Raw genomic sequence first — 144,179 nt, 5'->3', positions numbered from 1 at the left:
CTCTTTTTGATACCACAATCACTCTTGTGAAGACAAGTCTCTTTTCTGGGACCAGGATTGAAGGGAATGGTGTCCAACATGGAGGTGTAAAAGACAACCCATTTGGGGCACAGAAAATAAATATTTTGATGTATACTTATAACATTTCTTTTACTGGAAATATGTTTTATATGATCTGAAATGTGTTAGTATTATACACAGCTCACACACATACTTCGTGAATCAATAAATACACGTATGCGCTCTGTAGTATTTTATTGATGGGGCGGGCAATCAAGAATATGGGGTTCAGTGCTCTAAAGCCACAGCTACACTGCTTCTCCTTCCTGCTGAAAGGCTCCTTTGGGAAGCTTTCCCAAGTCACTGGGTTGGGATTTGGCCTGATGGCTAAGAAGAGAATTATACAAGGTTTCTAAAGTTCAAGTAAGTTCCTACAGACTGTGCCAGACTATGTCTCTAACACAAACAGATGGGGGGAGAGATTTCTTCTTCCCTCAATAAGCCCTTCCTTCCTGTCAGGATTCTGAGCTTTAAGAGCATGCTTTTTCCCCCTCACACTTGGAGTAGCCACTTTGTTTGCTGTTGGGGCTCTTCTGTAGTTGCTTTTCACCTCTTTTCGCAAAGAAGTGCCCTTCACTCCTTGTTCGTCACCTCACTGGAGTTGGAAGAAAATCAGCTGGAGTCCTGAGTTCCCATCTATTCTATTGCCAGGCACTTCCATTTGGTAACAGATGTCCAGCGGGACCCCCACGTGTCAGTTCCAGAGCATTCTACCAGTTTCACTGACAAATGTAAATTCTCGTTAACCCAGTGTCTGCACACGGAACCCTCTGCCCGCTTTCTGGCCTAGGAATCCTTTCTGCTGTACCACGGGGCATTTCTGGACTGCAGATTATTTTTCGCTTTTATCTAAGGGTTCTGTTTTCTTCTTTCTCCATCCCACCTCTGCTTGCATCTTGTTTATCATTGAGATCATTGATAGCTTATGCAGAATATAGGTTGTGTTTCACTAAAAAGATTACCAGTCTGTGATAATTCAAAAAGTACTTAGGGAGTGTGGGTTGTGATTGTTTGAATTGCAGAAAGGTCTTTAAAGACAGATTCTTTTTTATCTTCTTGACATATGATCAGTTTGATAAAAATTTCAGTTTTGTGTTTTCCAGAAACCCATCTGTAGCATAATATGAATTTTACTCTGGGGCATCCTTTTCCTCTGGTTCTGGTGTTTACTAAAGTCCTTGCATAGAATGTCTATATTTTGAGATGGAATTTGGAAGAATTGCTCATCTACATCAGAGGTAAACCAGATGATCCTTGCAAACATCCACACCTGGCTTCAGATAAGAATTCTGAGCTTGTCAATTACTAGGGCCTCCTGAGGGCAAAGACAGGGTGGCAAAATAGTTTTTGGGTAGGTAGGCCATTCTGGGGGATCTTTTCTTCCAAAGCAAATGAGGGATTCCTGTCCTTGATGCTAGTGTCATGACATGTGGATGACGTCAATGATGAGGTAGGGAAGGCTAGCTGCTCTAAGAGACAGACCTTTTAGTGTATGATGGCTTAAACACAGTAGTTTATTTCTTGTTCTGATGGCAGCACTGGGTAATGAGAAGTTATGACAGAACAGCTTTCCTGAAGGTCATCATCCAGGGATCCATGCTCACGATGCTCTTGTATCTTCAGCTCATGGTTTCCAGAATTGCCCTAGGAGGTGTCTTCATTCCGGCCACTCGGAAGACAGACACAAACACGGAGAAATGGGCATGGCCAGGTCTGGATGTGGCACACCTCACTTCTCGTGTCCTGTTGGCTAGAATGTAGTCACATGGCCATGCCTAACTGCAAGAACAACAGGGAAGTGAGGGCTGGTTGTGCATCAGAGAAGAAAAGGAGAATATGGGATCAGTCTCTGCCACCACATACTTACCCTTTGTTTCATGGAAAAGTTTATTTCAAAGGCCCCCTTTACCAAGCAGTGAGAATCAATTGTGTATTCAGAGGTAGCTCTGGGATCCCTTTCCCAGGCAAGGAGGGTGCGCTATCATTTTATAGAAGATGACAAATCCCTTCTGATAGAGTTAAATGACACAGAGTGGATGTGGGTGTTCTGCAAAGGTTTTCGGATGATCAGCAAATCTCATCTGGAGGAACAAGCAGGGGTGACCTCTCTGGAACCATACACACAAGTCTGCATATCTACCTCCTCTCTGGAGCTCGTGACCCAGTGTTTCCAAGTGTCCGAAAAGCTGATACGCACGGCCTTTTCACTTGATCAGGGGAAGTTCGGGTCATATCTTTGCAAATAAAAATTTCTTCCCCTGAAATTGCCTACTTGTTATCTGCAAAGACAGCAGGGGTTCTTTAGCAAGGAAGGCCCCAACCTGCCTTGAACATGGGCCAATCAATGGTCTGGGCAAAGGCTGGGAGGCTTTCATCTTTTGGAGAAATTAATACATAGGGCATCAGCTGAGTTTCCATTTCAGTGCAACTTAAGCCTGAGTGATAAAGGCAGCCGTGGTCTGTGAACCTTGTATTACATAACCCTCATGTGATCAAGGGCTGCTATTTATAGTTTTCCATTGTGTGGGGCTCTGCACTGGGTTACAGGATGCAGCTTCCTTCTTCTTCAGCCTCCCAGAGGAGATCAAAATGACTCTGCATTTATCTTGAACTTCCACCTAGCCCGGGTCTTTCAAAACTGTTCTTGTCTTATTGTTAAAAATAATTTTGGCTGCTACCTTCCCCTAAAGTTCGCTCATTTGTTAATCTTTGATCCATCTATTCATTCATTCATTCATTTAACGTTTAGGGAATGCCTTCTAGGCACCAGGGGTACAACATTGAGTGAAACACATCTGGAGTGGAGGTAAGGGGTTGAAAATTCTGATTCCTAGACTCCATCCTAGACCAGTTAAAACACAGCATCTGGGGGGTGAATTCTGGTCATGGGTGTGTTTTAAAAATCTTCCCAAGAGTCCAATGTGCAGCTAGGCTTGATAACAACTAGAATTTGTAGACATTGCAGCCAAAGGAATGTATAAGGTTTAATGTGCCAAGGAAAAGGACCAGAAAGAGAACCGAATAAAGACAGGGTTCTAAGTGGTTATTGACAACAGTGTAGAGACAATTGGCAGTTGTTAGATACAGAGAAAGAAATAATGATCAATCTGTGGTAGAATTTCAGCCTTTCTACTTTTTAACTTGTGTAATGCCGGACAACATTTAACCACTCTGAGCCTCTTCTTCCTCATTTTAAAAATGAGGATAGTAATAATCTTTACATCCTAGGGTTGGTGTTACATTTAATCAAAGTACCTGCTGTGCAACAATCTGTGGTAGAATTTCAGCCTTTCTACTTTTTAGCTTATGTAATGCTGGACAACATTTAATCACTCTGAGCCTCTTCTTCCTCATTTTAAAAATGAGGATAGTAATAATCTTTACATCCTAGGATTGCTGTGAGCATTTAATCAAAGTACCTGCTGTGCAACAAATCTGTTATTTTTGTTATTATTTGGAATTCAAGAGAAAATATCAAGCATAAAAAGGTGGGTAGTTAGAGATGTGCCTATATGGGGTTCCTGGGTGGCTCATTCGTTGGGCATCTGCCTTCGGCTCAGGTCATCAGAGTCCTGGGATCGAGCCCCGCATCAGGCTCCCTGCTCAGTGGGAAGCCTACTTCTACTTCTCCCTCTCCCACTCCCCCTGCTTGTGTTCCCTCTCTTGCTGTGTCTCTCTCTGTCAAATGAATAAATAAAATCTTAAAAAAAAGAGAGATGTGCCTATGTTGGTGAATTCTACCAAATAGTCAAAGAAAATTTAATACGTCCTTCTCAAACTCTTCCAGAAAATTGAAGAGGAGGGAACAATTCCAATCTCGTTTTATGAGACCAGCATTACCTTGACACCAAAACCCTACAAGGATACCACCAAAAAAAAAAAAAAAAAAAAAAAAAGAGGAAGAAGAGGAAAGATAAAAAGGAAAATAGAAAATTATAGGTCAATATCCTTGATGAATATAGATACAAAAATCCTTAACAAAAAATTGGCAAACCAAAGTCAACAATACATTAAAAGGATCATCCACCATGATCAAGTGGGATTTATTTCAGGGATGCAAGGATGATTCAACATTTGCAAATCAATCATTGAGATACACTGTATTAACAGAATGAAAGATAAACACCATATGATCACCTCATCGATGCAGAAAAAAATCATTTGACAAAATTCGACAGTCATTTATGATAAAAACTCTCAACAAAGTGGCTATAGAGGAAATGTACCTAAATATAATAAAGGCCATATATGACAAACCCCACAGCTATTATCATTCTCAGTGGTAAAAAGCTGAAATCTTTTCTTCTAAGAGCAGGAACAAGACAAAGATGTCCACTCTTGCTACTTTTATTCAAAATAGCATTAGAAGTCCTAGCCACAACAATTAGGCAAGTTAAAGAAATAAAAAGCATCCAAATTGGAAAGGAAGAAGTAAAACTGTCACTATTTGCAGATGACATGATACTAAAACCTTAAAGACTTTACCAAAAAACTGTTAGAGCTAATAAATGAATTCAGTCAAGTTTTGGGATACAAAGTTAATATACAAAAATCTGTTCTGTTTCTAACACAAACTATCAGAAAGAGAAATTTTAAAAAATCCCATTTACAGTTGCATCAAAAAGAATAAAATACTTAGGAATAAATTTAACCAAGGGGTGAAAGACCCATACACTGAAAACTATAAGACATTGGGCGCCTGGGTGGCTCAGATGGTTAAGCGTCTGCCTTTGGCTCAGGTCATGATCCCAGGGTCCTGGGATCGAGTCCCGCATTGGGCTCCTTGCTCCGCAGGGAGTCTGCCTCTCCCTCTCCCTCTGCCTCTCCCCCTGCTTGTTCTCTCTCTGTCTCTCTCGCAAATGAATAAATAAAATCTTAAAAAAAAAGAAAACTATAAGACATTTATGAAAGAAATTGAAGGAGATACAAATAAATGGAAAGATATTCTGTGCTTATGGAACAATTTTTTTTATTTTTAATTTTTTTCAAAGATTTATTTATTTGCCAGAGAGAGAGCAAGCATGGGAGCACAAGCAGGGGGAGTGGGAGAGGGAGAAGCAGGCTCCCCGCTGAGCAAGGAGCCTGATGTGGGGCTCGATCCCAGGACCCTGGGATCATGACCTGAGCCAAAGGCAGACGCTTAACCGACTGAGCCACCCAGGCATCCCAACAATTTACTTTTTAAATGTTTGTAGTACCCAGAGCAATATGCAGATTCAATGCAATTCCTATCAAAATTCCAATGGCATTTTTCACAGAGCTAGAACAAGTCTAAAATTTGTATAGAATCTCAAGAGACCCTAAATAGCCAAACCAATACTAAAAAAGAAGAACAAAGCCAGAGGATTCACATTCCCTGATTTTAAACTATACTACAAGCTCTAATAATCAAAACAGTATGGAATTGGCATAAAAACAGACACATAGACCAATGGAACAGAATAGAAAGACCAGAAATAAACCCATGCATATATTGTTAGTTTAAAACAAAGGGAGCAAGAATATACAATGAAGAAACAACAATCTCTTCAATAAATGGTGATAGGAAAACTGGACAGATACATGCAAAAGAATGAAAATGACCACTATCTCAGATCATACACAAAAACTTACTCAAAATATATTAAAGACCTGAACCTAAGACCTGAAACCATAAAACACCTAGAAGAAAATATAGACTGTAAGCTCTTTGGCATTGGTCTTAGTGATGTTTTTTTGGATATCACTCCAAAGGCAAGAGCAACAAAAGCAAAAATAAACAAATGGGACTACATCAGACTAAAAAGCTTCTGTCCAGTGAAGGAAACCATCAACAAAACAAAAGGCAACATAATGAGTGGGAGACGATATTTGCAAAGCATATATCCAATAAGGCGCTAATGTCCAAAATACATAAAAAGCTCATCGACTCAACAACAAAAAACCTGCCTGATTAAAAAATGGTCAGAGAAACTATATAGATATTTTTCCAAGGAAAACATACAGATGGACAAGGTACATGAAAAGATGCTCAACATCTTTAATCCATAGGGAAATATAAATCAAAACCACGGTGAGATATCAGTTCACACCTGTTAGAATGACTAGCATCAAAAAGACAAGAAGTAACAAGTGTTGGCTAGGATGTGGCAGAAAGGGAACGCTCGTACGTTGTCTGCAGAAATGTAAATTAGTGCAGCAACTGTGGAAAACAGTATGGCCATTCTTCAAAAAATTAAAAATAGAATTATCATATGATCTAGCAAATTTACTTCTGGATTTCTATCTGAAGTGATATCTGGGTATCTGGTATTAGGAGAAAATGAAAACACTAATTTGAAAAGATATAGGGAAACGAACACTCCTATGTTTGTTACAGCATTATATACAATAGCCAAGATATGAAAACCACCTAATTGTCTATTGATAGATGAATGGATAAAGAAGATTTTATATATATATATATATATATATATATATATATATGAATGATAGGATATTACTCAGCATAAGAAATAATGAAATATTGTCATTTGCCACAACATGGATGGAACTTGAGGTTATCGTACTAAGTGAAATAAGTCAGATGGAGAAAGAAATACCACAGGATTTCACTTATAAGTGGGATCTAAAAACCAGAACAAACAGAAAAAACTCAGACTCATACATACAGAGAACAGATTGGTACTTTCCAGAGGGGAGGAGAGTTGGGAGGGAGGGCAAAAGGGGTGAAGGAGATCAAGAGGTACAGGCTTCCTGTTATGAAATAAATAAGTCATGGGGAAGTAAGGTACAGCATTGGGAATACAATGAGCAACAGTGTATCCACTTTGTGTGACGACGTATCGTAACTGGCGGTGACCTTTTCACAATGCATACAAGAGTCAAATCACTATATTTTACACGTGAAACTAATATAATATTGTGTGTCAATTATACTTCAATAAAAAATTCAGTATCGAAAAATAAATGAAAGAACAATTAGATACTGAAAAAGATAAAATAAAGATCTGAGGATGGTCTTAAGTGATTGTCTGATGCTACCAAAACTGGGCAAAGGCTCGGATATCTGTGAGTATCTGGGACCTCAGCTCCATAGGGTGCATCTTCCTTGAGGAAAAAGAAATAATTATTTTCACCTTAAAACTAATGTAAATAGGAGCACCTGGGTGGCTCAGTCAGTTAACTGTCTGCCTTGGGCTCGGGTCATGATCCCAGAGTCTTAGGATCAAGCCCCACATTGGGCTCCCTGCTCAGCGGGCAGTCAGCTTCTCCCTCTGCCCCCTCTGCCCCCTCACCCTGCTCGTGCTGTCTCTCGCTCTCTCTCAAATAAATAAATAAAATCTTAAAAAAAAAACTAACGTAAATATGTTGTTGACTAGAATGACAAATTTGTGTCAATTAATTAAGATAAAAATAAAATTTCATATGTTTTGAAAAGCACCCCCTTTTGGAGGACACGTCAGGGAGTGCTCAGGCCTCCCGGAGGGTACCATTCACACATCTCTGCTATCACTGACCCCAGGTCTTTGGGTGGAGAGCACAGCTTTGAGCATCATGAAAGTCTCGCCATTCTGAGTGAGATGGGACACTCAGGTCATTCTTTCTATTGAACTAAGCACCGTCAGCACTTTTTCCAGTGATAGACTATATACACATAAGTAGATATATATATTCAGTATATTCCTTTTTTGATTTGTAACAAAGATGATAGGACATTCCACACGCTATTTTAAGCCCTGAATTTTACCTTAACAATATATCTTGGAGATTATCTATATCAACCTATAAAGAGTTTCATCTTTTTTTAATTTTAATTTTAATTTTTTTTTAAGATTTTATATATTTGAGAGAGAGAGAGAGAGTGCACAAGCCCCGGAAGGGACAGAGAGAGAGGGAAAGGGAGGAGCAGGCTCCCTGCTGAGCAAGGAGTGGGACTCGGGGCTCCATCCCAGGACCCCGAGATCAAGACCTGAGCTGAAGTCAGATGCTTACCCGACTGAGCCACCCAGGGACCCCCATCTTTTTTTTTTTAAATGGCTGTGCAAGTGTTCTGATGTAGTATAATTTGTTTAACCAATATTCTGTTGAGGTTGTCAGCCTTTTGCTATTTAAACATCGCTGCAATGAATGATGTGTACATAAGTTATTTTGCATGTGAGAGCATCTATTGTTCTAGAAATTCTTGAAGTGGAGTACTGGGTTAAAGGATATGGGCATTTGCGGATTGCCCTTTACAGAGGTTGTACTAATTCCCACTTCCATCAGCAGTATAGACGAAGGCCTGCTTCCCCATACCTTCACCAACTGGAGTTTGATTTCCAATTGACTAGGTGCAAAATGATTTTTCCCAGTACTTGTAAAGTGTCTCTCTCCGACTGTGAGTGATGTTGAGCCCATTTTCATATGCTTTAAGACTCATTTGGCTTTTCTTTGCTGGGGATAGTTGGTTCATATCATTTGCCTATTTTTCAATTGGGTCATTGGTTTTTTTGTTGTTGGTTTCTAGGAATTCTTTATTTATTTAGGTAAACCAGCATGGAGTCTATTGCAAATAGTTTTTCCTTCCAATTTTGTCATTTGTCTGTTTTTTTTCCTGCAGAACATTGTGACTTCTGTGTTTTATGTATGTTATAAATACAAAGGTGTTCTACACTCTGAGATTATTAAATAAGTCTTCCATGATTTCTTACATCAATTGTAATATGCTATTTTTTAAAACTTTTACATTTTTATACCACTTGGAATTTTTCCTGGTGTACGGTGTGAGGTATGGGATCCAACTTTATTTTTAGATGGTCATCTAAAGCCTAAAGTTGAATAATCTATCAATTGACCTAAAGCCTTTAATTGAATAACCTATCTTTTCTCCATGGATTTGAGATATTATTCTTTAAAATATATTAAACTTATCACATACTAAATTTCCAGATTTTTTAGGTCTATTTCTGGACTTTCTATTTTCTTTCATTGATCTCTCTATTCATGTATCAACACTATACATTTTTTAATCACTATAGCTTTATAATAAGCTTTCATTTTTGATTTGGAAAAAAATCTGGTATTCTTTTTCAGAATGTTCCTGAACACTTTTGTTTGCTTACTTTTCCATCTAAACTTCAGAATCAGCTTATTTAGTTTAAAAAGATAATATATTATTGGCTTTGTATAACACACTGATTAACATAGAGGGGACTGATGGCTTTATGTGTGTTACCTTTATAGGTCAGTGGTCCTGCCCCTTGGTTAGCATGATCCAGTGGATGTCAGACTCTCACAAATATCACCAATCAGACATAACACTACTCTTCCTATGGGGTTGACTGAGTGACAGGGAAGAGAGGCAACCAAAAGCATTTACCACTCTTTCCTGGGGAGTAGAGCAGAAAACCTCTCCTTCCATAGAGAAACTAGAAGCAGGTGGATAAAGGTGTTCACTATTAACAGTGGGATTTGAGGGGCACCTACTAGGGATTCCTCTTGGGATATTTCAGTGGCTCTTAAAGGAATTTGGTCTTGTGATTCTGGAGATCTGAGACACTAAAGGTATATGTGGAGTTATTTCATCTGCTGAAAAGGATGGTGAGAGACAGGTGTAGGATAAAGAACATGGGCTGTAGAGCCCAAAGAGACTGAGTTTAAACCCCATCCTGGCTGCCAGTTGTATGATTTGGGGCACTTAATTTCTCCAGCTCTCGGTTTTCTCACCTTTATAAATAGCTGGCAGAATTGTCAGTATTAGAATAATATATGTCAGGATTCTAGCACAGCACCTGGCATACAGTATGTAGTGAATAAATAGTCTGATGCACAATTTGACCCAAAGGCAAACTTCACAGTTTCTCTGGAGGTCTTGGCAAACTTCTCCTGCAGTGAGTGGCCTTATACACCAGAGAGAGACCCTGTTCCCCCAGCTCCACAGAGAAGGCACCTAAAAGACAGGAGAAGACCTTATGTTTCTGGAATTCTAAGCATTTCAACTCTTGCTCTTGGTCTGTGACCTACTCACTCTGGCTCTCTTGTCTCAGTGCATTGCTGTGCCTCTCACTTCACAGGAATTTTTTTTCATGCGTACGGGTCATCCTCAAATGGAGATATTCTACATATAAACAAATAGAAACCTGATCCTTATGAAAAAGTGCTGAATATTTTTCCTGGTTATGATTTTAAGATATGCTCATTTAATACAAAATAGAAAATGGAGAAAAACATAAGAAAACAAATATTGGTTATAAGGTCATGAAACAGAAAATGTTTATTAGTATATATATTTCCTTCTGGGCTTATTTCTGTGTCTATACCCTCCTCCATGGACCTTGATATTGATATTTACATCCACACTTGTGTAGACACATACACTCATATTCACACTAATATGTAATTGGATCATACTTTACACATAATTTGGTGTCTTTTTTAACATTACATCACATCTTCTGTGTTTTACGAAGTTTCTGGTAAGAATAATTTTTTTTACTGTTGCATAATGTTTGGTACATTTTTCTTAAGTCAAGAATTAGGCAAGCAGATTTTATCTCCATTGACACTAGTTAGGCAGAGGACATAAGATTGGAGAGTTATTGTTTATACATTTTCATTTAAATACTAAACAAGTGAAGTGAGCAAACCATCAGCTAGTTTCTGAAAGCTGAGAATAATAAACAAAAGCCCATTTAAAATCATTGTTTCTACATTGTTTTTTGTCCCTTTTTGAGGAAAAAGTTTTGAATATTTTTCAGACTCATTACTGAGTAGCTTGCGCAACACTATTTTTACTAGGGGCCTGACAAAAAGCCAGGGTTATGGCCTGCCTTTCCTTTCCAGAACACAGAGTGTTTATCCTTTCTATGGGGGCAAAGTTGATATTTTCCATAAAGCAAAACAACCTGGAAATCTTGGGTGATTTACTTGAGCCAAATGGTAAATAAAAAGCAAATAAAGTAAATTAAGAAATACTTGTGGGAGAATGAACTAGATCACATCTGTCATCCTAACATGACCCCTTTTTGCTGTGTCTCTGGTGGTTGACCACAAGATGTCACTATGGCTTTTTTAATCCTAGGAATCCCGTAGCTGGCTGGGGGTGGGGAAAGAGAAAAATCTTACAGTTCTATGCAAAATGGATTAGTATTTTTTTTTTCCTGGCAGGCAGCCAGGCTAATAAAAAAATGTTTTTAAAACCAACACTATGAATTCAAAAGGCTTTCAAGAAACATCTGCACAGTGAAACTGTTAACTCCAAAGAAGTCCAACATTATATTTATACTGTATAAATTAAAATGGAAAATAAAAACCCATTTGGGCCAGTGTGCAAAATCTCCAAAGCAAGAGAAAAATACTTCTGAAGTCAATCCATTTTCAGAATGATGGCATTAAATACGGAGGATGTAATAGCTGAAAACAACTGAAATCCTGCCCAGTGAAGCTTCAAATAACCAGTTTCCAAAAACAAATATTGTTAATTAACCAAATTTCCCTTCACGGACTCAAATTTTAGGGGAAAGAAACAAATCATTTTTTTTTACTGCAAGCTGCTCTCATGTTACTTGGGTAAAATGGTTTTCACATCTAGCAAGCACAGTCTGCGGTGTCCCCTCCATATGGCACATCTACAGGTAGGCAGAGGAGACCTGGTATTCCAGATCGTGCTTCTGAGGGACTGAGTTCTCGAGTCACCACAAAAATTACAGTTCTTTATTTGCATAGAAGGCAAGAAAGTGCTTTAGGAAAGCAACTGTGCACATCCTTGGATGTGAATAGCCATCTAGTGGATGGTCTGCTGGGCTCCCCTCTTGTATGCAGGTGTCCCCGTGCATCCCTCCAGTCACATGGTCCTAGTGTGACTGGCATGCGATGTGACCCCCCCAGTGTTCTCAACAGTGGCTAGCAGCCTGACCCAGATCCCTCATCAGGAATCTGGGATTGAGTCAGTTGAGTCTCTCTTCAGATGACCAGATAGTGGCATGCAGAGTCTGGAACTGTTGGTCACCATATTTTCCATCTTGTCAACCAAGAAGCAAACATAGGTGTCCCGAGAGAGGTAAGAGTGAAGGGGGCACTGAGGAGCCCTGACAGAGAGGGAGCTTTGATGGTATCCAGTTTCAACATGTCCTTGAGGTCCAGAGCCATCCACTCTCTGGTTTCCAGAGAAAGCCTTGTGTCCTCAAAAAATGATCATTTTGTTTCGCCAAACCGCTCTACTCTGGCGGTTGCAATTCATTGCAATTAAAAGTGTCTTAATGTACAACTTTTCAGGATGATTTGGAGCTCAAGTCGTCATAATATTTTCTCTTTGCACTCCAAACCTCCTCTGCTCCTCAGCTGTCTTCTGTCCCCCATCATTTATCCAGACATTTAGGTTATGGGATATTTTATTTGCTCTTTTATACTAACTTTCCTGGCTTGAGGGAGATTGAGCATAACCTTGTAAGGCCTTAAGGAATGCTTTGAAAGATGACTTTCAGTCTCTGTGACCTTTGGGTGAAATGGGTCTGTACATTAGTATTCTACAATAGCACTTCCTCAGATTTGTTCTTTAGAACATTAACCCTGAAAATGTTAAAGAAAAAATGTATTCCAAAGTAAAATAAATTTGGGAAAAAATGCAAAAAGAAGTCTCTTGAAGGCTTATAGTTCACATTAATATATTAAAGGCTCTGACAAGTCTTACAATAGAAAAGGAATCGAAATCTGTTTAGCTCAAGATTTTCTAAATTTATGAGATAATAGATTTCTTTTTTTGTGTGTTGGGGGATGGTTAATCCTTACTGGCAATATTTTAGAATGTTACTTAAGATGCTTTATAGCCAAACTGAGTTTGAGATGGGCTTACCTTGGGAATTTTTATAGAAAAAGCCCTGGAAAAATCTCAGTCCCTCATTCCCTGACCTCATAGCCCTTAATTAATCAGGCAGTTAGTCTGAAGGCTAGGGAATGGTCCAGACGTCCTGTGCTGTAGGAGAGACTGCCGTATGGCCTCTCTTGCAGCCCCTACATTTCCCAGAGTCCTGATTTTATGCCTTCTTTTTATGCCTTTTCCAAAATAGAATATACACAAAGAAAAGTACATAAATTACAAGTGTATAATGATGAATTTTTGCAAACTGTTTCACACACTACTGCAACTAGCACTAGATTAAGAAATGACATCACAAGCTTCCAGAAGCCCCTTCATGCTTTCAGGCACTTCTCCACAAAAGAATAACCATGATCTGACTTTATGCCTTTTCTTCCCAAATAAATGTCTATTTTCTGGAGGACAGGGATCGATCCTCGATCTCCTTGTATCCGTGCAGTATCTAGCACAGGATTTAGTGAAGGCTGGTTCATTGGACTCACCGATAAGCATGAACCGTAAAAGCACAAGTGCTCACCAGACTCCTGTACGGTGTGGAAGGGCCTGCAGTCACACTGGCTGGGTTCAAACCCTGCATCCACAACCACTAGCTGTCTGACCATGGGTACTCACTTAATCTCTAAGGACTTCAGTTTCCTGATTTGCAAGGAGATACGGTTGGGTTATCTGGCTGGCCTTGAATGCCATCACAAGGATCCTTCTAAGAGAGAGACAGAGGGAGATTCCATGCCCACACACAGAGGCGAAGGTAATGTGAGAACTGACAGAGATCTCTGAAGATTGGGGTGAAAGAGCCTCAAGCCGCAGGAGGCTGGCAGCCACCAGAGTCTACAAGAGACACAGAGCGGATCCTCCTCTAGAGCCCCCGGAAGGAGTGTGGCTGAGTGAAACCGACTGCGGACTTCCGGCCTCCGGAAACGTAGCAGAGTAAGTTTCCGTCGTTTTAACCCATCAAGTTTGTGGCACTTTGTTACAGAGGCCACGGGGAGCTAAGACACGTACCATGTGCCAGGTGTCGGGCGATAGCAATGAAGAAATAACAGCCTCCGTGGAGCTTATATTCTAAGGGGAAGACAGACAACGAATGGATGCCTGGATGCGGAATCGGACGCCAGACGGTGATGCTTGCTGTATACTAACACCACAGCGGGGAGAGCCCGAGGAGCCTAGGAGAATGGCCGGAAAGGAGTTGGGTGCGGTGGGCAGGGCTCGGCAGCCGCGCACAGTAAGGGGAAGGGCTCTGTATTTTCCTCTGAGTATGGCCTTGGGATTTTTCACTATGTTTGGGAAGACAGTGAGCTCCTCTCAGGTTGTCCCAAGAGGGGCTCTGGACTGGGGTCAAGTTGACTGCTGTCCCCGTGCCCTCAAGACATTTCTTTAACCTCTCTAGATTTTAATGTCCTTAACCCGGGGCAGATTAGCTACTTTCTAAGACTCTTGCTCTTGAAACAAGAAAGCCCGGCGAACAGGAAAAGGCCGGTCGGAAACACAATGGTCGCCGCGGCCACGCTCCCCGGGACCACTAGAGGGAGGCGGCAGGCGCTACCTCCGCGCACGCCACACCGGAAGAAGCCTGAAGGCGTGTGGTTCCAAAAAAATAAAAAGCCCTCCGCTCCCTCTCAAGCTCTGCTTCTCATTATACCCACGGCTAGACTCTAAACCACACACGTTTCAGCCAACCGTAGATGGCCCGGGCTCCTCTTTCCCCCTCAAAGCAGGAACGCCGCAAGCGCAGCGCCCTCACACCCGAGCGGTGGAGCCGAGAGGCGCCGACGCAGGGCCCCGCCCCCTTCCCGGGCGTCGGGAGCCGCCCCAGTGGAGGAGCAGCTTCTGTTCACGCCCCCGCACCCCCAAACTGTCCGAACTCCCGAGGGCTCAAGCGAAGAGTGGACGCAAGTGTCTTTCGAATTGCTTCCCAGAGTGATTTTATAATGCCCCTTCTCCCTGCGGGTCCGACCTAGAGGCTGGCGCTCGAGCCTCACCCCACCGCATTACACTAGAAACCGAACACTGTGGATGGAGGTCGTGTCCTAAAAATGTCCATTTCAGGGTTCTCAAGACCCTTTCAAGAGACATTACAGAGGGAGGTAAATTTTGGAGACGCTCTGAACACATATTCTTCAAACAGTATAAAGATGTAATAATAACGATTAGGAGACTTTGCTTTCTCCTGTTTAATCCTTCTAGCCTCTGAAGCCGGAAGCTGAAGAAGGTGGAGTATTAGGAAAAGATTCATTTATGTATTCATTTGGTAAACTTTTTCCCTTTTAATTTCTTATTTTTAAAGATTTTCTTTCTCCTTTCTTTCTTTTTCTTCCTTCCTTCCTTCCTTCCCTCCCTCCCTCCCTCACTCCTTCCTTCCTTCCTTCCTTCCTTCCTTCCTAGCGCAAGTGGGGGGTAAGGGGCAGAAGGAGAGAGAGAGAGAGAATCCCAGTCCCACTCGGCGCAGAGTGCGGAGCCCCACACAGGGCTCAATCCCACCACAGTGACATCATGACAAGAGTGCAAAACAAGAGTCAGACACTCAACCACCTGAGCCACCCAGGTGCCCACCCCCCTTTTAACTACTTATTTTGACATAATTTCTAATTAACAGAAAAGTTGCACAAATAATGCAAAGAATATCCGAATTTCCTTTTCCCAGATTCCAAATATTAGCATTTCACCATGTTTGCTTTTTTTCTCTCTCTTTTCTGCTCTCTCATATTGTTTTCTGAACCATTTGAGGGTCAATAGCAGAAATGATACCTTTCCCCTCTTCACTATTTCTTTTTTAAGAGTTTTTTTTTTTTTTTTTTAATTTGACAGAGACACAGGGAGAGAGGGAACACAAGCAGGGGGAGGGGGAGAGGGAGAAGCAGGCTTCCCTCGGAGCAGGGAGCCTGATGCGGGGCTCGATCCCAGGACCCCGGGGACCTGACCTGAGCCTAAGGCAGCAGCTTAACGGCTCAGCCACCCAGGTGCCCCTTCACTGCCTATTTCCTTAAAACAAGAACAGTCTCTTACATAACTGCTGTACGATGATCAAAACAAATAAACTAACATTAAGACAATATTAGTTTTTAATTTACAGACATTCAGTTTTTTTCAACTGCCATTAGTATATATATATTTTTAAGATTTTCTTTCTTTCTTTTTTTTTTTTAAGATTTTATTTATTTATTCATGAGAGACGGAGAGAGAGAGGGAGAGAGAGACAGAGAAGCAGAGGGAGAAGCAGGCTCCCAAGGAGCAGGGAGCCTGATGCGGGACTCGATCCCAGGACCCTGGGACCACGACCCGAGCCGAAGGCAGACGCTTAACCATCTGAGCCACCCAGGCGCCCTCTTTCTTTTTTTTTTTTGACAGAGAGAGACACAGCGAGAGAGGGAACACAAGCAGGGGGAGTGGGAGAGGGAGAAGCAGACTCCCCGCGGAGCAGGGAGCCCGATGCGGGGCTCGATCCCAGCACCCTGGGACCCTGACGTGAGCCGAAGGCAGACGCTTAACAACTGAGCCACCCAGGCGCCCCAGTATATCTTTTTATAGGAAAAAAACTCCCGGATGATATGTGGCATTCACTTGTCATGTCCCTATAGTTTCCTTTAAACTGAAACCATTTCTTGGTTTTGCTTTGTCTGTCTTGATACTGACATTTTTGAAAAGTACAAACAAAATATTTGGGAGAGTGTCAATGTTTGGGTTTGTCTGATATTACTTCATGATTAGATTCAGGATGTGCGTCTTTGTTAGGAATACCATAGCAATGATGTTGTGTCTTTCTTGGTACATTACACGGGGAAGCACATGATGTTGATTTGTTGCATCACTGGTGTTATTAACTTTGATCGCCTGTTAGGGTGACAGACAGGATGTTATAAAAGCTATAATATATTAGATGTAATATATGAGCTAAATATAATATAACATAAAAATATGAAATATGCGGGTGCCTGGGTGGCTCAGATGGTTAAGCATCTGCCTTCGGCTCAGGTCATGATCCCAGGGTCCTGGAATCGAGTCCCGCATTGGGCTCCCTGCTCCTTGGGAACCTGCTTCTCCCTCTGCCTCTCTCTCTCTCTGTCTCTCATGAATAAATAAATAAAATCTTAAAGAAAAAAAAGAATATGAAATGTGCTACGCTACTTCTGGTCTCGGGAATACTCTTCACTCTTAAAAATTATTGAGGGCCTCAAAGAGCTTTTGTTTATTTTAGTTATAGCTATCAGTATTTACTGTATTAGAAACGAAAACTGAGGGGTGCCTGGGTGGCTCAATTGGTTAAGCGTCTGCCTTAGGCTCAGGTCATGATCCCAGAGTCCTGGGATGAGCCCCACATCGGGCTCCCTGCTCAGCGGGGTGTTTGCTTCTCCCTCTGCCTCTGCCCCTCCCCCTCGCTCATGCGCTTGCTCTCTCTCTCAAAATAAATAAAATCTTAAAAAAAAGAAATCAAAACTGAGAAATTTAAAAATATTGACTTATCAATGTATTTAAAAATGACAATAAATCTGTTACTTAGTAACATGAAATACATGTTTTATGAAAAATAACTGTATTTTCCCAAACAAAAAATTAGTGAATAGAATGTCATTGTTTTACATTTTTGCAAACTTCTTTAATGTCTGCCTTAATAGAGAGCGGCTAAATTCTCATACTTGCTTCTGGATTCAATCTGTGGCAATATGGTTTTGGTTGAAGTGTATGGAGAAAAGAAATGCATATGTAATTGGAAAAAGAAGGGGTATTTTAGTAGCCTTTTCACGTGATTGTGGATAATCTTTGATACTATACCAAAACTCAGTGATAGTTTCTTAAAGGTTAGCTGCAGTGTAAAATCTAAAACCATTATCAATAAACATTTTATTCTCCGTAATAGTAAAATCCACTGGTTCATCATGCACTCTGAATGGATCTTTTACCCATGCATGATTTTGTTAACATCATACACTAGTCACTTGAGAAGTATTGGCTCCCAGAGTTACACATGTCTTCTAAATGTTGCCACTTCTTGGGGTCACCTGGGTGGCTCAATTGGTTGAGCATCTGCCTTCGGCTCAGGACATGATCCCAGGGTCCTGGGATAGAGCCCGGAATCGGGGCTCCCTGCTCAGTGGAGAGCCTGCCTCTTCCCTCTCCATCTGCCTCTCCCCTAGCTCATGCTCTCTCTCGCTGTCTCGCATTCTCTCTCAAATAAATAAATAAAATCTTAAAAGAAATGTTGCCTCTTCTTTACAGAATAACAACAACAAAATCACATTTGTTAATACTGTCGCTGACCTCTTCAGAAAAGTGTATATTGAGAAGCTGTGAAATTCACAGTTGTGGATACAAATTTCCCAAAATTTGAGTTTTCACACGAATGCTCAAATTTTTATTATTGGCAACAAATATCATCATTTGTTTTCTTTGAAGTGACAGGTTTACTTCTTTTATTTTGAGAAAATGCCCACTAAATTCCCAATTCTGAGTAACCATTGTTTGTCTGTCAGCTGTTTCAAGTAAAAGTGGTGTTCCATGAAAAAAGCCACTAGTTCAGCTCCCAACACAGACACAGGTGCTTTTCTGGGACAACAAGCGTGCTTCCCTTTTGTCATGCAGCATGTTAAACAGGCAAGCATTCAAGGTTCAGGGTTTAATAAAATTAGTACATTTTGCTGCTTAATCAAGGACATTTTATTTTATTTTATTTTTTAAAAGATTTTATTTATTATTTATTTGAGAGAGAGAGAATGAGAGCACGAGAGGGAAGAGGGTCAGAGGGAGAAGCAGACTCCCTGCTGAGCAGGGAGCCTGATGTGGGTGGGACTCGATCCGGGGACTCCAGGATCATGACCTGAGCCGAAGGCAATCGCTTAACCAACCGAACCACCCAGGCGCCCATTCAAGGACATTTTAAAGTAAAACTTGCACTTCTGTTTTAATTTTTATTTATTTGTTAAAGATTTTATTTATTTGAGAGAGAGAAAGAACAAGCAGGGGCAAATGCAGAAACAGACTCCCCGCTGAATAAGGAAATCATGACCTGAGCCGAAGGCAGACGCTTAACCCACTGAGCTGCCCAGGCGCCCCTGCACTTCTTTTTTTTTTAAACCAAGAGTGCGTACCACTGAAGGTTGCGGTGACTGCAGTCCGATATGGGGCTCCTACCTTGATTTGTGCTAAGGTGCCAACAGCTTTACCCACCGTTGCTTTTATAATTTGTGCAAATGTCAACATAGTGAAAAAGGCAAATAATGTCTTCATATTATTATAAAAATAGTCTGAGCTGAAAGTGTCTCAGGGATTCCCAGGGTCTAGGGACCACACCTTGAGATGACAGTAAAACACAAGCATCTATGTAATGTACATGTTCTGTCCTCCATGAACTCAACATCTAATTGAACTCGCAGACCAGCTGACAAGAAGCAGGATGAGGGAAGAGTTTATAGGCATATATAAGTTATTGGTAATATTTTAGTTCTTGTTTTGCTCATGCGTGCGTGGAGGTTGGTTATATTATAAATCTGTGCTGTCTACTGGCCACATGTGACTACTGATCACTTGAAATGTAACTAGATCTAGTTACGATTTTCTGTAAATGTAAAATACATACCAGATCTTGCAGACTTCATATAGAAAAAATGAATGTAAATATCTGATTAATAATGTTTATATTTATTACATGTTGAAGTGATAATCTTTTGGATATATTAGGTTAAATAAAATACATTATTAAAATTAATTTCCTCTGTTATTTTATACTGTTTAAAATGGAGCTGCTAGAAAATTGAAAACTATATACGCAGTTTCCATTATACTTCTACTGGGCAATACTGTTATAGATAAATATATACACAGATTAAATTAAAAACTGATTATAAAACAGGGTCAAACATAGACCAGTGATGATAATGCATTACAAACCAAGGATTATTTTTCAACCGATTCTGTGCATATGAGGTCAAGGGCAAAAGAACTTTATTTAAACGGGGTAATGAAGGTTATCAAAATCGTTTGATAAAGATTCAGGTTGCTAAGGGAACACAGAGGAGGGGCAGCCAACCCAGTCTTGGGAAGATCACAGGAAGATCTCTTCCCAGAGAAAGAAATGTCTCAGCTGCAACTAAAGGAAAATTAGAAAATTTTCAGCCCACTTGGAAAACTCGAAAATTGATAGGGGCTATTGTAATACTGTTACATCACCACCTGCTGCTATTTATATAAAACCCTGTTTTCCCCAAGGCACTTCTATTTAAAGGGGAGGTTTATTTTACTTCCCTGCATTTCTCAAAAGAGTCATGAATTTAAAATTATATATTTTAAAATCTGGGAAACATCCCGGCTCATACTAAGAGATACTTTGGAATTACTATTTAGTTTTTATAGACACACGTGGGGTTTTGCTTATCCACGTCTTGCCAAAAATGTGACCTTTCGCATCCAAGATAGTAAAAACCTGAGTCCAGAATACATCAAGCTGCACATGGCTCTCAGCAAGAGGGAAAGTAAAAAAATAAAAGCCTGCCAAGACATAAAAATGATATTACGCTTCATTCTGCGATGACATTATATCGATATTTTGGTGAATGCCGGACTGAGCCGTGGGATCCCAGGGTGTCAGGATCTTGATCATTAGCGCTCTTCCAGCCTAATCACTATCATGCTGATTGAGAGAATGGGCCCTGGTGAATAGTGGAGACGGGATTTAGACTGGTGTTTGGATCTCTAACTTGACCTCTCCTCTCCTTCTCCTTAGATGAAAAACGTGTCTGAGGTCCTCCAGCTTTCAAAAACCTGGAGACTAGAACATCTTCAGTAAGAAGATAGTATCTTCAAACCCTAAACCAACTACCTGGGCTCCCCAAGTCTCCTTCATAACCCTCTCAGGCAGCTCCCCGCAAACATGGTCCTCATTCCCTGTGCTTCTTGATGGTCCACTGGAGTGTGGGCGCTTCGAAAACTGGGGCCTCATCTGCTCTGTTTGTGCCTGGAGCTTCCGTGCCAAGGAGAATGTCTGGCATACAGGAAGGGCTCCAAGAGTGGGGTCGCTGTTACACATGCTGTGTAGCTCACCCGCACGGTCCTTCTTGACGGGAAATCTACACGGAAATTGTCCCGTTGAGCGTCATTGAATGATGATGTGTCCACTTGCCGCAGATGCTCTTCGCCCAGGAGGCTAAGAGAGGACAAGACTGGGTAACAAGCCTTTAGGAGTTAAGCCGCCCACAACACGGGAAGTGCAGGAGCTCTCTCCCAGCCACTCCTGCCTTTTGCCTCGAGATAACTCCCATGGACTCAGTGCCTCCCCTGCTGCGCTGGGCACTTCACACACATCTTATCCAGTCCTTACAACAACCCTGCAAGATGGTGGTTATTAACATTATCATCATCTCCATCTTCTCCATCCTACAAATGAGAAAACTGAGGCTGCACGCACGAGTCCATGCTGTTAGGATTAATGGGCTTAGCTGGGACTTGAACCCTGTTCCGTTCATCCCGAAGTCTGGCTTTCCTCTTCCATCCACAGGGAGTCTGGTCTTAGGTTCTGGAATGCCAGCAGCTGGAGGAGGAGAATAAGTGTGTGTGTGGCACCTGGAAGAAAGTGAAAGTGAACAGCAGGTACTACCTGTGGCTTTTACTACTTCCTGAGCATTTGCCATGGCCGGCCCTACACCAAACATGTTCCTGGGGTATCTCAATTACCCGTGGATAAGAGATCTATGGAGAAAGGAATCTCAGGCTTGACGAAGTCACAGACTTCATAATTTTGTGCCAGGTCTTGATGCTAGCGAGTGACAGAACTAGAGTACAGACCCCCCCCTGAATCCTAGGTCCCTACTCCCTTTTTAAAAAAGTAACTTTTTGGAGCAGAAGGAACCCTCAAGCAGGGTTGGCAGGAATGCAAACTGGTACAGTCACTGGGGAAGACAGTATGGAGGTTCCTCAAAAAGTCAAAAATAGACTATCCTATTGTATTGGTGTTTACCCAAAGATACAAAAACACTAATTCAAAGAGATACATGCACCCCTACATTTATAGCTGCATTATCTACAATAGTCAAATTACAGAAGCAGTCCAGTGTGCACTGACTGATAAATGGATAAAGAAAATGTGGTATGTATATATATATATATATATATATATATATATATATATATATATATATAATGGAATATTACTAGGCCATAAAGAAGAATGAAATCCTGACCTTTGCAATGACATGGATGAAACTAGAGGGTATTATGTTTAACGAAATAAGTCAGTCACAGAAAGACAAATACCATGAAGTTTCACTCATACGTGGACTTTAAGAAACAAAACAAATGAGCATAGGGGGAGAAAAGAGAGAGAGGCAAACCAAGAAACAGACTCTGAACTATAGAGAACAAACTGATGGTTATCAGAAGGGAGGTGGGTGGGGAGAGAGGTGAAATAGGTGATGGGATTAAGGAGCTCACTTGTGATGAGCACCAGGTGGTGTATGGAAGTGCTGAATCCCTTTATTATACACCTGAAACTAGCATTACACTGTGCGTTCACTAACTGGAACTTAAAAACTTAAAAAAATAAAAAAGTAACTTTTATTTGAACAGGCACTAAATCCATGTGGTTCGAGAACATCAAAAGATATTCAAAGATATGCAATTAGAAAGTTTGCTCCTATCTGTGTCAGAACCACGCCCTCTCCTCCTGCAGTAACCACTCTCATTAGATTCTCATGTATTTTTCCAATGCTGCTTTCTTCTCTAATGAGAAGAAAGGCAAATACAAATACAAGTTCTTATTTCCTGCCATTTCATACATACACAGAAGGTAGCATATTATGCATCCCCAAATTTTGCTGTTTTTATTTAATGGAATATAAATGTAACTAACGGTTATATGGTACCTCTCTGCTGTGTGCCAGACCCAGTTTTGAGCATTTGGTGATTATTAACTTACTTAATGCTCTCATCAACCCTATGTGGTAAGAACTATAATTATCTCCATTTTATAGATTATATTGAGACACAGAGAAGTTAAGCGATTGGCCTAAGATCACACAGCTAGGAAGACGTGGAGACAGACTTCAGACCCGGGTAGTCTGGCTCCAGAGTCTGTGTTCTTAACCTCTACCAGAGCTGCCTTTCTCATATTACATATGAAGATACATCATGAGTATATAATATAGATCACATATTATAAAAAATCTATTCTCTTTCGTATAATATGAATTATATATCTCTGTATCTAGTGTTAAATGTCTACTATATCAGTAGAGGGTTCTCCCACTTTTTAAATATCTGCATAGTATTCCATTATGCCAACATACTGTAATTCATTTAACCAGTCTCCTACTGATGGATATTTTGGTTATTTCTAAATCTTTTGCTATAATATATAGTGTATATATATATATATATATATGAATATATGATATATACTTATATGTAACATACAATTATAATACATAATTCAAATACAAATTAATACAGAATTATAATGCTATAAATGTATAACAAATATCAAGCACATGTTCATTTCCTATGTGTGCAGTCTCTCTGCGGGAGAAATCCCAGAAGTGGGATTACTGAATGGAAGGCTATATGCATTTGTAATTTTGGTAGATAGCGCCAAATTGCCTTCCAAAGAATGTGTACCCTTTCCCATTGCCCCAGCCATGGACCAAGGCACCTGTTCGTCTATGGCTGCACTCAGGCAGCGCCCGGTCATGACGCTCGTACCCCACTGTCTCCGGAGAGCAAAGTAGTTTGATGGCCATGTGAATCCAAGGAAAGCTAAGTTGCATAAAAGGTCAAAACCTGACCTCAGTCAAAAGTCGGCCACATGTACTACAAACCAGAAGCAAAACACAAGGTGCTTGGTAAAGTTCCCCAAGGGAAACAGTATAGAGACCCGTATGCCCATGATGGAGTTCCCATTCTGAACAGCCTGGGTTTCTAAACTGTCCCTTCCTCTGCAGAGAGAGGAATTCCTGGAAATGTCACTGGATTCGGAACAGAGACAGGAAGTGTGCTATCTTTGACTTCTTTTTTTTTTTTTTTAAGATTTTACTTATTTATTTGACAGAGACATAGAGAGCACAGATAGACAGAGTGGCAGGCAGAGGGAGAGGGAGAAGCAGACTCCCCCGTTGAGCAGGGAGCCCAACGCGAGGCTCAATCCCAGGACCCTGGGATCATGACCTGGGCTGAAGGCAGACGTCTAACTGACTGAGCCACCCAGGCGCCCTGGAAGCATACTATCTTCTAAGTGAGGAGGAGGAAGAGCTGCTGGTCTGGGCTTCCCAAAGCCTTTTGAGCTGACATGGGATAATAATCGCCTTTTCTGGTTCCAATTCTGGTGACCTGGTTAATTCTGAATTTCTGCGAGCTGAGACTTCCCCATGAACTCCACAGGAGCTCAAGATGAGAGTATGGAGTGTCCAGAGGATTTCAACCAAACATATGGAGCTGGGGAGGGAATCCTGGTGATTTTGTTTTTTTCTTAATTTTTTTGGAGGTAACTTTTTCCAGATTTTTAATAGGGAGCATATATTACTTTTAAAATCAGGAAAATAAATAAAGGTCATTAAAACTAAAACAATTCTTTTTTCGTTTTTTTTGTTTTCTCTTCCGAAACAATTCTATCAAAACAGGCCAGCAGCCTTCTATGTGGTGAGATTCAAGAGCCCCAGGAAGTTCCCGCCTACCCCTAGGCCCTTCATCAGCTTTATAGCTCCTAGGAATATTGCAGACGCAAATCCTCTAGAAAATGAGCTCACCTCATCTTTTAGCCATTCCTTCCTAAATCTGGCTCCAGCAATCAGCTGCTTACTGGAGTGTGCAGGTCCAGTAGGGGTTTGGGTGGAGAAGGCGGAGACATTGCAGGCCTGAATGGGAAGGGGGCACCGAGAGGGAGGTGAGAGGTGGATAGAGCTGACCGCGTGGATAGGAGTGAAAAGCAAGTGATGTGACACCACCGACGTTCTTCTCTAGCTTCTTCCAGACCGTCTACAGCCAGTCCTGTATATCACAACTGAAAATAGGGGCGCCTGCATGGCTCAGTTGGTTAAGCGCCTGCCTTCAGCTCAGGTCATGATCTCAGGGTCCTGGGATTGAGCCCCGAGTTGGGCTCCCTGCTCCGCGGGGAGCCTGCTTCTCCCTCTCACTCTGCCTCTCCACCCCGTTTGTGCTTTCTTGCTCTCTTTCTCTCAAATAAATAAATAAAATATTTTAAAAAAAAGAAAATAATCCAGAAGAGAAAATCTTAATTGAAAATGGATTAGTGAACCCCCATTGCTGGTAGGAGTAACAATCAATCCAACCTGTAGGGAAGTTTGGAAATACAAAGAAAGATTGTAACTATGTACTTCTATTCTTGGGAATTTACCCTGAGGACATAACTTAAAACATGCAAAGAGTTGTTTACCAAAAGATAAATACAGCATTATTAATAAATCTGAAAAATAAGACATAACTTAAATGCCAATAATAGGGAACTAATTATATAAATTAGGGGACGTACACACAATGCAATATTATGCAGCCATTAAAGAGTTTAAGTTATAATTTTAAATGGGAAGCAATGTGCGAAAGTGATTTACTTTATGATTAAAATAATGCAAAAATATGCATAAAAAGAAGACTATAAGGAAAGGTACTAAAATGTTAAATGTTAGTCTTCATGTGGTTGGGAATATGCAATGTTTATTTTTTCTTTCTAATTTTCTATAAGTACAAATATTTAAAAATTTAAACAATATACTTCTGTAAAAACATTGATAGATTACAGATTTAGCTTAGATGTATATATAGTGTGTGGCAGGATTAACTGTACCTCGATGTATGTACATGATTAATATAACTGTGTGAGTGTAAAAGTGGGCTAATTTTCTGCATCACCAGTGAACTCACTAATGGTTGACTGAGTTCAGTATATAGTCACTGAAGTCAATACCAGGTGCCAATAAAATGCTTCAAGGGGTCTTATTGGAAGTATTTGAAGTAATTGAAGATTTGCTTTAATCAGTATAATTTGCATATGAGCAATAACAGATTCAGTAAAACCCTTAATTTTTTCCTTCCTGCTAAGTAGGGTAGACCAACTCCTACAAATTCCATTTAGGCTGCTACTTTGCTTGGCAAAATATACACTCAGAGAAGACTTATAGGTGAGTTTCACACTGGACCAGACCAGCTGTGGTTAGATAATCAAAATTAGTAAGATTTTATTGTTTATATACATGTACTTTTTCTAAAACTTACTAAACTTGAATTTTTCTTGGGGTAGGGACAGGACACCTAATTCTATAATCTGTACACCTTACATTTAGTTAATTATGTTTGGTAGCATTTGCTAACGGCTTTGTAAGTGAGATCTTACTTCTCTAGGTTTCCCCGGATGGCCAGGATTTGACCTTGTTTGAACTGATTTCAACCAATGGCCCAAGGCAAGGCTGTACTTGGGATTTATTAGCTGCTAAAATGAAAAAATAAAATAAAAGGGTCAAGAACATGCTCCAGAACACAGCTCCCTTACAGAGTCAGAAAAGTAACAGTTCGGGGTTATTTACTGTTCCCAGGCTACTTATCAGGTGCTGTCTAGGTGTAACAGGAATGCAAACATGAATCAGACGTGGTTCTTGCCCCCGGACCGTTGTTGCTTACAAACTCTAGTATGCTACCTTGTGCAGGTGGCCCCCATTAGTAAAGTGAGCTCCATAGGAGACAATAGGGAGAAGTAAGGACTGTGGCAAGTTGGAAAGGGCTCCCCAGGTTGAAAAGCTTTGGTCCTGTTGGATGACAAAACACTTTAGAATGTGCCTAGTTGCAAAGTGATAATACTTATCTCACAGGCTTATTGAAAATATTAAAAAAGATACTGGGTATGAAGTACTTGGCAAATGACTGTTCGTAATTGTGCTAAATTGATGATAAAATTCGTGTGTCAAAGATAGAGGTAATGAGAAGATGGAATGGGGCACCTGGGTGGCTCAGTTGGTTGAGTGTCTGCCTTCGGCTCAGGTCATGATCCCGGGGTCCTGGGATCGAGTCCCGCATCGGGCTCCTTACTCAGTAGGGAGCCTGCTTCTCCCTCTCCCTCTCCCTGCCGCTCCCCCTGCTTGTGTGCTCTCTCTCTCTCTCTGTTAAATAAATAAAATATTTTAAAAAATGAGAAGATGGAACGACAGACTGGGTTAGGAAAAGTCAGAGAGAGTTTCCCAGAGGTGGTGATGCATGAGCATTGCTTTTTGTAACAGCCTTATTGAGAGAGAATTCATACACCATGCAATTCACTCATTTAAAGTACACTGTTGAATGGCTTTCAATATCTTCATAGAGTTGTGCAGCCACCAAATCAATTTTAAAACACCTTCATTCCTCTAAAAAGTAATTCCATACTGGTTAGCAGGCACTTCCCCCTGCCCCACCCCTTCCAGACCTAGGCAACCCTAATATACTCTCTGCCTCTATAGATTTACCTATTCTAGCCACTCAATGTAAATGATGTAGGGGCGCCTGGCTGGCCCAGTTGGTGGAGCATGAGTTTGATCTCAGGGTCATGAGTTTCAGCCCCACGAATGTGGAGATTATCAAAAAAAGGGAAGAAAATTAAACGGAAGGAAAGAAAAAGAGAATTAGGGAGGATATTTTGCATTTTGAGCAAAACCATTTATAAAATAAAAAGGCGTATGCAGGAAACTTGACATGGTTCTGTGCAGAGAACGTGGTGGGAAATAAAGCTACAGACGACAGAGTTCAGGCCATGGGGGGGCTTGTTGGTCTAGACGTTCTTCTGAAAGTACTAGTGAGCCACTGATGGCCAAAAGCAAGGCAGGGGCAAGATCATTCCAGAGGCCTTGGGGAGGGCGGATTTGGTTTCACAACTGGGCTCCTACTTGGCAGGCAGCTCTGATCAACATCTTGCTACCTGCAGAGAATTCTGCTCTTCAGAGCTATCCACATTAAATATTTGGCCTGGCTTCTTGCAACCAAAATAATGTAATATGGATTTGTGATATGTGATATATTTATAATATGGAAGGGAGTTTTAAGATAAGCCCTTTTGTTGTCTTAAAAGACATTGCAAAGTTGGGTGTGGGTTATTTATATTGGTACCAAAATGTGTTTGGATTAAGTTTTCGAAAGTGTTTGTGCCAATTTGCTTCAATCCTTCTTTTTTTTTCTGGAGTAAAAAAATATTCATTTTAACCAATCAGAAGTATACCAGGATTGTGATTGAAATGGAGAAGATGACTCATGATTTGAACTTGAATCTTCTGAAATTAAAATTCCTTCTGCACTGGTAGCTCTTCACAATAGGACATTCAGAGGGTGCTCCTTGTTTATTCCAGGTTGGAGGACAAGAACCTGAATTGAGATGTCATTCAGAATGAATATTATTTTGTCCCTATGCTATGGGAATTACTAGGCATTATTAAGAATGCTGTTATGTATTTCTTCTTTCAAAGATGTTAATACTGGGCTATGGTTGATTCTCCTCTGAGTTTTATTTAATACATTTTCCAGTCCTTTTCAGTTAAGGACCTTCAGAAATACGATTTCTCTGTGCTGATTCCAAATTGAATTTAAGTCTGACTATTAAAATGGCTTATAGTTGCTTTTTAAATTTCCTACTTCTCTTAGTAAACAGAAGAGGAGCAATATGAAAGGACTTGGAAAAGTTGTATAAAGGCTTCTAGTTTCCATTCGCTAGCATGTAATTTGTTGGATTTGCTTCCTCTCTTTTGAAGTTAAATACAGGTTGGGAAAGTTTAAAAAGCTATCAGTATGTATTCAGTCCGTGAATATGTATTGAATACCCACTGTGTGTCAGACAGGATGGAAGGGTTGGTCCCCCAAACATGATCTAGATACCATGATCACAGTAAAAGTCCCTACTGCAGGCAATGAGAAACACACAAATGGCTCTTCCAGGAACGAGAAGGGGGTGGGGCTCGGGAGCAGCACTGCTGAAGGGCATGGGGTGGAGTCTACTTTCATGGGTGATTTAGTGAGGCTTGTGCAGAAAGGGGGACTGTGATTGAATATGTTGGGGAGCCCTGGTTTAAGCAAAATCAAAAGGGCAGTGTAGTGCGATGGCTAAGAGTATCTGTGTTCAAAGCCTGGATCTTTCATTTACCTATCGAGTGATTTAGGTCAAATTAATTAACCCTAGAGTTTCCTTATCTGTAAAATCAATGTATTCTGTAGAGTAAGTAGTGAGGGGTAAATAAGACCTGATCCAGAGTAAGCTCTCGGTAATGATTATTCTTCCAGTGCAGGACTTCTCAGAACCCAAAGTGTTAATATACCTTCGAAATTGGAGAGAGAGACTGATGGGGGAAGAGGGAGGAAGAGAAAAATCATGCAACTTCTCCCCCAAAACAGAACCTTTTTTTTTTTTTTCTGGTGGGGGATAGCGCATCTCAAGGAGCTAGTGTTGTAAGGAACTGATTTTGAAAGCCCTAGGACGGGGAGATGAGAGGCAAAAAAGACAACAGTTGGACTGGGCCTCGTGAGATGGGAATGACTTGGTCAAATCAAGATGGGGTACAGGGTCTTCCAGGCAGAGCAGAGCAAAAACAGAGCAAAGCAAAAGTTATTAACATTGAGGGCAGCAAAAATCTTTTGTAGAAGATAAATTTATTCATAGGGGAAAAAACGGAGTTGGTGGAAAGGATCCAAGCCAAGTGACTATAGTAGACAGCTACTGTTTCGGCCCGCCAGAATCCATTCCCCTTTCTTCGGGAAACAGCATCAGAATTCCCCTGGGGTCCCACCAGAGGTGGGGACACTGTGAAGCTCCTGAAACTTCAGCCTCCAAGCCTGTCATTTGTACAGTCCCCTTCCAAGGCCCGTGAGGGGCCCCAGCAACTTGTTTCCAAGTCACGCATGTTGTAAAATGTGTACAAATGACATAGTTTACCTGCAGTTGGTTCAGACCACAGTCTCTTTCCTTCTGACCTTCCTCATTCCCACGTCCCCTGTGTTCGAGGTATACGAAGAGCAGTAGGCATATTTTGCACCCAATTAAGGAGAAGTTGGGAATACATTTAGTTTGTGTTTCAAAGGACATATTTTTGTGGTTCATGGTCAGTTATAGTTCTGTGTTTGCTGGCACCCTCATGTGATCCCTGACTCTCAGGATGACTCCTCCTGCCCACCGTGGAGGTTGATGCCAGACAAGAGGACACTGACATGTCCAATGATTGATGAATGGCTCAAGACAAGGCGGGATATATATACAATGGAATATCATTCCATCTTCCAAAAGAATGAACTCTTGCCATGTGCAATGATGTGGATGGAGCTAGAGAGTATTATGCTAAGCAAAATAAGTCAGTCAAAGACAAATACCATATGTTTTCACTCATATGTGGAATTTAAGAAACAAAACGAATGAGCAAAGCGAAAAGAGAGAGAGAGACAAACCAAGGAACAGACTCTGAACTATAGAGAACAAACTGATGGTTGCCAGAGGGGAGGTGGGTGGGGGGACAGGTTAAATAGGTGATGGGAGGGCATGTGCTGTGATGAGCACCAGGTATTGAGTAGAAGTGTTGAATCACTATACTGTACACCTGAAACCAATATAATACTGTATGTTAACTAATTGGAATTAAAATAAAAACTTAAAAAAAGACACTGAGGGGCATCTGGGTGGCTGTTGGTTAAGCATCTGCCTTCGGCTCAGGTCATGATCCCAAGGTCCTGGGATCAAGCCTTGTATTGGGCTCCCTGCTCAGCGGGGAGCCTGCTTCTCCCTCTGCCCCTCCCCCCACTCGTGCTCGCTCTCTCTCTCTCTCTCTCTCTCTCTCTCAAATACATAAATAAAGTCTTAAAAAAAAGGGACACTGACAGCAACTGGTAGTGAGTGTCAAAATTCAGAGTATTCAAGGTGAGTCAAGTTTGGACAAGAAAACTTGAAATGTCTTGAAACCATCCAGCTCATATGTACAAGAAATTTGAGAGAAGTCCCAAATTTGGCAATAATTATAAAAATACACAGAAAAACACCAATAACACACTGTGAAGCTAAAAAAACATTTAAAAACTATCAGTAATAAAAAAAACCCAAATATTGATCAACCATGGTAGAAGTAGGACTGAATTATCTTTCCATTCTCTTTAAAAAATGATATTTTGAAGTCATTATTGTATGAAGAAGTAATCGAAGAGTATTCAGCCAAAAATTACAGGGGACAAAAACAATTACAGAGCTATGTCAGGAAGGATTTTGTGATGATTGTGATATCTCTCAGCTTTTTGGGTTTTGGGATTTATTATTTCTTTTCCTGTTTGAATATTTTTTTCACTATCTAATTTTGAATTTGTATTTTGTATTCTTTTTCTTTAAAAAATTTTTTTTAAGATTTTATTTATTTGACAGAGCACAAGCAGGGGGAGGGGCAGGCAGAGGGAGAGGGAGAAGCAGGCTCCCCGCTGAGTAAGGATCCCGTTGGGGGGCTCGATCCCAGGACTCCGGGATCAGGGCCACACCCTAAGGCAGACGTTTAACTGACTGAGCCAGCCAGGAGCCCCTTGTCTTTTTTTTTCTTAAAAAGCTCCCCACGCTTCCACCCCCCCAACTGAAATAGAGTTAGAACTCACACAACTTGATCTGCCTCTGAGAACAACCCTTCTTATCACACTCACCGCATTACATTCAAGTGGAGCCTATTGCATCCCGACTCTAGGACAGGGTTTTCCAAGATAGCCAATAGACCATTGCCTGTAGCTGTTCAGAGAATGGTTCAGGTTCAAAGGTTCAGGGTCATGGGACCCAATCAGAACCAGAGACTCTGTTCTGGGGCTTGTGTTGGGAAGTGGGTTGGTTGGGAAGCAGATCCTCCCCAAAAATGCAGAGCATGGAGGTTTCAGACCGTATGTCTAAAAATGATGAGATGAACCATGAGAGACTATGAACACTGAAAAACAAACTGAGGGTTCTAGAGGGGAGGGGTGGGGGATGGGTTAGCCTGGTGATGGGTATTAAGGAGGGCACATTCTGCATGGAGCACTGGGTGTTATACGCAAATAATGAATCATGGAACACTACATGAAAAACTAATCGTGTAATGTATGGTGATTAACATAACATAATAATAAAAAATAAAAAAATAAAAAACATGATGAAGTCATGGAAATCTCATTTTTAGGTGGATTCCCCATACATAGGAAATTAGATTTGATCTTCGCCTGTTAAAAAACAAATAAAAATAAAAATGATGAAGTTATATATCAAGGTACTAAGTTGGTTATTAAGATATATTCTGTCCTTCCACTGTGACAAATATATCTTTATAATGACCAAATTAAAACATGTTTAAAGCTATAATTTTTATATGATTGAAAATTGTCAAATATTCAAAGACAAATGAATTAAAAAATATTTTGAGCATGATTGGGCATTCTGTTAGTGGTCTGGTGATGATTAGATGAGTAATAAAATAAACATGTATATATGCCATTAATTATTATGTATTTATTCCATACAGTTTATTTTTCTTTCATTATGTCAGCAAAAATCACTTATAATTAATGTTTTCACATAATTTATGTTCTATTGTAGCAATGATCTAATGGACTAAAAAAGTGAAATTTGAATATGTTTTCACCAAAAAATATAGAATTAAGATAATATGAATTTTAAGAAATTAGCAATATTTGAATATTTTCAAGCAGTTATTTGGCTTTTAAGATTTTAAACACCTATAAAAAGAAAATTAAAAATATACATTATATATATTATATATACACATACATGCATAAAATACATATTATAGTTAATTAATATAAAAATCATATCAAAGATGTATAAATATTGCTTAAATTTTAAATTAATTTTGGAATTTTAATTAAATCTTATTAAATTTCAAAAAACCTACTCACAATTCTAGTGTCCAGCGGTCTAGTTGCACTGTGTTAAATTAGGATCTCATTTTGTGCATGTAACCATCTAGACCCATGTGTAAAAACTTGAGTACTATGAATCGTTTAACATGGTAAAATGTTTTTCAGCTGCAATGTGCAAGCATTGCAAATACCTCTCTAATTGTTGGCTTTCTTTGTAACTATAAATTGGGACATGAAGAAATGCAAGAAAAAAGAATGCTGGACATGTCTGGAAATTAATATTTCATTTGCGAGATTTGTTACATTCATACCAGTTGAAAGAAAGGATTTGACAAATAAATTAACTTGTCTTTTCTCTTACCTAAACTCTTCCTCCTCTTCAGTCCTCCCCACACTCCCAAGCAGTGTCCCTTTCAAACCATGTCAGGACAACCCACAAAATTTCATGGCATTCAGATGCAGTTAATTTGAAGAAATAGAACAAGAGATGGGGAGATGTATTTCCCTGAGGCCTAAATGTTGTTATGCACAGAGAGGATACTTAGAATGTTCTTTATTGAATATAGATGTAGGTATGTGTGTCTGGGACCTCTTGCCTCTGGGAGGAAAGATGGGGCTGGGTGGCCACCCTTGCACTGCTACCCAGAATTCCTGGGGCTGTGTCTCCTAGATTCACTTGTCCCCAGGGCCTTGAGGGTGGATGGAGATGGGGAGCGCTGTTAAGTTCGGGAGGTGATCTTCCCCTCACTCTCACTACTCTCAAACGCTGTTTTCTCCTCTCTCTCTCAGGGATGATTTGTATCTCTTTAACCATTTCAGTATTTAGACAGACTTTGACTTCAGCTAGCTTTCTGTTTCTTGGTGGCGGAGAGGAGACAATCCCCAAGGCAAGGAATTGTGAAGGGTGTGGCCATCTGCTGAAAATAGCAAGAGGGAAGGTTAAAGGAAAAACAAACTAATGTCTCAGTAAATTATCCTGGCTACTTGCTTCCCCTGTGGTGGGAAGTTGGGTTTCAATGTTACCTGAATGACAGGTAATGTTACCTCAATGGCCCCTGAGTGACAATGGGGGCCATTCTAGAAATGGCACTGGAAGAGCAGAAACCGCTATTTGAGGGATCACCTGCAGGTCCCACCACCTGAGAGTGAACAGCTGACAGGGCGCGGGTGCGGCTGAGATCAGGAGGTCCTCAGTCCCGCCCCCCGCCGGAGCAGCGCGGAGCCACACTCTGGCTCCAGCAACTAACTAGCCAGGTTGTGTGTTAGTTAGTAAGCCCGGTGTGAACAGGCGGTACGCTTCGCATCAGACTGAGCAGGCATAATTACAATATGGGTTAGAAGAGTAGTAAAAAAAAAAAAAAGAAGGCCCAGAGGAAAAAATATCAAAAGTAAACTGTAATTTTATGTTGTGAGCTAATTGGAAGCTTTAAATGGCAATTGAAATTCTTTCTGGGCCTCGGGGAGATGAGGCGGCCTTCTTCAGGATGTTTGAACTTAATTACCAGGTGCAGCAAGAGCGGAATGGATTTTGTAAAATTACTTAAAATAATCATGTTGGGCACCAGAATTGGTTATATTTATCTAAAGGCCTTAACATACCTTTCAAGTTGAAAGATAATTTATATTATTGGAAATTTAGTGGAATTTTAATGAGATTACAGATGAGTGGGAGAATATTGGAAAATGGGCTCTGTACACTGTCAGAAATTCATTTGGGTTTAAAAATGTATATGGATACTTTGTTCTTGGTGTACGGGTATACTGGTAGCAAGCTGCTTTTATATTCTTAAAAATATTTTTAAAAGGTAAAAGTAATATAATGATATTACAAAGTTTTAGAAAAACAAAAAAAATTCATCCATAATCTTACCAAGAACTCATCTTTTTATAATCCTTTGTGGGCATATGGTTTTCATATTGTTATGCAATTTTTTATCATGCTCCTTTTCTCCCTTATTATAAAATAAGTTTTCTCTTATGTTGCTACATATCCCACATTTTAATTTAAAATTTTAGTGGTTACATGGTATTCCTTCTAGGAGATGGGCCAAAATTTACTTAACTCTTCTCTGTAGGCTAAAACATTTAGATTTTCCCCAATTTTTGCCATTAGAAATAAAAATGCAATAAACATATTCATGTGGAAAGTGCCCCTCCTTCATCTCTTGTCCTGGTTCCAGACTTTGAATTACTTCTAAGAAGTGGGATTAATGGGTAAAAGGGTATAGGACATTTTCTTGGCTCTGAATATATATTGTTAAATTACTTTACAAAAGCCTCCTTCCAATGAAATAAAGTGCTACAATGTATCAGACCGGCACATCCATTGTACTCATCAGCATTTTGTCTTTCTTTTCTCTAATTTAATAACAGCCATCTTTTAACTTATGTTTCTTTAATTGTGAGCTGAGCGAAATGTTTTTTCTTATATTTGTTTTTTCTTCTCTTTTGTATTTAGGACTTAAAGATTAACCCATCTCATGTGAACTTAAATTCAACTGATGACAAATTCGTTACAACTTTTTGAAAATTTACTAGAAGAAAGTAATTATACTCGTAACTTAAGTGAACAAAAATTTTAGTTATATCTGAATTAAAAATGGAATGTTTCTAATGTAGTTTATTTACTACTTTTTCTCTGGTTTTCTCTGGTAACCTCAATCTTAACCTAATTTCCTTCAAAATTTAATAAGAACTTGCTGAAAAGAGTTCCATGGTCAAATAAGTTGAGACCTAGCCCTCAAGGAGGTCGTGGGTAAAAAGAAGATCCCTTCCCCTGATCAGTGCTAAAGGAGCCTTAGAGAAACTGAATCATATGATCCCATATTCCTAGTTTGTATGATTCCCAGTCTCTGGGAATCAGAGTCCAGTCTCCTCTGGGCCCTACAAAGCACATTAGTGTATCAACAGCTCTGTGAGGACCTCTGCTAAAGAAATCTGTTTACCAGACCACTTGATCATACTATTTACATTTTTCATGGGTGTGATCATGAGAGGTACCTAGGACCTTCTTCCCTTTGAAAAGAGGCATTTTTTTTTCTCTTTTGACTCGTTTCCTACCAAAGCCAATTGAAGTAGCAAAAGGGGTGTGGCAGCAGGGATTGTTTATCTGGGTCTTAGAGAGAAGGCTTCATTGCCTTGGGTCCATGTACTCTTGCTCTTCTTGTCATTAAATGATCTACAGTGGTGGTGGTGGTTGAGAATGCTTGGGGGTGCATAAGAACATCCACTGGAGCTTTTGAAGAATGTACTAGAACCTCCGATTATGTTTATTTTTCATCTTATCTTTTGGATATTTCTATTTCTATGGGTGTTTTATAAGTATAGTAGTGTATGTTTACAATAACTAAATGAGTATTAGGGGTACATGCTCAAGTTTGATCTAAAATAGCTAAGAATAGGTTGTGAGCTTTAAAAGAAATAAAGGGGATGTATATTCATTAAAAAAATACTTTTTGAGCAAATACTGAGTGTCAAACCTCTTTGGCTTTGCGGATATTATAATAAACAAAGATCCTTACCTTTGAAAGAGGACTCCACCTGCCTCCATTTGACTTAAACTTTCTAATGAAAGTTTTCTTCCAACTTATTTCTTAACTCTGGCAAAAGACCCTGCAAGCAAAGTATCCCCTGACAGGACCCCTACCCCCTCAAGCAGGAAGGACTGCCCTGAGCCAGCAACACCTTGCCCATGACAGTGATCACCTGAGCTTCACTGCCCACCTGCTTGTACCCACTTACTTTTGTCCCACATTTTCCTTATATAAACCAAGAAGTATTTTCAGTACCTTGGAGACAGACAATAGTCTACTGTCTTCCTGGTGGTGGCCTCACTGAAATAAATACTTTCTTGTTTCACCACCGCTTGTCTCTCTGTCTTTATATTTTGTCAGTGGCGAGTGGCCAAACCCCATCTGTTTGGGACGGGACTCCCGGAGCCAGAGGCTCTTTCACCCCTGCACCCCAGCTACACCTTCATAGAGAGTTTAAGACTCAAGTCAGAAAAAGAAATTCTGGTACCCCACATGTAATGAATTTAGCTCATCAGACAACAACATTGGGATTTGGCATGAAGGAGAGAAGAATTTGCCACCCCCAAATATGCCTCTTTGGTATAAGGGTTCTTTTAGGCTGATTATTTTTAAGAAACTTCAGACACAGAGAAACTCTGAAAACCAAGTAAAAGTTAACCTTTTGCAAAAGACATTTATATTTGTAAGGGAAATCTCCATTTGTAAGGGTGTCTCCCTGCCTGTACCAGGAAGAGGAGGATGACCAAATTTCTCAAAACTGATTAATGGAGAAGGCAACTGACATAAATTTGCCTAAGAACCACACCCTAGTTTACCTCGCTTTTCCCCGTAACCTCCTACATAACTGGGCCTTCCTGCCCCTCTTCCAAACATCTTTCTTTTACCTTTAGCTGGAGATGGTCTTTAAGGTGGTGGCTTGGGCCATTTTGGGGAGTTCCGCAGTTTTCCTGGGTATTGCTCATATCCATAGGAGGTGTACGTGTTATTAAACTTCTGCTTGTTTTTCTCCTGTTAATCTTTCTTTTTATTACAGAGGGGGCTTATCCAAGACCCTAGAAGGGAAAAGAGAAAATTATTTTTCCTCCCTTAAGATCGCATACTTTTACCTGGAGTTTTTCTCTCTGCATATATTCATCTCCAAACTGCCAACAGCCAATAGCTCATGAAGAATTTGAGACTGCTATTTCCCATCCGTCTCTTTCTTCCTATGTCTTTTCTTACTGAGGATATGATGATTCTAAAATCGGCTTTTCAAAACTGGGTGCACTTTGGAATTAGTCTCGCTAAGAGGTTCATCATTATATGAATTGTCCAGTTGGTTGGTATCAACTTGGGGTCACGTGATGCTGTATTGATCTGCTAGGGCTGCTGTAACAAAGTACCCCTGAGTGGGTGCCTTAAAATGTCAGCAGATTTGGTTTCCTTTGAAGGCTCTGAGGGAGAATGTGTACCACCTCTCTTTCCTAGCCTCTTGTGGTTAGCTGGCGATCTTTGGCATTCCTTGGCTTATAGACGTCTCATTCTGCTGTCTGCTTTCATGTTCACATGGCATTCTTTCTGTACGTGTCTGTCGCTGTGTCCAGATTTCCCCTTTACATAAGGACATCAGTCATATTGGGTTAAGGTCCACCCTAATGACCTCTCCTTAACTTGATCATCTGCAAACACCCTATTTCCAAATAAGATCACCTTTATAGGTATTGAGGGGTTAGGATGTCCACATCTTTTGGGAGGACATGGTTTAACTGATGATAGGTGATTAGGATGTGCTGGGAGATGGCAGAATGGCTTAACAGATGCTACCTTGAGACACAATGATTTTCTACTACAATATTTCATTAATCAACCTATCTTCTTTCCAGGGACCATTTTGTTAAATATATAATTCCAATATACTTAGATAGAAACTGGGTATTGATGTGATTCCAATTAAGACTACACAAAACTTTGAAATTATATCGGTTTAGTGCCTGTAATAAGACAAATGGCTGAGTAGAGGCGGAGCTCGCTGCTCCTACATAATAACATTCATGCAGAACGGAGTCTGACCGTTGTGTGTGGGGCCACATTACCCATCTGACCCTGTTATTCAGACTCTGGCCCTCTCTAGTTCCAGGCAACTAGGTCTGATAGACTTAAATCATATCCTTGAGTTTTATCTACCCCTTGGAGGAATTCATACTAGTTGCTTCCTCTCTCCTGGCCTCTAAATCATCCCCAAATTTTCTGAGACTGTCTGACATGCTTGAAAATGAAGAGAAATAGATACACAGACTAGCATGTCGTCTGCTAATATGATCCCTAAATGCTGCTGTATGGATTGGGTGCAACAGAACCACTGGAGAGAATGAAAGTAAGGATGCCCAGGCCGCACCGCTGGAGATTCTGATTCCTCATGCCTGGAGTGGGGCCTGGCAATATGTGGTGAAGTAATTTAGAAGAAATAGCTTGCTTACTTTCTGCTTCCTGCTTAGCTCCTCCTAGTGACAGAAGCCATCTGTCCCACTCCATCTGGACGTTCTTTCATGCATGCTGGGACTCCTAGAAGTTTAGATTCTAGTCTCCAAGTGGTGAAAGAGCTGAGAATCCCGAGGGTAGGAGTGTGGTGTACCGGTTCAGAGCCTGAGGAATGGATTCTGCCACTAGCTGGTGACTTTTGGCTTAACTTCTCTGGGTCTCAGTTTCTTCATCTCTAAAAGTACTGAGTGCCACCTCACAAATTTGTGAGCTTTAAATAAGTACATGTACAGTACTTAGGATAGTGCTTGGTATGTAGCAATGTCTCACTTAGTTTTGCTCATACTATCATGCTGATTATTTTCCCTCCCATCTAAGGTTCAATGTCTAACTTAGAGTTTCCTGTCTGCGGAGCCACCCCTTTCTGGGAGTCTGACAACAGGAATAACTCACTTGAGTTCAGATATCAGCCCTTGTCACTGGACAAGTTAAATGATCTCTCCACTTCCTAACAGGAATGTGTAGACTTAGCCCAACGTAGCCACAAGGAAACCGTGTCAAAATGTCTAAGATCGTGTGTCTCCTAACCCACATAGGAAATATGGTTGCAGGGGGCTCTCTCCTCACAGTTGCAGTGGTGGAGCCCTGATTTGGTGTGCAGACCTGGAGACCTATAGCACAGGGGTGAACCTCCCCCCTTTACCTATACCCCGCTTGCCCAGTTAATAGCATTGGGCTGCTGGCTCTTGACTTGCATGTCAATCCCATGCTGGATCTGGAATTCTACTCCAAACCCGGGCTATGTGGCTGGAATTCATGCACCCACCCTGGTCCTTGTGGATCTTGCTCTCCAGAATGATGGATCTCATCCTTGTCATCCTGGCACCAGTCCTGAACCTACTGGGAAAAAAATGTGCTACAAATAGGGACCTTGGGTAGTGATGGGAACCGCAAATCTCTTGAGTTGCCTTCTCAAGAGATTTGGGAAGCTACATATTGTTATTGAAAATGGGATGGATATGGAAAATACCACACAAATACACTGCCACCATAAACACAGAGATGGCGTAAGACAAGACATATATGTAAGTGACAACGATTTTTATCTTAGAGGGGATATGTTACTCAGAACATTCTGAAATTGTGACTACAGTAAGGATTCTCTGGGGAATCCTGCCATTCTTGACCGAGGATTCTTTTTCATACGCTCTACATCCCTTTACTGCAGCCCTGACTTCACTGTGCATTTCTTCACCTGCCTGTCCCTTTGCAAGACTGTGGGGCCTTCAGTGATTCACTGTTACATTCTTACCACCTGGTTCATTACCTGGCATTTAATTGGTGCTCAATAAGTGTTTGATAAATAAATGAAAGATTTAAGTAACTCTTTATTAAACCACATGATAAGGGTATCAAAAATTAAAAATGGCGAAAAGGGAAACAACACCCTCCCCCAAAATAGTCCAAATCAGGGAGTATATATTAGATTTACAGGACTAAGACAGGAAAGACACAGACCCACATATGGTCTGTGATACCTCTGTTTGGTGAACTAGGTTTTACCAGCTTTGATAAAAGTATCTGTATTTATATTACAATGTCTGCATGTATTTTTATGTTCTGGGAGAAATTGATAGCCCGCATTAAAAACTCAAACCCTGGTGAGGAGTTGTGAAGGCTGTTCTCATGGGGAGTGCCAAGGAGGCAGGATCCTTCATTACTCCAGGTGAAGTTAGAAATGTATCTTCAGGCCCTTGGGGCCTCAAAGGAACCCTCAGCGGGCTCCTTAGTCAAGTCGCCTCCTTGGAATGAGCCCGCCCGCCCTGGGGTGACCTGGGGCCTCAGGAGGAAGAGCAGCTACTAGCAATTGGGTGATGTTCTTCTCCCCGTTACAGTCCAGAGCGCTGCAAGGACACGAGCTCTACACAGAGCTGTCCCCCGCTGGTGGCCTCCCTTCTTGTCCCACCGAGGCCAACTCCTCCTGTGTCTGGGCCATCTCGGGGGCAGGAGTGGAAAACCCAGCACCGCCGTGTCTGAGCAGAGCAGTGGCTCTGCAAACAATGTAAACCTTCCACCAAATGATTGCTTGTTGAGAAAGAAAAGAATTATTAGAAAGATTCCTGAATAAAGGCTATTGACAGATTCTGGGCTAGCTTACTAAGGGGTGGGGTTGCAGAATTGGCCCCGATAGAGGAAGATGAGGACCGGATGGAAGCTTCTGAAAAGAGAGGTAACCAAGGAGAGCCGGAGCCGAGGCTAAATTTACACTCGTATCTAGGTCATGCTGACCCGCTTGAGAGAGGGAAGTTGAGATGGGGGCTGAGTGTGAACGCAGAAGCAAACACCGAAATAGAAGTGGCTGAGGCCAGTGCTTCTCAGACCTCCAAGTGCACGCAAATTGCCCGGGGCCTTGTCAAAAAGCAGCCTCTGATCTAGTCGGTCTGGGTGGGGCCCAGAGTCTGCATTTCTAACGGGCTCCCTGGTGATGCCAATGCTGCAGGGCCACAGACCGCACTTGGAGAAGCGAGGGGACGCAAACGGGGCTGTGTGGGGCCAAGGGGGGTGCGGCTGACCGCCTTGTCGGAGCATGAAAGGCCGGAAGGGACTTCCTGGTGATAGAAGGTGTTTGATCGAGTGGGAGGCCGCCTGTCTAAGCCATGGGTGTGGTGGAAAGGAGAGCAGGATTTTGAGTGGTGCCGACATGGGTGTGAATCCCAAGGAGCTTGGTGTTTATTCTGTTAGGGGATGCAGAGGCTTTGAAGGGTTTAAGCTTCTACTGGTCGACTCCTTCCTTGGCTTCCTGGCTCAGTGCCTTTTTCGTGCTTGAGACATGGCCAGCCTTCCATGGAAATGGCCCATTGCCACCATCCTGGCCAGGCTGAGCAATGCCTTCCTGCCCAAAGCTGCTTGTTTTGGAGAAGGGTTGGAGAGTCCAGACCTCTAGCTGTGGTCAGGGTCCACCCTGGGCCCTGAAGGCCCCTTTCCGTAGTGAGATCAGCTTCCTGCTCTGTTATCTATGCCTTACACTCTCCCTACTCAGTGTCTGGTCCAGGGACCAGAAGTATCTGCATCCCCTTGTTAACAGCGCATAATCCATAATCGTTGACTCCATCTCAGAACTTCTAAGTTAGAGTCTGCATTTTAACAAGATCCCCAGGTGATATATTCACGTATTCAAGTTTGAGAAGCACTGCTTTATATAACTCTTCCTCCAGCAGCCTTCTGTCCAGGGAAGGAAACTCAATAAATTAAGCACATGCTTACACAGTCTCACTCTTGGCCCGGCAACATTCTGAGCACCTTTCAAATAGTAACTCTTTTTTTTTTTTTTTTAAAGATTTTATTTATTTATTTGAGAGAGAGAGAGAATGAGGGACAGAGAGCATGAGAGGGAGGAGGGTCAGAGGGAGAAGCAGACCCCCTGCTGAGCAGGGAGCCCAATGCGGAACTCGATCCCAGAACTCCAAGATCATGATCTGAGCCCAAGGCAGTCGTTTAACCAACTGAGCCACTCAAATAGTTAACTCTTCTAATAACCCATCCACCACATCCCTGTGCTCTTCCGGCCTGATGTCGGGGCCACCCTGCCGTGTCCAGGAGGGGGGCAGGCGCCTTGGTCTATGGAGATCCCACACCAGGCCGGCCACCCAGACAGGACTGGAGCCCCTTTTTGGGGCTCAGCAAAAAGCAAAGCCTGGGGTGGGAGGGGGGAGATTTGGATGTGAGGGAGCATTCTATCTCGAATAGTCCTTCCGGAGGATCTTGGAAAGCTTTCTGGGCTCTGACAGCGATTGCATTTCAGAAATGGGGTTAGGAGTTTGGCTTCCACCCTCTTTCCAACTGCTCTTCAACCTCCAGAGGGAGGGAGAAATTTGCTGTTTTAAATTTCAAGTCGTCCTGTGGGCTGCATCTCTGGAGGGGAGGCCCCTTGAGAGGGTCCTTCCTGCAGCTCACTGTCAGGGTGTGGGACTTGAGCCATGTAGAGAAGTGGTTTAAAGCTCAGACTCTGGCATAAGACTTCCTGGCTTGAATCTGCATCCTGACACTTGCTAATGGTATGAACCTTGGGTAAATTGCTTATGGTCTCTGTGCCTCAGTTTCCCATCTGTGAAAGGGGCATTTGAAGTATCTACTTTATAGACACATGGTGAAGATTGAACGAATGAGTCCATGTAATGTACTTAGGCACTCGATGTTACCTGTCGTGGTTCTGTCCCAAGTCACACTCAACTTCCCCTCTCCATCCTGACAGGGTTGGGTGGCTCCACTATTCAGCAGGGCGAGAACCAAGCTGGGCGATCCTGGAGATCCCCTAGAATTTGAGGAGGAGGTTGGCAGGTCTTTTAGGGTAAAGAGGGTTAAGGGCTGTATTAACTTCTTGTTTCTACTGTAACAAATGTAGTGGCTTAAAACAACTAAAACAAACTCACTATGTTACAATTCTGGAGGTCAGAAATCTGAAATGGGTTTCGCCAGGCTAAAATCAAGGTGTCAGTGTGGCTGAGTTCCTTCTAGAGGCTCAAGGAAAGAATTCATTTCTGTACCTTTTTCATTTTCTAGAGGGCTACCTGTATTTCTTGGTTCATGACCCCTTCTTCAAGCCTCAATGCTGGCAGCCTGTCATCCGCCACTCTGCCTTGCACGACTCTGATCTCTGCCTCTCCTTTTCGGACTCTCACCTCCTTGCTTTCACCTCTAAGGACCCCGGGGATTAGAATGGGCTCACCTGGTTAATCTGGGATCGCCTCCTCCTCCTAACAGTCCTTCACTTTATCACTTCTGCAAAATCTCCTCTGCTGCCAAAGTAACATGTATAGCTTCTGGGGAGTTGGACATAGATATTTTTGAGAGAGGGGCCTCTTCTTATTCTTTCTACGAGGGCCAGCAATTCAGTAGCAATTTGCTTTGCTGAGTCAATGGAGAAAACCCTAGTTAATGCTCAGAAGAGGTTGGTGAGAGATTCTTGGTAATCGAGGGCACTACCATTACTGGGGGCGTTCATATGGGCCACGTCCCACTGCAGGTAGGTACTCCCATGGTTTTACCATTTAATTTGCACACTAACCTGTTTTATGAATGAGGAAACAGAGGTTGAGAGGGTTGAGGTCACGTCTCTAGTGGCAGGGCTGGTGTTTGAACTCTGGTTGCAAAGCCCGTCTTCTTCCCCTGACACTGTGCCTTTTATTCAGAGGAAGTTGAGCCCAGCAAGGCATGCCTATTCGAAGGCTTAACCTCCTCCATGGGATCCATTTACACGAATATTGTTTGAACATTTCTACAGCTGGAAGCTGGCCAGAGTAGAATTTGGCAATAGCCTTTGGAGTCTCGTTACCCAGTGCAGGCAAAGGCATTGAGAGCCCCTTGGGAGGAGTTTGCTATGCCCTCCACTCCCCCGGCGGCCTCTGGCCTTATCTCAAAGCTCCATGGTTTTCACGACAATGTGGCCCAGAAACCCAATGCCCTGCACTGCCTAGCCCAGCCTGACGCCCAGCCCAGGGTAGGATCCTCTCAAACAAATGAGTATATCTTTTAGCATGCAAAGCACTTTGCAAAGTCAATTCTGCACCCCTGGCAGCTTTTGACCTTAGGAATATTGGAAGAGTTCATGAATAATGGAGATCACACTAAATGGCAGGAGAGGGATAAACATGGTTTGGTGAAATGTGCTTTTGTCATCAGAGCCTTTGGAAGTGGAATTTTCAAGAGCACAAGCAAACTTGGGCAAAGACCCTCCCTGCTGAGATCATGGGCAAGGGGAGAAGCCCCAGGGGTGATTGTGATGAAGGTGGTCTCGTTCTGGCTGGGGCTGGTGCTCTCTCCATAGGAACTGGAGAGCATCCCTAGATGGCGCCCCCTGGAAGCAGCTCTGGGAGATCCCAGTGAGCGAACAGACTGGAAGGGGAAATGATAGAGAAGCAAACTCCTGCTTTAATGTGAGAAAGAGCTTCCAGCAGCTAGAGCTGCCCAAGAATGGGATGGATCAACATGGAGAGCAGTGAGCTCCCTGTTTTCAGAATTATTTAAGGAGAAGTCACATAGAAATCTGTTAGGATGCTGTAGAGAACAAATATGTACTGCAACCTTGAAATCTCTAGCTTGTGGGTTTAAAGGAGGTCTCATTACTCTTGAGCTTCACATTGGCTTGGTTGACCTGTAGAAGTTTCCCAGGTTATTCCTGGGTGTCCCTATGCGTTTCACACAGACTAACATCCGTCATCCTAAGTTTTTTTGAATCACCTTGCTTGTTGATGTCATCTGCCTACCAGTTGTCTGAGGATGGCCCCTGATACCCATCACTACGCCTGGTGTCCTCCATGATTATGTAGCTGATTGCCACATGTTCTATGTGCCACATGTGCTATATTCCCAAAGGATGGGAAGAAGGCAGCAGGGTGCTGGTAAATGTTTAATCACGGACTCTACACACACACACACACACACACACACACACGGCTCTGATCTGTTTTCTAATTTCTGTGGTATACGTACTCCCATACTCATCGCAAGCTACCAACTTGTCAGATGGCTTGCAAAATTCTTGAAAATGTAACACCGATTCTCCTCAACTGGTGTGGGTCACCTCGAGCACCCCTGGCAGAAAGTTTCCATTTCTGTTTGTCATCCAGAGCCCCTGCTCCTCGTGACTGGAATGTACGCTGAAGCAGCTGCTAGGTTTCTGCTTATGGCACTCTCTTCCATGGGGGGCCGCAGTTCTTTGGGCAGGCTGGGGACGACGTGCTCTCCGTATCTACTTCTTCCTCGCCCGCCCCTCCTGCACTGTATGCCTGAGGACACTTGCAAGAAAACTCTGCTGGCTGTGAGCTGTAGGCTCTGTTTGTATTTCCGCCTTGTAACCTCGAGGAACTTGACCGAAGGTTTGGAACGTCACCTTCAGTTTTAACTCATCTTCGAAAAGTCGGGATGTCAAACACTATACGCCAGATTCCGCAATCTCACAGTGCCTGAGGGCATGCTTGCCAGGACCAGGGTGACGGGGCATCCCCAGGGGTTCGGAGTCTTCACCCAAAGTGACAATGCAGACCACAGGGTCTGCTGTGAGCTGGGAGGGCTCGAGCAGCCGGCTGGCCGCTACAGTCTGCAGGAAGTCCGGCATATAGAGAAGATGTGTTTGGGAGGCGCCTGAGTGGCTCAGTCATTAAGCGTCTGTCTTCAGCTCAGGTCATGGTCCCGGGGTCCTGGGATCGAGTCCCACATTGGGCTTTCTGCTCAGCGGGGGGCCTGCTTCTCCCTCTCCTTCTGCCTGCCTGTCTGCTGACTTGTGATCTCTCTCTCTCTCTCTCTGTGTCAAGTAAATAAATAAATTATAAAAAAAAAGAAGATGTGTTTGGGGAGGGGTTGGGGACACACTGTGAGGGGCACTTGGGTAAGACTCTTTCACTTGCCTTCTGCCTTGGCAATGTGGAACCTGGGTTACTCTGCTCCCGGTCCTCCCCTCTCTGAGCTCCGCATTGTCCTGGCCAGATACACTGGTATCGATGACCTAGGATCTCCAACTGGGTTTGCACTGGTGCCTCCAGAAAGACCAGTGGTTGGTTGACCGTAAGCGTGCATTCCTCCCTTCCACCCTCCTAATTTCCCTATTTGCTGCCAAAGCACTTGAGGGCAAGGCATAGGTTTCTGTGTCATTGTTATCTCTCCCAACGAGGTGTTTTTTTAAGCCGGGGGGGCCAGAGACACACTGCATCCAACTTGCCTCCTGCGTCTTCAGGGAACAAAGATGGAGCCCCCCCCAGGCTGCCAGACTCGGGGCTCATCGGTTACCTATACCTGCAGATTACAACACTGGTAAACTTTGGATGACTTCAGAATCTCATCCTGGGTTAAACTTTAGCCAACGAGTGAGGTGGAAATGAGGTGCACATCTCATTCTGAGGACCTTGGAACCTGACATCTGGCTCTGTGGACACAGTGATAAGCCAGCTTTGTAGGTGTGAGAGACAGTCTGCAGATACAAGCTCGGGGAGAGAACAGAGGGTTCTCAGAAGTGCCTGAGATTACGGGGGTGGCATGGACAGATAGGTGTGGAAGGCCACAGAACCTGGCCCGAGGTGCAGCAGCCTACACCAGCTCGATGAGGCTTGGGGAAGGCCACAGAACCTGGCCCGAGGCGCAGCAGGCTACACCAGCTCCATGTGGGCTGGGGAAGGCCACATCCTCTGGCCCTCAGGAGCCTCACAAATACATCTCTCATTTTTTAAATAATCGAAACTCTCCATTGTTTCTTTTCTTTCCTGAAGATTGGAATCAGATTCACCCACAGTTTTGAATTAGTTCTATGGTTATATTTGTTTTGTTTTACACTGAGATATGTGAAGCTGCAAATCATGTGGAGGTAAAGATGCACTTTCTTTTTTCTTTTTCTTCAAATGGCTGTCCATTGTCTCAACACCATTTATTAAAAATCCCATCCCTTCCCCACCGTGTGAAGCACAACTTTAATCAAAGAGTCAACATACTCCGCGTGTGTTTATTTCTGTACTTTCTATTCTGGGCCACTCTTCTGTCTGTTCTTGGGCTGGTATTAACCGCGTGAATTGTGAAGGCCCCCTAGATATTTTAATATCCAATAAGGCTATTCATCTCCTCTTTTTTTTTCTCCTGTTTTTAGAGCTCTCATGGTATTTTCGTCCATTTGGGCTGCTATAACAAAAATACCACAGACAGGGTGGCTTCGAAACAAAAATTCATTTCTCATGGTTGTGGAGGCTGGAAGTCTGCGATCAAGGTGTCAGCAGATTGTTTGTCTGCTGAGAACCCCTTCCTGGCTCTGCTCTGTGTCCTTATGCGACGGGGGGGGGGGGGGGGTTGGGAACGCTCTGGGGTCTCTTCTAGTGGGGCACTGATCCCATTCACGGGGCTCCACCCTCATGGCCTCCCAAAGGCCTCACCTCCCAATGTCATCCCATGGTGGGGGGTAGGTTTCACCTTATGAATTTTTTGGGGGGGACACAAGGGCCATTGCTATCTATCTTTAAGAACTTTAGAATAAATTTGTCTAAATCCAGTAAACAAACAAGCCAATGGAGGGTGCCCGTGGAATGAGTGAAGGAGAACTGAAGTGAGGTAGAGTCCCTGCTCTGGCACCGAGTATAGACACTCTAGGAACTCAGGAAGCTCTTTTTAGCCTCCCTGGGTCTGCATTCTCATTTATAAAACAAATGGGAAGCTGTAAAGCAGAGCACTGCAGAGTAGATTTAGGAATCAGACAGACTGGGGTCCTACTCCTGACATCTACTTACTGACTTTGTGACCTTGGGTAAATGACGTCTCCTCCCTGAGCCCCAGTCTCCTTCCCTTGAAACAGGGTTAGCGGCAGCACCATGCTCTCAGCACATGGAAAGAAGAAAAGGTAGTCGCTGTGTGCTTGGGGAGGTCATACAGTCATGTCTCCCTACAGCCGGGTTCTAACCAGCAGAGAAAAGGTAAAGCAGCCAAAAGGTGATCACAGTCTCTGCTCTGTTAGTGGGGTCAGCTGCCCAGTAATCCTGAATTTCAGGGTTTCCCAGTGAGGCTGGATTGGAGACCTTGTCTAAGGCCTTGGACCGAGTGAGGGCCTTCTTTTTCTCAGATCCACGCCTTATCCCCTGTCAGTGGGCACACAGGTGGCACAGTGGGCTTGGGATCTGATCACTTGTCCATGGCTGGCAGAGGAAGGAAGGCAGGCCCCTGAGAAAATGGCGGCCTCCTGACCCAGAGGTTCTCTCTGTTGAGCAGGGAATATAAGAGTCCTGGCCCTTCCTGCACTTCCTCAAGGCAAGGATGAGCCAGCCTGAGCAATCCTGTCTGGTGAGTGTCAGTCTCCCGTCAACCATGTGGTCACTGCTCTAGGAGAGGAGAAAACAGGGGGTAGCGAGGAGCTCAGGAAGTGTTGCCCCACCGTCACGGAGAGGGATGTGAAAATGCCGCTCAAACATGGACAGGAGCCGAGGGTTCCCTTCTAAAATGGTTGTGCCCGTGGTGATGAAGATGACCATTAAACCACTGCGAAGAGTTTGGGGTTCTGGGAATTTGGAGTCTGGCCATGGGACAGTTCCAGGAAACCTGTTGGATGAATGTCCTTTCCAGCTCCAGGCTCGGACACAGCCTGCCTTGCTTCCATTCCCCTTGAATGGTCTGGATATCAGTTCCTGTTGAAAGTTTGTGCAAGCAAGCCAGAACATCTGGAACTTTATAATGCCAGATGCCCAAGAATACCTATGAGTTGGTGATTTTGATGAAAAGACACAGGACGCCTATTTTTGGACAGGTTACCCTGGGGGACGGGAGCCCCTTCTCCTCACTGGCACTCCCCTCCTGCGGCTCCCCCTACTGCCCTGGGGCTCCTCACTGGTACCCCCGCAGCTGCTGCCTCTGACACAGGCACCCGGCCTCCTTCGAATCAGAGAGAAGCGGCCCCAGGCTGGTTGGGGTTGCAGCCAGGTCCGAGGGTTTGACCGAAGGTACAACAAGGAGTCTTCCTAGGAACCATCAAGGGGCTGTTTGCAGAGAAGGAGACAAGGAAGATGCCGAGTCACGGCTTCTTTGCTCTGATGATAAAACAGCAAGCAAGCAGTGGTGGTATAATTGCGGGACTTCGAGGCTGACTTCTTCTCCAACTGAAGCTGGGATGGTCCTGCCAGGGCCTTGAAGATGGTTACACACATGGAGAGAAACTCAAAGACGCCCATGTGGTGGGAGAGAGAGCTGTTTCTGGAAGGTCCATGGTCCTGCTGCAGGTTCTGGAATCGAGGGGTGAGTCAGGCAGGTCACTGGGGATAGAAGAGCTGATGGCGAAGGGAAAAGCAGGTGCAAAGACCATAGCTCAAGAACACACCTGGCCTACTAAAGGCACGCCAAGAAGACGCGTGGGGTGAGCGCAGTAGGCAAGGGGAGGAGTGGCAGGAGTGGTCAGGAAGGGAGTTAGGACAGAGCACATTACAACCATCCAGGGAGTTATAAAAACTCAAGATACCCCGGCACCACCCCGCTGGTGTTTCATGTTGAATTTTAGGAGCTCTGGATTCTCCACTGAAAAAGAAGATGGTTGTTGCTGCTGTTGTTGTTTATGAAGAAATATTTGCTTTTTGAACTTGCACTGAACCAAAGGCCATTAAAGTTCAGACCCTCTCTGGAGAGTCTGTGTGAGGAGAATGAGAGAGCATGCCTTTAAAGAGGTTGTTTCTTGCCTGGGAGATCCAATAGGAAAATAGCTGGCCTTGCGGGGAGGCTGCCCCTCTTGGCAAGGTAGCCATTGTGATGAGCTTGGGTGAGGCGGAGAGAGTTCCTGTTGGTTCCATGAGCATGGGTTCATGTAGGAGTCAGGCAGGAAAGTTTAGAGAGCAGCCCTGGCAGTAGTTTGGCGTGTGAAAGATGTCAAATAATAAAATAAGTGGTGACAGAGCTTTTCCTCCGTGCTCTGAAAACTCCCTTTTCGCCCTTTGGGCGTAGAGTATGCTTCATCACCTCTCTGTCTCCTCTTTCTCCCTCCAGTCAAATGCCAGGTGTGGAAAACCACCCAGCTCTCACTCTCGGATGTTGTGGCAGATGGCAGCAACAGTATCTCCCATTCCACAGGTTGCTCTTACAAGTTGACCATGACACTCCTCCCATTGGGTGCTGGAGTGTGTTCTCTCTCCCCTGGAACTTCCATAGACCTTTCGACTGCCTCAAACAATAGAGTATAGTAGAAGAGACACCACATGACTCCTGAGGCTAAATAAAAAAATATGCCATGTACTTCTCCCTTCTTCTCGGGGGACACTCACTCTTGGAACCCAGCTGCCATTCTGTGAGAAAGCCCAAACAAGCCCAGGCAGAGAGACGCCGTGGAGGAAACCCCCCATAGGCGTCCTAGTCAACAGCCCTGCTGAGGTCTTAGTCAAGTGCCAGCATTAACCACACATCTGTGAAGGTAGCTGCCTCCAGATGATCCCACCCCTAGCTGTTTAGTTACCCCTGGCTTCCTGGTCATAGCTGATGCCGCAAACATTGTGAAGCCATGTTCTCTCCAAATTTCTGAGTCACTTAGTTCAAGTCTCTACTTAAATAATACCTCCTTGGAGAGCACTTTCCTGACCACCTTTGTCTAAAATGGTATTTTTTAAAAAATTGAGATACAACTGACATATAACATTATATTAGTTTTGGGGGTAGAACATAATGATTCAATATTTGTATGTATTGCTAAATGATCACCTCAACGAATCTAGTCAACATCCATCACCACACATAGTTACAAAACTTTTTTCTTGTGTTGAAAACTTTTAAGATTTACTCTCTTGGCAACTTTAAAACATACAATACACTATTATTATTATTTTTACTTTTTAAAATTTAATTTAAAATTCCAGTATAGTTAACCTACAGTATTATATTAGTTTCAGGTGTACAACATAGTGATTCAACACTTCCACACAACACCCGGGGTTCATCACAAGTGCCCCCCTTAATTCCCATCACCCATTTCACCCATCCCCACCCCCCACCTCCTCCAGGTAACCATCAGTTTGTTGTCTATAGTTAAGAGTCTGTTCCTTGGTTTGTCTCTCTCTCTCTCACTTTTTCCCCTTTGCTCGTTTTTGTCTGGTTCTTAAATTTCACATATGGTATTTGTCTTTCTCCAACTAACTTATTTCGTTTAGCATAATACTCTGTAGCTCCAACCACATCATCGCAAATGGCAAGATTTCATTCTTTTTGATGGCTGCATAATATTCCATTGCATACACTACAGTATTATTAATGCTAGTCACCATGCTGTACACAGCATCCCCAGGACTTACTTATTTTATAGCTGGAAGTTTGTATCTGTTGACCACCTTCACCCCTAAAATGTTGTTATTATTTTCTAGCCTCTTCTTTTTTTCCTTCATAGCATTTATCTGGTAAAAATACGTGTTTGTTGGTTTCCACTGCAGGCCTCCCACAGAGGAATGTAGGGATATTGGTACATAGACAATTTATTAGATAGGTATCTGTGCAATAAATGTTTGTGAGATAAATAAAGCTTGATGATTACTTCTAGTTCATTCTCCCAGAGTCATGTCAGACACTGGTAAGCAGCCCCAGCACTCCCTGCCCCGGAGCCTGGATTGTGCCTCAGAATACATCACAACACAGTCCTTCATTTTACTGATCTGAATTCGCAGATGGCATTAAGCCTATTTTCTATACCTGATCTATAGCGTTAATTTTGACATGTTCATTTATTATTTTATTGTTGTTATTTGGGCGTGTCCAACCAGACACTAGATACTCTCTGGGGCCATAGACTGAGTCACATACTATTTTTAGCACATAGTAGTTCAAAAAGTCCTAGATTAATTGGAATGATTTGTAATAATCATCAGATCAACCCTTTACCAAGGTAGGAGGAGGACTTAATCAGCATATGATCCATGAGGCTTCCCAAGATAAGAGATAAAGACTTTGCACCATAGTAGTTCAAGAATTTTGAAGACTGAATGAAAGGAAGCTACTTCCCAACAAGTACCATAGATGAAAAAGTCAGTTCTTGATGCCAGAGATTTGGGGTTACAAGGTGTTCAATATGAACCTCTGTAGGATTTGAAAAGTCGACTTTTTCACCTAACCCACCACAAAGCATCCAGACCTTTGTCTGATGCCTGGAGTGTAAACATCTGCTTGCTTTTGGTATTATGTGGGGCAAATGGAATTTCTACAGGGCCAAGCCTAGAAGCAGGGATCAGGCTTGGGGTAAGTGAGAAGGGGAGTGGAAAAGTGACAGCTGGAATGCATTCCTCCAGACTTGAAGATCAAAGGGACCCTGTTGACAGATTTTGCTGGGAATGGGTGATCTGTTTTAGGAGAAATGAGATCTGGAATAATCCTCAACCTGGAAGGCCCTGACTTTCTGGGTGGATTTTGCGTCAAGACATTCTCAATAGAAGCATGTTTTCATGGCTGTCATCTGAGGGCCTCACTCATGCCAAGTGTTTTTAAGACAGGAGAGATATGTCCTAATTGGTTATGAATGCAATCATTTTTGCTTCAGGACATGCATAAGAACATCCTCATTGAAACTGAGGGTGAATACCATTTTTTGGAAAGAGCTAGTTTCAACAGAAATTACCGTCACACATAGAGACATCATCCACCCCTGTTACCAATACATGTGTCCATCAGAAACAACCCAAACTATGAACAGAAAACAAAAAGGTAAAAGAAAAAAAAAAAAGAAAGGAAAGAAAAGAAAACAAAAAGGTATGCCAATGGGATGAGCTCAGATATTTACCCCTCTCATACATCCACCCCAGTAAGTTGTAAGAAGATATATGGATCAATAAAACCATTTTCTTCCCCACAGAATGTTGGAATAAAACCAGAACAATGATCCAGGGGGAGACACTGCCCTATGGCTGCAGCTGGAAGGGTTGCTTAGCACGTGGGCATTTGGAGGAATGCTCTGTTAAACTTCGGAGTCAGGTCTAGATGCCAATGTTTAGGCTGTAGGTGATGACTTTACCTCAGGTCCTATGGTAGGCGCAATAAAAATCAGGCAGTGAACGCCATGAAAATCAAGCAGTTCATATTGATATAAAAATTGTAAAAGTCTACCTTAAATCTCTAGTCTGTGATCATTTCTCCTGGACTGAATCTTTGGGGGTGGGGAGAGGAGAAGATAGTGATATCGAGCGAGAATCAGAATTGTCATCCTGGGCCTTTTCCAGAATTGCTGGAGTCTATAAATGCTGTGTGGCAGATATTTGTTTAGGTTCAAGTAAATAATTATTAAATTTGTTTTGCACAATGTAGGGAAAATCAATGATGTTCTTTCAAATAAGTTCTTGTGTACATTTTGGGGAGGATAATTATGTTTGAGATTCCCTAATTTTGGCAAGTTAATCGAGATGGATTTATCTACTGATGTTCTTCAAAATGATTTCAGTAGCTTTCTGACACAGAAAAAAGAGGATGCAAAGCTTTTCATCCATATTTACTCCCCAGCATATGAAACTTCCATCAGTGTGCCCATTAAATTGTCCAAGTGGTTTTTCAGAATTTCAAAATAGAGGTTAGCAGGCAGATGAGTCTGTTCTCCTCCCCAATGCCCTTGAGTCCTTCTTACCTCTCATGGGAGGACTTCCTGGAGCTACTTCCCTCAATTCTCCAATGGCCGATAGCCTTAAATTGTCAGGGGTTTATACTTACCCCCTGCTCCTCCCTTGCCCAGGGCGCTTAGCCTTGGACCACCATTGCAGGAATAAGGAAGAGGGGTAGTTTACACTCCAGGCATGCCTTACGATCAGGCTAAGGGTGGGACTACCTGAAACTGTCCCCGCTTGGCTTTGTAGCTCTCTCCTTCTTTCTTTTCTCTTGTTGGTCTCACCTAAGGGCACTTCCTAAGTGAATCACTTGAATGTGAATCTTCATCTCAGGGTCTGCTTCTGGGGAACGCATTACCGTCCCCATAAGGTAATGTGAGAATTAAATGAGACAAATGTATGTAAAGCACTTATCATAGTGCTTGGCCATAATATATATACAAAAATGTGAATTATTATTATTATGACTCTCACAGCAGTTTTCGGACTCTGGTGGATTGGTGCCAAGGCTTGGAACATCAATTCAAGTGATGGCATTATGATGAAACACTTGAAAAAGATTGAGAGAGCATGTGAAAGGTTATCTTAACATACCAAGGCCTCACCACCCAGGCTGTCTACACAAATGTAAGCAAATGAGAGTAAGGGCAACTAGCAGTATAGAATTTGCTGGGGAGATAGTCCAAATTATTATTATTATCATTAAAGATTGCTAAGCCCATTTCTCTAAGAGTTGAAAATATCAAATATTTGGCCATTAACTATGACTACTGATTTTTAGAGAAATCTCTGCGATCCATAGAATAAAAGGCTATTTTTGCAGTGGTGATAGTGAAGTGCTCACATCCCAGTGGGGGCAGTGCTGGGGGAGAAATAAGTGGTTTGAACACCCTCCATCTGATGAATTAAGAGGTGTTGCTCTTGATTTACCACCCAGGGTGGGGAAACTAGGAAAAAGGGAAGTCTCATATTCAAGTCGATAGATTCCAGAGAATTCAAGTCATAAAGAATTTGAAAGTCTCCCAGAACAGTTTGAACAATCTATTGAATTTGTACTGGCACATTACTCTTTCTTTAGACTTCATGTGACATAAAATTAGAAGGCAAACTTCAGTGCGCATGCAAGCTCACTAGGGATTCTTTAAAGGCAGAACACCGGGAATGTTGGTGCTCAAGGGGCTCTTGAGAAGCCATCTTGTCTCCTTGCCATTCATGAGGGTCACATGACACAAAATGCCAGAGCAAGAGGGGACTGATGAACTCATCCCAGCAGGCAACAACTTCCACCATCGGGAGAGCCTTGTAAAGCCCCTCAGGTGGCAGGGAGTTAAGCCCCGTTTCTCTTCTGATGGGCCAGAGGACAGACAGTCAGGCTCTGGGCTGGGTCGGAACATTTCTGATTTTTTGAGTCCTGAATTCTCTAGAATCGTATCAACTGAGTGCAGGGAAGGATTTTCATCACTCAGTCCACTCACCAATGAGTTCCCATACATGTCCATCAGCTCAGAGGCTTTGATTCCATCTATCAGGAGTGAGTCCTAGAACCTGTTTTTTTTTTTTTAGATCTCGACCCCAGGGTGTGTGCAAGGGGGCTCGTTGGCAGTGCCAGGGAGTGAGAAGTGACTAGTGTTCTCATCAGCAGTGGGATTGGAGATGACATGTGGATGCAGCCCCAGGAAGCACAGGACTGGATGCACAGGGTTCTGGGGCTACGGTGTGCAGATCAATGAAATGTATTATGTAATGATCACATGCCTGAAACAACACTGTATATAAGGATAGCCACACATGTAAAGACATATATTGAACCTGTTCTGGGACTGGATATTATGGAAGAAGGAGGGACTGAAGCTGATAATGCTTAAACCCTCAGGGGCATTGAGGAGCCTGGTTAACCAGAAATCTTTGCATCCAAAAACAAGAAAAAAAAAATGACTGGGAGAAATGAAAAAGAAAGTGCTCCAAATGAATCAGAGGCTCAGCCAAGTTTGGCCTTGGGGTGGTGCCGCCCTTATTCCACAGAGACGGGGTGCCCCACAGAGGGGGAAGCCTCTTGAGAAGTGCTGCACCCTCGTCCGTGACCACCTGCCTTTTCGCTCCAGCTTGTTTTTTTTCTTTTACTTTTCCATAGCTCTTATTTTCTAATTTTTGTTCGTCTTATTCTTATTTTCTAGTTTTTAAATCACTGTCATGAAGCATTAAGCAACAAGGTGGGCACTTGTTTTAAGAGGAATGAGGAAAAGCCCACCTTGTTCTATCCTGTAACACACGGTGTTGTCCTCTCCCAGATTGCTTACCTCGATGGTCACAGGTTCATATACTGAGTGCTTACTATACACCAGGTGCTGTGCCAAGTGCCTTACTTAAATCGCCTCATTTAATCTGCACCAAAAACTCTGTGCAAGCCATTCCTGTGTTTTAGATGACCAAAGCTTAGAGAGGCTGTGGATCTTTTCACACAAAAGTTAAGCTTAACAACAACAACAACAATTTAAGCTGAACAGCCCCTGGGTAAATACCCACTCTGACTGGAACTACCATGAATCATCAAATCAAAGGGATGTTTCATTTTATTAATTTGGGAGGGAATTAAAAAACATGTCCAAACTTTGGTTGTGTCAACCTTAAAAATAAAACAGCCAGTGATTTTATTAGCAAAATGAGTTTATTCAGGAATAGCAGAGTTGCAGTTTGGCACATGCAAGCTGTGAGGAACCATAGGCAAGTCGGAAGAGACCAAGGAAAAGTCATCTTTTCTTAGGTTTTAGGAGGAAATTGAAGAGTGTTGTTTTATTTGTTCATTTATTAAAAGATTTGTTTACTTTGGGGGAGAGAAAGAGAGAGCGCACAAGTGGGACGAGCAGAGGGAGAAGGAGAGAGAACCTCAGGTGGACTCCGCACTAAGCGTAGAGCCCACCTTAGGGCTTGATCTCATGACCCTGAGATCAGCACCGGAGCTAAAACCAAGAGTCGGATGCTCAACCGACTGCGTCACCCAAGTGGACTCCGCACTAAGCGTAGAGCCCACCTTAGGGCTTGATCTCATGACCCTGAGATCAGCACCGGAGCTAAAACCAAGAGTCGGATGCTCAACCGACTGCGTCGCCCAGGTGCCCCTGAAGAGCCTTGTTTTAAACAATTCACTGGAGAACACCACGAATTTAAGGTTGTGGTGGTTTCTCATTGGCTACAAGTGGGAGGTTAGTGCATTGTTGCTGGGGCAGAGAGGGATCTTGCTTGTTTTTCTTAAAAGGGGGAGATGAAATTCCTATGTTAAAAATGTCCTCCTGTCAAGATAGTTCTTTCTGTTTTTTATGGAGGCTGTACCCCCTGCTTCCCTGACTCCATTTTATTTTTTATTATTGAGTTTCAGAGGTAGAGTTCAGTGATTCATCAGTGGCATACAACACCCAGTGCTCATTCCATCAAGTGCCCTCCTTAATGTCCATCACCCAGTTAATCCCATACGCCCACCCTTTCCCCTTCATCATTCCTTAGTTTGTTTCCTATGGTTAAGAGCCTCTTATAGTTTGTCTCCCTCTCTGATTACGTTGTTTTATTTTACCCTCCCTTCCTCTATGCGCCTCTGTTTTGTTTCTTAAATTCCACATGTGAGTGAAATCATGTAACTGTCTTTCTCTGATTGACTTATTTCACTTAGCATAATACCTTCTAGTTCCATCCGTGTGGCTGCAAATGGCAAGATTTCATTTTTTTGATGGCTGAGTAATATTCCATTGTGTATACATATGTGTGTGTGTGCGTGTGTGTATCACATCTTCTTTATCCATTCATCCCGACTCCATTTTAAATGAGGTTTCCTTTATTTATTTGCACAGTGGGTGTCCGAGCAGAGAGAAGTGAATCAAGTTCTTTCCTCATTGATTGCCTGAAAAATCGAACAATTCCGGTCTTTGGGATTGAGAATGTATTCAGACTCAAAGAATTCAAATACTCCTTCCATGGGGCCACATTTGGGTACCCCTCATTACATCTGCATTCTGCTGGATATCGAGTGACCCAGAAATTTTGGTAAGCAACAGGAGTGATGGCTGACAAATTACTTCATGTCTCTCCGTTGTTTCTACCACTTTCATGCCTGTGGTTGTGCAGCCACATGATTGACTGGTTTCCACCCGAGTTACTGCTCCTAAATTATTTCCATATTTTGTAGAGTATAATCTGATGATATCTAACTGGTGAGGCACCTGTACAGGAGCCCAGGGAAAAACCATGCATCTGTGTTGCTTAAGTAAAAACACCCCATTTAAATGTGCTACCAGCATGAGAGAATTTTCGAATCCAGCCAGAGGGAATCAGCACAGCTTTTCCAGAAGGGTTGCCTTTCCAGGTCACAGTGCCTTTTCCTGCTGCATACATCACCTCCCCCCCCCCCCCTTTTTTTAATGTAGGCTCCACGCTGGGATCCCGATGCGGGGCTTGAACTCATGACCTTGAGATCAAGACCTGAGCCAACATCAAGAGTTGGACACAACTAACTGAGCCACCCAGGGTCCCCTACATTGCCTGCCTTCTAATTTGAAATTCAAGACAGCAAAGTCTTCCTCTGAAAACAAATTAAATCATGAGAGATAGAGTTATGTCAGAAGTTAGCCTTTTGGAAGAAAGAGACGACATCTGTATCTCGGAATGCTTAATGCGACCTCTATGGCTTTCGTCAGTCATCTTTCTGGTTCTTTTCTTTCTTTTTTTAAGTTGTCCTTAGCTTCCCCCCCACCCCTTTGTTGCATTGCTTCTTCCTTACTTACACACAATCTAACCCAAACACATTCTCCTTGGCTAACTTTTAACTCTATATTTTTTATGCATTGGTCACATTCTATAATGGGAAGAGGAGTTATTGCTATTTGTCCACTTGTATCCAATTAGGGTATTTGATTAAAGAAATACCCAATTTAAGAAAAAGCCTGGTAAATCTTTAATTTGCAGAAGATCTTTCATTTCCGAAATGCTGCGCTCATAGTTTCCAAACTCAGGATTCATTTCATTTTTTCCTCTGACTAGTAGAAGTGAATGTCACAGTGATGAAATTCAACTGATATACCGTACAATGGAAGCAAGTGTGAAAAAAATTCTTAGAAACATTGGATTCCTGCTTTTGAGTGTCCATAAGGAAAATACTTGAGTTACCTTGAAACCAGTAGGATTTATGGTTCCTATAATGCCATTGCAGGGTTACTGAAATCTTTGATGATTTGCCAGGCATTGCTTTGGGAGAAATTTAGACCAGTGCTTGCTATAGGTATGCATTATGTAAGCAGTGCCATGATTTGGACCACCCACCTCTGAAAGGTGTGGGAAGGTGTTGGAAATCTCACGGTCTTTTCTCTGCAGTTATTTTGTATAGTTGTCAACCCCCTTCCATGGAGTTATAGGGAATATGCCACTCAGAGGAGTGCTCCGGTGAGATCTGCTTGGAGACCCTTCTTCCCCCTGAGTTTGGGTAAAGAGTATGCTACCTAGAAGTTCAGAAATTGTTGCAGATTTCCCCAAAATCCTTCTTAGATCTGCTTCTAAAGAAAAAATTGACTTCATGAGCCCACGATGCAACCTTTCACTCCATTGCTGGCAGAACTGTCCAAAACCAAGATTATAAGAAGTCCTTAGACTACAGACACCATTTCTGTTTTTTCCAATGTTCTACCATATGTAATGACATAACTGTTATTCTCCAAGAGCAAAAAGCCAGATCCCTCCTGTATATGGTGGCACTGGAAACTCTGCTGGCCGAACTGAAAACAGAGATGAAAGTCATTGAAGCGGCCTTGTTATGGAAGCATACACAGCCCCCATGACCCAGCACCTTTACGGTTTTGATGGTTTTCAGAAAAAGCTATTTAAGTCACACACATGATATTTTGGTAGTCCTTAAAAAAAAAAAAGGAGGCATTTTATAGCTAAACAATTTTATTGGGTTTTTGTGAAATAAAAAACACGAAACAAACCACCATGGTTAAAGGCCATAGTCAGCATCAACCAAATGAACCAGCCACTTGGTTACAGTAGCTGATAACAAACACTAGTGGATATTATTGCTTATACCCCAGGTTCATTTATATGTCCATTATGTTTTGGCAAGATTACAATCACATGGGAACTTTGGTTGTATAAATTCGACTCTGACCACTCGCTAAAAACTCAACTTCTACCATTTTATGATGGGATATGTCAATTCTTCCTGAGTCTTGACATTTATCCTTTCATTTTGTCTCCTTTCTCCTTCTGCTAATGATTTACAACCCTACTGACCAAAACTTAAAGTAGATGCATTTACAACCATCCATTTCTACTCTATCGCCCTCTCCTTTGTCATGAGAGGGTGAGGCATTCCTGGGCCTCTCCAAACTCTTGGATCTGGTGTGTATCCACAGCCAGGAATAAATGTCCATCTGTAATCTGGATAGATTTTCAAATGCATATGGTTTTCAACACTGGGGTTTGGACTCAACTGTCTCTTTTCCAACTTCTGAAAGCTAGGAAAAAAAATCAACAGCCTTTAGCATCAGTAAGTTGACCTCCCAACAAAATAAGCCCCCGCCACCGCCATGCCACATCCCACGGCGGGTATGGCGCTGTGACCTTAAAATGCTCCGTATGAGTGCTGTAACATTTTAATGTACAGAGAAGCAAGGACTGACTGCCTCTCCAAAGCTCCCCTGCTCAATACTTTCTATTTTAACACTGAAAACTCAGAATGACAAAGGGTCAGGACTAACTCAACAATAGCACCATTTCCTAGACTCTTGGAATAAGATTCCTGTCTGTGTTGGAGAATGCAGGGACCCCAGACGACCCAGCCTCCAGCTTTGTGCCTTCACAGGCCCTGCTGACCTTCAGCAGGGGTGGGTGGTCTGCCTCAGCCCACTCCTCCAGCGGCCTGAATTTTCCCTGGGAAGAGTTAAAAATGCGTGTCTTACAAAGTGAAGTTGGCTGCAGGTGAGAGACCTGAGGAAGCCTGTTTCTGTGGGTGAGATGTGACGAGCCTGCAGACGATGAGACAAAGGCTGGGGATCCCTTCCCTTGCCCATCTCAGTTCAAGTCTTTGAAGAATCTGCACGCAGAAGCATGGCAAGATCCAGGAACACGGAGAGACACAAACCCTCACACAGCCACCCAAACACCAATGCTCTTACGGTATCTTTTGTGTTCAGGTCCACCGGTGGGTTTGCCCTGGATAATGCTGGGACTGAATAAGCCCTTCTAATGATTATAAAGATTATCCTTTTGAATCTGGACATTTTAAACAACAGAAGACTTGGTATCACTGTATTTTACATGGCACATATAACCATATAACCATATAATTACTAGCACTTACACAGCAAATATTGTAAATACACATTCTTGGAGTTGACTTGGTAATTATACCAGTGTTATTCGGCAGAACAAAGATTAAACACTCTCTAACTTGCACTTGGGGGAATTTCATTCCAACCCTGTACTTCACAACCAGAGGATAACCCTCTAATCATGCAATAATGCCTGGTGGTCATGTGGGCCAAGAGAATCACAGGGCGACTTCATGGTTAATTTGTGGCCTGTAAAATAAAGTAATACATAGTATTTTCATTTCAACAAAATACAAGAGACCATATAAAAATATTTTCCAATTTGGACTTTGAAACATGAAAGCTGGATTTTTTTTTCCTTGGTATAAAAAGAAACGAAGTAACGGACTAAAGTTTATTAAGCCTTCTAACAAAAAATATACATATAAGTTTAAGGAATGCAGTGAGCATTGACTTCCCTTTTTTGTCCAGGCTCATGGATGGGGAGCTTGTGCTTTGATCCCGACAAAGATAAATGCACAACAGTGGAGGAAGATCAGTGCCTGAAACCTGAACTACGACTTATCTCTAATAATAAGACTAATTTTACAGTAGTGCTTTTAAAAGTGGTGTGTCAGATGACTGATTTTTGTCTCTTCCCCCTCAGGCAACTGCTGGAGATGAATTCCAGAAGCACCACTTTCGTCTTGAGTGATGTTTATTTAGTGCAATATCTTCCTTCTCGCGTTCCCTTTTCACACGCTGGTAGTGGTCTTCTTCCTTCAGATACCACACGGGGGGCCAGCGGTGCCGCTCAAAATATTCCTGGTTGTCTGGTGAAGGAAAGGTGCAGATGATGAGACCCGCTGCGTCCGTCGAGGGCTTCTATATTCTAGGTTTTGTGCCCCGTGCTTCTCGTATATGCTCCCTTCTACATCCTCCCAACAACCCGGTGTGTGGGGATTAGGGATCAGCGGTACGACCATTTGCAGATTGGGACACTCAGGTTTCGAGAGTTAGAATCACTTGCCTGAAGTAGCTGGGCACGGAGAACCTGAACCCAGGACCACCTGGTTTCCGAGCGGAAGCTTGCTCCTCGGCATGCCTCCCTAGACAAGGGTGAGCCCACCCCCCTTGCGTGCTCTGCGGCAGGGAACCCCGGACCCCGCTCCACGCAAATCTCCCAAGCATGAAGTTCTTCAAAGAGGATTCCTGCCCCACAATTCCTTGTGTTGTGTCACGGCATGTGACCGCCAGCCAATCACAAGGACTTCTCCTGGAGCTGCCTGGGGCCTGTGCTCAAGGGCACAGAGGGTCAACAATGCAGTCAGAGGCGATGAGAACCGGACCAATGGGAACATGTGTTCTCACCTGCGGATTTCGATTTGATCTCCTTGCGGAACTTGGAACACACGCTGTTGTAGTTGGTGCAGATGTGGTGCAAACACCAGGCGGCCAACTGGTGGGCATTGTGGAACTACAGGGAAGTGACCAAAAAGGGTGTCAGACTCTACTTTCTAAAGTGGGGCCACAGAGAAATCGTCAGCCACCATAGGGGTGACAGAGATAAGGGGCCCGCGTGACTGATTCGGTAAACCTCTTGTTTTGACTACAGTGTTTTGACTTTGGCTACGGTGCCGACGCCAGCCCAATATAGCGCTTGGCACACCCCTTCCTTACCCCTGTGACAGGTGCACCAAAAATAATCACCGGTATCAGATCAGGAACTGAAAGCACCCCTCGCCACCCAGCCTCCCCCGCCACTGGCCCGCTAGTGACTCATGACTGTGGCCTCTGGAAGGTGCCAGCCGGCAGCAGAGCAGTGACATGGACTCTGGTTAAGGAAGCCTCAGCCACAGAGCACTCCGTGTCGCAGGTCAGAGCTCGCCTCGCTGGGGCCAAAGATCTGAAAGAGGAGACTGAGGAATGTGTGACTGTCCTGTACCTGTCCTTTGGTTACATAAGAAGAGCGGGCGGTGTGGGCAGAGTGGCAGGGACCCGACACTCCACAGCGTCTCCTTTCTGAGCAGATGCTCGGGGGGATGGAGCAGCTGAAGTAGCTGTGACCAAAACAGACTTGGTGCTCAAAATGCCACAGTCACCTCCCCATTCCTACCCAAGTTTGGCAAGTCTCCCCCCACCCCACACTTTGTCCGTGTCCTCAGCTATCCATTCAGTTTGTGGGTCTTGAGGTGTCTTTGATCAGGCGAAACCCTGAAACCCTACAGGGTGCTCCCTTGGGGGCCCACATCTCTGCCATGAACGAGGGCCCGTATAAAAGCCGACGTCCCCAGAAAATAACTCAAGAAACTCTGAGAGTTGCAAACCCAACATTATAGACCATTTTTGCTGGTGCTTCCAACTTCTCTTGAGATCAGATTTCTTTCTGAAAGTAAGACTCGGGCACCGGGGTCCTGGAGTTGGCTTGGACCTGCCCAAGAGCGTCAACGGTGCACATTTCTTCCCTACTCCGAGGTCAGCAATTTCACATTGTTAGAATTGGTCAGGTGGGGGTGTTTATACCCTGGACACTGGAAAATGCAACAGATCGGGTGCCACCTGTCTGCACACTGATGGTTAAATAAACCCAGCATGCCACTAGGCGAGGGTCTCATGAGTGAGCTACGGTATGGGAGGCTCCAGCCTAAACTCTTCCTGCCGAGGCTTGTCAGGGCAGGGACCCAGAGCAAACAGACACAACTGCAAATCACTACCTCAAGTAGACTGGCTCTATATGCAGTGCTGGGCCGTTACATTTTTCTCCAGGAGGAGTACTTACTAGAGAGAGCACAAGTCATAAACTGTGCCCTGGACCTATTTCGAGAGACCTCAAACTCCAAGTGTGGACAACCCATTTTGGTGGGACCTTGCTGATCCTACTGCAACAGATGACCGTTCTGCGTTTTCACTGTAACCTCTATTAGGCTATTTTTCACGCTGGATTTTAATAACGTGGGCTTCTGTCTATTTCTCTCACTGTCTATGATTGCCCCGAGGGCAGAGAATCTGCCATTTATATCCACGTGTCCTTTTGTCTAGGGCGGTGCTGGATGTGTGGGGAGAAAACCACAAACACTCGTTGCATAAGTCCAAACCAGGAGGTTGCTGTAAAGTCTGATTCTGCCTTTTCCCCTTTTGAATGCGAACCGTTCCTGTGCAACTTGACCTGCTGCTTGCCTCCCTCCTCTCCCTGAAACCGCCTCCTCTCCCTTGATTGAGAAAGAGCTATTCAAATCACCTGACCTAAGGCTTGGTAAACCTCGGCCCTAACAGAGAGGGAACAAAGAAAACTGAACCCAATTGGCTGAAGAAAGGACCTAAGAATGTCTTCTTCGTTCCTTCAGAGTGTAAACTCAGTGTCAGTCAGTCTATGCCAGGGACGAAGCATCCCACACATGCCACAGGGTTCTACTCTTCGCTGCCCGTTCTTGAACATTCTCTCCCACTTGATTCTCAAAATAATCTGTAAGGTTGATAGGATGTGAATTATCAACCCCATTCCTTACAGATAAGGAAACAGAGGCAGAGTTTAGGTTTGTGCCTTGTGTAAGTCATTCGGGACAAAGCTGAAGCTGGATCTCGGGGCCTCTCTGGAAGAGTTGCAAGTGTGTACGGGGATTATGGAATCACAATATTGATATTAACAAATACTGATTCTGGAAAACCCCAGGAAAGCTGCAGTGAGATGTGGGGCATTACCGCGCTTCATGGAGTTCTAGAAACCGTCTGATCTTGGCCAATATGTGTCCAAGAATTCAAACAAGGAGAGACAGAACCTTCCCCTATCATGCCCCAACTTGTTCTCCCACATGTGAAGCTGGTGCCTCGGGGGACAATGGGGCTGGCGTGGGGTAGGGTCCATGTTGTTTTCTCAAACGAAGCCCAGCAGGGGGAATGGTGCATGAAACGTGAAACTCTCAGATCTTCTCAGTGTACACAGGGCCCTCTGTGACTCAGTGGTGACATCTTTATTTAGACAGATGCAACAGCGGAATGTTTGATCAGCATTAAATGAACTGGTTGAACACACTTAAAAGGTGAAAGGCAAATTGTTACAAACCTGGGCCAATTCCAAATACGAGAGCACTTCCCCGTCAATGCCCACGCCACTCATCGCGGCCTTGGTCAGCTCCTGGACAGCATACTGCTCTGGGGAAGAGAGAGAACGGGAGAAAGTTGAACCATACCCTTGCAAGCCAGACATCTCACTTAGAGAGTCAGGACTGGGACCACCTAAGAGGAGAGGAATATGGGACACAGCTCTGGCAGTCATCCGAACTGAACTCAGGGCCCACTGTGATGGTTGGCCTTTCAGCATGGGGAGTTCTGGTCTCTGGCCATCGCACCAACCACTCCGGGACACTTGTTTGCACTTCTGAAATAGCTAGAGTCCTCAAGACCTTCAGTGTCCAGTATGGTGACTACTGGCCAGGTGAGCCGACTGAAACTTAAATTGAAATGAAATAAAATTAAAAATTCACACCCTCAGCCACACTAGTCACACCAAAGTGCTCAAGAGCTACACGTGTATTGGGCAACACAGACACAGAACATTTACACCACTGCAGACAGTTCTATTGGATAGTGCTGCTCTGGATTGTCCAGTGCCTTCCTAGAATCCTCTAGACTCTCTAGTATCTTCCTGTTTGACAGTTTCCCCGCTCATATCACTCCAATTCTCAATAATCTCTGAAAGTGGAAGGACTGAGTAACAGGAATGAATCCATATGGGGAATTAAAAATGTGAATGCAGATGTCTTTCTCAACAGCTGCAGATGGGTGACATATTGTTCAGCCTGTTAGATTCTAACGACTGGGGGGGAACCTTCAACTGGAAGTAACAAAAATCTAGCTGGGAGAGCCATTTCTGCCTGGGAGCTGTGCCCAAGGCTTCTAAGTTGGATCTAAATTGTGATTCTGAGATGGAGTGGTCTCCTGCCTCTGCTTGGGCCGTCCCCTGCCTTTGGGACTGACGCATGTGGGTACAATCTGGGCCGACACCCCTAGCTCCCTGAGGTTGAGGTACTCTTTTCATCTCCAGCATTGCATCTGTTCTTCTAATCCAGTAAACTGTCCCAACCCTGCTTACCTTCTGTTCTACGCACTTGGTAGTCAACATGTCTCTATCTGGTCAATACGATATCTAGATGGGAATGGTTTCTTTGGCACAACTTTCATCAGTTGGATGGACAAAGAACTACTTGGAAATACATTTTCCGAAGAAGTCATCAGGCTTTTTGATTTTAGGTAACAGCAACATTTCTTGATACTCATTTAACACGTTGGCTTGCAACACATTCTTACCCCAGAGACTGATTTTTAAAAACTATGTTCTGAACACTCTTATACTTACCCAACATTATAAATGATTACAGGGATCATCTTAGGCAGCTGTATATTTAATCCTAGCAGTAATAGTAGCATTTAATAACAAAAGGAAACAGGCTTAGAAGTCTGCAGTTCACACCAGAACCTCTCTTTGATTCAGTTCCTTTCACAGAGAGGTCAGTCCCAAGTTTTTGTCACCGTACTTCATATTTAAGCAAAAATGGCACTAGTTTAAGATTAATCACAAACCTTGTTCAACAGATTTGGTTCCAAATTGTTTTTGACCACTTAAAAAAAAAATCAAATTCATCCTCAAAGGATACCTACTTGTAAACACTGAATAGTCACACAGATCAGAACCTATACTTTGAAAAAAGGAACTGCCCACTGCAGCCTCCTAGAGGTAACATTTAAAAAGCAGGGCACTCTTGTGGACCTGTGGCTCCAGGGTTGTTGGTTAAAAACGGGTTTTAAAAAAATAGCAGTGCTTCAACAATCTCTCTCTTTTTATCCGGCGGGGGGGAAGAAGTAAGGCAAGGAGAGGGCTTGGGTTTCCAGCTGGCTGAGTATAGCAGAAACGTGGGGTCCAGAGAAACACATTTTATTCCAAAGACACCTGCCAGAAAGTGAAGTGCAGATATGACCTGTTGGTCTGTTCAAACATTCATTTTCATTCACTTCCTGATTCAACAGGTATTTATTGGGAGGCTAATATGCTCAGGCACTTTGCCCTGTGCTGGGGACAGTAAGCCAGTGTACAAAGCTGTCACTATTTCTGCTCTCACGGCTCACAGGAGTCAGCTAATGCAGTGACAAACACCCAGATTGCTAACTGACCCCTCTTGTGAATGAAGCTGAAGGTTTACATTTAGGAAACAGGTATGTGAATAATACACGTATCCTATTTAGACCTGCTTCAGCCTAACAACTGAACAAATCCAGAAATGATTTTGGGAAGTGAAGCCAAGTCCCCCTTTCTTCTTTCTCCCAAAATGCTCTTGACAATGTCAGAACATTTTCTAAAATAGCTTTAAAAAAACCACTTACATAATGCTTACTAGGTGCCAGACACTGTTCTGAGAACTTTATATATATCTTAACTCCTTAATCTTTGTAATAACTCTACGGGAGAATAACATGATCCCCATGCTAAAGAGAGAGAGCAGACACAGAGTGGTGAAGTGTGAAGTCATCTAGCCAGTAAATGGTGGAGTCAGGATCTGAACCCGAGCAGTCTGGCTCTGCAGCCTATGTTCTTCACCATGGCCTCCTACTGCTCTTTCTTAAAGACTGTGTCTGAGCACACATCAGGGGAATAATGTGGACACAACAGTTTTATTTCCAATCCCACGGTCCACAAATGAGGCAGAGTGCATAGAGCTTGGGTCTCAAGGGCTGGGATCACGCATCACTCATCTTGATAATTGTGTCCCCCTACACGGTCTACCACAAGGTAGGTGCTTAAGAAATATTTGTGGAATTGAACTGGGCTATCTGATATATTTGATCTACTTATTTTTTTTAAAGATTTTTATTTATTCATTTGAAAGAGAGAATGAGATAGAGAGAGAGAGCATGAGAAAGGGGAGCGTCAGAGGGTGAAGTAGGCTCCCCGCTGAGCAGGGAGCCCGATGCGGGACTTGATCCCGGGACTCCAGGATCATGACCTGATGAAGGCAGTGGCTTAACCAACTGAGCCACCCAGGCGCCCCCATTTGATCTACTTATTATCACCCTGCACAAGACAGTCCTATACTGGGTGATAAAAATTTAATTTTTATTCCCTGGAAATGTTATTTTTGCTTAAATGTGATTTTGATAAATTTGACAGTCAGACCCTGCATGACCCTGAGTCATCAGACTTACCTGCAAGTGCAACCAAGTGTGGCAGGCAAAATCTGTTTGCCAAGGCAATTAATTCCAGTGGGTCCAGGTCCAAGTTAGGTGACAACTGCTTGGTATAAAGATAATCCAATACCGCTTGCATTGACATCTTGTTTATGTTCGGGAGATATACCTGAAATGTTATTTGAAAAGCTAAGTTCTGCTGAAGAAAGCAGTGGGTGCATTTCCAGGCTATACTGCTTATAAATAACCCAACCATACAATTTGATATTGGCAAGTCTGGGATACCTGCTTTGAGGCCGAGCGTAGAAGTCATTCGCTATTTATTGCTTCAAACGTAACAGTTTGATTTGTAGATGACAAAGGAGTGGGCCACGCTGCCTGACAAAGCCTGATTTGGAATTTTTAAATGGCTATTTGGACTTATAAATCAGACAAATGGTCTGTAAATGTATGATGACATTATGGGCTCTCCTCACCAAGTACTTTCTAATACTCTATTGTGGGGAAAGAAATCTCCCAGCAACATGACAGGTGTGGGGGGTAGCTGCAAACCACACTGTTGCTGACACACGATAGAGCCCCGCTCTCTAAGATGTCAAAACAGAGGATGAGCAACCACCCTCGTTGCCACAGTGACTGGTCCATGATTCCAACATTCTATCAATATATGCAAACACAATATACACACTTCATTATTTTTCCTATGGCACAACCACACAGATTCAAAATTATTGGAACATTATCAGGTTATCAGTAGATTCAGAGAATCCAGAGAAGTCCTTACCTGGGACATGTGGGGAACAGTTGGTTGGGTCTGGTAAACTCTCCTTTGTAGGAGTCACCTAATCTCGAGACCTCCTGAGCACCTGTAGTTCTTGCCAATATTGATACCTGCTAGGGTTTGCTAGAGAGCCAGGGCAGGGACCAGTGAGGATGTACACGGCACAGCAGCACACACTCAAACTAACCCCACAGGTTGGGTCCTGGTATAGGACAGAACAGCACCATTGCCTTTGACTCCAGGCATGATGATGGTGATAAAAATTAACCTTAATGGAAGGCCTCCTTCACATGCGGTCATGTGCTAAGCTTCCCACACGCAGTATCTAATCTGATCCTTATATTCTCCCTAGGAGGAAAAAACTATTATTTTTGCCATTTTACAGGTAAGGAAATTGAGGTTCATGGAGTATAGTAAGGCCCCTATCCAAGGTCATGGAGCTAGTAAGTGACTGGGCTTTGAACCTAGGGAGTATAATTCTATGCTCAGAACCGCTGTGCAGTACAAGAAACCCTTCATGGCAAGGAAGCTAAGGTTTGGGTCACAGTACAATTAAGTACCATATTTCACTAACAGTTCTTAAGCATTAGATTTCTAAGTTCAAAAGGATGAACAGTTATTAACTGCCTATTTCTGGTACTTAATAGACCTCTGTACACCATATAAAGATACAATATGTGATTATACCTCTATTACACGATTACATCTGCATTATATATCTCATCTTTCCCTTTATGTATATATTACCGCCACAATCGACATGGGGCTCATGGCCAATGCGTTCTGGTGTCGTGGTTCCAGATTCATTTAAGCGATAGCAACTTGTACCATCCTCCTGCACAGCCACCAGCCACCTCAGACAGAATATCCTGGCAGACAGAACTTTCTCCTACTGTATCAAAGGGAAGGCCCCCCCCAGACCTTCCCAGAAATAGTAAGAAAATTATACACCCACCCCTCTTTCGGACATAGTCGATGATAACAATTATGATCTGGTAAATAAGCTGCATGGGTCATTACCATCAAGGATTTGACAAGTGTCATCTTTCGAGTTTCTAGCACAGCAACAGATACAACTTGGCAAGTAGAAACTGTTACTGATGTTATTTGAAAATAAGCCATTGTATTGTAATTAATTGCTGTTCCAGTGAATCTAACATCAGTTATACTTGCGTATATGCTTACGTACATACATGTTGACACATACGTGCATTTATCTTATACAGATCGGGTCTGGATTCGCACAGTTTTCTAGATAATTGAAGTTGTGAAACTTGAAAATTTGGACCATTTTGATAGTGAAAGCATATACATTTTACAAAGTCCTAAGTGCTATAAAGAATTAGGGATCATAAATGTAAACAGTGCCAGAGCTTTCTACGAAGCCCTGCTCTCAGCTACGGGGATACCTGATGTTTTGGAAAATAGTGGCTTGGAGGACAAGGCAAGAGGCTGGTGCAGGCCCAGGGGTTTGTCACTAAAATGAGTGTGACCTCTGGCAAATCGTTCACCCTCTCTGATCCTCGGTGTCCTCATGCATTATCTGGGCGTTATTTGGAAGAGGTGATACCTACAGCTTTTTCTTCTTCACTGAGACTCTGGTTTTTGAAGATATTTGGATTACCTTAGCATTTTTTGGTAAGAGTGTGTTCTAAGTCACGATAAAATGAACTTCCTAAGTGAAAAGAAATTATTTCTGGCAGCAGGAGATGACAGATTCCTGTAAGCAGCCCTACCCCAATACTTCCAATGTCTTCGGCATGTTCTGACATTTGTAATCATCCATGACCTGCTTTCTCCTTCTTGCATAACACGATGCTAACAGTTTTCTGAAGCGATGGCTTTGTTGGGCAAAGAATGCTCGGGACCCTTAGAGCGAATGAGAATAAACTAAAAGCACGTTCGGAACCTGCACCTTTTTTTTTTCCTTTTTTTTTTTTTTAAAAAGACCATTTCTGTGATTTTAATGTTTATGTATAACAATGGAGAGATCATTTCATAGAACTTTTAAAAATAATATAAAGCTAAATAAGAGATGGAATTAAGAATTTTGCATCCTACCTGCTGGATGTACCTTAAAAAAAAAAGTCAGCAAAGAGAATATAATGCTATCCTAAAAAACATCCCATAGTCCAGTGTCGTTGGTTTAAAATTTTAATTGTGAAAATCAGCTCAGACTATTAGGCTTATAATTAGAGACGGTCTCATAGAGAATGAGAAAGTATTCCAGATCCAGAGCATTGCTTACTACAAGCCAGGCATGCATTTTTAATGAACCACTTGCTGAGTACCTCTGGGGAGAGAATTATGCTTACTGCTACATTAAAAGTAATGAGAAAAATAGACGTCAAATACAATGTCTTCTTAAATATTAAGTGACAAAAAATGTTAAAGTAACATCAGTGTATATTTTCTTCCTTTCTGGATATGCATGAGAATTCTATTAATGCAAAAAAATAAAAAGACTGAATTTTGAGGGGGGAAGTCAGATTTTCACAGGACAATAGAGTTAATGGGTGCCCTAGAAAAGGGCAGATCCCAAGTGCCAATACAAGCCTACATCAGTCATGGAATATTTACTGAGCGTTTAACTGATGTTCCTCCCTCCCCATGATCCCTCTAACCACACTTTGCTAGTTTAGGAAGGGATCTGGGGGGCTTTTTAACTTAGGGCTTTCAGGGGACAAAGATTTTTAATCCCTCATGGAAAGAATTAAAACAAGACTCCTCCAGGACAATAGTCACCGATATTTCTTGAGCTTCCATATGTTCCAAGCACCGAATTCTATGTTTATACATGTATTCTCCTGACTTATCTGCCCTTTGAAGACGGTTCTCTTGTTATCCCCCATTTTACAGATGAGGACACAGGTTAGGAGAGGGTCGCTCGCTTGCTCAAGGTCAAGCTGAGACTAGAGTTCATCACGACATAACCATTACAGTCTACAGGGGCAATCAAGGGGAGGGGCAGGCAGGGGCACACGTGTCAACAGCTCATGGCATTCTCAACACACTGACTAAATAAAGGGATCTGGCAGGGGCCTTCGGTTGCTTGGGTCCACGGTCTCTGTCTTCTAAGTTGGGCAGAATATATCCATACCTATTAGCCTCAGCTGCAGTGTTAATGGCCTAGTCTTTCCAGGAGGTCGTGCCACACAGGGGGCCCCTCCAGGAGAGGCTGTTCACCACGTATGTGTGCATTCACATTCTCTGCCAAGTTTTTGTTTTGGTCACCTCTCCTGTACATTTTAATCTGGAGCTGATTACGGTCCGTTCTGGGAAGCGGTGAAGGGGATTAGCATCTGTGAGGTCAGCTCTGACAGTGTCCCTTTGTGCCTGGGTTCCTGACCTTGATCAGCGTCTCTGCGCTGCTAACAGCAGGTGCTCGGCCGCACAATCAGCACACATTTCAGTGAGCTGGAAAAACAAGGGAAGCCAGCCTCCAGGTCCTTTATCTCTGGAGATGGCTGAAGTGGGTGAAAGGCCATTTGGATGAAGTTTTGTTAGTCGGTGGCTTCCCCAGATTTTCTTGGAAGTAAGAGTGAAAGAGTATTTAACCCTACCAACATCACAATAAGACTGACGGCAGCTACGTTTACTTAATGCTCCCGGGGTGATTTGCAAGGTCTGACTTTTACACCCCACTACCACGTTGTGGGTTATCATCATGCTTTCCAGACAGGGAGACCGGAGCTCAGAAAGGGGGTCACTTGCCCAAGGCCACGCAGCTTGTAAGTGGAAGAGTTGGGATTCAAGCCCCACGTCCTTCACTGGGCGGCCTCCACGACACTGCTGCCGTCTCAGGGACGCGGCTCTGAAACCCCTTTGGTGGCATGGGAAAGACTTGGTTAGTTACAGCTGAGGACCTCCTGATTCAGAAAGGCTGCCAGACACCAAAAGAGGTCATCAGAATAATTCTTAACACTTTTTGCTCACACAGCAGACAGCCTTTTGCTGGGGGTTGGTTTAGGAGCAGTGGCAGTTTGTTGTGGAAGCAGGAGGTGGCCCAGGGACCTCCTCTGCCCCACCCCTCCCAGCTTGTGATTCTGCAGCCTTACTTGGGGATGCAAACGCAGGCTCCTGGGTCACAATGGGAGTGCTCAGATTTCTGCGGTGAGGGCCCCTTTTGGAAAGTCAGCTATTGTTTTCTTCATTTCTTTTAAAAGTGTGGAGAGAGATGCTGAGATATGCAAAACAAGCCTCTTGGGACAATAAACTTGATGGGGTGTCCCCGTGTTTTTTAAAAAAAAGATGGTTAAAAAATACTTTCAAAACTCAACAAAAATGCTTGCTCTTCTAAAGTTAGAAGTGCTTGAGTGGAATTTTTCTTTCTTTTCCAATCGAGTTTGTAAAAAGATGAACGGGTAGGGTCTTCAAGATACTGCTTGCTCTGCTCTAAGACTATCCTTCTTCTGGAGATAGGGTCGGTGCCCGAGAAGTGACTCAGTGGCCTCCGTGAGACTGAAGGGAGGTGTGTTCAGAGAAGGGACCATTTGCTCCGTTGCCATTTCCGCCCAGTGAACAAACCCTTGGAGAAGGCAAGTCCGGCCGAGCCTCGGGGAGTGCCGCAGCTCCAGGAGACCATCCAGGGCATCCCCCATGCCCTGGGGCGTCCCTCACGGGGCAGATGAGAAGACTGAGGCCCAAGGGGGTGGCTTCTTAAGGCCCATCGTCTGGTCAGGGGCTCAGGTGAGCCCAGGACAGGGGTGACTGAGGAAGCTTTTCACTGCCTTAAACTTCTGGAAGACAGACTCTGCCCCTATTGGATGGGATTTTGCCAGTGTCTTGCTTGGGGACATTTGTTAAAAAGTAGAGCCGATCATGTTTTACAAATGAAAGCAGTGAGCAACAGACACCAGTTCCTCCTAACTGCAAAATTAAGAAGAGGGTGACCTGACACTCAAACACTGCCTAAGGAACTGGTTCAGGGGAGCAATTAAGTAATTGAAGTCGTCTGGTTAAACACATGCCCACTCACAGAGATACCCCTTGGGCTTTTCGGAAGGCACATACCTCACTGTTGGCGCTTTCCACAAACGAGCCCCCAAACATGGCGGCCATCCACCTGCAGCTACAGATCAGCAACGGTTTGTGGGCGCTGATGGCTCCATCATCCAACCTAAACATCACATCTGCCCAGGGATTGAGGAAACATAACCGTGAGCCAGCTTTGCTGAGTTCTGCCCATATTCGTCAACCTACATCTCCTTACTCTCTTCCATAGCTTAACTTGGTGATTTTGTATCAACCTCCACCTTTGGAACATCCAATTCTTTCTATGTCATTTGAGGATTGGGGGTAAACATTTAAAACTGCACATAAGCTCACAACACAAATTCTCTGAACCATACAGTACCATAAAGGAGAGGAATATTTTTTCCTCCTTACTATGAAAAATTTCAAAATAATAGAACAGTGGAAGAAACAGTACATTGTTAACATTCTGCCACGTTTGTTTTAACTATATATGTTTGTGTGTGCATAGATGGTGAATGTGTGTGTATATGTATACACTGTTTTAACAGATAGCATGACACTTCGAACTACTTTGTCAAGAGTTTTCTAAAAATAAGAACATTCTAGATAATCATATCATTATCACGCCTAAGAAAATCAGCAATGATTCCCAGTTTCATCCATTTTCTAGTTCATATTCAAAATTTTCCAATTATCTCTAAATTGTATTTATAGTTTGTTTATTTTTTTTTTTAAAGACAGTCCACTTGAAGCTCCACATTGTATTTGGTCACTATGCCTTTGCATTAAGGGGTGGGCGATTCAATTCATTTCACTTAAGGTCCATTGTTTAATTTACTGCAGCTTTGTAACATTGCTTTTCATTAACTTTCAAGATGGCTTCTATTTCATGATGGTCGTAAATATTATTTATAAGCTTTAAAATTAATGAACAGACTCAGTAATCAATGACTAAATGTATAGTACTACGTGTGTATCATCGTGACAGGCATTATGAAAGACAAAGACAAAACAGAAGCGTCCACATAAATAAAAGTCAGAAAGTCACATTTTTACAATGAAAATACACACACACAGAGGGCAATTTCAGAATTTAGTAGCAGTCTGTGCAAGCAAATATGTGAGGGCGCTGTGGCAGCAGACGGCATGGTCATCAAGGACAAAGAAGAGGTGAGGAAAATATAGAAGGGCAGGGTAAAGGGGTGTGAGAAAGAAAAGGAGCGGAGGTAGGCAGATGAGGCACTCCTGATGGGAACGCAGGTGGCTGCCAACGTCACCTCAAGGATTTCAGGGCCAAAGGGTCAGTGGAGAGTAGACTTGGTCAGGGAAAGGGCCCTGGAGGGGAATCGTGAGCATCAAGCTGACTGGCTCTGGCGCAGGCTCAGGCTCAGGGGTAATGTGACTTACCTTCGAGGAGCACTGTGATACCGCGCTGCTTTAGAGGGGAGCTCGCGTACAAATCCTGCCTGTATTTCCTGGGGCAAGTTACCTAACCTTTTTGTCCCTCAGTTTCCCAGTCTGCAAAATGGAATAATCTTTAGCCCCTAAGTCCGCTAAGTCTGATAAGAACGAAATAGATGGATACATGCAAGCTAGAAGGGTAGATGAAAAAAATAAGCATTTATACCCGTTAGTGATGGTTAGTCTCTCCCTTGCTCGTGTATAGCTAATGTTTAATAAAACACAACCAAAGGGACCGATGGCTTTATCGTTGGACCTACTCACCTGAGAATGTCCCTTTGCTGAGACACTCTTTTATCCGATTGGCCTTCCTGACATGAAAAGCTTTTGTAATCTCCTGGTTCATGAAGGCTTCCTTGTTCATGATGTTTTCCACCATCATCCTCAAGTCAAACATCTCCAGAACCTCTGCAATCTGGGCCAGGCCCACCAAGTCCTTCTCCTTTTCATTCAGTTGTCCTGTGTACAGGAACTGGAGCAGGGTCCGGAAAGGGCCTGGCTGGACGGAGGAGTCCATCCTGACCACGGTGACGGGGCCCACCCGCTTTGAAACGGGATTGACTTGCATCTCCTTGTGCATGCCCACGAACCCCTTGCTCCAGCCTGACAAAGTCTGCATCTCTGGAATCGAGCTCTCGGCTTCCAGCCCCGGACCCTCCTGCTGGGACAGGTTTTGGCTCGAGGACTTCCACTGATTGGTCTGAGGGGTCCTTGGGGGGCCTTCCCCCCTCTCCTCATCTGGGTCAAGGCTCCATGCCTGCCCCTGGAAATCCCTGTTCTGCTTCTCTTTCTCACCAGCTCCTTCACTCCCATTTGGGGTTTCTTCACATTCCATTAAAAAAAGATCATAAAATTTGGAAGAGGAGGTAGCGAGGTAAATTCGATGTGCAAAGATGTGCTCCTGGTCCTGAAGGACAAACAGGACGTCGGCACACAGGGGATTGTCCAGTAAACAGGCAGCTTCGCTCGTCCCCATGGAGGGACATTCTGGAACTTTGATGACTGGTGGAGGGGCTTTTGGAGGTAGGAATGGTGCCTGAAGTAAAGGTTTCTGAACTTTCTTTAGGTGGGATTTCCAGAACTGCAGGTGTCTACGAGAAATCAGCGCTGCTCGGATTGCATTGTCAAACACGTCCTTGATGCCGAACTGGTCAAAGACGCTTGTCTCATAGTACGGTATGCCGAGTTCCTTCGCAACCTCTCGGCCTTTTTCGGGGGGCAGAATATCCCCTCTCTTTATGGGCCTAGAATAGAGGATTTAAAAGTTATAATCGGCCTCATTTTAGGAAAAAAATGGTAATGAGGGCCTATCAAAGCACCTAATAGAACTGTATCTTTAAAGTCCTATGCAGGCTTTTTTTTTTTTTTTTTAGAGATTTTTATTTATTTATTTGAGAGAGAGAGAGAGTATGAGCGGGGTGGGGAAGAGCAGAGGCAGAGGGAGAAGCAGACTCCCCGCTGAGCAGGGAGCCCAATGTGGGGCTCGATCCCAGGACCTGAGCCGAAGGCAGATGCTTAACCAACTGAACCACCCAGGCGCCCCCCTATGAAGGCTTTTAATAAAACTCTTGAAAAATCTATCAACCTCAAGTCTTCCAACCTTAAGCCTGCAGAAAAAAAATGCTTTCAGTAGTAACTACAGTAACTGAAGTATCAGCCGTATTTACTAGTTATATGATCCTGGGCAAGTTACTTAAACTCTTTAAGCCTTGGTTTTCCCATCGGTAAAATAGGAATAATAATAGTAAAACCCTACATTTTAAAGGACTCCTGAGAAGTTGAAATGAGATACTATGCTAGCCCACAGTAAGCGCCTGACAAATAGCAGCCATCGTCCCATTGTCACCTTCATCTTTGTCACCGGCACCTTATGCTTACATTTTGCTTTACAACCTTACAACGAATCCATATGCTTTTTCTCATTTGAGCCTCACAATAACCCTGCGGGTGTGATTTTCATCCACCTTCTGAAGAAACGGAGGCAGCGAGCTTAAAGGGTTTGCCTCAGGTCACGTTTGCAAGTTGCCAAGAGACCTCTGCCAAGCAATTAGAACCCCGTAGTTCTAGACTGGTTAACTGGTTCACATCCAACGGCCCATTAGGTCCCTCCCATCACGTCTGTGAGCCTTCTCTCATGTCTAACTGCTTCTCTTCTCTTCCACGTCTGCAGTGACTCTGTGATCCTCTTTTGCTTGGACTAGTGCATTAGCCTCTTGCCTGTCTGTCTTCAGACTCTCCACATTTTACCGCACAGTGCTCACTGCTGCAGGAAAAATCCTTACATAACGGAAGTATGACTTGCAGCTGTAATTCTTTTTCAATATTTCCTCTGGTTCCACAAAGCCCATGGAACAAAGGCTATGCCCTTTAAGCCGGCACACAAGGCCCATTACAATCTAATCAAACCCAGGGAGGCCAAACCTTTGGAAGCAGTGTAAGCAGAATAGTGCCACGACCATGGCATAACACGGTAAACGGGCAATATGTGATTTGTTGTTCTACTCCTCACAAACACACTCTTGATTCTGAGACATAATGTTAGGAATGGATCTTCCTCAATAAATATTTGGCTTTCAGAATCAAAGGTAATGTGCTTGACAGGCGCTGGTCTTAGGAGAAATACAAGACTGGTTAGAAATTGGATTTGAAGACCTGGATAGAAGGCAAGGAAAAATGGTAGGGTGTTGCGAAAGCGGAAGGGGGTGCAGGGAAGAAGGCTTAACTTCAAGGTTGGCTCCTCTGGGCATTTTGTGCTCCTGGTTCCCTGGGACTGCCTTGAAAATCACTAGCTGGTGACACTCCTCAAGGCTTAGTTCAAATACTGCCTCCTTCATGAAATCTCAGAGCTGCTCTACAGAAGGGACTGTCCCCTCTGCATCCTCTAGCACCCGTAAATCTCCTCTAGTCCTCCACGTCCGTGGTTGTGAGGCCTGATTATCTCAGCCAATTCTTTCCCACAGAAAGTTCTGGATGCCAGGGGCAGTCTCTTTCACCGTGAGTCCCCTTCCCCCCTATGTGGCTTCTAATATGCAATGCCTAGTTCACGCATTTAACAGAAGGACTGTGAAAACCTAACATGAACCGTTTTCAGAAAATTTATCTGAAATGCACCAAGAACATCAGAAATTGTCTAAAGAAAGCACCATTTGCTTTTGCTGTGAGAGTATAAAAAGCTGCCTATACAAAATTTTTGTAATAAGCCTATTAGACAAACATCAAAGGAAGGTATTAATATCAACATTTTTGGGAAAACTATGCTCTTAGACATAAAATATATATATAATTATTTTTTATGAAGGGAATATGGAGGGTGCACAGGTTTTTAAAAACTCTTATTTCCCCCTAAAACTGGTATTCCACATTTTATACAGAGTCAAACAAATCCTCTTTCGGGTTGATTTTTAAACTTGTGACACTTTAAAAATATTTGCAACTATAGGTCCATATGATTTTTAAAAACTAGACACTGCCTTTTTGGGAATGAAATATTCTCAGAGGTTGGATTGAGGAAAATGAGAAGACTAAAAACACTCAGATGTGTGTATCTGTATGAACCTGATATTCCCGGGGCCAGGAACTGTGGCTAATCCCTCTGCATGTTCATGAACTTTACTATAATAATCATACTTTCAAGAATGACATTATTATGAGTAGCCAATGTTTTGTTTAATTTTTTACAAATTTCAAGGCACTTTTATTCACACCATGTCACAGTTGAAGAAGTCACTTCCAGCAATGGCCAACTGTTTTACAAAAATGGGTTCCTTACCTACGAGGGGATGGTGAGCCTGAGAAGGGTCAGGATTAACAAGCTAACTTAAAGCACATGGCTGACTGATGGGGCCCCAGGACCACTGAGGAGCGCAACCCTAGCCTACAGAGACATCTGTTACCTCTAAATTTTAATTTGGCCAGCACAGCAAATCACCGAGTCCCTTGGCTTACCTCGCTAAAGGGCGTCTGGCTCGATTAACAGCTTCAAGATCAGCATAGCGGAGGTCTAGCTGGCAGCCAACCAGAACAACAGGTGTGCGGGGGCAAAAGTGCTTGATTTCTTGATACCACATGGTTTTCACATGATTTAGGGAATTGGGATTAGCGATCGAAAAACAGAGGACCACAACATCAGACCTAAAAGGAAATCACAAAAGAAGTTGTATTGTCTTATCCCTTTTTTCCTTTTATCATTATGGTCCCCCCCACCCCATCCATCTAAGGCCATATCATGTCACAATAAAACAAAACAAAACAGAACAGAACCACGGATGTTAAAATACATCTCGGAGTCATGCAAACAGCTTGAGAAGCCCCCACATTCCAGCACCAACACAGCCTGAGTTTATTCTCATATCACACTGCGGAACGCCGATGTATTGAAGTTTCCGATGATGTTATTTTACAATACAGATGATTACCCAAACTTGATTCAGTCCTGGAACCACAACATGCGGAACTATTTCTGTTTGTCACAAGAAATAGTTTCAAGATAAAATAAAACAATAAAAACTACCTTTTACCAGTTTAAACGTAAAGGCGATGATGACTCAACCCAATGAGATAAAGCAAACAGTTTAAACATTACTGAAAACATAACAGGTATTTGCTGTCCGGGGTCAGCAAATACACAGAAGGATTTCTGCCCTTCTTCCCACTTAAGCACACATGTAGGGAGCACAACCACTTATCTGTTTCTGAAAAGAAAATGTCCTGAATTTGTGGGTATTTTGACTCTTTACTAGGGATATAGCAAGAGGGTCGTGTTTAACAGAAAGCCAGCAAGAGTTAGGTGGATGACTAATAAGAGAATGTCGGAAGCAGATTTCTCAAATGTTATATGTGACACACAGCAGGTAAGTGGGGAAAGGAAAAAAGTACTTTATAGTCAATTTTGACATAAGGATCTTCTATTTTTATATAATAACTTACCATTCTAGAAGCCAGAGAACAGTTTTACAAAACAGTTGTTCAATATGGTGTTTGACAGCTGCTAAAAGGTATCTTTAATAAGAATTATAAACCAATCATTCTAGGTTAAAATATGCTGAATGGTGACTTTGAAAACATTGAGGCAGAAGAATATAAAAGAATAGGAAAAATTATGCCCAAGGATTCAAGACTATCTTGCAGCTAAATTCAGAAATAAACTCTTACAATTTTATTAGATGCTAATTTATTGCCTTTACTGTTTATGTAATGAGAAGAATCAAGTCGATGAATCAAAACACCTTCTTTTTAAATCATTAATGAGCTTTCCCTCCTACATATCAATGAAGACAAACAAATATATCTGGGCAACCATAAAATTTCTAAAAATAATCATTTGCAATGCAGAAAACTGCAGGGTGCTTACATTAAATGTAATTCAGAAGCTGAATCTTTAAATTTATATCCCAGAAAAACTGTACCAGTCCACAGCACATACTGGGGAAAATCCTGAGATTAAAATATTTACAAATTATAAAAGAGGACCTAGGACTCAAAGTAGATGAATGTATTAATCTGCATGTTTAGAATGTCCTTGAAATAGATATTATCAGAGATTCATAGACACTGGAAAATATATTATGTGTAAAAATATGTACAAGTATATAAATGAAAGGGAAGCATGTCTTGTCTTCGGGATTCTGATTTAGTTAGTGGAATATTCTGTGCACAGCCTTACTTCTAATCAGCATAAATAACGGTATCCAGGAAAGCTAAGAATGCTTTGAATTTTACATTTTTTAGGAGCTGAGTTTTCTATTATTCATAATCCTATTTATATAGGATATCTGACGCAGCTCTGCTCTAAGCTTCATCCCGATTGTAAAACAAAGCCACCATGAATTTTGGCACAGTGAGATTAACATGGCAATCTGTGAGGTTCAATATTATAGAGAAAGAATTGAGGAAATGCATCCAGTACCTAAATGTAGAATAGTATGTATATGCCTAAAATTGTTCTAATTGGTACCCATTTCCATATTGAAGCACATGGCTATAAAGGAAATATTCTCAGAGCTTAATTTATATGACAGACATGTAGCTAAATGTCAATTCTGTTATCTAATTTTACGATACAGCATGTGAGGTTTTGAAATCAGAGCTGGCTCTGTTGCCAAGGTTACTGGATAACACTCATGCCACTGAACACATACTAGTTACTATTCAGTTGACCTGTAAACAAGTACAGACAGGACCTTGGGGGTTGGAAAAAATGGAATCTCTTGATGATAGTAGCATAATGCCATCACACAATACAGGTCCGGAGGGCCCAACCTCTAACTGTGTCGCATCAATATCTCAATGCATGAAATGCTTTTGGAAAGCTAGAAAAATAATTCAATGTTCTGCAAATATTTTGCCACAAAAGGATGACAGTTAAAGAGAAGAGGTTGTATGAGAGCAATACTACCTCTGAAGCTAGAATAACTTATTGAATAAAAATTCTATTTGTGTCCTTGGAATAAAGTTACTCTTTTTTCTTTTTATTAATGCACATTTAGGTGCTAGGAGACTGCATCTCCATTGTTTTACAGTAAGAACAGTTCAAGAATAAGATCCTATTTTAACCTACCAACTTGTTTCAGTGTCTTTGGCTTAACCCTTGTTGATCTAAATACAAATGCAAGTGAAAGAAACGTTATATACAAATTATGGAGAATCCCGGGCGCCTGGGTGGCTCAGTTGGTTAAGCAACTGCCTTCGGCTCAGGTCATGATCCTGGAGTCCCGGAATCGAGTCCCACATCGGGCTCCCTGCTCGGCAGGGAGTCTGCTTCTCCCTCTGACCCTCTTCCCTCTCGTGCTCTCTATCTCTCATTCTCTCTCTCTCAAATAAATAAATAAAATCTTAAAAAAAAAAAACAAATTATGGAGAATCCCATTCTTCAGGCCTGCCCTAATATTGTAGTACCCTAATCCTGATTTTAACCAAAAGGCTGGGAATCAATGGATGTGGTGATGGATGGAGCTACAGAAAGATGCTGTTTTGACACATTCCTCCTTAGCCCAATATTCTTTCCTAACCCTTAACTCTTCACACAGCAGGATCCTCTGCCATGTAAACACCTATACAATCAAGTAACTATTTTGAGAATGCCATGTAGTCCCTCTAGATTTTGAGCCGCTTTTTTATCTAGTCAAGGAAGGCACGAGACCTGCAGCTAAGAATATCTCCAGCTTTAGGCAGAATTCCAAGGAACTAGAGATATCAAATAACTTTTAATCAAAACATTCATTCCTGTGTGGAGACTGTTCAGTGTCTGACACAAGCCTGTGTTTAAAAATGCCATGCCTATGAAAGATAACAAGAAAAAGGCAGGTTCTAGCATTTCTACTTCTGTGGCTCGGTTACATTTTCTTACTTGGAAGAGTTGAGTTTAAAAATAATTGGGAGGGGGAGGTGTGATGAGGACATTCTCACATACTATGCAGCAGGGTTAGCGTAGAAATGACCTCAGGGTTCCTATTTCAGCTGTAAAAAGAATCTGATAGGGTTTAAATGGCATCCTACAGCTATTTGGAGTAGAAAGCACAAGAATTTGAGAATGCAGAAGCAAAGCACAAAGTAGACAAAACTCTAAACTCCAGAACTTGAATATTGAGAAGGGTAGAAAGAGGTTTAGATTTTGTTTTTTGTTTTTTGGGTTTTTTTGAACCCAGCTAAGTGGTTTTAAAGGAAGCCAGGATTACAAAGGATTTAAGAGTGCAGGGTCTCAGTTGCTTACCTACGGAATGTTTATTTTGGGGAGAAAAATGTAATTTCTTTTCCCTAAGGGGAAGATATTAATATAAAACTTTCACTAATAATACCCATGGAGTAATGTTTTGAATAGTGAAGAAAAAAGAATCCAGAGTAAATCTGTATGTTGAAACAATTGCGAATCTCGCTTCATAGACGGGTGGGAGGTGGGGCGGGGGTCAGAGAGAGCCCAAGTCATCCAAAAATGCTTGAGCTGATAAAGCCAACCTCCAGTTGTATCAGTTTTTCTTCAGATATTAAACAAACAAGACAACATGTTTTTTTCAGTTATCTTTTAAGGAGACCGCGGGCCAAAGATAGCATGTAAAAAATTGGCAAAGGTATTTGGGTAACATAAGGAGTGTGTGCAAAGTTGGGACCAATCTTTGTTGATGGATGCAAGAAAAAAAATCTGAAAACAGTGCATCTTACCCACACATCTTGCTCGGCTCAAGCTAGGCTTGAAACAGCCAAGGCCATACAAATTCCCCAGGCCTGTCTTTATAACATCTACAGTGAAAGAGAGCAAACGTGGTGGGAGAAGGTCAGATAAGCAACCAGAAGGTAAACTGCTTTTCCAATGTGAAATATCAAATTCATCCTTTGAAGAAGTGGTTGAAAAAGGGTAGACAATCACTATAACACTGCGTTGTTAAGAATGGATTTCCCAAGCTCCTTCCTATCACAGAAATGCTCTTATCTTCTTGGTTTATTTCGCCTTTCCTAGTCCCATTCACCCTGCCACCACTGTCCGGCTAAGGAGCTGCTGCGGGCCTTGCATTTTCTTATCTGGTTAAGTGGAAAAAAAAAATACCTAAATTATCCTTCATCTAAGAGCCTAACATTAGGCGAATCTGATGGGCCATTGGGAAGGTTCGTGGGTTCCAGCTGTGAGCGGGACAGCCAAATGCCCTTCTCCCACGGGCCAATTCCGGTCTTGTCTCTTGCTGATGCACACTTGGTGACCAAAAGTAAACCAACAGTTCTATTTATTTGAGTTTCACTTGGAAGTATCTCCTTGTTAACATACCCTTTAAAGCCTTTTGTTCTGTGGTAGGACCCTACTTCTTTACACGTCAGTACTGCCTACCATTTCTTTTTTTAGTAGAGACTCCCTATATCCTTCATCTTGGTAGAGATCATGATCACATTTTAATGGGCTTCTTTCCTTTGTCGGTGCGCACAGGTCCCCTTCGGGCCGCGATTCAAGTAGGAGTCCCTGATCTCCCTCTTTGGGGCTTCAAGCTTCCGTCTCCCCCTATAACCTAGGTAGGTTCTTTACAGAAACATTTTCAAAACCATTCAATTCAACAACACACCTTTCATGCATGTGGTCTGACAGCGCTATGCAAACAGATCAAAACAGCACGAAAGAGCTGGGAGCATGGCAGAGAAAGGGAATGTGTCACATGTGGCTTTGGAAAGTTTTAGTAGGGAAGCAGCCCGGTGTATATGAGATGGACAAGGAGTTGTCAGTGATCGGTGAACATAACCATCAGGAGATGAATGGCTCTGTAAGCTCATACTCATGGAAGATGGAGAGGTCTGTAGGGGAGCGCCTGGCGGGGGGATCTGGGGAGAGCAGGGCAGTACCATGCAGTGCCCTGGATGTGAGCAGAGAAATCAAGTCAATACTTTACCAATAGCAGTGAGGCTTCTTAAGTACAGATGTTATGTGGGGGAAACTGTCAAAACACCCTGCAATATATCCAGATTTGGGAGTGATTAGCATGCGCGACTATTTCTTCCAAGCCCATAACTGCATGTTTAGTAGGAAGTAACATTTTAAACCGGTCTTCCCCCACCCTCCAAAACTGAGGCCAAAGCAATGCATGCTCTTAAGGGCAGGAAAGCCATATCAACATCCCACCAATGGTACCAAACCCTGAGATAGATAAAACTTGAGTCTTAAAAATGGTTGGCTCTTTGATCATGATACAAATACCACGGGGGACATTGGTCCTGCCGTAGAAGGTTCTGGGTTATCATCCAATAGAAACTGGCTGTTTTTCACTCAACATCCCATTTTCTCTACTTAGCAATCCATGCTCCCTGTAGTATATTCTTACATCTCACACAATCATCAGAAAAAGTTGAACGCATGTGAAATTGGGTGAAGCACAAGTAATTTATTAGAAGAAATAATTTAAGCAATCTTATTTAACTCCTGGTCAATGAGAGCAGGAAGCATTGACATAAAGAAGGCTTGCTTAATAGGAGAAGGTGAAATTGTGGTGATAAATTCCCTCCCAATACCACCTCTCATTCTCATTCCTCTTTGGCTTTCCCTGAAGCTAAAAGACAGAGGAACTTCCAACCTGTACTGCTCACTTTTTCTCCTGAGAGCAAGACTTGCTGTAGATATAAGCAAGCCTCCATGTCAATCTGCATGCCAGATGGGAGGTCTCTGGGATTAACCTCCCTGACTCTTTTGAAACAAATCTAACTAGCAAGATCATTCCACTACAACAGGAAAGGGAGTTTACCCAGACCTCTCAGCAATCCTCCTTGAATCAATAAAGGTACAAGGACTTGTCAAGTCACTTATCCAACAGCAATAAGCAATCATTCAATCATTTCTTCCAGCAATATTAACTGATAATGTACATACATATGTACTCTCCTAGACACTAAGGTTACAGCAATTAGTTAAAGACACAAATCACTGTCCTTGTGCTTATCTTCATGCTCATTTTCTAGTGGACAATAAGAAGAATATGTAAACTATGTGGTATGTTAGGTCGTGACAAGTACCAAACAGGAAATATAGCAGGGAAGGGGGACAGAAATATTAGGGAGCAGAAGATGCTTTTGGAATGAGGTGACCAGGGTGGGCCTCACTGAGCAGATGACATTTCAGTAAAGACCTGAGGGAAGTGAGGGAGCTAACATGCTGCTATCTAGGGGGAAAAGGAAACAGCTAGTGTGGAAAGGAAATAGCTAGTGCAAAGGCCCTGAAGCAGGATGTGTCCCTTAGGATAAGGGCGAAAAAAAGCAGGAGCTGAGCTCAGGGAGGCAATGCTGGACCGAGGTAGGGAGGGCCTCATGGTATCTGGCTCTTAACTTTGTTGTTGTTTTTTTTTTTATAAAGATTTTATTTATTCACTTGCGAGAGAGACAGAGAGAGAACAAGCAGGGGGAGAGGCAGAAGCAGACTCCCTGCTGAGCAAGGAGCCCGATGCAGGACTCGATCCCAGGACCCTGGGATCATGACCTGAGCCGAAGGCAGACGCTTAACCATCTGAGCCACCCAGAAGCCCCTGGCTCTTAACTTTGAATGAACTGGTGAACGGTTAGGGGTTTTTGAGCAGAATGACATGATATAATCTATGTTTCAATAGCATTGCCCCACTACTATAATGAGAACTGATTAAATGGTGGGGGGGGCGGGAAGGGGCATGTCAGGGGGAAAAGGCAGAAGGATGGGACCAGCGAAAAGGTAACAATCGCGAGAGATAATATGACTTTGGCCTGGGAGCAGCGTAGGTGGTGAGAAGTGGCCGCATTCCATATGTAAGTGCAGGGGTGGGGTGGGGGAGCCAGCAGGGTTTGCTCGTGGCCTGAGTGTGGGATATGACCAAGAGGGATCAAGAATGATGCCAGAGTGCTTGCCCTGAGCAATTCTGTCTTCCCTGTTCCAGGTATGGACATGTGTAGTTTAGCATTTCTACCGCTGAATTGTAATTATGTTGCTGTCTGAATTGTAATTATGTTGCTGTCTTCCCCGCTGTACCGAAAGTTGCATCTTCAGGGAGTTTGTCTCATTCCTATTAGTTCCTTTCCCATTGTGTACCACACAATTGTTTGTGACAAAAGAGACCCCCGATGGCTGTTTATTGAATAAAAAGGCCTTATAGATATTGAAGGATAAAAGACGTAGATGCAAATGTGTCTGCAGTCCTAAAGTCTAAAAGAAATGAGGTTAGGCCTAAAATAAGTCAGCTAAAGAATACATTAGGGTTTTGATAAAGAGTGAAAACAGTTTGTGAGCTATTATATTTCTTCAGACAATTACTGCTGAAAGCCATGTAATATCTCTGGTATACAGCAGAGATTAACCAGTTAATATATACTTTTTAATTATTGGAATTTATCTAAAAAATCCATTTACCCCATCTAACTGGATACTTTTATAACACCAAGATAATAATGGAGATTATAAATAAATAAATAAAATAAATAAAAGAGATCATTAGATCTCTTCATGGGATTAGATTATTCAGAAGCAAAGGAAGTGTAAAGAAACAGGCAGGTTACTTTCAGTAAGTAACACAGAATTAAGGCTGAAGGGAGCAGCCTCCATATCACAGACCATCTTGGGTTTTTTTTTTATTTTTTAAAGATTTTATTTAGTCATTTGAGAGAGAGAGAGCTCGCCCATGAGCACAAGCAGGGGGAGGGCAAAGGGAGAAGCAGACTCCTCACTGAGCAGGGAACCCCACATGGGGTTCAATCACAGGAACATGACCTGAGCCAAAGGCAGACACTTAACTGACTGAGCGACCCAGGTGCCCTGACCATCTTGTTTTTTGAAAAACATAGCAAAAACTAAAAAAAAAAAAAAAAAAAGCAGTAAAATAGACAGCCAAGGTGATAAGTTGAAAAGACAATTTGCTAATTTCCTTTATCTTTCTGTAATTCAGTACTTTGTCCTTCTGACTATATTCTCTAGGCTGGGGGCACAGGAGTTCCAGGGAGAGAATAAAGTGGTGGAATGATTTTGGACACCTAATGAATGGCCAACATTAAAAGTTACTGCTAGGATTGTTGATAAGATGCACTAAGAAAAATATCTGTAAAAATGTCCTGTGAACTTTACAGTACCAATTATTGTCAGACAAACATGATTACAGGTTCCAAAGTCACCAAGGATATATCTCATATGTTGCAGCTAATAAGAATGGCCGAACATTCTCATCAAGAGAGGTTTTCTTTTTGGCTTCCCAGCTCGTGTCCTTTATTGAAATGTAACTGCTGAAAGCTAGTGATAGAATTATCCCCTGAAGACACTGAAGAGTTACTCAACAGTCTCTTTCTTCTTACCACTTAATTTAAAAGGGAAAACTGTATGGGCTGAAATAGATTTCTTCATCAGAATGTTCCAGTATAGAAACACCACAAACTGATAAAAAGTCAACACACTTAGCTATTATTTGACCCAACTTGACAAGCTTGCAGCTATTTAGTAATAGAAAAAAAGGTAAATAGAAGACAGAATGCAAGAAATTAATATATTGAACAATGCATATGTCCCTTATTCTCTTTACCCATCTCAGCGGCCTCATTTGTCATGTTTTTATGGCACCTTGTGGGGCCATCAATGCTTCTCTGGGCTGAACCATGACGGACTGTCTTTCCTGGCCACGTGAGCAGTGTTTGGACAATAGGCAGCATCCTTCCAGGTCCTGGAACACAAGCAACCCCAGCCATCAATCAAGCCCTGTTGCTTTCTCAGTTGGCACTGCTGTTTCCCAAGGACAAATTCATCCTGGGGACAGGGCTCAGTTGCACAAAGAAATCCCAGCTTTCTGATGTTTTGTCTTCTGGTCACCAGACAAGATGTACCAGTTCAGAGCAGGAAGGACAGTGTGGGTCAGCAGGCCGAGGGTGGTACAGAGCATGGCACGTTTTCTGTGTTCCGGATGATCTGGTATCACTGCAATCCTAGGCTTGAGTGTTTTGGTAAAGAATCTATACATTTCCACCACATTTAATTGTCTGAATCACTTGTATGCATTTAGTCTAATGCATTTTTGTTCACTTGTTTTGGTTAAGCACAAAGCAGTAATAATCCACCTTCAATTTTTCTACTTAATGCCTTCATCTTTGGGCAAATGGATTTAAAGTAAATACATATATATACATATATATATATGTATATATATGTATATGTGTGTGTGTATATATATGTTAAAAAATGATTCTTATAAGGATCTTGGGAATGACACTCAGAAAGGAAACACCCCACAACTGGAAAATTGTTGGTATTAATACAAGTTATTTTCTGTTTAAGAATACTCATTCAGGGGAGCCTCGGTGGCTCAGTTGGTTAAGAGTCTGTCTTCAGCTCAGGTCATGATCCCAGGGTCCTGGGGCCGAGCCCTATGCTGGGATCCCTGCTTAGCAGGGAGTCTGCTTCTCTGGCTCCCTCTGCCCTCCCCTCCTCGTTCGTGCTCACTCTCTCTCTCTTGCTCTCTCTCTCTCAAATAAATAAATAAAATATTTTTTAAAAAGAATACTCCCCCGGTGATGGGTATTAAGGAGGGCATGTTCTGCATGGAGCACTGAGTGTTAATACACAAACAATGAATCATGGAACACTACATCAAAAACTAATGATGTACTGTATGGTGACTAACATAACATAGTAATAAAAAAAATAAAAAAAATACTCATTCAAACAAGGCTTTATGAAAAGAATTTACAAATCTAAAAATTTGGGGGGAAAAGGTGGTTTCGGGGATGTGGCTCAGTGTACCTCCCTCTTTCTCTGGGCCTCACAGCACATCTTTTCATTTGCTAATTCATTAAGGAGAGGCTAGGCACCAGAGTTTTCCATCCGTATCACCTTCACGGTGGTATATGACTTGTGATTCTTACTATAAAAATGTGCAAATATAAAATTCAACCTAGTGAAACAGTTTGGAGTTTGTTATAATGATATTTCCTTGTAAATGCCTTAGAAGATCCTGCCATGTATAAGACTGATTGATAGATTCATGCATGTATTCAACTAACATTTATGAAGCTCCTCCTATGTGCCAGGCCCCCGGCACTGGAGACATAGAGTAAACAGACAAAATTCCTATCCTACAGATACCAGGAATAATAGCATAAGGGCAACAGAAGAAGATGATGAAGGAGCCAATTTTCAAACAGTGTGATCATGGTTATGATAGAGATTTGCCAGGGTGTCCTGTGGAACATAAAGGAGAGACATTTCACCTGGATTCTAAAGATGACAGGGAGGGGGAGAGTATGGAGGGGACTTAATGGGAGTTTGCGATCGTTGTCCTAAATTCTTAGAATAGTTGTCGTAATTAACTAGGTAAAGAAGGGGTGTAATTTCTAGATGGATGTAATGCACGTTTGTGGGCCTACCTGCTACAGGGAACACAGAACTGCAAATACTGTTATGTCTGGAGCAAGAGACGAGGCTGGACAAGCAGGCTGGGACTCAGTCCAGAGAAACAAAGCAGGGTGGAGCCTCACACCCAATGGGCAGGACACTCCTCACCCACCTCTGCACCCAATCCTCAGCCAGGGTGACTGAGTATGAGATGGACAAGATCATTTGTATACTCCCACAGGTTATCACTGCACTCCCCAGTTGCAGAAGGAACCAACTACAAAAGCCCACATTGTTACTATTTGAGGGAGAAATGGAGAAACAGGAAACCTTCAGAGAACGTGCAGTCCTCTATTCAGCTATCACAGGATCCAATGTATCTTAGAAAAAGATACAAACAACCACAGCCAAAGACACAGGCCCCTTGGTCAGACTGATCCACACAGCTGAGGGCTTATCTCTGGGGAAAGGGAGTCAGCATGATTTGGGGAAAATTTGTTAGCGTTCCATCATTGAGCTTTGAGATTCTAGAACCATCCTATTTCCCACAGTCATCTATTCAAGATCTGGTCCCATTTTTTTCCCCTAAGTTCACACAAATGATTTGTATTTTCAATGTGAATTAATTTTAAGTTCTTTAAATAATTAAAACATATATTGTCTACCATGCACACTTCCTCACATTTCAGGGATTACCTTGACTATCCATAAAAATATTTTTATTTAAAAAATATTTAAGATACTATTTAAATACAATAAACTTTGCAGACTTTAAGGGTTGGTTTGATTAGTTCTGACATACATATGCACCCAATACTATCACATCCCAATCAAAATAACAAACATTTCCATTTCCGTCCCTCTGTAATCCATCCCTCCCCCTCCCTCTTCTTTCCCAGGCAACCAGTGTTCTTTTTGTCACCATGGATTGCATTTTCCAGAATGTTATAGGAATGGAATCACACAGTATGTGCTCCTTTCCTTGGTTTCCTTCACTCGAAGGCTCTGTCTCTAATCTTTAAGAGAGTCCTCCCTTTTGGCTGAGGTTCAATAAAGAGCATGATAATCATGATGATTCCATGGCAGTGTGTAACAAAGCATGGCTTGAGGACCCCCTGCTTTATAATCATCCAGGGACTGGCCAAAATTTGCTGATTTACCTCTCCCTAGAACTCTGACATCAGAACAACCAGCATGGGCAGGTCTATTCAAATTTGCAGTTTAGTCCAACCTCTTGGGGAACAACTAAATTCCTGTTCCTTGATCCAGCTAGCTATTCTTCCAAGTCTTTCTACTTGTTTCTTTTTTCTTTTCTTTCTTTCTTTTTTTTTAAGGAGTGGGTGTGGAGCCCAACACAGGGCTTGAACTCACCTTCCCAAGATCAAGACCTGAGCTGAGATTATCAGTCAGATGTTTAACCGACTGAGCCACCCAGGCGCCCCCTTTCTCCTGTTTTCTATAACCTGGGCAAATCTTAGTTCTTTAGGCCACAGCAGTACACAGGACTACATAGCTTTAGGACAGAGGTTGCAATAATTTCCCTAGATCCTTTTGTGCCCACATTTAGAAGTGTGGTTTGGGTTACTTTTCCATATAGTATTCACATTGTGAACTTTCCTCCTTTTGCTGCTTTGCTACCTACTTCTCAAGTCCATCATCGGGGCCAGGACTCAGGTGAAGAGGGTCTTGAGAGTGAGCAGGACTCTTATTTCAGATGCAAAATTCAACAAGGTGCCGAACAACTATAATCCAGATGCCTACTTTATTTTTTTAAAAAATCAATAAGGCAAAAAAAAAAAATCCATGGTGAATAAAGTATCAAAATTTTAAATAAAGTCAAGACCAGTAATAGTGCCATGCTGAGCCCTACCGAGCTTAAAAGAAAAAAAAAATCAGTGATCTTATCTTTTAAAAGTTATTACTATTTATATTTTATGCCCAAGGTGAGTGCGTTATTGCCTAAGCCTAGTCTTGGCCCAGGCCCACCTACACTTGATAGATTTCATGGTCCAACAGGCTTTTTGCTGTCCTGAAATGGTCATTAGACTATTACATCTGGCCCAGCGTTTACAACCTGCTGTGGACAAGAAGAGCTAATTCAAAGCACTCTTTCTAGACACATTAGACGCTTCCTACTTTTCCCCTTGCCATTAACCACAAGTACAGCCAATCCCAGACAAAGACATAAACACTGGTCACCCATAATCCTGAATTTTTAAAAGAGCCTCAACTGAGCATTCAGAACGGGATGTATTCATGGTGTATCTGACTACATGTGCCTTCACTGTGAAACCAGACCTATCTTATCTAAACAGACACACAGAAACCATGGCTCTGATTAATGTTGTCATTTAAAACACATACCGTACCTCTCATAGGAACTGACAACATTTGAGAGAAATCAGTGTGGAAGAATAATCTGTATTCCAACTGAACAGGAAATACGCCCAGAAACAGGCGAGGATCTAGATACGTAAGTTAAATTTTCAGGGGAAAGCACGCCATATAAAGTACCCAAGGCTCCTACTCCCTTTCAAAAAGCTCAATTGGATGTATCATTTTTACTGAAAGTGGAAGCACTCATGTTTAGCTATTTAAAGAACAAAGCTGTTTGTTATGTATTAAAGGACTTAAGAGGCACAACGGCATATTAGAGCTGGTGACAGATGGAGAATGCTGGTCTTCACTGCCCATATAGAAGAGCATACACATCAGACTGGACTAGGAATAACTTCAAGGTAAGTCGGTCATCAGTCTATCATTTCCAGCCACAACATGCTGGAAAGGGACAGTACGGGCTCTGGAGTCAGAAAGAACGAACAGGCAAAGTTCAAGCCTACCCCTTCCCAGCTGACTGACCTTAGCCCCATTCTGCACCTGTTTGCTCAACTGTGAAATGAGCCTACTTTGCAGGGTCACTACAAGGATGAAGTGGTAAAGCGTCAGGCACCGGCCTGGCTCACAGGAAGCCTTGATTCATTTGGAGCTGCTGTTAGCACCACTCCCAGCACCATAGGCTTTATGACGTGTTGGAAGGCTATCTGATCCTGAGACAGATCAATGGTGGAGGTTTTCAAGGAAAGGAAACAATAAATTGGTAATTACTTATGCGTGGTGTGATATCGGAGAGCGGCAGGGGGCCCAGATGCCCTGTGGAAAGGCAGAACCCATCCTCCCTGTATTTTCCGTGCCAGGTACCCGACTGTGAACATTTCATTCTTATAACAGTTCTGGGGAGAAAACCTGGGGCAATAGCCCTTTAAAAAGAGGCTGTCTTCTTGCCAAAAACGAGCAGTTAATCACAGTCATGGTTACTAGGTACAGTTGTGTTCTTGATATTTTAAAAGATCCAGCAAAGAGCTTCAAGGTTCATCCAAAGTGGATAGAAAGTAGGTGGTGGGAAGAAAGGCTACAAGGGAGTTGGGAGTCATTCACTCCAGACAAGAGAGGGTTTGACAGATGCCAGACGTGTTACGTGTTAGGATGCTGAGGGTGCTCTGCTATCTTTCCTCTCCATCCAATAGTAGAAGGACTCCTATACTCAGTATTTTCCTTGGGTGGATGATTTCCTTTCCTGAAGCAGAGGGGTCAACCAGGTGACCTTGAGAGATCTCTTCTAGTTCTAAGCCTTTGCACAAATACGGAAGAGCAAAGAGGCACCCAACTCATCAATGTGGGGGTGGGTTCCAGCTGCATCTCTTTACAACGAGGCCGAGGTAGCTTGGTACAGCAGAAGGTGTGGGAGCCAGGAGTCAGGCAGGGGTGGGTTTGACCCTATCTCTGAAACTCACTCTTGGGCAAGTTATGGTAGTAAAAGAACTCAACTCTGCCCTCAGCTGTAGCATGGCGAGAATCTCTGCCTTCTAGGGTTCCTGAAAGGATTAACTGAAATAATGTTGGCAAAGCACCTAATATTTTGACTGGCACATGTAAGCCTTCGATAAATTGGAGCTATTATTCTGGTTGGTTAAAAAATGGGTTGAAAAATTAATGCCCTTCTGCTTATAGTTGTCTCATGCTAGGAAACGTACAAATTCAAGTGGGCAGACCCACAGCACCTTGGCCCACAGGATCCATGCTGCAAGTAGAGCCTGTCCGTGCCAGAGAATGTTTGAGGGGACACTTTATTAACTACCCCGGTGCGAGGAAGCAGAGGATGCTGAAGACAAGGTCTAAGTCATCTTCCTAGGACTCTGGTTTCGCTCACAGTCACTGTAAGAATCAAACGAATGATTTTTTTTTTGTAAAGATTTTATTTATTTATTTGACAGAGAGAGAGACAGTGAGAGAGGGAACACAAGCAGGGGAGTGGGAAAGGGAGAGACAGCCTTCCCACTGAGCAGGCAGCCCGATGCTCGATCCCAGGACCCTGGGATCATGACCCGAGCCAAAGGCAGACGCTTAACGACTGAGCCACCCAGGCACCCCTCAAACGAATGATTTTTAAAGAGGTTCCAAATACATTTCCAGGTATAAGGAATATATCACATCCCACTGATTCGTCATTCACACCAAGCACAGTAAAAACATCCATCAAAAAAAGCAAGTGTGCAAACCAAAGTGATTGTCAAAAATTATAATTAGGATTTTTTTTTCCTTCCCGAATGATACAAAGCTAAAAATGGAAGTCACAAAGAAATTAATCAGCTCTTGCAAAGCAATGAAATACAGTGGCCAGAACCCTGTACCAAGTAAAAGGAACTCCTATTACTACCAGACTCTTTCACAAAATGTAATCTTTTGGTGCCACATCAATGTGGAATCACATATTTAGCATTACAGAAAGATGCTGGAGGCTGAGACAGAACAGCTCTGGGTTTTGTTCTTTACCCGTGGTGGGGTCTGTGGCAGGATGCCTGTAGGCTGCGGAGAATCAGAGAAGACAGAGGAAACAAAAGGTACAAACAAGCACATAAACTGAGGCCCACGGAGAGCTGGGCCAGAAACACGGGGGTGTTTCCTGAAGCCCCTCTGTGTCACTCAGAGGATCAGACTTGGCTTGAAGAACACATCCTGTTTCCATATCAAAGGGGGAGCAGGTTAGAGCTGATAGGACCCAATGCTACAGACAAGGGAGCAGAACAATGAAGTTGGAACTGATGGAGTCACATGAAAGAGCAGCTTATTTTTGTTGCGAGAGAACAAACACAGGGATGACCCATTGTCAAAAGACCCCAGATACATCAGGGGGCTGGACAAGGCCCCGTGGGGATGCCTGTCGATGTGAGATTGAGGCCGGCCATCGTGCCATTAAGCCAGTCCTAAGTAGGAATCTCACACGACAGTGGAGAAGCCCTTCTATTACCAAAGGATAAGAGTTACACTGTGGGGCTAAGTTAAAACTCGTTCTTCCAACTGCATAAAATTCAAGTGGCAACAAGCCGCTGAGCTGGTCAAACAGTCTGGAGCAGGTAAACCCAAACACCTCTGTAAGCTCAGCGTGAGGTCCATTGTTTTCAGACAGCTTTTTAGAAGTGAGGGTACAAAGTGTCCACAGAAATCTATGACATCCATCCTTCCTTTGCTTAAAGTCATCGTTTTATCATGTTGGCTTAGAACCACAAGATTACAAATCCGATAGCGTGGGACTTACGCGGACTTTATCATTATTTTTTTGTATGTGTGGAATACTTGGATAAAAGAACAAAAAAACCCAAATGGCAACTAATATAAGAATCAAGAAAACCATGGAAAGAAAAGAAATTATGAAACAGGAAGTTCAAGGAGAAGAAAAGTATCCACAACACCATAACCTCAAAAGTCCTCATTACCCAGGGGACGTTAAAATCAATGTTTTACTTCCCTCGTGCCTCTCTCGAGTCCCCCTGAACAAACTGGTCTAAATGGCAGATTCTTTTGGTTGTGTGAACAACTTCTCAGGAAAGGGACCAACTCTTTCAGCAGCTTTATCCAGTATTTTAGATCATGTGGATAAATGCCAGTAAAAGTCTGTCCAGAGCCTTCAGAGAGCTACTGGCTTGAAGAAAGAGAGGTACTTTTAAAAATGCCAATCTCAATACCAAGGAGGAACTCACGGCCTTGAGTATCCAATCCAATCCAATCCTGTGAGATCGCATGACACTTGATGTTAAAAGGGACAGAGGATCCATGTCACCTTAATTCTAACCTTAAGATCAAATGTGTTAATTTACAATTAAGGGGTAAGAAAATCTCCTCCTTATCTGGATTTTGATACCTTATAACACATTCACTGAGAGACCTTAAAAGTTATGGTGACAAGAAGTTGCTAAATACTTTCAGGCATTTTGACCATGTTCCTCGTCATATCAGTGTCCTAGACTCACTACAGGGATTTCACTGGATTTTTCATTCTTCTGGATTTTTCCTTGATTTTTAAAGTAAAATAGACATTAGTGCTCCAGTTCATTTGGAAATGTGCCTTGTGAATGATTTCAGAGGTATTTTTCTTTCTTTTTAAAAATGACCTTCAAATAAAAATAATAGAGTTTTCGGATAACAAAGCCCAAGGCAAAAAACACGAGACTCTGCTAATATGGTCATGAAAAGACCAAAGAGACCTTCTGAAGTGGGGTGGCCAAGTGCTAAAATAACTTAAAACATTCTAGCAAAAGGTAAATAAATTACCATTCAGGAAAATAGCAATCAAAGCAGCTCAGGGCCAGAGCACACCAGAATCCTCCAGCTATCGTCCCAGTTTAATGAACACTGGTTGTTTTAAACGAGGGACCTCCTGGGAGGGACCTAGTGTCAAGGCAGACTGCTTTTCTTGACATCAGAAAACAGTATCATTTTTTTTTCTTTTTTCTTAAACACAGCACAGAACCCAACACATTTCAAGGCCATATGCTGTGGCTTTTGTTGATTTACGAAGCAGCTGCAGGTTTTGGAAAGGAAATTGTACTCAAGCGCAACCGCACGGCAGCGGTCTTGGTTTACCTGCCATATGCAAAACGCCTGTCTTTGTGATGATCGCCAAAAGTATCCCAAAGCCTGAGAGAAACGCTCACTTCATCCACAACGTCCCGGGAGCGCTCCAGGACCTGCAGGAGAGAGAGCGCATGCCTGCTCAGTGTCATTCAGAGGCTCCTCAGCAGAAGGATGCGCCGGTCAGCACCCTCCAGGCCCACTTGTCCCACTTGCGCTTAGTTTTCTCGTTTCATCTAACAGGACTTGAGCTAAGTCCGAATTCTCTTCCTGGAATCACACGACTCAAACCCTCCTCATTCAGGATACACGGTAGCCGGACTCCCAAGGGCACATTTTGCGTTTGTTTTCTCTGGCGGCACTAAGAACATTAGCTTGATTTTGCATGCACAAATTACCCCGACCCCCTTTTAAAATCAGACTGGCAGCAGCAGGGACATCCCCTGAGCAGTCTAAAGAAACTCTGTACCCCTCACCTCCTGGCACACTCGGTACTGGTCAATCGCCCACACGGTAGGCACGTGGGTGGCCAGCAGCTGATACTGCGTCAGCGTCGTGTTGCACGCCCTGGCACAGATCAAGCGCGTCTTCCCCACAGCATTGTCTCCCACGACCACACACTTGATGGTTTCAACGTTGGGTCTTTCGTAGTCCATGTCAGTGTCCATTTATAAAACTCTGTAAGAAGACAGTGACAGAGCAATCAAAGACGAGAGGGATCCAGGTGCTTCTCTGGAGGTGCCCAAGCATAAGCAAGAAGTTTGGAAGTTCGTACGAAAATTAACTCAAACTCAAGTTTTCTATTTATGTCTCACACAAGTACAAAAACATCACCGGATTGTTATTTTGACCCCAAATGGTTTATTCCCGTTACCATGTTATTTTCTCCTTGGTTTTCTCTAAACACAACCTGCCTACTGAAAACCCATCCAGGCAAGTCAGGACCGTTGGTACACATTTACAGTTCACTAGCTACACGTGTGCACCCACGAAAGAGACCGGTCAGCTGCAGGGTTAACCTTAGACATTGGGGCGTAAGCTGCCTTGGCGATATTAGCATCCACACCATCACAATCTTCCACCGACCCCACATCTCCCACTGAAAGGCAGTTTACTGTAGGTTCTCCACTATCATGGTGACTTAGAGGGGGATCCAAAGTGCAAGCAGAAAGGATTACTCGGCTTTAAAGAAGGGTAAATTGTAAAACTGAATTTTGATACAGCCATCAATTTATCAATATAAAATCAATTTATATTTATTCATCTATTTTTATTAATCAAATTCATAAAAATGGTATTCTCAAGAGGGGCATCATAAAGCAATATATTTTTAAGTTCTCTTTCTGCTTTCATCAAGAAATCTGGAACATATGGTAAAGAATGATTTTACCAGGATGAGGAGCTAGTTTGGAATCTTCCTGAAACCATTAAAAAGGTTTAAGAGGGTTGTTGAGTGAGGGGTCAAAAGTAAGAGAGAAAGCTGTTGCCAGCTCCCCACCCACCTGGGGGCAGGAACCTCCATAAAATATAAAACAGACTGCTTCCTGGCAGCAGCTGGATGGGTGACCAACCATGTAAGATTTTAAGATTTTAATGAATTATAATTGCCCTTTTGAGGAAGTCTATTGTTAAATAGAGAAAACTGGTTGGATGGTCACTTAAAAAAAAAGATTTATTATTTGAGAGAGAGAGAGAGAGCATGCGAGCAGGAGAGGGGCAAAGGGAGAGGAATAGAAAGAGAGAGAGAAGCAGACTCCCCGCTGAGCGTAGAACCCAATGTGGGGCTTGATCTCAGGACCCTGAGATCATGACCTGAGCCGAAATCAAGAGTCAGACACCTAACCGACTGAGCCGCCCAGGGACCCCTAGATGGTCACTTTTAACAAGTTGAGAGTGGTTTTAATGGCCATAATGGTCAAGAAACTGTTCAGAGTAGGGCTTAATACATACCTGGGACTCAGTAAGTGTTTAAGTCACCTGATTTGAGAAAACAGATAATTTGGATAATATGAGATTAAGAGTACAGAGGGAAAGACAGAAGGAAGGTTATTAAATAGAATGAATACTTTTTCCCAGTTAGGACCATCTGAACACGAGATTGTCTCCTGTTAACACCATCACAGGAGGTGTTAAATCTGAGGCTAGAGACTATTTGGTGAGAATTGAGTGGAGTGATTCAAAGAACAGATGTGTGGTGAGGTCAGGATCTGGTCTGTGGTTTGAACGCCAAAGAGAGGCTTAAAATAGACAGATACCTGTTCCCCACCTGGCAAATGCAGATTTTGAAGGTCTTGGGTGGAAAAAGAGGCTTAAGAAAAACTTCAATTCAGTTCTGATGATCATTCACATGTGGTGACTCCTCAAATTGATCTCTTCAAAATCTAGCCTATGGTTTTATTAGTTCCCGATTTCATAGCATAATGGGGCATAAGCCTGACTTTGGGATTGGACCAGTGGTCCTTAAATATCTGCTGGGGAACATTTAACAAAGTCTGGAGATATATTTGGTTGTCACAATGGGGTGGGGGAGTGCTACTGGCTTCTAGTGGGTAGAGGCCAGAGATGCTTTGAAACATACTACAATACAAGGGACAGCCCCCACCACAAAGAATAATCTGACCCCAAATGTCAAGAGTGCTGAGGTTGAGAAATCCCTTCCTTCGAGGGGATGTGAGTTTGAATCCTAGTCTCCCCATTTTCCAGCCATTTGCCATTGGGTGAGGTATTTGCGCTTTTAGCCTCAGCTTCCTCATGTGTTAAATGGGAATTCTAGTACCAGTCTCCTCAAGTAGTGAGGGTTAGGTGAACTGATGTAGCTGACACACTGATGACCCCAAAGATTATAATTATGATGAAGAAGATGAACACCTTGAATTGAGTCAGGTAGGAAGACCCGAATTAGACTCAAAATCAGAAACCTAATAACCACAAAGATCTATCAAAAGGATACATTTTAGTAGAGTAATTAAGGAGTAGTTCACTGAAAAACAAAGAACATAGGTACAAGATGGAGCATATACCTGATGTTACGCAAAGAAGGCAAAAAAGTTCTGGGTGGGAGCTGGACATAATTAGCTAAATGACAATGCAGTTGGAAAGGTAGGTTAAAAACATTTGGGGCACCTGGGTGGCTCAGTTGTTTGGGCGTCTGCCTTTGGCTCGGGTCATGATCCCAGGGTCCTGGGATTGAGCCCTGCGTCGGGCTCCCTGCTCAGCAGGGAGCCTGCTTCTCCTTCTCCTCCCCAATCATGCTCTCTTCTCGCTATCTCTGTCTGTCTCTCTCTCAAATAAATAAATAAAAATCTAAAAAATAGTATTTTTCTGGGGTATTTCTAGATTCTAGAATAAAAATGGTAACAATTGTTATTGATAAGAAACTTGGTATGTTTCTGGTGATACTACCCAGGGGCACCCTGTGTCAGAAAAACAGGATCTATTTAGAGCCCCACAACTGTGGAACCTGAGGAATAGTATTTTGATTGTCCTAAGTGGTAGAAAACCTTTCTCTTTTGAAAGTGAATTTTATTTTTTAGGTAGATAAAAATCATAGAGAGCCAATCCTTAAAATTTGGGGGCATGTTTGGATTTAGTCAAAACTGAAATAGGGCGCCTGGGTGGCTCAGTTGGTTAAGCGACTGCCTTCGGCTCAGGTCACGATCCTGGAGTCCCAGGATCGAGTCCCGCATCGGGCTCCCTGCTCAGCGGGGAGTCTGCTTCTCCCTCTGACCTTCTTCCCTCTCATGCTCTCTCTCTACCATTCTCTCTCTCTCTCAATAAATAAATAAAAATCTTTAAAAAAAAAAAAACTGAAATAGACACAAAAAAATACATGGTTGGGGGCGCCTGGATGGCTTAGTCAAGCGTCTGCCTTCGGCTCAGGTCTTGATCCCGGGGTCCTAGGATCAAGCTCCGCATTGGGCTGGCTCTCTGCATCGGGAAGCCTGCTTCTCCCTCCCCCACTCCCCCTGCTTGTGTTCCCTCTCTCTCTGTGTCTCTCTCTGTCAAATAAATAAATAAAATCTTTAAGAAAAAATACATGGTTGGTCTTCTTGTTGGCTTGCAAACTAGCTTTGAGAGCAGCCCCCAAAAAGGAATCCCTCAAATAATTTGAAACATGACAGAGTTGGTGGAATAGCTGTATAGCTTTCACAGAAGACACACTGAAGTGGATAAAAGCTCTCCTGGTTTTGTATTAAGGCTATGATTACAAAAATATCATTACTTATTTATAGACACATCTTATGCACAGTTCTAAAAAGAATTTCTGTGTCAAAGGTGAGAATAACATCCGTGGGTCCTCTAATCTCTAGCAATCTGCTCAAAATTGAAGTTACTATCAAAGGTGCTGGGCCAACAAGTAAGGGAAATAAAAGGCAGGGCAGAATTCAACACTCATAGCCCAGGTCACTCACTCGAGACATGGCATTTCCAGGAAGGGTTTTCTGGCTTTCCAAATACTTAAAATCTTTTCTTTTGGGTAGAAATTTTCTTTTGTGGTAATGTGAAAATACATCTACGCATGTATTGTAAACCCACTGTTTATCTGTTACACATAAATATTAAATTATGATAATTATAAAAATATGCAATTTTATCCTTCTTTACTTGTTATGGGCTCAATTTATTGCTATTTGGGCACTCTTACAGTTGAATGAGCTCTTAGGACCATCTGGTTAATGACTATCTGGTTTCTGATTTTTATTTACCTAGAATGAGAGCAATAAATATTATTCACTTAACACTGTTAATAAATTTCACCACCAGGATTCCTGCTGATCAGGGCAGACATACTTTTGCCTTCAGATCCATATCTGAGGAGACAAAGAAAGTATAGTGAAAGAAAAAGAAAAGCTAGGAAGGACAGACACTGGTAACCTGTTACTATGGCAGCTTTGTAATGTTACTCAAACTGACTTGGACTTCGTTTCATACTTTCACTGAATCCTGGGGACATGCACGCTGACCATGAAGTGCTGAAGAAGGTATCCGCACATTCTGGACATCAGAGCGGGACGTTTATTAAGACTGGCGAGTGAATAAGATAGTGTGGGGGGTGGGGAGTGAGGACTCAGCGAGGGGGTGCAGGGTGGCTGTCCCCTGGGTGCTGGTGCCCACCATCCCCAGGCTGCTTAGAGACTGTGGTCATGACCTCCTGGCTGTCCAGCCGCCCCAGGTGCCCATGCCATGATTACTGTCGCCTTCTGGACATCACGTCCCTCCTCCACATTCACCACCAACTCAGCTTTCTTGCTGTGTCCACAGGGTGATGTGTCCCACACTCTGGCCCCACAGTCCCTCCACCTCTTCAGCACCAGTGACCTTCCACGCACTCTCTTTGAGCCCCTCATACTTTTGGTCATGTGCTGGACATTGTCAGCCAAAAACATTTTACCCCTGAAATCTCAAGTTTCACCCAAAATCCTACTCTTAAAGGAAAAACACCTCTCTTCACGGCCTGCGCTAGGGGAAATGTGGTCACAACAGCAACTCTCATCAGGAGATGGAATCTATTTCCTTTTGTCTTGAATTCGAGCTATGTGACTGTGTGGCCCGATCCAGAAGAATGTGGTGGTGAGGCTGTGTGGGTTCCAGAACCGACATCTCCAGACGCCCTGCAGCTCCACCCTCACGCTGCGGGAATGCTGTCCTGAGGCTGTCATGTCAGGAAGCCGGCTAGGCCTAGCAGAGGAATGGAATTCACAGCGCGAGTAACCCTGGTCGCCTGCCTATGGCTTTACCACATGCCACAGAGTGTGCTACTTGCACCCTCCGGCCCGGCCAACTCTCCAGCTGAAGGAAGCTTTATGAGTGAGCCCAGCTAAGGAATCACCTAGGCAACCTACAGATTCATGAGAAAGTACAGATTATTGTTTTAAGCCACCAAGTTTTGTGGTGATTTGTTACGTTACCAGTAATTAACTGAAACACACCCATTATACCTTAGGAAAATCACCAAGACCTTGACTCCTTCTCTCTCTCTTTTATTTTTTTTTTTAAATATCAGATTATAGGTCCCTTTTGGATGGATGATCTTTCCTACCTAGGGCTGGTGGATCATGCCAACTTTCTCTTCACCATCACCCTCCACATCTTTATTGCATGTGTGGTAGGCAGAATAATGTCCCTCAAAGATGTTCATGTCCTCATCTCTTGGATCTGTGAATGTATTCGATTACATGGCATGGGGGAGTTAGGGTAGCAGATGGAATTAAGTTGCTAATCAGCTGACTTTAGCTTAAGGAGGTCATTCTGGATTGTCTGGGTAGGTCCAATGCAATCGCTCAGGTTCTTTCATGTGGAAGAAGGAGGGAGAGGATCAGAGTGAGAGGGATATATGAAGATGCTACGCTGCTGGCTTTAAAGATGGAGGGAAGGGCCATAAAGCAAGGAATGCAAGTGACCTCCAGAAGCTGGAAAAGGAAAGGAGACATATTTTCTCCTACAGCCTCCAGAAGGAACACAGCCTACCAACATCTTAATTTTAGCCCAACGAAACCCATTTCAGACTTTTAACCTCCAGAACTATAAGATAATAAATTTGTTTTGTTTTAAGCTACTAAGTTTTTGATAATTTTTAAAAAAGACTTTATTTATTTACTTAACACAGAGAGAGAGAGAGAGAGAGAGAGAGAGAGCACAGGCGCGTGCGTGTGCAAGCAGGGGGAAGGGCAGAGGGGGAGGGAGAGGAAGAGGGAAAGAATCCCAAGCAGACTCCAAGCTGAGCGCAGGGCTCTATCTCATGACCCTGAGATCATGACCTGAGACAAAACCAAGAGTCAGATGCTTAACTGAGTCACTTAGGCACCCCAAATTTTCAGTAATTTTTTACAATAGTGACAGCATGCTTCTGCCACACAAAATGGCCTCCTAAATTTTAAATGTTGTTTGCTACCTCAGTGCCTTTACACATACTATTCCCCAGCCAACCCTCTACCATTCCTTGCCTGCCTGGCAAATTCTGTTCATTCCTTAAAACCTTATTCAGATATGACCTCCTCTAAAAAGTTTTCCTAATTGCCCTGCCTCCACATAGACCGATTTACTTCCTCCTTTGTATCATAAATGGTTCTAGGAGAATCAATCACCATCACAAAGACACATATACACTCAGTTTTTCCTATGTTAGCAAACCATAGAATGGTGATTTGATAACTTTGTATTTTTCCTGTGGCTACACCTTCAGAGTGCCCATCTCATGCCCTTAATGAATCATTACGTGTTTCTGGGGTACTACCACGTGCCAAAGTGCTTGGAATGTAAGTGTACACCGTGCCCTACTTCTGTAAAACTTTGACTATTCATTCGGGTCCAGAGGTCCCCCAATTTATTTGTGACTCTCTTCTAGGGACAACCATAAACCAAAGAGTGACATAGCCAAATGTGGGCTTAGCTGCCCTGGTCTCTTTTTCAAATCATTTCTCTTCCCAGGGTGGTACTCTGTTCCCACTTTCAGGCTTGAGATGATGGCCTTCCTGTTCGTCTTTTAAGACCCAGGCTCTTTCACTATGGCTCAATAACACGATGGCTAGATGAACATCACAGTCCTGTCTCCATAATTCAATAATTCCAAGGCACTGTGGCTGATGAAGTACAAGATACTCTTATTTCCCCAGGATAGCTGCACTTCAGTACAGAACCACTCTTTGAGTCCAGCTCAGTGTGTTAGTCTCTCCTACTATGAGAAATTCAGATATTAGGGAGGGTGGGCAGGGAAGGCTTATTGTTTGTCTACAACATCTTACTAGGCATCTTCTAATTGCTCCAAATCACCCCAACACTGCACTACACCATCTCTTACCATTGCCTGTGTTGTGTTTCTTGTTAAGTTTGCTATTTGAATCAAAGCATGGTGAGCAGTCTGCTTAAAGGCGAAACTCAAAGGCCCATAGAAGGGCCTTTGTACTTTTAGTTCATTCGGTTGTTCACAGATGGTTTGAACAATGTGTCACACAGCCACTAAATTTTCTTGTCCTTTAGAAAAGCATGTAATCTGAACTTCAAGAAATAATTTAACATGGTCACTAAAAAATACTGGTGGAACACATTTTAGTGTATTTGAAGAGTGAGCTCAGAAAGAAAAACTGGGAATTTTATATTATTGATGGAAACAAAAGAGAAATGTTAAGAGTTGCATAATAACCATAGCCAACAGCCAAGTTTCAACTGTGCAGATTTCATTATCCTGAGCTCTTAATCACCAGTCCTAGGCAGGCAGGAGCTGCTCTGTGCATAATATAAACATCTCAGCTGGAATGGAGAGTGGGTCCAGATCTGGGAAAGAGACAGTCAGGGTTGGGCTGCGCTTCCCTAAATCAAAAGTTTACAGAAATATATCTCCAGGATAAAATTGCCTTTCATCGTGCAAATCAACAATATATTTTTCAACTGAAAGTTTTGATTAAAACAGAAAGGAAAAGAGTTTAAGTAACAGAAACGACAGCGCATGTTAAGTCCAGGATTACAGATAATACAGAGGTACTTTTTTAAATATCCACTTGTTATCCTCGCCAGAGCCCTGTGATAATGGAGACCTACACAAGATCACACTCTTTTTTTTTTTTTTAAACTCAGTGTCAGTGGGGGAGGGTGAGCCAGGATTAGAAATAAACTTGCTCTCTATTCACTGCTCTTAATAAATGCTGCCCCAGTTGAAAAATAAAGCACAGATAAAAAACTTAGCTTAAAAGATGCATAAAAAATTCAGGATAGGTTTCAAAACCACCATAAGTAAACTGTGTGCTATCTTCTAGACATACTGGGTGACTTTTGTCTACAAATATGCTGACTCTGCTCTTGCTACTCTGCTCAGATGTCCTTTCTCATGTCCCTGACCTACCACTGAAATTGTTCTGCACCTTTGGGACTCAGGCCGTCTTTTTTTAAAATATTTTATTCATTTATTTGACAAACAGACAGTGAGAGAGGGAACACAAGCAGGGGGAGTGGGAGACGGAGAAGCAGGCTTCCAACTGAGCAGGGAGTCCGATGCGCGGGGCTCAATCCCAGGACCCTGGGATCATGATCTGAGCCGAAGGCAGATGCGACAACTGAGCCACCCAGGCGCCCCAGGCAGTCTTATTTCAAGAAAGAATAGGCTGAGCACTTAGTGAGCGCCAGGCCCATAGGACAGGTACACAGCGGTAAGCAAGCTGGGTGTGGCTCTTGCTCTCATGGACCTCGCAGTCAGGTGGGAGAAACAGGTAGATGTAATCATAACCTTGATTTAAGTTCCTCGAAGGAAAAGGAAAGGGTGTTATGAGAGAAAATAATGGGTGGGAGGCCTGCAGGAAAGACAAAGGAGGCCTCTTTGAGGAGGCCCCACCTTCTTGCTACCTGAAGAATGAGCAGGGCCCAGTCATGAGATGGCAAAGAAGGAGGCCTGCAAGAGCTGAGGCCTGCAAGAGCTGGGGCCAGGGGAACTGGAGAGGGAAAGGTTGGAAAGAAGGCAGGGGCCACATCACACACGGCCCTTTAGGCCACAGGAGGGAACTTGGGTTTTATTCTAAATGCAGTGAGAAGCCACTGAAACATTGTGGGTAAAGGAGTCACGGGTTCTGATCTGCTTTTGAGAAGCATCACTGATACCTCCAGGACCGCTGTGTGGGGAGCAGCGGCAGAAGGACCAGTGAAGATGTTCCCAGGTTCTCCGGGGAGTGGGGGGGAACATTTGGATCAGGAATCAGCAGAGATGAAGCTAAGTAGACGAACACAAGTTACGTTTTGGAAGAAGATGCACTTAAAACATTCTTCCTTTATACTATCTCCTAGGGTATTTACCAAATTCTGATTTGTTAATATTGACAATTATTTCTTGCATCTCACTAAGATTGTACATTTTTTGGCAATAGAGACTGTTACTCATCTTTAAATCCTCAAGTCTTCTCAATGCCTTGGCCATATGTGGTTTTCAATTAATATTTGTTCAATAGGATATAAAAGTACAGCCATTCTACCTTCCTCAGGAAACCTTCCCCCTGGATCTGGCAGCGAACTTGCACTCAGCTATCTCTGGTGACTGATCACTAAGCCTATGCCTCGAGAGCAAAGGTGTGTGGCTAAGCCCGCAGTCAGTGAGAACACCTTGAGGGACATCTGTGTGGCCCATCATGAGAGCGGTATTTGACAGATGGCATCACACCAGCCATGGCTCTCCATCAAGAAGAGCATCAGTAACCATGGGAACACCAGGGACGAAGGAACAGGCCCCTCCACCAAACGATAAGGCAGGGGGCAGAAGGAGCCCCAGTAGAGGCAGGCAGGAGCTTAGGGCTGAAACTGCCTTAGGAAAAAAAAAGGAATGTGATCATTTATTTTGTTCTAGTGCCTAGAGCCAATTTATGAGTCTTAATACTATTTACATATAAGGGTCTCATAAAATTCCCATCAACTTTTGGACTTTAATATCCGCTTTCAAGGGATTTCTAACTCTTTGGGTGAAGTCAGTGATTGGCTGGCAAAGAAGGGGAGAATGGAGGCACATGTACCCACTCCCTATGGAGAAGGATGTATCATTGACATGAAAGTGAATCTTGAATGAGGAGATTCAAAAGACATCACAAGAGTCAATTTGTTGGACTTGAAGGCAAGACAGCATTGGAAGAATACATGCATTGGACCCCTGCTACATGGTCTCACTGAAATTAACCTTATTCTCCACAGATAGCAGACTCCATGACAGTACCAGAATAAGGACAACGAGCAGCCATATACCCGAAATTGGAAGGATTTCTGCCACACTCACTGCCACCAGGCCCAGTCACGGAAGACCAGCAGACTGCCCATTTCCACAGGGAAAAGAGCTGGGCCGGGCGGTAAGCAGGATGCCCTTCACCACAGATGCCCATGGTCTGGAGTAATGACAGCCGGCTTGAGTTGGGACTGAGGTAGAAGAGCAGGACGTGGAGCCACTGGAAAGCCATGAGGAACCCTGCACGCTGTCCTGGGAAAGGAGCAGCCCCAGTGATTGCCCCTGGCTGAGGATGAGCCAGGTAGACAGCACTGAGCATGGGAAAGACTTATTTTATTTTGTTTTTCTTCCTGCTTACCCAGGTGGTTTCAATTTCGACACTGCAACAGAAGTGATGGATCTTGTTAAGGGGAGAGGGATGGGGGTAGGGGTACCACCTCTAAGACTGACCACTAGTATATCCTCAGCGGTGACATCCCTCACTGCCCTTCTTAAGTCAACCCTCCACAGTTCCCTCGCCTCGTACAATACTGAATAGCGTGGCCTGTCCACTCTGGAACTGGGCGGGTTCACTCCAGAGCCCTACCTTGGTCTCCAACAGAGCCCTGGTTATCCAAGCACCGAATAGACTTCAATCCTTTGCCACCGGGAATCCTTTTCTATATGGGTGAAGTAAACAGAGACCATCCACCATATGGTCTATTAACGACCCTGACATGCAGAAAAGGATAAGCAGTTAGTTAGCCAAAGACATAGAGGAAAGGTCTTCTACTGAAGTAGTTGTGCTATAAGGAACAGCAGAAAAAAAAAAGTTTTTTTTAAAAATATCTGAACCATGTAGTTGATCATGCAAAAGAAAATAATGCAGGTGTGTAAACTAACACTAGAGGAGGCTACCAGCAGGCAAGAAGACACGTAAGGGCCATGTTTAAATGAAATACAAGACAGCCAAATTACAAACCATAGTGGCAACAGGAAATAGCCTTGAAGATGCAGTAGAATGGATTAGCGAGGGACAGGCAAAACACGAGAAGCTCTATGTATAGGAGGAAGGCCATGTGAAAATGATGTCGCGGAAGATAATAAAGAGGCTGACAGTCAATAAGCAATCCCCAGAATACTATAGGGCTTCTGGAAGAACTCAAGGAGTAAAGTGTGATTTAATACAACAAAATTTTCCCAATACAAAAAGGAGGATGGGACGTGGAGAAGAAGGAGAAAAAGAAAAGAAGACTCTACATCTATACATTTTTCAGTAAAACGTTTAAATATCGATGCCAGAAAAAGGGTATAATAACCCTACAAATACCTTAGCAAAACATCTTCTAAAACTAATGGCCAAAGACATTTTTTTCTATAAAGAGATAATAATATGGATGACCACACACTTCACCAATACACTATTTTAAGACAACAGAAAAACACATAGAGAGCCTTCACAGAAAAAGGGCATAATCACAACTTTCTGAATCTGGCCAAATTGTTATTTATATAAAGGGAACATAAAGCTATTTTTAGGTATCAAAGACTCAGGGAGCAAAAACTCAGATTTCTTTAAGGAATGAAACTGCTTAAAGATCCTTGACAAAACACCCAGAGATAATTCAAAATTAAAAACTAAAAAAAAAAAAAAAAAAAAAGAGGGGGGCATCTCAGTTTAAAAGTAGCATGGAAACCAAAACCAAATGAAAATGTAAAACTAGCCTTCATTGTAATTTTGATTTTGGTTCCAAAGTGGTATAGAAAAAATATCTCTAAAAGATAACTTAGACAGTAAAAAAAAAAAGGGCAATTCACAGCAAAAGCGTAACAGTAATAATGAACCTTCACAAACCAAAAGGCATACAATAAAAATGAAGAAAAACTCTAGAAGGAGAAATTAATGAAAATAAGTGACACGTGTGAGATAAAGAATCAGAATCAATATTAGATTAAGAAAACAAAAATGAAAAACAACACATGGAGGGCTTGAATAGCCTAAAAAGTAGCGATAAATGAACAGATATCCCACATTAAAAAAAACAACAACAACTATGATGAGAGAGTGTACTTTCAAGTGTTCTTGGCACATTTACAGAAGTTGACTAACCCACCATAAGGACAAAAATCCCCCAAAGCATAGGTTGTACCAACCAAACCCCCTAAAAACAAAAAAGTAAGTGAAAAAGTTAAAAGGAAAGGTTTTATTGACAGCAACAACAAGAAAAACTTGAACCACTCAGCAATTTAAAAAATACTTCCTGATATATCCATCTAAAGAAACAACTTCATAAACAGAAAATGTTTTAAAAGCAAATATATTAGGGGCGCCTGGGTGGCTCAGTTGGTTAAGCATCTGCCCTGGGCTCAGGTCATGACCCCAGGGTACTGGGATGGAGTCCCTTGTGGGGAATCCCTGCTCAGTGGGGAGTCTGTTTCTCCCTCTGCCTCTCCCCTCTTCTCACTCTCTCTCTGATAAATACATAAATAAATAAATAAATAAATAAATAAAATCTTAAAAAAACCAAATATGTTTATCACATCTTTATTAAGAACAAGAAAAAATGAAAACCACACAAATCTATGACAAGTGAGGGAATAACTAAGGTCTTGCTATCTCATCTTGGGCCAATTACTTAATCTCTCTAAACTTCTATTTCCTTATCTGCAAACTGGGGATAATTGCCTCCCTGGATGGGTTGTTGTAAAGATTAAAAATTAGATAACGCTTGTAAAGTATTTAATCACTATGCCTGTCATCAAGAGAACACCCAACAAGTCTTATCTATTAAGATTGTCATTATTTAAAATCATGTTTATGTTGAGTTTGCGATCATATGGAGAAAGGCTAATGCTACACCATCGGGGCAAGTGCAGGATAGCAATCTAAAAAATAGTGATGGAGACTAGATAAAATAAGCAAATATGTGTAACTCAAACAGAACTGGGCCTCCTCGCTCTCTCACGCTAAGTGCCATCTTAGCATAGTGACACGGCTAAAAGAAACTCCAGTGTTGAGTTTTAGAAAGCCAGGAAACAACATGGGTATTTAAGAACAGAGGGGTGTGGTTAACATGACCTTTCAGGCATCATGCAGCGAAACTCCTAGTAAGTTTCTTTGGGATGTGTCCCTGAGGAGTCCCACCTCTCCTGGAAACTGGTCAGGTCTGTCCTTCTGCCTCTCAGGACTCCAGCTACTTTCACCTCAGATGCCTCTCCATCACCTCTGACAGGGCTGGCCATTGCTCTCTGCTTCTCTCATTTGTATCTCCATCATTATTCCCCTCCGCCATTTAAACGGATCTTCCTTGGACCCACCCTTTTTTCTTTTCAGGGGTAGGGGCGGATTGGGTGGGTAGTAGTATGTAAATACTTAACATTTAATAATTGTGTCTCCATCATTGAAAGGGAAGCTGTTCTTCCCGCAACAGCAATATATGGAAAGTAAACTGGAAAGAAGTACACTCAACAGATAATAGTGACTGTTGTTGGGTAACTCGGCTATAACTTGTCATTTGTCTACTTTCCTTTAGTTTCCAAATTTTCTACGATGAAAATCTATTACCTTTTAAAAAAAATTGAGATAAAAGTCACCTGTCATAAAATTCACCTTTTTAAAATATACAATTCCAGGGTTTTTGCTATGCTCACAAAGCTATACACCCATGTCTTCTATTTAATTCTAGAACATTCTCATCATCCCAGAAAGAAACACTCTGCCCATTAGCAGCTATTCTGTTCTCCCCTCCCCACCTGGAACCGCTAATTCACTTCCTGTCTCTATGGATTTGCCTATTCTGGACATTTTTTATAAATTAAATCATACACCTATGCAGCCTTTTGTGTCTGTCTTCTTCTATTGAGCACAATGCTTTCAATTTCATCCATGTTGCAGCATGTATTTGCACTTCATTACTTTTTATGGATGAATAATGTCCTCTAAGTGTATTCTATAATGGGGGAGCTATTTTCGCTTTTTAAAAAAACTAATGAGTACATAAGTATAACCCTTGATTGTTAATTCTAATAAGAGTACAGACAGAAGCCAATACTAATAAATGATTTTTGAGGATGTATAAATTATTCTTCAGAATCATATATTTATAAAGTTTTGTGAGGCTGTTTAACTTGTTTTTTTCTGACTCAGGCTCTCAACTGAAAAAAAAAACCCATAGGAATCTAAAAGATCATCTAGCTGAATATCAGACAAAGAAATCGAACCATATAGAGAGACAGCTGTGGACACCCAGGACACATATATTTCAAACAGAAGATGAAAAATTCTTGGCTTTTAAATTTTGAGTGTTCAGAGGGAATATTTACAGTAACTGAAATGAGTAATTTTAAGAAATTGTTTGAAAGCATATCATATAAATATTCTGTGACAATCAATTGTAGTTAAGGTATTTTAAGCTTGGATCAATATAGTATAATTCAGTTTTACACTCATTAAAAGAAGAAAGAAGTTCCCAGTTTGTTTGTATGCATGTGGTGTATGTATTTGCATACCTGCAAATCACAAACATCTAAATATTGATGCACATTCAGCACACGAATTTAATGTTACAATCTTTACTTGGAAAGGCAGATTCTACATATTTTTAGTTACAAGGGAGATAGCTTGATTAAAACTCATTGCAGCCAGTTCTTATAAAGCTAAGGGTTCAGTGAAAAATAAAATTCTGTAAATGGATGGCTTACCCAGGACATAAAATTTGGAGCATTTCAAACACACAGAGGGTGTAGTGGGGTGGTGACCAGAAGTGGGGTACTTGGTGATACTGACTTCTTGATCTAGGTACTGGTTACATAGGTATGTTCAGTTTTCACAAATTCATCAAACTGTATACTTGGGATCTGTATACATTTCTCTTTGTTAAACTTAAATATATTTTTTTAAAGTTAAAAAAATTGAAACAATAGAGGACACCATGCATTGATTTTGGAGGACCTATGTATGAACCTCAGCTAAGGGCTGGATCAGGAAGCTCTGTCAAGAATTAATAATTAAAATACTGGTTAAGTCTTCTGACCCTCTTCCCTCTCGTGCTTTCTATCTCTCATTCTCTCTCTCAAATAAATAAATAAAATCTTTAAAAAAAAATACTGGTTAAGTCTTCAGAGAGATGTCAAAGTTCTAAGTGCTCATTGGAGAAAGCTAATATCAAGTCTGTAGACTAGATATGCTTAAAAATCCATCCTCATGAAGAAAAGTCTCTGTAGTGCTCTGTAGTAACTTGTTCATTGAAAGCATTCTCTAAAGATGTCACTGGGTCAGCTTCTGGAGTACCAGATAGACCACATGCCGTGAAGCCTTCACATATGATGACAATGAAGCAATTGCATTTAATCATTTAGGAGACTATAATATCCCCACTAGGATTAGGTTATGCTCTGATTCAGACAAATGAAGAAAACTGTCCCCCCCTCACCAAGGATTTCTTAGTAAAATTGGATCATAAATACAAAAGCGTTGATGGACAAAAAACAGACTCTTTAAAATCTCATATTTTATTAGAGGTTTTGGCTGACATCAATGCATAGATTCCAGCTAATAATTTCAGGACATGTTCCTACACCCTCTAACTCTAGGTAGGGGTTATTACGTGAAAGATTGTACATTTTTTAAAAGCGGAATGAGGCACTGTTTGTGGGAGTAGAAAAATAATACCATAATTCTGGAGTGCACTTGGCACTCAAAAAACTTTAAAATGTCCACAACTTCCATCCAGTTATAAGACTTTATTCCTAGATAAATAATTAGGGTACACAAAAAGATTCCATTAAAGGAAAGTTGTCACACCACTATTTGTGGAAACAAAATATTGGAAACAATTTTAGAAATCCAGCCATGCGGGGGTGGAGGGGGGGTTGGTTAAAAAAACTCCCAACAATAAATATCTCCCACATAATAGGGGAGTATACTGCCAACAAAATGTGTTAGAGGAGTACATTTTTTTGTCATATACGTTCATGATAAACATTTAAATGAAAAAAGATGACAGAAGAATTTACAGAATAACACCATTCCTTAAAAATTATGTACCTAAATACACACAGCAACATTTGGGACAAACATTCAAATATTAATGCCAATTGGGATTATAAGCTGATTTAATTTTTTTTTTCCTATCTATATATTCTATCTTTTCTATAGTAACAAAGAAATTTTATAACAAAAAATTTACAGAAAAGTGAGGATCGGGAGGTAGGACAATCAGGGACTAGAATATTTATGTGTGTGAGCATACATTCTTCCTTCCTTATGTGGCGTTCATGTGTACTCTTTGCCTCCTCTCTGCATACCTTGGGAGCTTTAGGTGAAGTGCCTTTCAGGGCCTGCTGCTCCAGGAACCTTTCTTTTAATGCTGAGCAGCCGGCCCACTCATCAACAATATCATCCTGGAGCTCCCAGTCATTCAGCTCTCTTGACTTAAATCAAAGAAACTAACATCTCAATAGATCCCCCTCCCCCACACACAGCCACTCATCCTAGAACAATGTAGCAAGAATACACCCGCTGAACACCAGGTATAGGAAGAAGCCAAAGGGAAAACCTCCTTCTCTAATCTTTCCAGATGGAGTCATCAGACTTTGAGAGATTTCAGTTCTTTCAGAGGAGAGTTGCTAGTCTATTTCAAATAAATGAATTTTTAAAAATATTAGAATCTGAAATATCTCAGGGTTCACTGTTGATTTTTGTTTGATATACACAAAGGGAAACAATTCCCCTTCATTGAAGCCTCTTTCCAGGAGCCTTAATGATCAGCTGCCAAATTTAGCCTTGGCCGCATCTCCACTTTATCTATTATTCCTCCATGCTATTGATGTGAGGCCAAATCTCATCCCTATTTAGAGTGCACAAGAGCCGGTGTCTTGATGAAAGGGGCAGTTGGTGAACATAAATTGAAAAGAGCCCGGAGAACATACTGTAATGAATGGGAACACACAGCTTCATGGCTTATGGTACTAAAATTACATTCACACAAAAGAATCAATAGCCTTGGTCATATTATACGAGAAATAAGGGAGGAGGGGGGAGTTGTAGAGAAGGCAGTCAAGAGATCAGCTGCTTATTAGGATCACTGGGGGAATCTGTTTAGTTTTACTTTAAGTACTGCTGCCTGTACAAGAATATTCTTTTTTCCCTAAGATTTATTTATTATTTTTTAGTAATCTCTACACCCAATGTGGGGCTCGAACCCATGACCCCGAGATCAAGAGTTGCAAACTCTTCCAACTGAGCCAGCCAGGCGCCTAAAGAATATTCTTGACAGTACTATTCATAATAGCAAACAGCTGGAAACAACCCACCATCAGTAGAATGGATAAATAAATAATAAACTGAGCTCCAGTCATAATGGGATACCACACGGCACTATAGTAAAATGGATGAACTCCTGCTACATACATTATGAATAAGCCTCCCAAACACAATATTGAGGGGAAGAAACCAGACATTAAAGAGATTTTGTTTATGTAAACGTTCAAAAGCAGGCACAGTGAGTCCATGGTATTGGAAGCCAAGGTAGTGGTTACCTTGGCTGGGTAGTGACTGGATAAGGATTTAAAAAGAGCTTCTGGGTGCTGGCGATCTTCTGTTTCTCCATGTTGGTACTGGTTATGTGGTAGGAAAATTCTTTTAAGTTATATTCTTCTGATTTTTGCATTTTTCTTTAAATAAGATGCATGTCGATAAAAATGTTTTAAATTCAGATTCCTAGGCCCTAACAAAAATCTACTGACTGTAGGTTATGGGTTTCCTGGGGTATTCCAATGGAAAGCAAAGGCTGAGAATCACTTGACGGGATGATCTACATCCAGTGGTGTGCTGGAGCCAGCCCCCACCTGCGCATGGGAACTGGTTGTTAAATTTTCAGGATTTTTACAAACCTGTTAAAGCATAATGTACAGAGTTGTCAAGTCACTATGTTGTAAATCTGAAATTAATGTAACATTGGGTGTCACTCTACTTCAAGAAACAAATAAACATAAATAAACTAGGGTCAGTATTAAAAATTAAATTATACCAAGTTTTGATTAAAGAAATCATACTAAAAACAAAGGTACTAAATTCTCAAAACTCATCATTTTCTAATTATTTTATTATATTTTACTATTACTACATTTTGGGGTTATTTATGCCAATTTTATCTGTATGGTGGAAATACTAGATCGCAGCGGACTACTGGGCCATCTCTCCCAACTCCACACTCAGTCACAACAGTAGCTTGAAATTGGCCGTGGTGGGAGTCTTTATACCACAGAAATTGGCAACCACTACAATTCAGGGCTTGCTTTGTTGTTTTGTTGCTTGTCTTAAGAAAATGATTAAAAAATCCTAACAATGCAGATTAAACTTAAAAGTGTGTTACATGTGGAGCTGTTACATTGTGAATAATACATTTAAGGAAATATCTTTACACTATTTAAAAGCTATTATCCGGTTCAGCAGAGAAGTTACTCGTATCTTTGATAAATGAGTACAGTTCTGACATGTCTTTGTTGTTGCACTTTTATCTTGCTCATTAACATAATGGAAAATATCAGCCAACATTTATATGGGAATTACACCCCTTCATCAATTGTACCACAGGTAGGTTGTGGATAAAAAGGTTCAGCAAAAAACAACCAGCATTCCATAAAACCCAACTAGCTTTATGGAATTTACAATAAAGAGCATTGTCTATTTTTTTATTATTTGCAAAGTGTATGCTACATACATTCTTTACGTCAGTAAAATTTATAATCAACATATGTATGCACATAAATGCATTCTTTTTTTTCTCAGAGAGCTGGTTGATTTACTAGCACACTGCTGTGTATGTACATCCCTTCCATGTTTAGGATTCCACGGCTGTCTATTATGATTTAAGAAACAAGCAAACAAAATAAGGTGGGAATCTTACAGCCTGGAAGGCGTGAGTTTCAGCATAAGCTACAGTAGCACCTCGACTTCAGACCTTCACTACTCAAAACTGGCTCCTTAGACCAGGCGTTTTGGCATCAATGGGGAGCTTGGGCGAAAGGCATCATCTCAGGTCCCACCCCAGAACTCCTGAATCAGAATCCGCACTGTACCAAGATGCCCAGGGGATCTGTATGTACATTAAAGTCTGAGAAGCACTGCTTTACAAACAGACTCCTTGGTATGTACTAAAAAAATTTTTTTTTAAGATTTTATTTATTTAAGAGAGAGAGAGGAGAGAGGGAACACAAGCAGGGGGAGTGGGAGAGGGAGAAGCAGGCTTCCGTGGAGCAGGAAGCCTGATGAGGGGCTTGATCCCAAAACCCTGGGATCATGACCTGAGCCGAAGGCAGACGCTTAATGACTGAGCCACCCAGGCGCCCCTGAACTAAAATTTATATAACCAATTTGAGACTAGTCATCTCAATCTAGCAATTGGTAATCTGGAAGCGGCTAGCAACCGGTTCAGCCACTCCCTAAAGCTGAAGAAAAGGACACACATCTTGCAATTTACCTTTGTCAAACACTGAAAGGGAGACTGTGCCACTAGGAAAATAAAGGCGATCCTGGGCCCCTCGGATTATTAATTTAAAAGGGGGGAGAAAGTACAATAAGAAAAAAATCACCACAGTGGCTTTCCTCCATGTACGTGACAAATAGGATGTGCTGCCAAAGACTTGGTTCCAAAAATCCGAAGCGGGACAGCAAGTGCCACGTGACACAGTGTGGCAGCTGGGGAGAGGAGTGTGATGAAACACTTCCCGGAGATGTAATTTAGGCCAGGGTAGTTATCAAGCACTGAGGGTGGAAGGGGAAATTGCTGTGCTTATGTTTTTCCTATCGATAGATTAGTCAGCGACACAGGAGGAAAAGACAGGGCCAGAGCACAGACAGCAGCTCTTCATGCTTGAGTTAACTGGAATGATGGTAGGCAAGTCTCACGTATTTTGAAATTGAAAGCATGAATGTTCTACCGGCAGTAATATTCTCTGGAAGCATTTCTTAGTTACTTGGCTGAAAATATAGTAGTTGCTCTGGGATGCAAGGGTCTATGTGGAAAACATGTCTGATGCCTCAACAGTGTCTGCAAGGAAATGGGAGCCACAAATCTCCAAGAGGGGCTTGGTATTACTTCGCAGCAGATACTGAAGCAATAAAATAATTTAAGAACGAAGAACACCATGGCAAGCCTACAGTGCAAGGAAAACCGATGTAATCGTGACTGGGCCACCGGGACCTCCGGAGACCACTGGGCACGTTTTCACCCAAGAAAAAAGGTTACTGTAACAACCCCTTGCAATGTCAGAATTCAAACAACTCTATTCATTTAGGGGAAAAATGGTAACATTTTCCCTTAAAATACTCTAGGAAGGCAAAGAAGAGAAGAGAACTATCTCTTACTGAGCACCAACTATGTGCTTTACGTGTGTGATTTCATAACATCTGCAGAATTCTCTGAGACGATGATACTGTCCCCACTCTATAGATGAGAAAAATGAGGTCCAAAGAAATACTTACATGTCACATAGTTAGCAAAAAGCCAGAGGTGCATAGACAGAATTGAAAAGCTCCGTACTTGATTGAACCAAATGGTTCCACAAAGACAAGGCAGAAGAACTGGGAGTGGGGCTGCTATGCTTTGAGTCAGCGGGAGGACTGCTCTGCATTGGCGTCAAGGCAGAGAAGCGAGGTTTCTCTTAGTGCCCACTGTATCTTTACACAGCTGGAGTCCTCTTAGCGCTCATTCCCAGATCTATCTTAGGTTTCCAATGAATTTCATACTTGATAGTTGTCATTTTGGCTTCATGGGAGGGTTTGGAAGACTTGGCACTTTTCAGGCAGTGTTATGTCCTAGAAGCGAGTCCTGGGCTGGGACTTGGGAACCAGGGTTCACGTCCCGCTGCATCTGTTACTAACCATGAGAGTAGGTAAGCTAGATCATTTCTCTGGGTGGCAGGTTTTTTTCACTTACATGAGGTTGTCTTAAGTATCTCTGAGGACTTTTCTGGATGCATGAGTCCACCCTCCATGACTCAACTGTTTAAGATTTGACTTCAGTCAGAATATATTATAAATGACCTGGAGAGTTAACAAATTTGTCCAGACAGGCCTGCTATGTGGTTCAAGTTAGATCAAAAACAAAACTAACAAAACAAAAAACCCCGTAAGAATAATTATTTAACTCCTGTGTCTACCATCTGCAAAAATAACCTGGGATGAAATGGTTTAAAGTGTTTCTCTCCCCTGCCCTCCAGGAGTTGATTTAAAGCAAACACATGTTCAGGTTCTTAGGCAGACCTGGGTGCAAATCTAAGCTCTACCTTCTGTTAGCTCTTTGAACTTAACATATCTGAGTTCCATTTTTTTGCTTCTGTAAAATTGGAATTTGGTAATTTTAGATGAAATGCAGTAAAATGTCTGGCATCTAACAGGTGCATAATAATCACTGGTTATTATTATTCTAGTGCTCATTAGGGGTTTGGACTATGGTTGAGTAACAATTCAAAGGAACTTTCCTCACAGAGGGATGGAGCCTGAGATGGTAACCTCATTAGTATGGGGAACTTGGCATTAACCTGTGTCTATGCAATAAATAAACACAGGTGCAGAGTGGAGAAATGGAATTGCTTCTTCTGTACCTACTGGCATCCCCTTCTTTCTTTGTAAAACTTCCGAATTCATCCCTTAGTGGAGAGAACCTTGCCAGAGACAATGCTAATGTACTAGATGGGACAGCTGGAGGGAGTATTTGGAGACAGAAGTGTCTTGGGCCATCTGGAAAGAGTGACTGTCATACCCACAGTTCATGTCAGTTTCTTTTATTTGCCTATTTCCCAGTTTCTGCCCTATGTGCACAAGGAACACAGGATTTCAGGAAGAGGAGGTGGTGACTTTTGAAAAAAAATAATTTGGAGGCTGATATATAACTAACCCGTCCATACACATCCCATCCATTTGAGTGACTGCCTCTTGGTCTTCCCAGCAAAGCTTCCCTCCCCACTCCCCGACTCTCCCACCTCCTGCCCCTTTCTACACAACATAAGCCACTTTTCGTGACTTAAGTTTCATTCCTTCTCCAAGTTTTGTTTTGGTGTTGTGAGGCTGGTGGGAAGCCTGAGTGCAGAAAAGAAGATGAACGCAAAAACCAAATTCAGATCACCTGTACTCTTTGAACCCTATTACATGAAGCAAGAGTGAGGCCTTCAAACAATGAGACTGAAGTGCCTGTTTTCTAAAAGAAGACCAATCGAAAAGTTTTTTTTAAATTCCTCTGTTTTCTACAGGCAAATTTCCCAAGTGAAGAACAATAAAATTTCAAGTGTTTCCATCCATGTTTCAAGATAGGTCAAGCATATGAACCAAAGGCTTCTGAAGTTCAATAAAGCAAATGAATGATTGCTATTTAAATTATTATTAGGGATAACATGCTAATTATAAGGTCTTGCTAACATCTGACTCAGAATATAATTTTACTCTTTATTTATTTTTAGGTTTTTTTATTTTCTAAATTCTGTGCCCAACACAGGGCTCGAACTCAGGCCCCCAAGGTCAAGAGTCACATGCTCTACTGACTGGGCCAGCCAGGTGCCCCTAATTTTACTTTTTAAATAACTACAGGTTTACAGTTGCTATACTGGTATTTTTATGACACAGCACTGCCACACTTAACTAAGTATCAGTTGATGGTGAGGTCTTAACTTGCAATGGGATCTTCTCAGTGTTCTTATGATCTATTCTGTAATGATACACTGTAGAACAACTTGTACAGGACAACGCTATTATAGGACAGCTTATAACAACCCCTTAAATACTTAAAAGTATCTCTTAGCTAATTAAGCTTTTAGGGCTATTAGCTTGAGTTGGGATATCAGTACATTTTTTAAAAGATGACATATTAAGGTTTTCTTTACTAATTTGTTCCCCATTTCATTATTTGTTTACTCCTTTATATAATACTGCCTAAGAAGGACTGACAACTGTTAGAAATTATTCTACAAAAAGCAGGCAAGTTGGGAAGAGAAGGCTGTCAATCCTGGTAAAAACTGAAAATGTCCTGCTTAATCTTTACTGGCCATTTTCAGAATTTTGGTTGGGATTTATCTATTATGCATCCAAATTTATCTGTATGTCACATTTTAGACAACTTAAGGTTCCAAAAGGAATTGAGTACTTTAAAGTATCATGCTAAATAGTAATGCTTTCTCAAAGATGCTGTGCAGATTCAAACAGCTCACAATTTTGTTACAATGCTTTTGAAGCAATAACACCTTTGAGTTTGAGATACTGTAATTTAGCAGTTCTGGATGACGGCATAATCTCTCCCTGTTGGGTTGAAATTCTACCTTCTGTCTTCTCGTAAACTCTCACTCATTTATCATCTATCCAGACAAAATATGTGCTTGAAATTTCTTCCACGCATACATGGAATTGCAAAGTAATTCCACAGAGTGGAAAATGCTGAACTCGTAAATGTACCACTGACCTCCCAATTCAGCGTTTTGACACGTATGATCTTGATTTATCCTCTAATTTTTCATACATGAATGTTTAATATCTTGCCTTTTAAATCTGTTTGTAAGATCCTTAAGATCAGAGATCTCCTGATAAAAACTTTTTTAATCTGAGTGCTATGCCAGAAAGTACACATGAATACTTACTATTACACCATTTTATTTAAGAGAAGGGTGTTTATCTTTTGCAACAGTTGGGCTGTTTCATGTTATTATATGAACTGTAATTACCAAGTTATCTTAGGCAACTCACTTAACCTTTCTTGGCCCCAATTTCCCTACTAGAGAAGAATTTTTCAACTAGAAAGTCTAGGTTTTAGTGTAAGACAGAATTTTTAAAAATCCTAGTTCTTCCATTTCCTAGAAGTAGGAATGGAATATATTATCTAACTTCTCTGAACTTCCAATTGTTCACCTGTCTTTTGGGGATCAAGAGAATAGTTTCACCTCAGAGGGTTTTTTTTTTTTTTAAGATGCAGAATGAGAACATAAATGTAAAGAATGCAACACATTATCCAAACTTTGGTTTATGCTAAAAAAATATGAGCTATTATTATATCAAGTTTCTTCCAGCTCTAGAGTGCTAAGACTAGAAGTAAAACCTTAATTATCAAGCACCCAGATCCCCAGCATCCTCAGTGATTCTGACGTCCCTTTGACCCCCACCCCTCCACAAAAGTCGTAAAGTACAAACCGATTCAAGGTTCATTTTAGTACCATTTACTCGCAGAGTAAAGAGAATAATTTTATTAATCACTGAACTTGTGATCTTCATAACTGAGTCTATGAAAAAATGGTAAAGACAAATTGTTTTAAGACAAATGACTCAGAAACTTGTTCTGAAATCCATGCTCAGAATTAGACACAACATGTCATCAATCTACGGTCATGGGTTTGCACTGAGACACTGACCTGGCTTTCTGGAAGTGAAGAACAGAACACCCTGCTCACAGCTGGACTTACCTACATAAAAGAGAGAAACACTTGTAAGTCCTACTGCTGACCAGGAACACATGGGGAGCCACCACAATTTTCAACACACAGTTTTCTCCCCTCCACCCCCACAGGGCAGAATCTGCTTTACTCTTGCTAAGTGCCAGTACTGAAGTGGCATTTCTTTGGGTCAAATATACTGAAATAGTTAGGTTAACATTTTGTAGCATTTGTGAAAATATATTTCTGAGCATTTGGGGATGATACAAAAAAAGCACTTGGCCCAAACCCACGGACAGGAACAAGGAAAACCTTCCAGGCATTTTACCATACAGAAGTCATAGAAGTGGACACATTATTCCTCCAAAATAATATTTTGGGGCAATATCATCATAAGTAAAAGATGAAATGATTCTACTTTTTCCTATTAAATTATATTTGTATAGTTTATAAGTTGTGATGCTGGGCCAATGGCATCAAATTACCTGTGTTTCTATTTTGACCTCTGTGATCGCACACAGCCCTAAGTACTTAAATTTACACTACCTTCAAAATTTGGGAAAATAACAACCAATGGGTAAGTTTAGAAGAAGGCTGCCCACGATTTTATTGCTTCCCAATGATTTTTCAAAATCTTCCACACTGAGAGGAACTGGTTAAACCCCTTTCCCACTAGTATGTCTAAATATGATCCAGGAATCTGAGAGGCAACCTAATATAATAATTTACTGCTTACCCCACCTGCAGAGCAGTAGGCAGACATTATTTATACTGAAAAGAACTTGTGTTTATTTTCTAGCAACCAGTGACTCCTAGGCATCTACAAAGTTACTGGAAAGGAAATGTAATTCCAAATTTCTAAAGTGTTTGTAAACAAACTTATCAATGTATGTTTAGAAAAGCCTAGAGCTTGCCCGAGGTTACACAAACACAGCCTATTAGCTATTTATATCTGCTGATAGTGAGAGGACTTTATACAAAGATGAAAACTACTGATAACAATATTTTCTTCAGTTTAGAGAGGATACACAGGACAGTGTAGAATATGCAGCCCAGCCCTGGTTGAGGAGGGAGGAGCCCCAAACTAGAGAAACCTCAAGTTGAGCCTCTGGCTGGGGTCCAGAAGAACTGCATGAACAGCACAGGTTGGGGGGGGGAGTTAAGTTAAGGCGACTCTTCAGGTCTTAACTTCCTGGAGTTTCCTAGGTCTGGGTGCCTTTGTATATGTATCAACCTTCATGCATTCCCCCCCTCCCCAGCAAATGTGTACAGTCAGCTCGAAAGGCACAGCTTGTGTGCTGACGAGCAAAGCCAAGTCAAAACCCTGAGCTTGGCGCTCCCTTCTTTCTGGCTTGTCCAAGTCTAAATATTGACATTGCTCCTCAGTTGAGATGTTTGATACTGCTGAGGATAGAGAAGGCGCAGCTAAAAGTAGGATCTAATGATATATTTTTACATAGTTGTGCCTTCCTTCCACTTCTTCTTCTTCTTCTTTTTTTTTTTTTTGGAGAGGGGATTGGATTCCCTTGTCTGCAACATCTCCCCTCTCCACCCCTCACCCCATTGTTCTCCCCGAAAGCTGAGCACACAGAGACAAGGTAAGGTGCTTTGCAAGCCCCTCATGGCAGCTCCCACTGTTGTCACAGCAACTCACAACAGACTCCATAGACACGGGGTTGGGGGTGGGGAGCGCCAAACTGGGCTGACCAGTCAACTCTCAAGGGGGTGCAAGCGCTAAACGGACGAGCGATCCACCTTTTCGGGTCCTCCGACTCCCCACGACTGTTCTTCGAAGGAAAAGAGCCCTCCTGTCGACGCGGCACCACCCCCTCCCTGGCGAAGCCAGCCTGCTAAGGGTGCCTGTTGTACATTTTCTCAGCTCCAAGAAGGGGCGCGGCTGTCCGGGCGCTCCTGGAAATCTCTTCTGCTTGCCTCTGATGTGAGGGTTCCCGGCCTCGCCGAGAAGCGAGGGCGGCTCCCACAGCAGCTCGGTCCCACAACTCTCTGTCGGGACGCTGCTGGCCGCGTGGCGCGGCGCCCCCCCCGCCACCCGCTGGGGGCCCGGGCGGTGGGGGCTCCGCGGCGGCTGCTCGAAGAATAAGTTTCATACCATAGCGCACTCACGACACAGAACCTACCCTGAAGCCGAGCGAGACGCGAGCTCTCTCCGCCTTCAAGGGTTGGGGGGAGCGGGGGGGTCCCCGCCACTCAGCAGCAGCCACGACTGCGCGCGGTCGCGGGTGTGCGGGACCCCTGTTCGCCGCGTGCCGCCCGCCGCCCAACTTTGCACAAAGGCAGCATGGCACTGCTTCGCCTTTCGGGCTCGCCCAGCGCCGCGGCCGCTCGTCCCCGTCCGGGGGAGAGGGGCTCGCCCTTTCCCACCCCAGCCCTCCCCTTCTCCTCTTGCCCCCACCCCGCTCCCAGGCGGGCCAGCCGGGCGGAACCGAGCGCCCGGCCCCGAGCTCCGCCGCCGTGGCGGCCGCCGCTCGCACTGTGACGTTAGCAGCCTTCGCGGCTATTTATATCCACACGATTGGATTTCATTCATGAAACCGGGGCCTGGTGTGTCTGTGCGCTAGGGCGCGGGTGGCAAAGGTGCCTCAGCTTTGCGCAGACCCGGGGGGTGGGGAGGGCCGGGGCTGGGAGGCGGACTGCCCCGGACGAACATGCACGGAGCACGGGCGCCCCCGACCCTTCTCCCAGGCGGCCGGGACGGTCGGGTCAGGGCGATCCGGGGCCCCCGTCCCTACCCGCGGCGTCCCACCCACACCCGTACAACTGCTGGCCCTTTGTCCCAGGCTCTGGAAAAGTAAGTTGGGCCACTAACCGGCTGGGCAGCATGGCTTGCTTCCCCCTAGGAGCTGACCGGCCGCGGACTCCGAGGGAGGACATTGGCTTTTGTTTCAAAAGCGAGCCCAGCTGCTGACTAAGGACTGCGTTAGCCCAGCCTCCTCCTGTCCTGGGAGGCTGCACGTGCTGGCGGGCTCCCCCCCCCCCCCCCGGGTTACCTTCCTCTGTGACTTGGGGTCCCTGCAGGGGGCGTAAGCACGACCTGGCTGTCCCCCCACCCGAGGAAGGAGGGGATTTACTACCTCCTGCAAATGGCTGAGTGAGGAAGTGAAATTGGCTTCGGGTGCTCCTGGGTTGTCGGAATTCTTGAAAGCCCAGGACAGTCCAATCCTCCTGGTGAACTTTTCTCTAAGCTCTTCTAGGCTGACTGTGACCTCTGAGGACAAGACCAGGGGCTGTCTGTATGCATTCATAGAACAAATACTTATTGTGTGCCCACGGTATGGTAGGTACCCTGTCCAGCTCTAAGAAAGTGACAATGCACACAACCAGCCTTGTCCCAGCCCTCAGGGAGCTTTCAGTCAGCTTGCTAAAATTAGTGTGCCTTACACCTCCTCACTCCCGGCCTATAAAAAGAGGCAACTGGGGAATAAAGGTATTGATGTGTTCAGCTACCTTATGGAATTCATTCATTTAATAAACCTGTGTGGAGGCTGCTGTGTACCAAGGGGATACAAAGAGGGCAACAATGTGTCCTTAGTCCCCAAGGAGTTCTCAGGTGCTGTGTTCCTGAGATGTTGAAGGGCGGGGGGGGGGGGGGGGGGGGGGGGGCTTGGGGGGGGGAAGGGGAGCCTTTTAAGGGCAACCTGATTCGTTTAAGCCATCCCCATTGAACTGTCTTTGGAAATGGAGTTATTGGTCCATAATCTTTGAGAAGATTGTTCACCAGGAGGATTGGACTGTCCTGGGCTTTCAAGAATTCCGACAACTCATGAGCACCCGAAGCCAATTTCACTTCCTCAATCAGCCATTTGCAGGAGGTAGTAAATCCCCTCCTTCCTCAGGTGCGGGGACAGCCAGGTCGTGCTACCCCTCAGAAGAGAGGGTAGTGAAAAGTCAAGTATGGGGGTCTACTAGAAGAATTTCAAGACAGAGACATGAGGGGGCGATCATTTACTTGGCACAAAATAAACTTCCTTAGTCTATTTAAAAGTGACCCCATTTTGAAAGGTTTAATCAATACAGATTCTTTTCAGGAACACATTTCTTGGGAAAGTTAATTAACCCTGTTCATTCCTAGCAATCAGTCAAGCTAGTTCTCTTCAAACTGCCCTGGGGGCTAAGAAATAGGGTAGAAACTCAAAAGAAACAGAATGAACGTGTATTGCGGCGCTCACATATGACAGGCAATGGTCTAGGAGGTTTAAAACAATGTTCTCAATTAATACAACAACTGATAAGATAGATGCTATTATCATAACGATTCTATATATGAGGAATTTTATATATGCAGAAGTAAATTTTTTTTTGAGATTTTGACAGCTGCATTTGCACGTGCGTTAGCCTGTACCAAAGCCTTCTTTTATCGCTAACCTGCTTTTTGACATCCTGCCTTTCTTCACTTTCTTTCATTTCCTCAGTTATAAATTAAAAGAGTTAAGCGTCATGCTTAAGCAGCAGGCAGGGGCTAGTACCAGAAAGACACCTATACAAATACCCACAGTTGGTAGGCTACCATTTGCCATCCATCCCCAGGAAGTACTGAGGCTCAGGTCTTCCAGAAGATGCTTCTTCTATAGGGCCCAAAGAACAAACAGTCATCATAGAACTACCCAGTTTGATGCCTCGATCTGAGGGAAACTGACAGGAAGAACTTCCAGGAAAATAAATTGGTATCAATGATAATTCAGATAAGGCAGAGGAAAAGTCACTAAGTCCTTCCAAACAAGAATAGTGATCTGAGCAAGAGATTGCCTCAATGGTGCTTTGCAGCCCCCAAGTTTTACACATAAAACCCCTAATTCTGGAAAAGTGGGAGATAATGAGCAAAAAGTACAGACTAACAGGAAAGGAGAGAAAAGGAACAATACGAAGAATCCCCTGAGTCACTGCCATGAATGTATCCCTGTTCTTGTTATTACCATAAAATAATCATTTGCATAAAATTGTTGCATGCTAATAAAATCAATACTATTAGCTTTTAATAAGTATTCAAAATTGGTACTTAAGCTTAATTAAACCAACACTGTGTATTTAAACACTTTTGGGACTGTATTGCACAAAAGCACTGTAGAAACTTTTGACTGCTTTTATGGTAAATATTTACGAAAGTCATAGGATTAAAAAAAATTCCCACAATTAAGACACAGAATGGTTCCATTATCACAAATGAACTTCCACATGCTATCCTCTTTGTATTTGCATCCCCCCAACATTAATCTGTTCTCCATCTCCAGAGTTCTGCCATTTTGAGACTGTTACATTAGTGGGGAATATACAGTTGTTGTTGTTATTGTTTTTTAACTAAGCATAATGCCCCTGAAGTTCATCCAGGGAGTTGCTTGTATCACTAGCTCGTTCCTTTTTATTACTGAGTAAATTTCTATTATGTGGATGTACCAGAGTTTGTCCGTTTGCCTATTGATGTTTCCAGTATTTTGCTATTACCAGTAACACTTCTGTAAGGGTTTGTACATAGATAGTTGTATGAACATCAGTTTTTATTTCTTTGGGATGAATGCCAAAGAATACAATTGTTGGGTCATATGCTAAGAAACTGTCAAGCTATGTTCCAGAGTACCATAAACATTCCCACCACTAATGTACCTAGTTTCTGCACATTCTCACCAGCATTTGGTTTTATTACTATTTTTTTTTAGTTCACTTGTTCAGTAATTTTGTAGGGAAAACTCACTGTTTTAATTTTCATTTCCCTAGTGGCTAATGATTTTGAACATCGTTTCACGTGCATTGCTGCTATCCATATCTCTTTTTGCTGAAATATCTGTTCATGCCTTTGGCCTATTATGTAATTGGATTATTATTATTTATTTTTACTATTGAGTTTTTACAGTTTTTTCAAAAATATATTCTAGGATCATCATTTTCAAATTGCAAATTAAATACGACCTCAAGATAATTCTATTTTCAATTCAATCACTTGTTCAACATTTCTGTTGCCATCAGTTTTATAGAGAATATTCTCAGATACCTACATAAAGTATCCTCAAGTACTTACATAAAACTCCTATAGAGAGAGCCTTTTCAGGATTATTTTAGAAACTGCATTTCAGCGGTGGGTAACAGACTCTCACAGAACTGCCAGCACGTGGCGGCCGCCCAAGGGGCCGAGGCCCCGCCTCCACGCAGGCGCAGACGCTCCTCCGCGCCTCTTCCTCCTCGGATGTAGAATTTGGTGTTGTCATTGGCTGTTTAGAGGAGAGTGTCCTGGGTGGCGAGTTCCAGGTGTTAGAGAAATTTCACAGGCAAGTACTACCAAGGCTTGCGCACGTGGGAGAGAAGCAGCTCATCCATGTGCCTGGTTTTAAGTACAGATGCGTTTGGTAGAAAGATGTTAAAAAACAGCTGTTGGAGCCGATTTCTGGAGTTACATGGCAGCTTTCGTGAGAGCCAACAACTGTGGCACTGAAAAGATGCAGTGGCTGGTGGCATAGTCGATCTGCTGGCCCACATTTTTGGGGTTTTCTGGCTTTTAAAGAAACGCTTCTGGACTCCAGAGCAGAAAAAGAGCTCTGGACCCTGGACTCAAGCGGTGGTTTAGTGGCGACTTGTTCGTACAGACCGTCTTGCGTGCCAGCTCTGGAACTGCGGCTCTAGCTCCCACCGCCCGGCAACCCGGTCGGCCTGACAGGCTGGGTTCGGCTCCCGCTAATGGGGACAGCCAGGTAAGACTGACTCTGTTCTGGGGCTCTTCATTCAAGCTAAGTATTGAAAGCCCCAAAAGGAAATGACCTGACCCTTGTGGGACCTCTGTGTCTCCTGAGACCCGAGAATTCAGGAATTCTAGTGCTTCTGCCAGAAGCTGCTTCTCCAAGATGTCCGACTACTCTGGGGCCAGATGTTGCCCAGCATTCCATATGGAGGGGAGGGGCCCTTCCCCAGCTTCCATGTAGCTGATATATCACCAACATGGAAACACCTGCCATCACAAACTCTTTCTGTCCCACGTGCTACAGGCAGGCTTTGCTTGAATCTGTGTGTTCATAGCTTTTTCATCTGGGTAAGACACTGAAAACCCTTACGTCCAAGTGGCTAAGCTGTGTGGGTTTTTGACTGCTTGGGAATTTACCTTGGGTGTTACTCAAACTCTGGAGCTCTCTGAAGCTTCTATTTTCTGTTCACTGTTTTGGGAAATCTGAACTAGTCTTGGCTGTGGGAATCAACTGGAAGAGATGTCCTTTACCTGAAAACTACAAGTGGAAATGAACTCCTAGCCTTGGGTTTGTAGTCCACTTATCACTGTCAGTCCTGATTTAGTCTCTTTGACAAACTTTTTCTAAAGCACCATTTAAGTATTGAAGATCTAGAAAGTATAGATAGAGGCATGGACAGGTGAATACATGAATACTCAAGATAATCTAGTTGATCTAATCTTACAATTTTTGTGATTACCCTTTTAAAGATAGAAGCATTAAATGTTCTATAAAGGCAAAAATGTTTTTCATATTGGAGTTCCTATCTTACCAGGCACTAATGGATATAGGCTCTGTGCTGGAAATCTACACAAAGATATTCTTTTCTTATAGTACGTTAAATGTATTTGCGCAGGTTTGCATAAAAATCTGTATGGGGGCGCCTGGGTGGCTCTGTGGGTTAAGTATCCAGCTCTTGATTTTGGCTCAGGTCATGATCTCAGGGTTCTGAGACTGAGTTTCGAGTAGGGTTCAACTCTCAGCGGGAAGTGAGCTTCTCTCCTTCTGCCTCTCCTTCTGCCCCTCTGTCTGCTCATGCATGCTCTATCTAAAATAAATAAATAAATCTTAAAAAAAAAAAATCCTTTCTGTATAGATCCATTCATTAGGTTTTCTGTTGGGTTGGGGTGAGTTTGGTAAAAATGTGATTTTGCAAGCTCCACAAATCTAACTACTTTCCTCTTCCTGTCAAAATTTCTCTTACCAAGATGGTGTTCTACTGGTCTAGCTCAGCATGTGTAAGAGGAGGTAGTAAACAGGTTTTATGGTTATCTACATGTCTTTGCTTAGTATGGTGTTACTGATTGGAAAACATATGTCATACCTTTAGAAAGAAGAAAAACACAACAAACTAATGCACAATGTTTATCTTTGATTTTAAGTAAAATATGATTTTTAAAGTAAAAGGATGATTCTTTCATAAAAATATGAAAATATATATCACACCTCCAGAAAGAAGAAAAACACAACAGTCTAATGCACAATGTGTACCTTTTATTTTTTTTAAAGTAAAAATATGATAAAAAATCTGGTGAAAAGATCATTTGTTTCAGGAATAAGCTATATTCCTAATAAAAAGGTGTTAATGCTAGACTTCAACTTTACCTAATTAAAAATAAATGACAAGATTTATGTGTTATAGCATAATTAAGGCTCTCTTGCCTGACCAACTGTTTCATACAAAAAATACAAACTGTGTTTCTTTTCATGAAACAAGTTAAAAAGAAAAAAACCTCAAAAATAAAAAAAATCCAAACACACATAAAGGTAGTGGAAACAGTAGGAAAATAAAATTGTATTTTGGCTATCCCACTAATGAGCCATATAATTCTGTGCTAGACCCTTAATCCATTGCACCTCAAAGTTCCATATATAAAATGAGGCTAAGAATCATAACTTCTAAAAAGCTGTTAAGAGGACTAAGTGAAAAAATATGGAAAATGTAAAGTATGAAGCTCCACATACTGGTAAATTTGAAAATGGACTCATGAGGCCGTCTAAAAACACTGTGCCCCACAGGGTACCCCTAGATTTGCGAGTACCAAAGATCAATCATAGAGGAACTATATAATTCCTGCAACTCATCTCCCAAGTGCTGACTGTAAGTATTATACATAATAGCCTCCGCCAAATTCTCTCTATAAGGTAGAAAGTTTAATATTTGAGATTTGACGTTTTTGCTCTGCCAGTGACTTGCAATTGCTGCATTTTCTCCCATTGTAGAAGTGAGCTAAACTACATGGAGAAACTAGAAAAATAAATGGACTACACACACACACACACACACACACACACACACACACACACAGCCCATTTCCGAAGAATAATTCCACCTATGTGCATATCACATTTTTCTGCTTACCCAGCATCTCTAATATACGTGTCACTTAATCTTCATGACAAGCTTGAGAATTATCTCAAGTATGGGAGATGGGGAAATGAAGTTTTTCCTAGAGGGTGACTTGTTCTCTGTGAGTAGAGCAAGAACCAGAATTCTTTCTAACCCAGAATTCTAACCCTGATCATCAGACCATGTGAAAGTAACTATTCTGAGGTAATTCAGTGCACAGTAGACTAACTTATGTATGGATACCGCTTTAGAAGTAATACAATTTTTTTAGAAGCCAACTCACCAGTCAGCCCCTAGAAAAAAGCTGAATCATAGAGACTTTTCCTTAGTTGGCATTAGTCACCTTTTCATAATGGTTCCTTATCTGAAAGCACCAAGGAGCTGATTCCTTTCCCTGGAGATGCGAACATCTGTCTTCGTGCACACAACCAAGTCTCTCCTGATTTTTGTAAATATTTATGTTTACCGCCATATTTCACATGACCTCTAATTTACCACTTGGTAAACTCCCCTTTATGGACAAGTAGTTAACTGCATCACATGTGAGTGAGGTAAGCAGTTAAACAGGTTAAGATCAATATTGAAGGAGCACAATCCTTTAGCTTGTAAACATAAGCTGTGGACTCCTGAGTTCAGGCACAAAATCTCACTTCCCATCCTTGTGTCTGTCTTAGGAAAAAACTGGGGTGGTGCTGACGGTCACTGTGTTCCATCCCCACAGAGCTTGAACAGCAGTGTGAGCAAGAAAGCCCACAGTGAATGGTTTTTAATAATGGTGAATAATAAAACTTGTACAAGACACCTGAGTTCTAACTTCTAAGTACTCACGTATGCAGGCCATCTGTGTTACTTATGAAAAAGCTGCAATTTTAAGGTAAAACTACCCTTCATGGTTTCTTTTGTTCCACTGCCAACATTACATTGGTCATCCTTTATGATTATGAAGAGGCACTTTGAGATCATGAAAACGGTTTGCAAAGATTAAAGTGCAATAATAAACAGGAAAGGTACTAGTGTGCACAAATAATAGTAATAAACACCAGGATCACCACCAGACATTTTAATCCATATTATATTAGTCAGTATTGAGTAAGCACCCACTATGTGTGGGGTGTGGTGCTAAATGCTTTCCCACTCACATTAACTCCTTATAATGACTTTATGAGGGAGGTACCACTAGCATCCCCATTTTATAGAAGAGGAAACTGAGGACCAGAAAGGTCAGGTCACTTGCCAGAGGTCAAACCCTTATTTAAGTATTACTCATTTTAAAATAGGAACTCCTGATAGAGAAAGATTCTTCTTTCACATAATTAGCACTTCACACTTAGGATTCCTTACTCATTCAAAGTAATGCTGGTTACAATGTACGACATTGCATTGTGTAATTGGAACACTGATGGGCTACAGCTTCTCTTAAACTCTGACATCATACTCAGGGAAACTACCTCAGTACTTTGTATTTTAGAACCCCTGGTAGGTTAAAGGTTGAAGTAGAGTTGAAGAGAGCTCATTTTTATGAGGTGACGACTTCAGGATTCACGGGGTCCTTGACAAGATGGCCAACACGTGGGGGTCAGGTGTCTATGAGAGATATGACCTCACTGCCACCATGGCACAGAAGGCATGTAATTTATGGAAAAATATACAATGCAATCTCTAGCTCATTTCCTGGTATTTCTTGAAATTAAATTATTGCTCTACTTCCTAATGGAACAAGTGCGTGCTATGATGGTTTCACCTTGTGCCAGCAATGTCAGGTTGATGAGATAAGAGGGGAAGGTTATGCAGAAAAAAACCCCAGCCCATTTTAACAAATGATGTGATTATGAAGTCTGATTTAAATATATGGGTAGTACAGAGAAGGCAGGGACTTAGGCTCCTAGAGAGCATATCATTCTCAATTACCAAGTGAAAAGTATTCCTTGATGTTTAAATATCCACATCTATCTAGTGGGGGAATAAGCTCTATACATAAACATTCATTAGTTTGAAAGTGATACTTCTTTCTTCCTAATTCTTGGCCAATCTGGAATCTCTGTTGAAGACCCTGTGTCCCTCACTCCTTTCTCTAAGTTCACGGCACCTGAAGGGACAGTGGTATTTGTGTGGGGTCCAATCCAAACAATACCTCTTTTTATTTTTACTTTATGTTTTTTTAATTTTATTTATTTATGTGAAGCCTGAGAGAGAGAGAGCAAGAGAGAGAGCGCGTGCACGAACATGGGGAGGGGCAGAGGGAGAAGCAGGCTCCCTGCTGATCAGGGTGCCCCATGTGGGGCTCCATCCCAGGACCCTGGGATCATGACCTGAGGTGAAGGAGACACTTAACCAGCTGAGCCACCCAGGTGCCCCCAACACCTCTTTTTAATAGTAAAGGTGATATATCATCTACTATGAATATAGGTAGTTCTGCTTTCTATAAAACAAGAACTCTTGCTCTTATAAGCACTACTGCTTGTACTGAGGTTATTGCTGGGCTTGATGTTTTTTTCTCAATAACATATTTGAGGTGGCTAATGGATGAAAACAGGCATATGTATCCTGCACAATAGTTTATAAATAGAAACACTAGGCACACAAAAGACACCCTGGTATTCTTTGTAAATTTGCACACTTGCATACTATACAGTAATTGGGGACTGAGACCCTGGGATATATTGAAGTGTCTTCTGAACGATAAAGGCAACATTAACTTCTATCCAGTATAATTGAAGCTTTAAATTTATTTTAATGTATTCCATTATATTATGATTTTATTAAACTTCATTACTAAAACGTAGCTAACTTAATTAAGTAAACTTAGCTAACTATAATTTAGAACACTTGATTAACCAGTTCATCACCTTTTTTTAGCACTACCAAATATAGTGAACAACAGTGAAGATGACCTCATTGTAAGTCCAGTCCGTTGGCTTGCGAGTTAGGTAATGAGAACTCCAGACTACAGTTAATCAACTCCTTATGGGAGAATTTCCTTGGGCAAGTCAAGTCACTTCTGTCGGGGCTCAGTTTCCTCATCCATATAAAATCAAAGCGCTCACACTGGAGTGAAAGAGTTTATTTCAGTCTTGAGTTCCAGAGTGATTTCCACTATTCATGTTGAAATCATTATGAAAAGACCAAAGATACAGTTGTCTCAAAGAGTATTTCACACTTTCGTTATTATGAAAGATTCAAAGAAACATATTCAGCAAGCGTCAAATGAGTTCCTTGCATGTACTTATTATTAAATTAAACTGAGTTTCTTTAATTACTGATAGCCCTTATTTGGCTTGGAGTTAGGGTTGCCAGATAAAATACAGGATACCCAATTACATTCCAGTGTCCTAGGCAATATTTGGGAAAAACTTGTATTAAAAAATTATTCATTGTCTGAAATTCAAATGTAACTGGGTATCCTGTTTTTATTTTATTTTAATTGATTAATTTGCTAAATCTGGCAATGTAATGGGTTGGAAAGGATGATGAGCAGGGAGAAAAATTAGATGGAAAGAAAGACAAAAGCATTTTTGGTATTACTGAATAGTGAATTTAATAGTAAACAGGAGATAAATTAATCAAGTAGCATTTCCTAAACTATCCAATTGGATCAGCCCTGAGTGAAACTCTGTTAATAAAGGGGAATAGTCCTTTACTTATTTATAAATGGCCAAGTTGGGGAAATACTTTGTATTTTATCCTCTTCTTAAAGTACAGTTCTTATTGCAAGACTTCTCAGGCTGTTTATATGTGACAGTAAATTATGCCTTGATAGGAGGGAAGAAGTTTGTGTTGAGCTGTCCATACTTATTTGATGAGGGAACCCTTCTTTTGATATTAGAATACTTATCAATAATCCACACTGTTCCACTGAATACACTTTGTGAGCATCAAAGTGAATAATAGAAAACAGTGGGTAGGGTCATTCATTCCAAAGAACTTAACATGGAGGCTTCCTTCTGATTAGGCAGACATGTGGGTCACTGTGGTCAATTATTCAGGGAGTAGCTATCCTGGGTTACCCCAAACCACAGATAATTGTCAGCTACCATTACATAGCACATTACATAGCATTACATGGCACAAATACATTCATTTAAATTGCCAGCAGTGCTGATTATAAAACACTGTAATTATTTAGGGTAGCATAGAAGCAGTGAACCAGTATTAGAAAGCATTCTCTTAGTCTGAATTTGTGGTCTCTAACTTGTGGTCAGTGACAGATACTCAGAAGGGCCGTTTTTGATTGCAAAGGAGATAGGAACCCATATGTGCACCAAGTTTGTTTATTGTTTGCAAAGAATGCTGCTACTTTAAACATGAAGTACATGCTATCAGGGTTGATGAGGTATTTTTCATTTAAACATGTTTTTAAATTCATAACAATTTTTAGCCATTCGTTTTCTCAATGGACACATTGAACTACTCTCATGTGGGATTCTATGAAAGTTTTCTAGTCCCAACTAGAAAACTGTTTATAGGCTGGCGGTTCTCTTGTGAGTGATTCAGCTGTTCCCAAACAATTTGGTGCTGTGGTGTAACCACCACTAAGTCTTAGGAGTCAACTCAGATTCTGTCCTCCCATCTTCAAAGCCAACCTGAATCAAATGCTAATTGATAACTGAGAATGCTAAAATGCAGGTCTAAGTGAGTAAGTAAGTAGAAGGGGGGGAAAATGCCACAAAGTTTCTGGATAATCACAAATTTTGTAGTCCATTTCTGAGAAACTGAAAGAGTATTCTTAACAACTGTGCAGTGGTAATAACACAACAGTATTTAGTGAATGCTTACTCCATGGCTACACACTGTTCAGTGCTTTGCATGCTTTGTCTCATGTGATCCTCACAACAACCCTGTGAGATACTAGTATCCTCTTGTGCAGGGGAAAGTTGAGGTACAGAGAGGTTCAGTCACTTGTGCAAGATCACATCCCTAGGAAGAGGAGTTCAGGGATTAGCATTCTAAGTCAAAATTCAATCCCAAATTCATAACTGTGGTCCAGGACTGCTGCAAAGTGGAAGGACTTACTGTGAGCAGACACCACTTCTGAGTGTATTTTCTGTGCTTTGACAGACCAGACATAGCTTTCACTGTTAATCAGATTAAAAAGTTGGTAATTGGATGCTCAGAACATGTGGTTAAAAGACTCAGTACAGGGAGCAAAAAGGCTAATGCCAAATTAAAGGAGGTGGAAAAGTCAAGCACCTCTGAGGAAGAAATCACAGGGAACTTGACTGGATTCCATTTTTATATGCATAAAGTTGAAGCCTGAAAACATTTAGTTTTAAGCACAGCGTATTTTAGGAGTGCTAATGCAATCCTAAATTTTCTGAAAAATGTCAAACTCTCATTTCTTTTAAAAACCAAAATTTCTGAGCTGGCCGTTTTGCAAAAGGAACTCAACAGGTTTTAGTTTTAAAAGAGTTTGGGACTTTGATATTACCCAGGTCAGAGGAACTATGTTATTTTTATTTGATGAGTAAGCATAACTGGATCTTTAAGGCAAAATACAAATTTCTAAAATATTTTTATTTCAGATAAGTCTCTCAAAATAACCATCAACCATAGCTTCAACAGAGAGCACAGAGTAGGAGTGCCTACAGCAATGGCAGCACAGAGAAGGGACCAACTCCTTCTGCCTGTGGGTGGGGAGGGCGTCAGAATCTTCCAAGAAGGGGCGCCTGGTGGCTCAGTAAGTTAAGTGTCTGTCTTCTGCTCAGGTCATGATCCCGGAGTCCTGGGATCGAGTCCGGCATCAGGCTCCTTGCTCAGTGGGGAGCCTGCTTCTCCCTCTGCCTGCCGCTCCCCCCACCACTTGTGCTCTCTCTCTCTGACAAATAAATAAATAAATATCTAAAAAAAAAAAAAACCCTAATGATTAAAAAAAGTCTTCCAAGAAACGTCCTAGAAGGAACATCATTTATGTTAAGCCTTGAAGGATGAAAAGAATTCTCACAGGTGGAGAAAGAGGTATGCAGGAGAGTCATTCTGTGCAGAAGGACGAGCATTAGCAAAGTTCTGACAATATGAAAGAATACGATAGTTTTAAGTAACTAAAAGGAGTCTGTGTGGCCGTGGTGCAAGGTGATGTAACAAAAGATTACCAGGCTATCCAAGCAAACAGAAGCCTTGGATATCATTCTAATGAATTTTGCTTAAGGACACAGTGAAACTGTATGAATGATTTTTAAAATTGTACTTAAATGAGATGTAATTTACGTACAGTAGAATGTCTACAACTTATGTTCAATTACTTTTTAAAAAAGATTTATTTATTTGAGAGAGAGAGTGTGGAGGGAGGAGCAGACAGAGACGGAGAGAGAGAGAGAGATGATCTCAAGCACGCTCAGGGCCCAACGCAGGGCTCTATCTCATAACCCTGAGATCATGACCTGAGCCGAAATCAATCAAGAGTTGGCTGCTTAGCCGACTGAGCCAGCCAGGTGCCCCTCCTTTTATTATATGTAAATACCCATGTGACCACCACCTGGATCAAGATGAAGCCAGTATTAATACTCATGACAGGGCGCCTGGGTGGCTCAGTCGGTTAAGCCACTGCCTTCGGCTCAGGTCATGGTCCTGGAGTCCCGGGATCGAGTCCCGCATCGGGCTCCCTGCTCGGCGGGGAGTCTGCTTCTCCCTCTGACCCTCTTCCCTCTCGTGCTCTCTCTCATTCTCTCTCTCTAATAAAAAAAAAAAATACTCATGACAAAAGCTGACCAGGACATCATGAACACAGACCCACAAATCCTGAACAAAATATCAGCAAATAAAAAATATTAGCAAATCTAGCAACTTAACAAAGGACAATACATCAAGACCAAGTGGACAGGAATGCAAGGTTGGTTTAACGTTCAAAACCCAATAAAGTAAATCACCATATTACTAGAATATAAAACTATATGATCATCTCAGTAGATACAGATAAAGTAATTGATAAAATTCAACCCCCATTCATGATAAAACCTTTTATCTGAGTATTTAAAGCAAGGGAATGGCATGGCCAGATCAGTGTTATTTGGAATAGACTTATGAAGCAGTCACAGTGCTTGGCCTTGGAATGGGGAGCTACAGGATGACATCCTCTAAGTTCCCAGAGATACAGGAGAAAGCAAAATCCACATTCAACTTTACCATTTGAGGAACTGTGCCAAATGCTGACTGCCAAGTGAGCAATAGATTTACTCCAGACCTCTTTAAGAGCTATGCAGACAAGCACAGGACTCAGAGTCCATTAAAAATGTGATTGCTCCACACATCACAGGCAGCTGTGCTAATGGATACTGTTTACATGTCTCTGAGCTTGGCTGCTGTATGCCTTAGCAGAAATAGGAGAATACAAAGCTGAATAGCTCAGGCCTCTAGTGATGGCTCATGGCTCATGGCAATAAAGATAACCAGGGCAAACCCGAGTCCTAGTTTTGTCTGCCACTATCCAGCTATGTGCCCTGCAGAAAGACAGGTTCCTCCTCTGGGTCTGTTTCCGTACCTGTGAAATAACATGGATTAGTCTAGGTGGGCCACAGAATAAGTCAGATCTAGGTTTCAGTCCTGGCTCCAGCCTTTACCATCTGTGTGACCTGTGCCTCAGTTTCTACATCTGTATAATGAAAAGAAACCTTCAAGTGTTTCTCTGCAGATTCAATACGCTCGTATAAATGGAATTCTTAACACATTCACTGAACATATTGAGCTCTCAATAAAAGTAGATGTTATTAATGTTTTTAAGAGTTAGCTATTAGCCTTTAAAATGCCATAATGATAAACAGTAGACTGCAAATACTAATTTGTTCTGACATGGAGATTGGTGGGTGTTGCAGAAAGCTTTGAAATTCTGCGTAGCCTGCCTGTCATCACAGGTGGTACCGTAAGAAGCTTGATAATTTTAGCAGGAAGGAAAACAGAAGGGTAGATATTCTTTCATGATTTAATCTTGGTAATATACCAATGATTTCATTACCATGTGCAAAAAACTATGATGGCATTTCTTATACTCTGATAAGTACTAAGTGAAAAATCTAATTAAATGATGCATCCATAGCATTTCCATAGAAAGTAATTAATGTGACAACCAGAACCCCCTATTGATTATGGTGGTGAATTTAATCAAATAGTATGTTTATCTAAGTAATCCAACAGAATTTGACGTCCATAGACAGACCTGTGGTTTTTGCTAGTTGTAAGTAAGCTGCTCACAGGAACAGAGTACCCCCTTAGAGAACTAGAAATTTAATATCTGCATTTGCAACTTCACAAACTGTATCAAATAAATGACTGCTTTTGCTGAAAGTTATTTTCACAGTATCCATCTGAGAGTTTGAACAACTTGCTTGGACCATACATTCAAACTGAAAATATTTACAAGAGAGATTTAAATGATATTCCTTTTGGATCATGGCCCTATCATACATTGGATTCTTTCTTATTTATGGGCAATCGTAGCCCAAGTCATGAAGAACTTGTGATGACTACAGCTGGATGGCATTTTCTGTGGTCTTTTGGGCAGTACTGGTGGCTCGGAGGCTTCCATGGGCCCGTCCCCCGGGTACCACTCTATCGCTTATCCCTTCCAACACCCATGAACTTGCCATTTCAGGAACACACCCTGTCCCCATCATGTCCACAGGGCTGAGAGCAGGACTGTGGAGTCTTTTTCAAACTTCTTTCTGTAGCCCTTCCTCGTTTTTTTTTTTTTTTAATTGACTTGGGGTTGGGTTTGTGGGTAGGGGAGTCATAAGTCTGTGCTGTTCTCAGAGAGTCAAGGGTGCTGTACTCAGACCCTCTTTTTCTTAGAACCCTTCAGTCAAGCAAAGAATGGGGAGGGGCAGCTGCCATTCTTAAAGGGCCCTGGGGCTTCCTGGGTTATTTCGGTTGTCCTCCATTGATGCTCAGGGGGCACTGGGCCATGCCAGTTTGGGGCAGATAGGAAGGCCTGGATTCAGTGAAAATACGCAGTAGTGAGGCAAGAGTTAGCATGGAACTGCCTGACAGAGTTTTAAAGTAGAACAGTTAGGGGACTGAAAAGCCCAGATTAGAATAGTAATGGCGCTGGAAAGAAAAGTGCTTTTCTGGCCTCGGTGTGGCTATGGAGCTGGGCACACCTAGATCAGAACCCCGACCCCACCGCTCACTGGCTGTGTGATTCTGGATGCACCGTTTAGCCTTGGGGGGGGCTCTGCTTCCTCCTCCCTAAAAAGGAGCCCCGTGCATTGCCTGCACATAGTAATAGCACCCCTGTGTGTATGTTACATCAACATATAAGCAGGCTGCCTTGTAAGAAAATGAATGCGACCATGTGGTATAAACACAGCCTCACTGGAACATCCCGTGGATCTAGACTCAGAGTGAGAAGACCTTGCCTGAGAAAGGGCTCAGCTGTTTTCTAGCTATGTGATCTTGGGAAACTCCCCCAAGCTCCTAATTCTTAGAAATGTCTGGAATGGACTTAACTACCCCCACCTAGGCTCAGCATGAGTTCAAATGCATTGTCTGTGTGCAATTGCTTTTATAAGCTGTATATTCTAAGCAAGATAGGTTATTCTAGAAATATGTTATTGCAGTGCCATTCAATGTAGTGATCATTTATAATTTTTTAAAGGAATGGCCATTTTTCTGCACCCAAGATCCAAGGTTAGGATTACTGCGAATGCAGTTAGTGGTCTAATTCTTGTTGGAACCAACATGAAAATCATCTGGTTATCTCAGGCATCCAGTATAACTCTTCCCAAGAGAAAAAGGAGACACTTTCCTACAACCCATAATATGTCAAAATATACACAATGGTTATGTGTTCCTAAACATAAGCACACAGAGCAGAGGAAAGAGGAATGATTAGTTTACCAGTAGCCATTTTATAGACTCCTCTCAAACTGCAAATGCAAAGTAAAGTTAGGAGTCTAAATTGGCTCTTACACCTACCCTTTCTACAAACAATTTTTTTTCCTTTTGGGGGAAATTTCCACACCCTTGGGAAGAAGCAAATTATATAGTGCTTTTTCTCCTCCTCATAAAATGTCTAGTGTAAATGTCTAGATCTTCTTCAGTTATAATTTTCTGTTTTCTTCTAAAGAAGTTTTCTACTTGACAAGTATTTAGAAACTTATCTGTCCTTTGATAAGGTCTTAAGATGATATATAGTAGCTCCGGAAATAACAGTTGGCTTAGTCAGTTCTGGGCAAATAGAAATAGTTTTTAAATATGCTATGGGTTCCTGGTCCAGTTGTAACAATTCTGTCCCCTTCCTGCATTGGTCCTAGCTTCATCAACCTAACTGACACAGTACTATGATCCTCTTACTTTACCTCTTCAAAGCAATGTCACTTAAACTATCCACCCGTTTCAATGTACTTAAATATGTCATTCTTAATCTAGAGTTAGAACATCATAAATGATCATCAGACATACTGTTAGGACTGAAAGTCCATTTTCTAACATCTCAATAAAGTCCTGGTTGTAATGCAGACCATAGGTATGGATATGATGGCAGAATTCTCCCAGGAAACATCGCAAATATGTGTAATTTCCAGTCAGAGTGATCTGCATAAACAAGCCATCTCATAAACAAACCACACCATTTGGTTTGACTAAAAGTTATGGCAGGAAGTTCTCAGGGCCACTCACTGCTGTATAGGTAGACCAGTTTCATTATCTTCTGCTCCATACAGAAAACCCAAAATGGCTCAGCAAATATTGACTAAATTATAATTCTGACATCATTAATCTTTTTCTTCACATACTTAAGGTGCATGTTGCTCCCCATTACACAAGATGAAAGTGAATAAAGAAGTTTAATCAGCAAATAATCTGAATACAATAAAAGAGATCCCAGAAGATAAATTCACAGGTATTATAAGAGGCTTTTAGGGCAACCTTGCAAAAGTCTCTTTTGAAAGTTGCATCCTTTGCATAAAAGTGTCTCTGAGCAGAATAAAATATTTAAACAGCAGCATTAACTAAAAAAGAAAACCTCAGCATCAGAAAAGTGCACACTCAGGCTCTCCCTCCCTATTTAGGAAGCTTCCTGTGGTTGGTCATCACCTTTTAAATATAAAGTTATGTGTTCTGTTGGAACAGGACAAGGGTTTCTTCATACCTGTGGGCCTCCAAAAGAAATCCAGAACATGTGTAAAAGGAGCAAAGATTGTTACGTTACACTGCTACCACATTTGGTAGCTAGTTGGGTACATCCCTGTGTCATCCTTCCCTGTATCATGTAATTTAGTATCCCTTTTTTTTTAAGATTTTATTTATTTATTTGACAGAAAGAGAGACAGCGACAGAGAGAACACAAGCAGGGGGGAGTGGGAGAGGGAGAAGCAGGCTTCCTGTGGAGCAGGGAGCCCGAAGAGGGGCTCGATGCGGGGCTCGATCCCAGGACCCTGGGATCATGACCTGAGCCGAAGACAGACGCTTAACAACTGAGCACCCAGGCGCCCCTTAGTATCTCTTTCTTAATGATAAGTTCCGTGCAGTAGTTTCTTTATTCCACACATTACTAAATGCAGCATCTGATACATGGCTCTTACACATTAGGTAACTCCTGAGTAAATAAATGAATAGACATCCAGTAATACTATGGTTTGTTTCAAACCAACTAAAGGAAAAAAAAAACAACTTTGATTTCTTTGTTTTGACACATCTCATAATTTTTTCCCAACTGTCTCAAGCCATTGCCTGCTCTAAAATGCATGAAAGATGCACAGAAGGACCAGTTAGGTTGTGTTTGCGTGTTAAGGGACATAGACCCTTTCTTTTCTTTCAGTTTGTGTGAAAATATACTTCCTGCAATGTCTTTTCTAATACGTAATGATTTTGCTAGTTAGGTACTCAGAAATAAACACTGCCAACTTGCTTACAGAAGACAGGTCTTTGAGGAATGGTAAAGAAACTGGAGTAAAGGCTGGTGCCAGAGGAGATCTGAGACTGACTGAAAATCCTTTCCTGTCTGGGCCACCGCTGCCCTCTAGGGGACACATGGAAAATAAGCAAAGTCTCTTCAGCTGCCAGAAATTTGAGACCTTGGAAAATCATCTCCTTTTTATTAAGGAAGACATAATTAAAAACTAATTAAAATAACTTCAAGCATAGCTGTATAATCCTAAAAAGATTTTCACGTTGCAATGTTTTCTAGGATCACCTGAGTTAGAGTTACTTTTGGCAGATAAGAAATTCTTTCTTTCGTCTCTCCTAAATTTTCTTGCAGCAGTCTAAACATGTTATTTCTTGTCCTGTTAAGAAACAGCTGCTTTACTGTGACTAACATGTTGGTCACTGTTTATACTTGCAGCTTTTAGGTTTCAATGCCGCAGAAACCAGAAACTTCAGCTCCTTCAGCCCTTCTTTATAAAGTTAGTTTGTATGGAGGAAAATGTTGTAAACATTTCCAAAATTGTGAAATTGTTACTTATTTCTGGACAAAGAAGCTTTACTAATTCGAAGTGAAGAGCAAAGATCAACTTGTGATTTTTACATGGCAGATCCAATTTAAAATTCCCTCAGGTCATTCAAACTTCTTTATATAAAACTTGAAAAACTGGGGATAATATCTGTTATAGTCCTACTTTATAGGCAGAAATTAATCTGCTCTTTCATTTCTAAAATTTAAAGGAGAATTGATATGATTAATACTAAAATGAAATTTCCAAAGTATTTTGCTTTATGAGAGAATTTCATCATTTTAGGGCAATATGGTGGAAGCATTACTCATAAAACATCTCTTTGTCATGTATTTGACATTCGGTGAGTACTCCAGTATTCGTAAGATGCTACATTAAGGATTCTAGGTGTACAAAGAAGTGTACCATTCAGTACTACACTATCACATTTTGCCTTGTATTTAATTGTATTCAACAATTATTGAAATGATCAGTTTTTATGTATATTATGTACTAGACTTCCGGTATCTTGAGAATAGGGA

At 42.2% G+C, this 144,179-nt stretch overlaps 1 protein-coding gene across 2 annotated transcripts; it reads right to left on the bottom strand.

Annotated features, from left to right (window-relative positions):
• Nucleotides 1-61,440: 61,440 nt before the first annotated feature.
• Nucleotides 61,441-124,567, bottom strand: RHOBTB1 (Rho related BTB domain containing 1). Of its 2 annotated transcripts, XM_028124002.1 has the most exons (11): nt 124,348-124,567; nt 122,189-122,239; nt 97,608-97,809; nt 97,144-97,247; nt 79,380-79,565; nt 75,699-76,678; nt 74,010-74,128; nt 68,234-68,384; nt 65,100-65,188; nt 62,411-62,516; nt 61,441-61,872 (listed from the first exon to the last, which is right to left on the bottom strand). In XM_028124002.1, exons 3-11 carry the CDS (start codon nt 97,797-97,799, stop codon nt 61,703-61,705), a joined length of 2,097 nt encoding a protein of 698 aa, XP_027979803.1. In that variant the 5' UTR covers nt 97,800-97,809; nt 122,189-122,239; nt 124,348-124,567; the 3' UTR covers nt 61,441-61,702. The 2 variants fall into 2 exon arrangements, with proteins under 2 accessions (XP_027979803.1, XP_027979804.1); XM_028124003.1 differs by lacking the exon at nt 122,189-122,239.
• Nucleotides 124,568-144,179: the final 19,612 nt, after the last annotated feature.

This window comes from Eumetopias jubatus, unplaced genomic scaffold (genome assembly GCF_037043125.1).
Source record: "Eumetopias jubatus isolate StellerSeaLion01/CBP00866 unplaced genomic scaffold, mEumJub1_p1.0 scaffold_17, whole genome shotgun sequence".
Classification (NCBI taxonomy): domain Eukaryota; kingdom Metazoa; phylum Chordata; class Mammalia; order Carnivora; family Otariidae; genus Eumetopias; species Eumetopias jubatus.
This window is presented reverse-complemented; position numbering and strand designations above follow the sequence as displayed.

Excerpts from the sequence above, each read along its gene's own strand:
- RHOBTB1 (XM_028124002.1), bottom strand. The coding sequence starts at position 97,799 with ATGGACACTGACATGGACTACGAAAGACCCAACGTTGAAACCATCAAG. Across the intron at positions 68,385-74,009 it reads TGGAAAGCGCCAACAGTGAG|GTATATCTCCCGAACATAAA; the intron begins GTATGTGCCTTC and ends ATAACATTTCAG. Across the intron at positions 62,517-65,099 it reads CGTATTTGGAATTGGCCCAG|TTCCACAATGCCCACCAGTT; the intron begins GTTTGTAACAAT and ends ACTTCCCTGTAG.